Source organism: Tiliqua scincoides, chromosome 6 (assembly GCF_035046505.1).
Source record: "Tiliqua scincoides isolate rTilSci1 chromosome 6, rTilSci1.hap2, whole genome shotgun sequence".
NCBI classification, from domain to species: domain Eukaryota; kingdom Metazoa; phylum Chordata; class Lepidosauria; order Squamata; family Scincidae; genus Tiliqua; species Tiliqua scincoides.
In genome coordinates, this window is record NC_089826.1 from 77,219,240 (window position 1) to 77,363,418 (window position 144,179).

The 144,179-nt window shown below is 44.1% G+C and overlaps 2 protein-coding genes across 2 annotated transcripts; one reads left to right on the forward strand and one right to left on the reverse strand.

Annotated features, from left to right (window-relative positions):
* Positions 1–1,304: 1,304 nt before the first annotated feature.
* On the forward strand, positions 1,305–65,364 carry CCDC149 (coiled-coil domain containing 149). Its single transcript, XM_066632267.1, has 12 exons — positions 1,305–1,387; positions 13,546–13,707; positions 14,033–14,071; positions 20,521–20,628; positions 39,446–39,562; positions 41,206–41,378; positions 44,058–44,130; positions 45,237–45,321; positions 46,720–46,864; positions 48,205–48,281; positions 60,498–60,602; positions 64,356–65,364. The coding sequence occupies exons 1-12, from the start codon at positions 1,340–1,342 to the stop codon at positions 64,928–64,930; spliced, it is 1,707 nt and encodes a 568-aa protein (XP_066488364.1). The 5' UTR covers positions 1,305–1,339; the 3' UTR covers positions 64,931–65,364.
* Positions 65,365–73,554: 8,190 nt separating this feature from the next.
* On the reverse strand, positions 73,555–77,140 carry SOD3 (superoxide dismutase 3). The gene is made up of 2 exons (XM_066632437.1): positions 77,024–77,140; positions 73,555–75,463 (listed from the first exon to the last, which is right to left on the reverse strand). The coding sequence occupies exon 2, from the start codon at positions 75,433–75,435 to the stop codon at positions 74,695–74,697; it is 741 nt and encodes a 246-aa protein (XP_066488534.1). The 5' UTR covers positions 75,436–75,463; positions 77,024–77,140; the 3' UTR covers positions 73,555–74,694.
* Between the last annotated feature and the right edge of the window lie 67,039 nt (positions 77,141–144,179).

Consider the following 144,179-nt stretch of genomic DNA (forward strand, 5'->3'; position numbering starts at 1 on the left):
AAATCATATTTGATTTGATTTGTTGTGTTAAATATTTTCCTGCTTGATGATGTCACTTCCAGCCATGTCATCACTCCCAGGTTCATGACATCACTTCTGGTGGGTTCCATAAGAACATAAGAACAGCCCCACTGGATCAGGCCATAGGCCCATCTAGTCCAGCTTCCTGTATCTCACAGCGGCCCACCAAATGCCCCAGGGAGCACACCAGATAACAAGAGACCTCATCCTGGTGCCCTCCCTTGCATCTGGCATTCTGACATAGCCCATTTCTAAAATCAGGAGGTTGCGCATACACATCATGGCTTGTAACCTGTAATGGATTTTTCCTCCAGAAACTTGTCCAATCCCCTTTTAAAGGCGTACAGGCCAGATGCCGTCACCACATCCTGTGGCAAGGAGTTCCACAGACCAACCACCCGCTGAGTAAAGAAATATTTTCTCTTGTCTGTTCTAACTCTCCCAACACTCAATTTTAGTGGATGTCCCCTGGTTCTGGTGTTATGTGAGAGTGTAAAGAGCATCTCCCTATCCACTCTGTCCATCCCCTGCATAATTTTGTATGTCTCAATCATGTCCCCCCTCAGGCGTCTCTTTTCTATGCTGAAGAGGCCTTTCCTCATAAGGAAGGTGCCCCAGCCCTGTAATCATCTTAGTCGCTCTCTTTTGCACCTTTTCCATTTCCACTATGGAAAATTCCAACAGATTGTCATGCTAAAAAGTGGGTCCCAGTGTTAAAAGGTTTGAGAGCAATTGTGCTACAAGTTTGGTCAGGTATTTTAAAAAATCGAGAACAAAAGCAGACTGAAAGAGTCAAAGGTGAGCCTGATTTTGTGGACCCTTGGGGGGGAGAAGGGGGTTAGGCACTTTGCACATACTCAGACGCACCCTGCCCTGAAGTACCAGGTGTAATTTTTTTAAAATTTTGTGGACCCTTTGGGGAAAGGCGGGGGTTAGGTGCTTTGTACATGCTCAGAGGCACCCAACCCTGAAGTACCAAGTTCTTTTTTAATTTTGTGGACCCTTTGGGGGGGAGGGAAGTTAGGCGCTTTGTACATGCTCAGAGGCACCCTGCCCTGGTGTTTCTTTCTTACTTTGTGGACCCTTTGGGGGGAGGGGATCGCGCAGCGCTCCCTCCCAAGCCCGCCGGGCCCGCAGGAGGAGGCGGCCGAGCAGGAGCGGCAGGTGGCGGGCGAGGCCGGAGCTGGAGCTGGCGCCCCGCCTCCGCTGCGAGGCCGGCGGCAGGCAGGCAGGCAGCTCCCTCGGAAGCCCACGTCGCGCAAGAGCCGCCGGGGAGGCGGAGCAGCCGGAGCGCAGCATCGGGAGCGGGGCCGCCGCCATGAACTCCGCCCGCACCGAGAGCGACTGGCAGGGGCTGGTGAGCGAGGTGAGGCCGGAGCGCAGCACCCAGGCTCTGCCCGGCAGGGGCGGCGCTCGCCCCGCGGGTCTCCCGGAGCCGCAGCTGCCGGCACTTGGCCTGGCTCTGCCTCTGCGCCCGGGCGGCGATGGATGGCGCCGGGGATGCGGGAGCGCTCCCGTCCCTTCCCCGACCCTGCCCTCACCTGGCTGGCCGGGCGCCTGGGCAGAGCCAGCCCAAGCCTCGCCGTGCCTGCTCGGAAGTCAGTCCCTCTCTGGCCCTTGGGGCTTCCTCCCAGGAAAGCGAGTCGAGGGGGGCCACCTTAGCCCTGAAGTGCTGCAGGACTGGGCTGTGCGCCTCGCCACACTCACCTGGGAGTGAGCCCCACTGACTGCAGTGGGACTTACTTCCGAGTAGACGTGCATAGGTTTGGGCTGTGAGGCTGCGATCCTAGCCACACTGATCTGGGTGTAAGCCCCACGGACAGTAAAGGGACGTACTTCCCAGTAGACATACCTAGGATGGGGCTGTAAGGCTGCAGTGCTAGCTACACTTACCTAGGAGTAAGCCCCATTGACTGTAATGGGACTTACTGAGTAGACACGCATAGGATTACTCTGTAAGGCTGCAATCCTAGCCACATTTACCTGGGAGTAAACCCTGTTGACTATAATGGGGCTTACTTCTAAGTAGACATACACAGGATTAGGCCGTAAGGCTGCAAACCTGGGTGTAAGCCCCACTGACAGTAATGGGACGTACTTCCAAGTAAACATGCATAGGATGGGGCTGTAATACTGCAAGCCTAGCCACACTTACTTAGGAGTTACCCTATTTACAGTAGTGGGACTTACTTACTGAATAGACTTGCATAGGATTGGGCTGTAAAAGTCCTGGAGCAACCTTATTAACTACTAGAATGAAACTTCTGAATAGACATGATTGGGCTCTAAACTGCATTGGTTTCCTTGTGACATAGAACAGGTTATTCCTCTGGAAGAAATTAATTCTGTCTGTGCACATATATACTTTGGAGTAAGCCCCACTGAAGTCAGTGGGCCTGCTACTCCTGACTAAAATGTGGCTAGGCAGGAGCTGAACACCTCTTGATCAAATGTGATGTTGTGTGTGTCATTCCTCTTTTATGAGCTGTATATTTCCAATTTATATGGGTCTGGCCTTTTGACTCCAACATCAACTTCTGGGAATTATGATTTTTTATTTAGTAAAGTTGTTGTAAGTAGTCAGAAATTCCTCCAGTTTTCTTACTAGTGTTGTTATGACTTGGACTCCTATGAGCCAAAGTGGGGGGGGGAGGGGACTTGCATATGTTCTGTTAAATATCTTCCTTGCCCAGGATCCTGCACAGTTAAAGACTCTGAGCAGACATTCAGGCTACAATCCTACCCACACTTTCCTGGGAGTAAGCCCCATTGACTATAATGGGACTTACTTCTGAGTAGACATGCATAGGATTGGGCTCTCAGTTGATCCTGTTCCACGCATGTTCACTCGCAATAGTTTTGTTATGTGACAGAGTTAGGGCCGTGGTTCCCAAACTGTGAGCCATGGCTCCCTGGGAAGCTGTGGAAACCAGCCAAGGGCACCACAGAATCCTCATGAAAAACCCACCAGCCTGTACAATGTATACGCAGTGGTTCCCAAACTTTTTAGTATCAGGACCCACCTTAACAAAAATTCACTTTACCTGCCACTCAAGCCTCTGTGGCTATAATGGTGATGGGCAGCCATGCATCCCCTCTACCAAGTAGCATGTTGTTTTACCCTTGATGCACATAGCCTAATCTGTCCTGTCAGTTTCGCAGGATACCAGAAATTAGTTCATGACCCATTGGTGGGCCACAGACCCACAGTTTGGGAACCATTGAACTGTAGCCCTAATGGGGAGCTGCAGCCAATGGTCCAGTAGGCTAAGGGAGCTTGGAAAAGTTTGAGAACCACTGGGTTAAGGTTTTAGCCTTCTCTAGGGGGAGGAAGAATCAAATTTCAGGGCAAGGGCCTGCAAAGTAAGAAGGTATCAGGTATGCTCTGCTTGCGACCAGTGTTTTTGCTATCAAGAGCTACCTCTGAACTGTCAGGTTGCTGGCTCCTCTAATGTCCTACTAAGCCCTGCCCTCACCAGGTTCCACCCCTCAATTTCTGGCTCTGATTCTCATAAAACCTGACAACCCCTTGCTTAGACTTCCTCCAAGTCTTTCCTGTTCTTTATACCCACACTGCTTGCTAACTGAGGGATTGAAATCAGCATGTGCCATAGCCTCAGGGCCTGAGACAGACCCTGAGGACTGCCTAGAACTGCCAGCTATTGACTCCTTCTTTAAACAGTCCTCCTGCACCTTAAACACTGACCTTCATTCAGAATATTTTAGCAAATGAAGCTTTTGCCAGCAAGGAGAGAAAGTGATGGGGAAAGCACTCACCCTTAAAGGCTTGCATGGCAAGCTGTTGGACACATGCTGTAGGGGAAGACAGAAGTGCTGAAAACTCAAGATTTTTTTTTTTTTTTGTCCTTCCAGGGCACAACTGGTGTGAACTGTGTCTTGGCAGTGCAATCTATGCATGTCTATTATTAACAGTATTTATATACCACTTTTCAACAAAGAGTTCACGAAGTGGTTTACAGAGAAAATCAAATAACTAATGGCTCCCTGTCCCAAAAGGGCTCACAATCTAAGAGTCCAAAAGAACACCAGCAGACAGCCACTAGAGAAGACACTGCTGGGGGTGAGGAGGGCCGGTTACTCTCCCCCTGCGAAATCAAAGAGGAATACCCACTTGAAAAAATGCCTCTTACCCAGTTAGCAGGGGTAAGTAAGTTCCATTTTGTTTAATGGAACTTACTCCCCTGTAAGTGCAAATAGGATTGCAGCCTCCATGTCAGAACTTGGCTCTGGAGATATACACAAGGTTGGCATAAATAAGGCTTGCTGATAATAATTAGCAATTAATAATAATCCGTGGGGGTGCTCAGTAAAATAATGCAAAACTGCAACCACCAGACTTGGATGGCTGTTTGAAGCAAATTTGTTGACATTGGCTTTTTTATTATTTACTTTTGGTGTTGAATGCTGCTGTTTGTTCCTTATGTGAAGTCTTTCAGACCTTGAGAATTGTTTGTTTTGCTGAATGACTCCTAAGCTCTTTCACCTTGAAACTATGCAAAATTTGAACTGCATGTTTGGCTGGGCAAGTTAAGAGGAAGGGGCAGGAATAAGAGATACATGGGACTTTTTCACCCTTGCCTCACAGCTATTTTGCTGGTCCCAATTTGTAGTAGCAATAATTATTTCATTTATAGCTTGCCTTTCCTCCACCACAGAATGCAAGATGGCATCCCAAAGAGTTGCCTATCCAAGTACTGTCCAAAGTACTGACTAGATTAAATTATTACCGGTATATACTCTGAACCATACTGTGGGTCCAGTATATTATTATTGCTGTATAACTAGCACAGAGATTTTTCAACCCTTTTCATCTCATGGCACACTGATAATGCTCTAAAATTGTCAAGGTACACCATCAGTTTTTCACAATTGACACATCACACTGCACTGTCAGCTAGGGACTCGCATCCCCTAATGGCCATACTAATATATGAACATTCCCCCAAACCTCTGCAGCACACCTATAGAGACCGTTCATAGCACACCAATATGCCGTAGCCCAGTGGTTGAAAATTGCTGAACTAGCACATTCCTTAGAGACAATTCCATGAGCTAAAATATGGTCATTATATTATTGCAAAGTGGAAAATGACCTGACCGTAAGTTTTTTGAGATGGGAGGGAGTCGATAGGAGCTTGTGGCATGGGAAGTAGGAATTGAAAACAGTAGCTTTCTTTGCTAGTAGGCTTTTGTAACTTGAGGGATTGTCATTCATAAACCTTTATGGTTCAATCCTATCCATATTTATGTAGAAATAAGTTCCACTGAGTAGAGTAGGACTTATTCCCAAATAATTGTGCACAGAATCAGTGGCATCAGTAGGGTTTGTGACACCCGATGCTGAAGGCCAGTGTGTCACCCCTTTGACAGACTTCCTCCCATGCAGTGGGCAGGGCAGTGCCGCAGGCAGTGGGCATGTACCATCACCACACCCCTGCTGGTTTTTTGGCTACAAGTTTTTGTAGTGTTTATGTGCACAGGCGCTGAGCTTAGCCTTGGTAACATGGCAACCGGCAGGCAGGCAAATCTGCTGCCCCCCCACTCAGGCACACCAGAGTGGGCCAGTTGCGAAGGTTGAAGCCCAGTAGCCGGTAAACAGAGGATGCTATGAAGAAGCGCATATCTTAGGAATATGTATTGCGGTCAAGCCACAGCCAGCAGGTTTCTAAGCAGTGCAGATTTCAGCAACCTTCAGTAATTTTCCCTACTGCATAGTTTTGCATCATGTGTTTTGAGAATGAATAAAAGTCTGAGGAAGCTAGCCGGGAGAACGGACTTCTCTCTCAATCTCATACCGTCCTACTTCCGGCTCAGCTCCCCCTGCATCAACCCTCTGAATGTCTGCTGTGTCTCTCATTGCTCTGACTTCTTGCTGCTGGAGTTCTAACTTTCAAACCCTCATAGTGCTTCTGCTTTTAGCACTCTCCCTCAGGCACCAAAGTTCTAAACCCTGGGTGCTTACCAAGTAGCATTGCACTGCTACAGTTTTGACAGAATAGAGTTATTTCAGTGTGATTTGTTTCGTTGCATTCTACATGAAATGACACATCGATTGATATAAAACATGATGGTATTATTCAAAAATACAAAGATTAAAAAAAATTTGGTGAGTCGTGGTGTCACCCTCCTGCGTGTATCACTTGGTGCATCCCGCACTCCCCTAGCAACACCACTGCACAGAATTACTTGGCAGTGCTTGGTGGGACATATTTCTCAGGACACAAGTTTGGGCTGCCAGTTTCTTTCCACCACTTGTATTTCTGCATCTGCTGGTCTGACAACCTGGCACTTGATGTCACTGTGATAAAGCAAACTCCTGGAAACTGGCTTTGAAACTTGTTTTGTACTGGTTGATTTAACTTTATGGGCTCTTTGAACAAATGGTTCTTATTTAAAGCTTAGATGTGCAGCTGCCTCTCAAGAAAGTGCCACACAAGATTTCATCTTCACTGAGCTGACTGCCAGATGAGAGCCAGTGGTTCAAATGATTAAAAGACTGTATAGCAAAAACTTGTAGCCCCCTTGACTCAAAATGTGCATGTTTGTTATGTGCTTCTCCTGGGCATTCCTTCACATGGTATACAGCAACAAATCCAGATTTGCCATCAATTACATGCTGAACATTGAGTGGCATCCAATACTCGCTCTGTGCTGAATAGATCTGTAAGAGATACATGTTGGCAAACATCTGTTTGTTATAGGTTATAGGTTATATAGGTTACATTTTTAGGTGTACTCTTTGAAAAAATCTTAGGTGTAGCTTTAGGCAAGATAGTATCTGAAGCAGGGGTGTGTTCAAGGGAGGCAGAACCTCACCTGTCCTACTCCAAGGAAATTAGCTTCAGCCTCTCTTGTGATTGCATGTGCATTCCACCTATTTTCTGAGGGGTTGCATGATCATAGGGGAGTCTGAGCTCTCATCTTCCACAGTTCTAGTATCTTCCTATATAATAACAGGCAGTGAGAGCTCAGTGTCCACCACACCAGGATGCAGGTCTCTTGTCATCTTGTGTGCTCCCTGGGGCATTTGGTGGGCCACTGTGAGATACAGAAAGCTGGACTAGATGGGCCTATGGCCTGATCCAATGGGGCTCTTCTTATGTTCTTATTGCGCAGGTGCTGTCTCTTCTGGGTAGCCCCCAAAATGCCTCATGGTGCCACAGCCTCCCCATCCATTCACTTCACTGCATGTCACTGGTGTGAAGAGGCCTTCTTATGGGGTGGTGCCATGTCCTCTGCACACGAGAATAAAATAATGAACTGTCAGTATGTGATGGGGAAGTGGAAATAATAATTTTTAAAAGGGTTGAAAATATTTGAGCTCCATGCAGCTAGGCTAGATTCTATCAGTTTCAGGCGTCAGGAGGAGCTGAAAAGGACTAGGAAGATGCAAGTTTATGGGAGTTAACAGTAGGTGATAAAAGAAGACAAGTAACCTACATCTTGAAGAAGACCTGGGTCACAGCTGGTCACAGAGCCTGTGGTCCTAGCTTTTAAAGTTTATAATATCACAGGGTTGTATTTCATTTGTTAGAAGGGGGGAGAATAAAACCCCACTGTGTTCTTGACAAATATCCTGGCTTCATCAGATTATGAGGTCACTTCTGTGCAGGAGTTAATGAGATATAAGCAGATTTGTTACTAAAAATAGCTATGATCAAATAGTGACGGTTTGATGTAGAGAGCCATTTTGCCCTCCTGTAATGTCAGTCCCTCGCATTCTATTTTGTTTAAAGCACTTAGCAGGTTGGAAGGCAGTTCAGGAAGAACTGCAATATATCTAACTCTACCTCTCGTGATCATGTAGCAATTGTACTGTAGTCTGCATATAATGGTGAATTGCTGGTTGATAAAAATCTTGAGACAGCTATGGAAAAATTATGATTTTGGAGATACTTAGATGAAAGAACAGCAGGCAAGCCACTGTTATACCATTTTTTTTTTAAAGAATCATAAATATGAGTTTGCTGACACTGTAGCCACCTATGTTAAATTATGGATCTTTTTAGACCCGTAAAAGTGGTTTCTTGTGATATGCATATAGAAGCTTAATGTGCTGGCATTAAAAAGTGAAAATATAGTTGGTTTCTTTGGTTTGTTTTATATCAGGATATCTCAATGCATTACCTGTGTGATTCTGCCTTGCTTGTTCTTAACTTCTGAAATATTAAGAGGGTCTCCACAACATTTTTAATTCGGTGGTGGAGGAATTCAGTAAACATTCAGTCTGTGTAGTTACCAGCTTCCTCACTGGGAGTAGGTACATGAAAGAAGGCATCAGCAGGTTATTCAGAGGGTAAGTGGATAGGTGAGAGTTGTATAAGAAGAATATGGGGTGTTCAGGTTTGGACACATTCATTGAGCTGCTGTGTATTTGTGAGATTGTACGCTCCTTGGGTTCAAGGACTTCTCCATGTTACCTCCTTAAAGTGCCATACACAGTGATGGTATAGACTAGAGTGAATGAGTAGTATAAATACAAAATATTTATGCATTGTTTTAGTTTCTCTTCATTGGTCATATAAAGTTTAAAGATCCATAAAGGTATGCAACCCTTTTGTGTCTGTGGTAAGCAATTATCTGTAAACTGGCATCTGTAATGTTACAAATTAAAGGCAATAATGAAGTAGGAATAGCTCGTGTTATTAATATAAAAAGTTGCTAAAGCAATTGCCTTTGGCTGACTCTTCAGTCCTGTAGATTTCAAGAGGAGAGTGTGACTGTGTGCTTCAGTATCTCCAATGTTTGCTCAGCTTTGGATACTATAGGTAACCATGGTGTTCTGCTGCGTGTGTGAACTGGATGTTCCATGTCATCAATAGGGTTGTCCACCCCATGGCATCTGTCACTCCCCTCCCACATTTCATAGGACCCCACCCCCTATATATACATATATACACCCCCTTATTTCATACATATAGGAGCGGAAGACTGTGAAATAAGTATGGAAACAATTAAAGCCCAAGTGATTGAGAGTTCATGTCAAATCTAACCGAGAATGTATAGTGCTCACTTGTAGGCCTATGAGATAGTAGTGATGGTGCCAAATAAATTGTTCTCTATCACCAATTCCATCAGCCGAAAAAATTTCCAGCTACCTCTTCCAGTTGGAGAGAAGAGTCCAAAGGAACATGTGCTGTCCGGTGAGGCATCTACAGCTGGCAGTGAAGATTGTGGATGTTGGTTTTTGGGATGGCATTGTTACTGGTAAAACTGTTCAGCTCTGATCTGATTGCTTGTGACAGTTGTAAGAGTCTGGACGAGGGGTGTCATAAGCTACTGCTTGTCATAATTGATTATTTCAGCCTTATTTCTTTTGAGGATGTTGACAGAATGCTAGGGGTTGTGAAAGTGACAACATGTTGTGTAGATAAATTCCTCTCCTTGGCGGTCAAGTGGGGTGTTGCTTTGAGACCTGCTGGCTGAAATAATAAAAATATCACTTCATGCGAAGGAGATTTTTTTTATCATGAGAAAGGGCAGAGGACACCCTTCACATGCAGAAGGTCCCAGGGTCAATTCCCCTCATCTCCAGGTATGGCAGAGGAAAAAAATTCTGTCTGAAATTTGGAGAGATACTTGTCAGCTAGTATTGACTAAATAGAGCTGGGTGGACCAATAGCCTTTGGTGTGAGGCAGCTTCCTATGTTCCAGTTGGGTTTTCAGTCTAGCTGTGAGACAGGCAGCCCAATCCTAACCTTCGCTGGAACAGGCAGGCAAGCTGGCCTACCCTATATCCAGTGCAGGGTTGGGGCCCACTGTGGCTCAGCTCGGGGAAGGAGAATTGCCAGGTAACATAGCCCAATGGGGCTACTTGGATCTGCGCCATCTAAAAAGGTCACCTGGGAGTGGGGTTAGGATCTGTCCCAAGTGCTGAATCCTGGCTTCATCCCCTCCCGGGCCTGGCTGACCTGCTGCCCACCCCCCCCTGCCCCAGAACGCCCCTGTTCTGCCCTCCTCCCACCCTCCCCAGAGCCCCGTGCCAGCCTGTCTCAGCCTATGTGTACTTACCCTGCTGCTGGTGCAATAGTGCTGGGGTTTGGCCTCCCAGCTCCTGAAGTGGCGTGAAAGTGCACTTTTTCAACCGTTCCAGGGTAGTTTGCCCCAGCCCAAGGGCAACTATGGATTGTGTCCTGGGGCTGCGATCCTATCCATGCTTACCTGGGAGTAAGCCCCATTGACTATAATGGGACTTCTGAGTAGATATGCATAAGGTTAGGCTGTGAGATGGTCCTAGTGGCCCTAGTTCATGACTGGCACCTGGAAATGGACAGGATGAATTTGGACCTCTCATCTTCGGATAGCATATTCTGTTAACGTGGTTCGAACTGCTAGCTTTAATAGTTCAATAGCCTGAACGGGAAAGTCGGGTCTACTGTCCATCTTGTTGGAATGATTTTGTTAATTTATCTTTTGTCTGGATGCACTCAGTTTGTCAGCAAATGGTGTCATTTGCTTGGCCCCCCATTGGTTCACATGTAGTCCAAGAGGTTCATTTTTATCAAAAGCTATTTAGATATCTACACAGTTCCTGGGAAAGATAATCCAGGGCTTTGAAGCTGTCATTAGTACACTGGTGACACCCCGCTCTGTATTTTATTAATTAAACTGCCAGGTATAGCTGCCTCTGTTCTAAAATCATTGGCTGTAGTCTATGCTTAAGCAGCTTAAAACTGAATCCAGACAAGGTGGAGGTAGTACTGATAGGAAATCCTAGTGTTCTGGAAGGACTGGCTCTTATTGCGATAGATGGGATCATAGTTCTCCTTTCCAACTAGCAGTCGCATGCCAGCATGGGCTCCAACAGTCTCTGATGGGCCAGAGGCTCATTGGAGATTGGGGGTTCCCTGAGGGCCGGATTGGGGCACCCCGAGGTCCACAAATGGCCCCCAGGCCGGGGTTTGCCCACCCCTGATTTAGCATGGTGGTTCTTCCCTTTGAAATTCTTCTTGACCTGGGACCCATATTCCTCAACTGCCATGTGGGACAAGGTGCAGGGGCTTCACCGTGACTGCTCTGAGGATATATGCCATAGACATTCGCCTATAAGTCAATCTCACAGAAAAGCTGAGGGCAGGTTTTGAGCCAAAAATCATGGAATGTTCTATGACCCTTGGATAAGTTGGGGGGGGGGCGTTTAAACTTAGCCGCGTTGTCTGACTATAGTTTTGGCTGATTTTACCTGAGGCTAGATCCTGAAAAATAACTTACCAGTAATTGTTACCTAAGAACTGTACGGTCTCTAATTTATTAAAAATATAGTAAAAAATCATAAGATACATTTTTATTCTTTAGCTTTTTTAATTCTGGTCTTCACAACCCCTTTGTAAACACTATCAGTGTAAGTGCACTGTAAACAACATACCAATACATCAGTGGTTCCCAACCTGGGGTGCATGTACCCCCAGGAGCACTTAACAGGACCTTTAGGGATACTTGAAAAAGAATGGAATAATAATAATAATAATAATAATAATAATAATATACAGTATTTATATACCGCCTTTCTTGGTCTTTTATTCAAGACTTTATTCAAGGCGGTTTACACAGGCAGGCTTATTAAATCCACGCAGGGATTTTTACAAATTGAAAGAAGGTTCTCTCTTTCAAGAACCACCACATTCAAGGTGTTACACTCCGATCTGGTTTAACATTCTGGCCTCCATCCTCCCACGCTCCGAGCAGATGGAACAGCTCAGCTGCAGCTTGCCAGCTGCTTCAAGGTCGCATGGTGCCGGTGGCCTCGAACTGGCGACCTTGTGGATGTTAATCTTCAGGCAAATGGAGGCTCTACCCTCTAGACCAGACCTCCTGAATCATGGCAGAAAAAGGCAGGTAGTGCTCCAAAATGCATTGGAGGGCCAGCAAGGCAGGTTGTTAAAGGATGGAGGCAAGACTGAGAAAGATTCCTAGCCAGTGGCTGGTTGGGCAGAGAAGGTAGAGTGAAGCAAATGCCCTTAGACCGAGCTCTATGCTATCCACAGCAGACCTTTCCCATATGCTGGGGGCAAAGACATGCCTCAGTCAGGGTCATGGGAACACTGGGGGTATGGACAGAATAAACATAGAACAAATTGCCTGGGCTGCTGAAATAGACAGGCTTAGAAGAGAAAAGGTAACTGGTGTCTCCAACCAAAGTGTGTATTGCAGCAAGAAAAGAATGTAGTGTGGCCTTCTTGGGTCCTTACAATGTTCAACTGTCTCCCTTGGTGGAAGAAGGAGACCACATGATCTTTTGATTATAGTGTAAGTATGAACAGAAACGAATTCTGGAATCTGAATCTCAGGGTTCATCAACCCTGGGAAACTATTGGGCCTCTTAAGTATACACCTAAAAATGCAATGCGCAAATGAGACAAGCCAGTATTTGGAAACATTTTTTACCGCACAGGTATGCTCCATAAGAGGCAGCCCCATGTTGTACATAATAATGCTACCCTTCCATTGATGTTCAAGCTTTCTCCAATTCACGTAAGCCTTGACATGTCATTTCATCTATACATAAATGTTTGACTGGTTTCTGTCTGGAGGCCAAGAGGAGCCAGCTGCCTCTCTGGAAACAAGGCAGGAAATGTGGAACCTGCTGGGATCACTCAGCATTTCCAGTGGTCTGGTCTGGTCTGGTCTGGTCTAGAGGAGGGAGCAAGGTGAGATGGCAAGGGTCCAGATCGCTGTGCTTCAAGAACCGTGCAGCAGCATTTTGTCATGTTTTTAAAATCAGAGTGAGATTTCTTCGACAAAGGAGAAGAAAGCTAAAGCGATTGCCTGAATAATGGAATCCACCCTCTCCATCATGATTCTCCTTGGCTGCCACCTCTTGTGCCTTGTTGCTCAGGGAGGGAGGTGCATTACCACCTTCATTTCTTGGGGGTGACATTAGCCCCAGTGGTGTAGCTAAGGCTTCTGACACCCAGGGACGTGTGGTGCGGGGACGGCAGGTGAGGCAGAACTGCCCCATTGTAGTTCGTGGTAAAGCACTGTAGCTGCCCTGCCACCTTACACCTGATGAGGCTCTCCTTACATCCAAGGAGGCTCTCCTTACACCTGCTTTCTTGAGTGTAAGGAGAGCTTCCTCAGATGTAAGTGGGTGGGGTAGCTGTGATGCTTTTCCATGGACTGAGATGAGGCAGTTCTGAGACTGAGATGAAGCACAAAAATTTTTAACACCCCCCTGGGTGCCAGACGTGCCTATTGCAGACTTCCAGAAGGCCCTTCAAGGCCTGACTACTCAGAAGTAAGTTCCACTGTGTTCAATAGGAACACATTCCTGAGGAACGTGTGTATAGGATTGCAACCTATAATCCTATACACTTCCAACATCTAAATACTCTTCTAACATCCATATTGCTTCTAGATGTACTCTTAACTATGGGCAAAATCCATTTGTAGGTTTCTTTGAAGCAAATTAAATGCCTTTCCTCTTCTAAAGTAGCATCCCCTGGTTTTAGTTTTGGCTTGTTTTCAAGTGGCATGTAGATCTGTTTTGTCTCCTTTCTCTTTCAGTATCTGGTGTGTAAAAGGAAACTAGAAAGTAAGAAGGAAGCCCTGCTAATCCTTTCCAAGGAGCTGGATTCGTGTCAACAGGAAAGGGACCAGTACAAGCTCATGGCTAATCAACTACGGGAAAAACACCAATCGCTAAAAAAGAAATACAGGGAACTGATTGTATGTAGTTCACTTCAAAATGTTCTCTTAATATTTGCTAATGTAAAGCCCTGTGTATGTTGCAAATGTAGTGGACATTTTAGCCTTTCCTCACAATCCATTCGGTTCTGTGCTCATGATACTATTGTGAATTTTTTTTCCTAATTCTACTTATTATTTAAAGCACAAATTTGAAACAGCTTCTACCTTTGAACAAGCTTACATTCTAAACTCTTAATACATTGATTGCAATATTTTGACTCTTCCCTAAATTACTTCTTGATGCAAACTACTTTGTGAAGTCCTGTCGTTCTGCCAATGACATGCAAATTATCCCTTCTTGTAGGACGGTGATCCAGCTCTTCCTCCGGAGAAAAGGAAACAGGTGGGTTTTTTTCTGTCTGCATACAGTATAAATGGGCTCACAGCACAATACCTACTCAGAAGTTAGTCTCATTAGGTATTTTTCCTAGGAAAAGTGTGTATAGGATTGTACCCTTATTATTACATCACTGGGGGCATAATCCAATCCAATTTTCCAGTGCTGGTGCAGCCATGCCAGCAGGGTGTGCACAGTATACTGTTGTGGTGGGGCAGTCACAAAGGCCTCCTCAAGGTTTGAGAACATTTGTTCCCTTACCTCGAGGTAGCTGCATTGCAGCTACACCAGTGCTAGAAAGTTGGATAGGATTGGTCCCCAAATCTTTTACGAAGATAAAGCTAAAATCATTTTGTTTTGATTGCAATATTTCATATGGTTATGTGCATGTAAACTCAATTAACTTATTCATTTTAAATTTCAAAGTTATATTGAGTTATTCCATCCAAATCAGACTCTGAAGGCAACTCAGTAAAAATCAGCATTAAACAAAATAAGCTTTAAAACATGTGATCAACAATAAATTCAAGGAGTAGAATAGATCATTTTATATGCCTTTATAGGTATTCTGCAATAAAAGAGACCTTTGTGATGTGCCAAAGAGGTATGGCAAGTCTTGACTAGAGACAATCCTGTTAGGGTTGAGTTGCCTGTTTGGCCCAATTTGAAACCCCTCTGTCTTGCTTTTTGAGCACTATGATAAATTTTTGTGCACCTTCATCTTAATTTCTGATTTTTTTTTCACCATCAAATTGTGTAGTTGAGCCATTGCACTGGGCTCCTTCACATGAAGTTTTTTTCTTCCATAAACTCACGTTACTTATGTTTTAAAAAGCAGTCCTTCTAGCAATCAGTTGCCAGGTCCGTGGATATGCTGCCACTGTAAGAGTGTACAGGTATGACCTAATTATCAGCGGATTTCCCACCTGCAGTTGTACCACAATGCGAGTGAGGTTAGTCGTTTAAATTAAAAATAAAACATTGCTGCATAGTTTTTGGGAACATATTGTTTGAGGACCTTGTCAAAGTATTTCTTCAGAAGTCAAATTGTGTTTCTTACGAAATCGGGTGGTCACTGATAAGGTTGTTTTTCCCCTCTCTTTCTTTTGGACTTGATTTCTGCATTTTTGTTGGGAATATCTTTCTTGCTGAGGCTTCAAAAGCAGTTTATTGACGTTGGAAAGACCCTGACAGGTAACTTTTATCACTTGAAAATTGATGCGTGGAAGTTTGCCTCTGCCACAAAAATGTGGTGCTAGCAGATGTCATCAATTTGTGTGGTAGCTGTTGAGCTCGAGCGTCTCTTACTAAGCAAAGCAGGTTTTACTGAGTATTAAGTTGGGTGCCACAATCATACAAAACCATTGAAGTAGAAATTGCGATAAAAATTGCTATCCATCATGCTTCTAAAGTATACTTGATGTTTCATCAGATTTTTCTACCTGTTCTCCTTTTATTTCACTTGTCTAGCCTGAGGTCTGGGCTTAAATGCTGGAAAATAATTTTAAGTTTCTAAGAGATTTAAGAATGATTTGGACACCTGTGTCTAAATATTTTTGTGCTGCTCCCTCTTGCATTTGTCTCTCTTCTTTCCCCCTCTGCTTTACCCATAAATTACTTTAGAGGTTGGGGTGAGGGGGACGACAGCTTCTTGTGTGCACTGGCCAAGATATATGTGCAGGGAACCGAAGGGTACATTAAGTTGGTGTGACTATCCATCATGTTCACAGGAGTCTGAATCAAAATAACTTTTGTGGCAAGATTTCAGAAACTGTGTTAAAGGAATCAAATCTTAAGAGTAGAGAATGGTTTGGGGAAAATGTTACTGTACTTGGGATAGTGGTTCTCCCGTCCTCCTGGTTATGATTCTAGTCAGGTTGGGAATGAGAGAATGAATCAAACTGCCATATGGCCAATGTTCTTGGGTTTATATCAGTTTAGCTGGAGCTTGCCCTGGTCCTCATGACTTCCAGTGATTGTATTTACCAAAAAAACCTGTTTCTGATGCCACTAGAGGCCCTTGATTCAAACTGAGCTGCAGGGCAACCCACACAGTGCTGCTCAGGTTGAGGCTGCCGCTGTGTGTACATGGAAGTTTTCAAGGAGCTGAAACTGAAGGCATTGCACATGGTTCTGCCCATTCTGCTTTGCTTGTTCTTGTTTTCTCTTTTTTGCTTCTTTTTCCTGGTGACATTCATTCACCTGGAGAAGGTATGTGGGGCTTTGGGATTGTAAGAACATAAGAAGAGCCCCGCTGGATCGGGCCAAAGGCCCATCTAGTCCAGCTTCCTATATCTCACAGTGGTCCACCAGATGACTCAGAAAGCACACAAGACAACAAGAGTACCTTGTTCCAGTACCCTCACTTGCATCTGGCATCCTGAGGTAGCCTACTTCTAAAACCAGGAGGTTGCACATACCCTTCACAACTTGTAATCTGTGATGGACTTTTCCTCCATAAATTTGTCCAATCCCCTTTTAAAGGCATCCAGACCAAGTGCCATTACCACATTATTTTTTGTGTTGCTGTGGATGGCTCTGAAATATTTAGATAGCATCCAGAAAAATACACATGCCAAAAAGAAAATCTAAAAGGAAACAAATCGGGTAACTAGAATCTGAAGGCCTGCTTGACAAGGCAAAGACTTGTGCATAGTAACAGAATTGTTTTGATCAAATAGCAAATGCTCATGACTGAAATGAAACAAAAAACCTGACATTTTCTAGCCAGATGTTTTTCCTAGCTATGCCATCTTCCCTGAATGAATCTCCAGCTCTTTTCACTTGCTGTTTGGAGTGTAGGTGCTTTTCTCCAAGTCCCATGGAGTGGATTCTCAGGCTGCTTCATGGCAGTCCCTGGTTGAAGGAGTGGAACAATGCAGGTAGGAATGTGAGCCAATCATCAGGAACATTCCAGTTTTCAGAAGGAAGGACTTGGGGGCACACAGGGAATCACAGTAGTTTGGTGGTTCCCAAACATTTTAGGACCCACTTTTTAAAATGACGCTCTATTGGGACCCCCGTAGGTTTGAAAGAAAAGAAAGAGTGTTTGGTTTGTTTGTTTAGGGACCTGAGCTCTTTGTAGGGCAATTAGCAGCTGTCTGATTTTTGATTAGCCTCAGGGGTTGAGGCAGTTGGTCATTTGATCTTTCCATCACCCCTGTTCTCGTTGGAAGGTCTGCTCACCAGTGGATCACAACCTACATTTTGGCACAAGAATTCATGCAGTGCCTTTAACTCTCGGGAATCAGGATATCTTTATGGACTGACCTCATGCTTGAACTCACTCCATTCAGCAAGAGAGACCCTTTTGATAGAGCCCCTGCTGTCTGAGGTAAGGTATGTAGCAACGAGGATCTTTTCATCTTCAGCACCTAGGTGGTAGGATGTCCTCATCAAAGAAGTGCCCCGTCTACCTTTCCATTTTTTTCCCCCCAATATGTGACCAAGATTTGGCTTTTGTAAAAAGCCTTTGGGTTCACTTATTTATTTTCTGCTGCTGTGACTTTTTTTTATTAACACACACAAACATACAAACATATAACATACATTTAGGAGTTCTAAATACCATATGCCATTACTAATTAATCATACTATATCTCCTAATCTAATTACTCATCTATTTCTACCTCTTATTGATTTATCCATTTATTTATGTAATATGCAATAAATTTTCCCTAATGCCCTATACTGTATTTTCTAAATATTCACTTTCTACCAAGTGTAAACGAACTTCAATTGCTCATTAATATTAAAACAAAATAATCTAATTACCAAAATTATCACCTCAGCTATTTCAACTCCAATCTAATTACACTTTTTTCTTTGGCATAATAACCACATATAAAACAATTCTTCCACACGTTTACATTTCCAGATATATTTTTTTAATACATTCTAATTCATATTTATCAATTTCATACGTATTCTTTTTTTTTTCTTCAAATAAATTTAGACCATTGTTATTAGCTGAATAAATCCTCCAATTTTCTTTAACCCTCAGATTACCCCTCAGGGTTCTTTTTCTTTCTTACTTTCAATTTTTTCTCCTGTAATATTGTTAATAATTTATCTCTATAACAGAATCTGATAAATCTACAGTTTCTTATATAGGGTGTGTTCATTCTTCCAGTTAACTGGGATATATTTTCTCCTTCTAGTTCCAACAAATGTGATTTGTGCACTTCTGCTACTCTGTCCAAATTTCTTAATCTCCATCAGCGCCTCTTCTTCGTCCTGATCATCCTGTTGATTTTCCTCCTTGTCCGCTTTTTCACTCCCTTGTTTATCTTTTGCTTGTTTCTTCACATCTTCCAATTGTTCCTTACAGACATCTATCTGTTAGGAAAGAGTCTGCAGACTGGCTTGAATCTGCGAGGACCAATTCAGCTGTTGTCGCTCCATAACAAGCAATCCGTATTAATCAAGGTTTTCTGGAACAGAGTCCATTTTGCAATTTCTCTCTAGTCCACTAGATGTCCACAACATATTATTCTCCTCACTTCCACCATGTCATTACTACTCTGCCATCCACATTCCTTACATACCTCTTGCAGATAACAGTCCATTGCGGTTAATGGAGAGAAAAACAAAACGAAAGAAAACAGTCTCACCGTCTCTGGTGCAGAAAAAACAAAGCTCTTTCAAATCTAATGAGAATTATATTTATATCCAATTATGTCCAAGAATAATTCTGGATTTTAGTTCACACTCAAGTTATAGTTGTAATTATAATCCACCACCAATTTATGCCAAGACAGAGAAAAAGAGCACTTTCAACCTCCTTAAAAAGTCTCTCGTTAACGCCTCCAGGGCGTTTAGCCAAATCAGTCAATCAGAGCCGGGGACAATAGTAACACTTGTTTATCTTAAATTTCCAGCTTAAACTTTACACTTAACGCTTTTTTCCCCCCTCCATATGGCATCTCAGCACGGAGCCAGCAGCTTGATTGCAGATCACTGCACCTCCCCAAATACTATCACAAACAGATTCCTCTGAGAAGAAAGCTCCCCCCCCCCCCCGTCAGGCTTTCAGTTTCCCAGATACTTGCACCGCTGAAGAACTTGTCTCTCCTAACAAAGATCTTCAGGTCCTCTTCAGACCTGCAGTATTTGGGGAAAAACAAACCGTCTCCCAGGAGCTCCTGGGAACATGTCTGTTCGTCCACTGTTGGCTCCTCCTCCCGCTGCTTTGACTTTTTTTTAAAAGAAAAAAATGTTCTGTCAGCTGGTGCTTGATATATTGCAAGACACCCCATGCATTTTCCCCATGCACCTTTCTGCAAAGGTGATATATGTTATAATAAATAAGTGCCATGATAGATAGGTTCTTCAGCAGTTCTTGCCCTTCTACTTGTGCAAGAGATTGTGCAAGCTGAAGAGCATCTATCCATTTAATTTCACCAGTCACCATCCCAAACTCTCAGGAAGGGTTTTGGAACCTGTGTTTGTGGGGGAAGGAAGGGGTGGCAGTGTGATTGGGATGATTGCACTGCTGCTGGGGGGGAAAGGGGTTTTCCAACATACTGATGGCTCTCCGAAGGGTCTGGGGAATCTGTGACCCCCTCTGCAGCCCTCCTGGCAGCTTCAAAGTGCAGTAAAAGGGAAAAAATTCACTTCCTATTTTGTGACAAAAACAGCAAGTGTTTTTTTTTCTTTCTTTTAACAGCACTTTGAAGTTGCTGAAGGTCTGCAGAGGGGGTTGCAGGCTCTCTGAACCTTCCGGAGAGCCATAGCAACGTCCAGGTATATTGGAAAACCCCTTCCCTCCCCAGCAGCAGCACAATCGTCCCAATTGCATTGCTGCAGTCACTATTGCTCCATCCCTTAAGGGGGCATTGCAAAGCTCCCGTTTGGGAACCTCTGGGCTAGTGTATGGTGGAAAGTACATTTTGTATTTGCAAAGGCACCTTCTGGATCTAACCCAATAAATATAGGCTGTGCAAGAACACCATTTTCTTGGGCATATCCGTGAGCTTCCAAGTGGATTGCACCTCTAATAAATTTTGCTTCACACATTAACAGGTATGTGAGATGATGTGAGAGATCAAAATCAACAATATTACTTTTAAAAAATGTCACATCTTAATTATGATCGTGTGATATTTAGCCATTGGTCTCAATTCCTCATAGTAAATAAAATAGAATAAAAAATGTGGCAGGGTTTTTTTCCCCCCTGTGGTACCAAAAAATATTTCTGTTGCCATCTGTCTTTGTTTATGTGCGGTCTTCAAGCTTTATCTGCACGCTTACTTGATTTATTTTATTTCTGCTGTAATTTTAGTTATAGGACTGATGCTTTTTTGCCTAATGAAGCATTTGGATACCTCACCACCAAACTATATACAAATGTGGCACTAATTTAAGCTTAATGATTTTTTTTCCTTTCTCTCCTCCAAAGTCCAATTTCATACACACACACTCTTGTGTGATGAAATATTGCAATTTTTCCCTAGGCTAATCTTGCCCAACTCCTGAGTGATTCTCGGGATCGAAATAAGCACCTGGGAGAAGAAATCAAAGAACTTCAGCAGAGGCTGGGAGAAGTACAAGGAGACAACAAGGTATGGTTATCACCTCAAGGAACCTAATTATAACTTTTCAAGGAGAGGAGCATGATCAGTTTGTCAAACTATAATGAAGGTAACTTTGTCTGCCCTTCTTCAGATTGGGATTTCTTTCAGACTAGAGGTAGACAAAGGGTCCAGTCCTATCCAGTATGCCAGCACTGATGCAACCATATTAGCAGGGCTTGCACTGCATCTTGCGTGTAGGAGATGGAGGCCTCATCAAAGTGAGGAAATGGCTGCATTGCAGCTGCATCAGTGCTGGAAAGTTGGATAGGATTGGATCCAAAGTCTATTAGTTCTTTTTGGTTATGTAACTTTTGCACTGTTCCTTTGAATGTTATTGTGGATAACATTGTGAAGGGGATTGTGAAGGGGAAGTGCCACCAGGCCAGGGAATTAATTAACTGTTAATTAATGCGCCGAACTGTTAATGCACAGTCTCTTCTGACTGCTACTTGTCTAAAAACCGGCATTCAATCATGAAATTCGTGATCAAGCCCTTGATTGGTGCTTTCACTATCCTTGCACTATTTTGAAGTCTCACATGTCGTACTTTTCCCCTTGTAGTTGGAGAATTCTGAAATGATTTGTATAATACCATTTGTTAAGAGGAAAAACACTGCATATAATTAGTTTAGAATGCTGCAGACAATATCTAAGAAAATGAAAGTGAGCTCCTCAGTGAATTCCACTGACACAGTCCTGAGTTGTCTTTTCCCTCCAGAACAGGGTAGGTGGTATGACCCCTTCTGTTCCTCTAGAGCAGCAGTCTCTGGAACTCTTCACACTCCTAAATGGAGTATTGTGGAGCCCCACTGGCACATGAGAAGAGTCTCAGAGAGCCCATGTGCGCCAATGCATGTGTGGAGCTGTGCAGCATCAAGTTGATGGCGGCCACTTATAGTGCGCTATGGAGCCTCCAAAGGAACCCCTTGGCTCCGCAAAGAACACTTTGAGAAGCCCTGTTCTGGAGCAAGTCAGAGAATTCTAAGGTGGGCAAGGGGCAGGAAGCGCAAAAAAACCTGACTGTGGGTTGTGATGTTTGGGGGATTTGTTGGAGCTGAGGAGTAAAACTGACATTAGTTCAGGTGCAGAAGGGGCTGCAGGCCAAACTGAGGATGAATTCCAGTATTCATCATGGCAGCATCAAGTGGTGACTTGAGTATGTCCTGTAAGAAAACTAGCAGTAGTTTGGGGTTTTTTTGTATCTTCTAATTATTGACTTCTTGACAATGGCGGGTTGATTTTTGTTGGTGATTGTGATGACCTTTGGTTAAACAATACATTTTAATTGCTGAATTGTGTATGTGAATGAAGTAGCATCCCAGACATAACTTTTGTATTGTTTCTGGCTGTTAATTTGGAGAAGTGTTATTGTTTGAATAAGGAAGTCCTTGGTTCAAGTGTCACATCAGCTGTGTTTCAGCTAGGTATCTTTAAGTCATGATTCTATCTCTGTCTCACAGCTCAATCCTAACAGGCAGCCCAGTCCTGGGCTGCCTGGGGAGCCCCAGCATGGCGACACCGCGAGGCATCACCACGTTCATCCCCTTCCCCTGGGTAAGGGAGGCAGCCCCCCAATGGGGCTACTCTTTTTAGTGGCGCCCAAAGGACGCCGCTAAAGTAAAGGCGCTCGTGTAAGGCACGCAGCCTTCACGAGCGCCTAGGATCCTGCGGAGCAGAGCTCTGCAGATCCTCCTCCCGTCCACCCCCAGGCACACCTCTGGCACGCCCCCTCCCCGCGTCACGCCAGCCTCCCCACCCCCTCCCAACGTCACGCTGGCCTCCCTCCTCTCCAGAACACCCCCGTCCCGGTCCCCATTTCCCATTCCGCAGACCGGCAGCCGCAGGTACCGCCAAGCCATGGAACGCGGGTGCCAGCAGGGCAGTGGCTCAGCGCTGGCCGGAGCTGAGCCAGCTCCGGTGAGAGTCTGGCAGTAAGCCCCACAAATGTGCCTTATGGCACATTTGCAACTGTGGTCTGCGCTGCGGAGACACGGCGCGGACCACAATATTGGGCCCTCAGTTAGTTATTACCCCCATTCCACATATGCAGTATGGAGATACAGATACTGTTCTTCCTCACTGAACTGTTTTAAGTAGTACTGAAATAGTGTGTCTGATGCACTCTGAGTACTTACAATGCACTTTATAAATGCGAGTTGTTAGCATCTCCAAACGATGGCTTCATTTCAGACGTCACACCAAACTGTGGTTTGTGCTAACCATTGTTGTCTGTTTTTATTTTCCATCTTCTTGGCTCAGAGCTTCCTAAGCTCATTCCATCTAGAGATGGCTTTGAAAGTGATGGTTTTGTCAATTCAGCCATTATGGCAAATCATAATTTGCCATCTGAACTGAGCCAATATTTTTCAGTAGGATGAGTTTACATGTTCAGGTGTGAATCAAACTCCCATTTTGCTATTTAAACATGACAAATTGGAGCGTTTCAACACGTATATTCTTTTTTATTTCAAAACATTGCCTGTTAATTACTACTTTATAAATGTATTACTAAATCTGGCCCTTTCTATGAAACATTACTCTAAATCTAACCCTCAGTGTTTAAACAAATGACAGTTGTCTCTGTTAACTGGTATATGGATGAACTCAAATATATTTAGTTATCATCGCTGGAGCTTGGATCAAAGCTTGGAAAACCAGGATTTGTGGAGTGCTAAACAGTGCTTGAACTGGAAGCAAGACTTTAAACTGGGATGGGTATTTGATTCTGCAAAGGAAGAATCCTACTGGTTCAGTTGGTAACTTCGAGAGTTTAATGGAGCAAGCAGGAGGGGTCCTGATCTGACCTTCAAAGTATGCCCATCTGGTCTCATTGCAGCTGTGATCCTAAAGCCTCTTTCCTCAATTATAGGTATGAACAACTTTCTCCCAAGCTGAGACAATGAGGCCTTGAATCTTCCACCCCAGGGTGAATGGGAACAGAGGTTTTTTCAAAGTTCTTTTCTCAGCTGCTGGATCATGTATAAAAGGCAATACAAGGCAAGGAAGGGTAAGCCACTGAGGCTGTGCAAGGAGAGCTTCTGCTTTATCTACATCAGCAATTTTTCAGCCTTTTTCATCTTGCGGCACACTGAGAAGGTGCTAAAATGGTCCAGGCACACCATCAGTTTTTTGATAATTGACAAGGCAGATCACACTGCCAGTGGGGGGCTCACACATCCCTCACTGGCCCTACTAATAAATCACCTTCCCCCAAACTCTCATGGCATACCTTTGGATCATTTGTAGCACACCAGGGTGCCATGGCACACTGGTTGAAAATCACTGGTCTACTTGGAGAAAGGTATCTTTGCCTGTGACTCAGCGTTGCTGATCCTTATCTCCTTGCTCATCTCAAAGTATGTCTTGTATTAAAAATTAGTTGCAGTCCTATATCCCTGATCAACATAGACATACAGAAGTATATGGGAGGACTTTTTATTTATTTTAAAAATGCATAACTTGCCCTTCCCCTAAGATTCGGAGAGGCTAACAAAATAAACATTATTGAAATACTAACAGTAACAAATAGCAACAATTAAAAACAACAGAGAAATACATAAAACTGGTATCATAGTTTATATTCATGCAATTAATTATAGGTTTGTTGTGCATAACTTTTGTGAAATAAAAACAGATGCAGTGTTCATCAGTAAATTACGATCCATGAGAGTGGCTCATATTGGCCAGTATCTGAGATGTGCAGAACCGATCTGCATTTGGGGGTTTTCAAGGTTCGCTCTTTGAATTCTTCTTGAATACTAGCTCTTAGGTTGAGTTATAACTGCTGTGTTTATATAAGCACCCTGGAGTTAATCCTTAAATGAAAAACATGCTGAAGCCCATTTTATAGACTGAGTCCAAGGAGGGATTGTAGCCAGTATCGTGAACAGTGAGAACTTTAGGATAACACCCCTTGAGTCTTGCTAACTTGTATAAAATGTCCTGTTCTTTTAATCTTTCATTTTTGCCTTCAAACATCAGTTCGTTTAATGGAGACTTTATTGAACAGAAGTAACAGGTTTTGTTATTAATGTTGGGTCTGTTATTGGTGATATGGAATCACAGGGAGGGTTTTCCTTTTTGTTGAGTGCCTTTGTTTCAAAAAATAAAATAAAAGCCTGTTGGCAGAGAGTACATGCAGATTCAAAGACATTGATCTTGGGTCTACGCCTACTCTTACTTTCCTAAGAAGTAGCATGTTGGTTATTTCAGTCATTAAATATTACCATCGAACAGAGCTGTTTGCTTGGCCTCCCACTTTTAGTTTTATTTCACTTTAGTTTTATGCAATTTTTATTATTAAATAGAGCATTTCATCCAAAACAGCTTCACAAATACATACTAAAATGCAGTGGGTCCTCCTTATCTGTGGATTTGATCCACTGCAGTTTCCGAACCTGCGGCTGGAGTACCCACAGAGCCTCCTTGCTCCTCAGAAGGCCTTTCAGAGCCTCTGGGAGGCATATGTCGTTTGCTGAGAAAGCAGCTGCACATGGCCTCCCCACGTCTCAGAACACTCCAGACGCGATCGAAAAGGACTTCCGATTGTATTCAGAGATCCTCTGTGAGCCCCCTTTGTGTTCAGTATCCATGGGGTGTGTGTGTCTGGGAATAGATCCTCCACAGATAACAAGGTCCAGCAAAACTGTAACTCTGTCTTGAAAAGGCTCACAGCCTAAAGAGACACCAGCAAACGGCCACTGCAAAAAACACTGACCAGGAGTAAACAGGAAAAGTTGCTATCTCCTTGCTAAATATGAAGGAGCCACCTTATAAAGGAAACTGGCCCAATTGGCAAGGGCTAATAGATAGCAGGCTTCTTTGAATTTTTTTCCTTGACCCATCAAGTCCAGCAAACCAAGTCCTGCTGTGTTGGCAGGTGGTTGATTTTGTTGTAGTTCTAATCAGAACACTATGATTTTTTTTTAACACAAAGAATTAATTTCTGTGCGCTTTTGATAGCTTCTGTTCCTTCCTACCCCATCCCCCAAGCCGAAGACCGGATGCCCAGATGGTCTCTGCCAGTGTCACCTCTGGCAGGATTGAGCAAGCAGCTGTTTTTGTAGCCTGAAAATGGTACTTTATGGATGAACTCTGTGTGGATGTGTGTGATTCATCCAGTTGTTTTTTCTGGAGCAAATGGAGCTATGGGGGGAGGGGGGCACATTCTGCAGTTATTCCGTGCTAAGTGCAAACATATGGATCAGTAGAAACAAAAGCTTGGTTTGGGGGGTGGGATTTAGTTGCACACTTGGCTTTATTCATGCAAATAATAACAGAGATTTGGGAGAAGAAAATACGTTTCAGTTTCTGATCTCCCCATGTTTACTTGCTGAAACACATACACAAATTCAGGAGTTTTCATCAAGGGGAGAATTAATTATACCTTAAACTGAACTAGGTTTTTTCCATTTATTTAGCTGATGCATTTTCAAACTGTTAACAAAACAGCTGATGATGTTTCTGTTCAAGCAATTTGAGACTATAGTCACCACTGGCCCAACTGTGAAGTGGTTTGCACCAGTGGCAGATTTTGAGAGGTCTGAAGGGGAGGCGGATTTGGGGTACTATGTGCTGCTCTGAGTCTGTTCCCATCTTCCCCGGTCTCCTGCTGACACAAACCATGATGATTCGCTTCCCACTTGCCCTAGCGAGAAGCAGATCATCCCCCTCCTTACCTTGTTCCCTGTTTAGTTTCCTTAAAGCTGGAAGTATATAGTGCACTTAATCCCTGAATCATCAGATCCTTCCACAAGGACATGAAGGGCACTGTTGTCTTTGATGGCTCCACATCAGACCCCTTTGACATCCGAAGCGGCGTGAAGCAGGGCTGTGTTCTTGCACCAACCTTGTTTGGGATCTTCTTCGCTGTCCTGCTGAAGCAGGCCTTTGGAACTACAACAGAAGGCATCTATCTCCGGACCAGATCAGATGGAAAGCTCTTCAACCTCTCCAGACTGAGAGCAAAGTCCAAAGTCCAGCTGAAATGTCTGCGTGACTTCCTCTTTGCCGACGATGCAGCTATCACTACCACTCTGCCAAAGATCTCCAGCAGCTCATGGATCGTTTTAGCAAGGCCTGCCAAGATTTTGGACTGACAATCAGCCTGAAGAAAACACAGGTCATGGTTCAGGATGTGGACTCACCTCCCTGCATTACAATCTCTGTGCATGAACTGGAGGTTGTCCATGACTTTGTGTACCTTGGCTCAACGATCTCTGACACTCTTTCTCTCGATACCGAGCTAAACAAACGCATTGGTAAAGCAGCTACCACGTTTTCCAGACTCACAAAGAGAGTCTGGTCCAACAAGAAGCTGACGGAACATACCAAGATCCAGGTCTACAGAGCTTGCGTCCTGAGTACACTTCTGTACTGCAGCGAGTCATGGACTCTTCACTCACAACAGGAGAGGAAACCGAATGCTTTCCACATGCGCTGCCTCCGACGCATCCTCGGCATCACCTGGCAGGACAAAGTTCCAAACAACACAGTCCTGGAACGTGCTGGAATCCCTAGCATGTATGCACTACTGAAACAGAGATGCCTGCATTGGCTCGGTCATGTCGTGAGAATGGATGATGGGCGGATCCCAAAGGATCTCCTCTATGGAGAACTCGTGCAAGGAAAGCGCCCTACAGGTAGACCACAGCTGCGACACAAGGACATCTGCAAGAGGGATCTGAAGGCCTTAGGAGTGGACCTCAACAAGTGGGAAACCCTGGCCTCTGAGCGGTCCGCTTGGAGGCAGGCTGTGCAACATGGCCTTTCCCAGTTTGAAGAGACACTTGGCCAACAGTCTGAGGCTAAGAGGCAAAGAAGGAAGGCCCATAGCCAGGGAGACAGGCCAGGGACAGACTGCACTTGCTCCCAGTGTGGAAGGGATTGTCACTCCCGAATTGGCCTTTTCAGCCACACTAGATGCTGTTCCAGAACCACCTTTCAGAGCGCAATGCCATAGTCTTTCGAGACTGAAGGTTGCCAACTAATCCCTTGAAATAACAGTAGAAGCCTTGCACTCCCGGGTGTGACAAAACCACGCAAGAAGCACAAGTATGGAACTTGTTCTTCTCTGCTACAGCCACAGTGATTGCATGGGAAACTGCTCCAGGCTGCTCCACCCATCACTGCAGTTAACAGACTTCTGGTGACAGATATGCTGCAGCTTTGCAAGTAGGTAGAGTTCTAAGGCTGTTTATTTTTATGACCAATTGTGATAACATTTTTTAAATGTTACAGATAGGGGCTAAGTACAAAACAAACCCTTGTGACTCTGGCAGTGGTGTGATTGTTGTGATTGTGTTGTCACCACCCCCGCCCCTTAAGGGGACAGAGGCAGGGCTTCTTGGGCTGTATTATGGGTTGTGACCCACCATTTTGAGAACACCTAGTGGGTTGCAACCCATCAGTTTGAGAACTCCTGCACTAAAGTGTCCTGGCTATGTATTTTAATGTGTTATAAGCCATCTTGGGTGCCCTTTAGGGCAGAAGGCGGGATATAAATTGAATGAATAAATAATATTTTTCAAATCTGGTTAATCCGAAATAACCATAGTTGATGGCTCCCTAACTGCTGTGATGATGAATGCAAAGATAAGCAATTTCCCTCATGGTTTACATCAGCATTGTCCCAAAAATAAGCTGAGCCTACTTACTGTAATAAACTGGGAAGTAACCTAACCCAGTGTTTCTGAAACTGTGGATCGGGACCCACTAGGTGGGTCACGAGCCAATTTCAGGTGGGTCCCCATTCATTTCAATATTTTATTTTTAATATATTAGACTGGTATGTGACTACATTTGGGGAAATGTTACAGACCTGCACTTTTAACAAACTACTATGTATATACTTTTAACTATGATAGTCAATGGGACTTGATCCTGGGTAGGATTGCAGCCTAGGATTGTTAAAAATTTTCTTGCTTGATGATGTCACTTCCGGTCATGACATCACTTCTGGTGGGTCCTGACAGATTCTCATTCTAAAAAGTGGGTCCCGGTGCTAAATGATTGAGAACCACTGGCCTAACCTATTCCTCAGCAAAAGCCCAGTCCCTCTCCTCCCCATGAAGCTTAATTTTACATCCAAATAAGTTTAATCAAAGCTGGATTTGGGGGTGCTAATGTCAGCCTTTTCTTTGAAGTGAGCAGTGTGACTCTTGATATTTGTATACAGTCCTGAATTAACAAATTTTATTAGTGTCTCTAGCTGGGAAGCAGAAAAAATTAAATTCAGTTTAAGGAAACATGGGACTGTGACAGTCTCATAGTTGGCACACCTGTAGTGTGGCGGGGGATAGGATTGGGGTGCTAGGACTGATGGTTTCTGGGAGTGGTGGATTTGGTTTTGTGTATTTGTGTTTTAGAAATGATATTGCCTGGATCAAACTGTTTGAATACTATTATTTTTAAAGCACTTATATTCTTTTCCATTCTGATGGAAAGTTCAAAGTTGCGTACACAATCGAAAATAAAACATAATACAATGCAAAAAAAAAATCATGTCCAAAACACAAAAATAACAGTGTAACATAGCAAAAAGAAACTGCAAAACCCTAAAAAAGACAGCTCATCAACTAAAGGCTAGCCATTTTCAACCACTGTGCCATGGCACACTAGTGTGCCACAAATGGTCCCCAGGTGTGCTGTGGGGGTTTGTTGAAGGGTCATTTATTAATAGGACCATTGGGGGATATGAGCCCCCCACCAACAGCAAAGTGTGCCTTGTCAGTTTTCAAAAACTGATGGTGTGCCTTGACAATTTTAGTACCTTGTCAGTGTGCCGTGAGACAAAAAAGGGCTAATGAAAATCACTGGGCTAATTAGAAGTAAAAGGTTTTAATTCCCCCTCCCTTTGAAATGCTCACACTGAAGTAACAGTTCTATTCTCCAGTGGTAGGGAGTTCCGTAAGCTGGGTGCCACAACCAGGAATATGGTGACATCCCCCTTTGGAATTTGTCTTCCTTTGCTTCCCCTCAATCAATTTCATTATCCTCCCTCTCAGCAATTTGTATTATATTATATCTCAAACCAACTTTTTGAAAGCTGCTACTCTCTCTACCATTAAACTGCTGCTGAGCAAGAATGTTTTCCAGCAAAATGGGCACAAGGGAAAAATCTTGATGGGTCTGTTGGCTTGTTCTGAATTGATGAACCTTTCCTGCAGTGAAAACAGAAAAAGAATTTGTGACTTGTCAGGTGTTACATTCCAAGGAGAGAATTCGCTTCTTTTCCTCTCCACCCCCTATCGTTTACTATTTATTTAGATTAGCAATATTGCGTATTACAGTGCTTACCAAAGTGTCACAATCATAAAATACAAGTCCGCTGGACAATTCATAACACATTAAAATGCTCGAATGAGGACTCCAACAGAGAATCATTACAGTTCCTCATTACGGAAACTAAGTACCAGTCTCCAAGTGATACATATTCCCTGAAATTCACTGTTGAATCTTAAATATGGTGTTAATTTTGACCAGTTTGGTCGCGGCCCAGATTTTTTTAAATTCAGTTTTTGTAGAAGCCATAGAGCACTTCCAGTGCCTTGTGAATGCATGTCTAGCCACTGTGCAGGTGAAGCCTCTTTATCCACACTGTTTCCATTCCCGGATCCCCCGAGAACACTGAAAACTGTGGATAACGAAATCCACCTTTTTAGAGCCCACCTTTGCTCCAGATGCAACCAGAACCATTCTGAGCCTCAAAGAGGCCACATGCCACCTCGCATGGCCTCTCCAGGACTCAGAATGGCGCCCAGAGCAGTTTTCAGATGACTTCCTTTATTACCGGCACAAGGTAATATCTCAGCATCTTCAAGGCTCAGAAAACCAGAATGAGGTCCGGTCACATCTGGGAAGTCTGTAGGGGGGGCGATCCAGGGCTATGACATACACGGTGGGGCAAATCAGCGAATGTCAAATCTGCATCTACAGAGACCCCACCTGTATACAGGTTCAGAGTTAGTGTCAAGATACTCTTTGAGAGTGTGTGTGACATGACTGAGCAGGCATTGAAGGCTCAAGTAGTTAGCTGTAATGGGCAGATTTTATTTTGTGTATCTGCTGTGATTTTCAAGGAGCTGGAAACTTTCTGTTGGCTGAGATTACAAATTGTTTCCAGAGATGGAGAAAAATGTCTTCTCTGGTAGTTCAACAATACCAGAGTTTACAGGCAATGATTTTGTATATTTATGTATTCTCTGAGGCAAGAGGTGATACTGATGGGCCATTTTACAGTAGTTTTCTTTAACATATAAAGAGACAGAAATGTGCCCTGTTTGAAAAGAGATAATTCCAAACCCCACCAGAGTCTATCTCCTGCTGGTCTTTATTCCATTTTGCCATTCAAGTATTTTGAGAGAGAAGCTATCCTAGTGTATTATCAACCCCAGATAGTCATTTTCTCTGCTTACCATGAGACAACTTCTCTCTAATTATATAACTGCAGATAATATAATACCAAGATAATACTTCAGATAATACCAAGTTTGCGGTTACTGATCTTTGAGGGCTTTTGTCCCATAGCCTGATAAATTTGTTTATGTGATAACATTGCCTCATTTACCAACAATCAAAATAATGTTTTTGCCATAACTTGAAATTCCACGAATGTCCATTTAGATGTCGTGATCGGAGACAGTTGCATATCCAATGCGTCATACTTTCCACACTCTCTGGTTCCTCAAGGGAAAACGGGTAGCCCAATCATACCCAAGTTCTCCCTCTCCAATTCAGGAGTGCAAGCACTGTCTGCGCTGCATCCCGTGGGAGAATTTAGTAGGTGGAAAGTCTCTTTGAGGTAAGGTAATGTTACTCAGCCACCACTATAGGTAAACTTGGACCTGCATCAGTGGATCGGATGCAGGAAGGGGGATAGGATACTATGCAGCTGATCCCACCCCTGGCCCGATCCACCGTCCTCTTCGATCCCTGTACTGCTCAGCACAAATCTTACCTTCTTCAGCAAGTGCCTCTCCTTCTGCTGTCATGCACAGGAAGGCTTAAGCTTTCCTGTTAGGCTGGTGTTGATTGTGCGCTATTACAGTGTGTTTTATGGTATGTTTGCAGCAATCTGCACCAGTGGAGTGTACTCCACTGGCGCAGCCACCGGCATAGAAGCCCTTTAAGACTGGGCCATAAGGCACACCGTGGCTACCAAACCTGTGTGTTTTTGCCACATCCCAGCCTGGCCTCTGTGGGTAGATTCTTTGCTACCAGATTTGGCTGCAACCACAAGTCCTTCTTCCAGCTGGGTGGTAGCTGACTTATGCCACCTGACTGCTGAGCTGACTGCTCTACACTGGACCTTATTGCTGGACAAGTGAAAGGGGTGCCACCAGGCCTTGATCTTCTGTTCACACCTGTGTAAGTTATGGGCACGTGTAACATGCCCATGCTTGTGCTTCCAGAGCACTTGTAGCGTTTGCCCATGCAGTGTGTCAGAAAGCAAGGAGCCAATTAGCCGTTGTCTTTAACCAGATAGGCAGATCCATCTTTTTAAATTAGAGAAGATAGTTTATTGAAAACTATTGAATAAACAATAAACTATAGTTTATTGAAGAGAAAAAATAAGCTAGGTACATGGAGAAAAAGAAGGGATGTGATCAGAGGCAAGGCAAAAGAAACCAAAAGCAGTTTCTAACTGCAGATTTCCTGTACTCAAAACACACATAGAGATTGAAGATGGATTGGCTTAAACCAGTGATGCCCAAACCCTGGCCTGGGGGCCACTTGCAGCCCTCAAGGACCCCCAATCCGGCCCACGGGGAGGCCTCAGACTCCAATGAGCCTCAGGCCCTCTGGAGACTGCAGGTTAGATGAAGCAGTATTCAGCTGGGGGGGGGGGGGATGAAACCCTTCTGTGATGGTCAGAGGGTGGGGCACTGGAAGTGATTCTAGCAATACTTAGTGTGAGATGAAGATTTCAAGGATGCAAGGGTTGTTTTCATCTGAAATTCTGGAAAGTATGCCGACATCTTACATAACATTTCTGCTTCCCTGAGTACATTCAGTCTGGCTATTTCAATCTGGTTGAGACTTCCACACCACGTTTTCTAGCAGGTGGAGTCCACTCTTCCCTTGGCTGCCAGTGCATCAGTTGCTTCCAGCATAAGTGTGTATGGTGGGGCCTGATGGTGAACAGCTGATGGATCCTGGAAGGTGAGGCCTGGAAAGGTTTTGACTAGAAGCAAGTGACCACACTGCAACAACTCAGTAAGACGGCATCATGCCACATTATGGAGGAGAGGAGCAGTGGCGTAGCTAAAGCAACTGACCCCCCGGGGTGCAAACGACCCCCAGGGGTGCAAACAACCCCCCATAACTGCTCAAATTTTAACACCTCCATACTACATCTTAGAGCAGGGTTTCTCACTTGGTTGGTCCCGACCTGATTGTTGATGGGTTATAAAGCTGAAACTGACAAGATGATTGCTGAGAAGGAAAATGCATGGAGTCCAATGGAAAGTGAAACTAAGCCACTGTGTATGTTTACTCATGAGTAGATGACTGTGCCTTGAACTGTTGCAAAGGGCAGGCTGAAAGGAATGCAGCAACACCAAAATGGTCCCAATCTGATGAAAGCAGCCCCCCAAAAACACTCAAGAAGGAAGTCCCTTCTCCAAGCTTACAAATGTATTGAGCCCTTCGGAAAGCAACGCTAAGGGCGCAATCCTAACCCCTTATGTCAGTACTTTCCAGCACTGACATAAGGGCAATGCAGCTCTGAGGTAAGGGAACAAACATTCCTTTACTCTGAGGAGGCCTCCGTGAGTGACACCCAACTGCAGGATGCAGCACATGTCCCATTGGCACCGCTATGCCAGTGCTGGAAAGCACTGACATAAGGGGTTAGGATTGCGACCTCAGCTACACGGTTATGTTTACTCATGAGTAAGCAACCGTTTCTTGGCTTGAGTCGAAGGTTAGGGAAAGGGGAGTGCTAGGCCACCAGAACAGTCCCGATCTGATGAAGGTGGAGCCCAAAAGGACAAAAACGGCCACCCCGTTTTTGGATAAAAACGGATAAAAACCTTCTTGAGCTGGCAAAGTGAAACATTTTTTCTCTTTAAGGGTTGAGGTTATTGCAGGCAGGCCACAGAGAGAATTCAGTTGGTGGAACAAAGACTGCTCCCTCCATTTCATCTCCCCTCATTTAATTATTGTTCTACTTTAATTATGTATAATTGTCTGTTTATAACCTGCCTATCTAGGGGAAATGGCACATTTTCAGTGCTTGTCACGAGCAATTTCAGTACTTTCTGCATTCTCAGCAAAGTGCTTTCTGCTTGATGATGTCACTTCTGGACATGACATCACTTCCAGGTAAAGGACATCACTTCTGGTGGGTCCCAGACAGATTGACATTCTAAAAAGTGGGTCCTGATGCAAAAAAGTTTGAGAAGCACTGAAGAGGCATCTGAAAGGAACTTACGGTTTCTGCTGAATACAGGAAGTGCCTTTTGGAGGTCTCTAAGACACCCCTTCAAGGTGAGGTACCTGGGACAATGTACCCCTCCCCCACCCCTTAGCTACACCACTGGAGGAGAGAATGTACAGCTTGATGACAGCCTATCAGCACCCTGTCAGCACAGAGTGCCGAGTATAGTTGCAGCCTTAATGTTCACAATCATAAAATAAATTAATAAGTTTGTGTTTGTATTACCTTGGTTCAGATTGCTACATCTTCCGCAGAAAATAATTAATATCTTTAGCATTTCATGCATGCTGCATAGCGATGCCCAAAGAACAACTACAACAAATTGATTAAGATAACTTTTAAAACGTCTGTGCCTTCGAAAGGTTCCTTTCAGGTTGGGACGCAAGATAATTAACTTTTTAGCGCAGTTATTTCAAATCTCATTTAGCTTGAAGTCAACTAACAAAGCACAAAAAGATGTCATTTCTTTGTTTTACTTATGTATTGAAGTTGTGTTGAATATGTAGGCACCAGATGGGAAACACGCTTGAGCTGGTGTAAAATGAGTGAAACCACAGAGGGCAACAAAGATGGAAGTATTAACACTTCAGCAAAAAAGGTGTTTTGTGTGTTTATTAGCTGTCTTTATTTGATGGAAGAAGCAGACCTGCACTTGACAGTGTACTAGACTTCTGTCCCAAATTTGTCTTCTGTGTTTGTTATATAAAATGTCAGGGAATGCCATTTTACAGACAGTCTACCTTGTTCCAACAGGAAGATAATATGCTTAGGAAGAGGTACCCATTCTTACTACAGACTGTGGATGAGAATGTACATCCCAGTACAAACTAACTAGTCCTACACAAGACCTACATGTATCCCTTTACACATTCGCAAGTACAAAATACCCACACGCAGGGCCATGAATTTGTTGCATGGTTATCTTTACAGCAACAGCACCACACTTGGTTTGCAGTACCCTCCTGGCCTGAGTGCTGCTCGCTGTTTTTTTCCCCCAATAGTCACAGAAGACTGGTTTCTTCATTGTGGAAAAGTGCAATATTTTTATGATACATTTTGTAGCACGACTGCACCGGATATGTGCCAATATTCTCCTTATCAGTTGGCAGGATGACAATACTCTCCTGGGGTAAAAAGGCTCATCCTTTCAGGTTGGTCATTTATATGGGCCATTTGTACAGGCATCAGTCAGTAGCCACTCCTACTCCCTGTAGCCTCCTTCCTCCTCATTCCTCACACTTTGCCATTGTGGAAGGAGCACTGGCAGTCCTGGGAGGAGGGTTGGGGGGGAAGCCCTGGGTTGGGGGGGGAAGCCCTGGGTGCCATACCTGTAGGGGCGGCACCACAGTCCTGCCACACCGCCACTGTCACCTCTGTCCACCCTCCAGAGCCTTTCCAAGGGCTGGGGAGGCCCTGCGTTGCGTTCACTGGCCCTTCAAAAGCCTTTTGAGGCCTCCAGAGGGCTCTTAAGCAGTACAGGCATGCAGCTTCAGAATTCCCTGTGGTTAAGTGAAACCACTGATATTGGCAAGTGCCTTCCCCCACCCTCTGGCGCCAATGGGAACTCCATTTTCCTCACCTCTGGAGAGTCCTCAGAGCCCAGCACAGGCTGTGGACATCCAGAGCGCTTCCCTGGACCTCCTAATGCCTTATAAAACAATAAAAATATCACTTCTGGTTTCATAGAGAAACTGCAAGTAGCATTTTTTTTTTACTACTGGACTTAGAAGAGCCTCCTAAGGTGAGGGGGCGCACAAGGGGTACTGAGGATCCAAAAAGCAGATAAGTGAAACCTCGGATACGGGATCTGGGGGTCCACATGTATTTCCGATTTTTGTCGGAATATCAGAATTACTGTAACAGCCCTTCAGAGGCTTCAGAAGACTTTTGGGGGGCCCGCAGACACAGTGTGAGGCTCCATAATGGAGATAAGTCTCCTCTCAGGGGCAGCATTTTGCGGTCCTGTGCCACTGGGTGGCACAGGGGCCAGATCCACAACTGGAAAGCATGGGTGGCACATGGGCAGTTTATTTATTGACGGTTTAATTTCAAAACTTGCAAGCATAAATTAAGACCAGAAATTTAATTTGCAAATCACACTATTTTGAAAACATGCAAATAAGGCCATGTAAAACAAGAGCTACTGGTACACAGAAAGGGCCATTCTGCCTTGCCCCACACCTACTTTTGGTTGTTGAATTACATTAACCTGTGAGCTTCTTTCCAGGAGCCTAGAGTTTTTATTTTATACATTAGTGAACTATAAGAATGGCTCTGCGGTATAAAGGGCTACATAGTATAAAGACCACTCCCTGCTCTCTTAGCTGTGATGACAAGATCACCAGTGTTTCATCTATACCGCCCATTATGCTGGCATCTGGTGGGCTGCTGTGAGATACAGGAAACGGGACTAGATGGGCCCTTGACTTGAACCAGCAAGAACCTTGACTTGAACATAAGAACTCTGCTTACGTTCTTATGTTATATACTTGGGAGGATCTTCCTATTAGTTTAAAGTTCAGGTACTTGATCCTTCCCTCCCCCATCCTCCTTTTGGTTCTCTTCTCAACTCCTTTTTATCTGTGACTTAATAATTATGAATAATAATGCTGATGTAATAATAATAAAGGAGGAAAACTCTGCATTCAGAAACCATTGCAACATCATTCTCATTCCTGCTCCTCTTCCTCTTTCTTTTTTCTTTTTTTGCTGGCAGGCTATGCAAAAATAACCCAATTTGCCAAAATGAAAGCAACACGGGTCAGTGCCTCATTCAGGGCTGCAAGTCAGTCACCCTGTGGAGCTCGTCAAATGAAGAATAGCAGCCACACCAGCATGGGCTTAATGGGGCTGAAGCAGAGGATCGTGGGTCATTTGCATCAGCAATATTTTAATTGGCCCGTAGGTACTACAGTGATTGGCAGACTGAAATTGCTGTAGGTAACCTTAATATGCAGTGCTCAATTTCAGAAGACTGATCTCCTAATTCATGAAATATAATGATGTGCATTAATTCTGTAGCGCAGCTGCAAATGTTAAGTCATGGGAGTTTTCACTGCAGATTCTCATGCCTCTGCGTCAGTTCTACAAATTGGACCACTGAGATGTAATTCTTTTTTTCTTCCAGCTATGCAAAATAGGGGAGGAAATTTAAGTAGTTGCAAACCCTGTCGCACGATCGCTCTGTAGGCTTCTTGCGTACTCTTTCAGTCCTTAAAACTTTTTTTAACAGCTTTGAAAATGGTTGGGTACTAACTGTGTTCATGCTACTTTGCACATGCACAATCAAAGATCATGTTAAAAGTAGTGAGATATTTGGGTTTTTAATGCTAGGCACATCTCACATGGCAATGGCGTTTAGGAGCCTTTTAACTCAAGTGATGACCAGGGACATAAATGTTAAATGAGTTCCCCGTTGTATCTGAGGCATCATTAGATCAATATGTACATAAGGCCCAATTTTGAGGGCCACATGGCCTAAGGCTATTTCTGAGTAAACATTTGTTTTGTTTTTAAAATGTATAGACCACCTTCAATTCTAATACGAATCACTGAAGTGGCTTATAGCTTCAGTAAAAACCAAACATCATTATAAACAGAACAGTTCACCATTTGATGACTGCAGCATCAAGTTTTACCTTGAATGTTACTGTCCCAAAAGACTTTGAGGAATTAGAAGTCTGATTCAGGCATTTATCTTCCTGTGGAGGTACATATGAGGGCTTCCTGGGAATAGGTTAATAAGCCATGCAGGTACCGCTGTCCCCCACCACACTCCATATTCAGCAGATCTACAGCAACCGATGCTGAACATTCAGAAGATCTGTCTCTGTGTTCAGTGTTTGGTGCTTCAGACTAATGCTGATCACAGGGAGGCCATGTAGTCGGGGCAGAGCCCTCATGTGTTCACCTCCACAGGGATGCTATATAGTCCATGTATTAAGGGCTATAGCAGTGTGTGTTGTGCAACTTTAGGGCAGAGGTTCCCATACTGGGACATTGCAGCACCCTAGCCAAGGAAGCCCTGTCTCTGCCCCCTTAAGGGGCAGGGGGAAGAGGCAGCAACGCGATCGCTGCATCCGCACTGCTGCTGGGGGTAAAAGGGGTTTTTGTTACTTACCTGAAGCAGCACCAACCTCCTGGGGGGGGGGTCTATGGAGCCTGTGAACCACTCTGTAGGCTCTGCACTCTCCCCACACCTTCAAACAGCTAAAAATAGTTTAAAAAGTCACTGTTTTCAGTGCAAAACTGGAAGTGCATGCTTTTTTACTATTTTTAGCTGTTTGCAAGTGTGGGGAGCCCTGCTGAGTGGTCCAGTGGCTCCCCAGACCCCCCCTCCAAGAGGCCGGTGTTGTCTCAGGTAAGTAACAAAAAACCCCTTTACCCCCCCCCCCCAGCAGCGATGCAATTGCAGCGAATGTGTTGCTGCTTTCTCCCTTCCCCTGCAGGAACTTACAGCAGTTCCCAAACTCCCAGAGAGTTTGAGAACCACTCCTTTAGGCCATCCCAGCATACTCACGGAGTGCTACAGGATATCCCTGGTCATCCCTCTTACCTGTTTGCCCTGGATGCTGCCATTTTGGATCTCATGAGATTTTACAAGATGGCGACACTGGCTCAGGCTGTAATCCTATACACATTTTCCTGGGAGTATGTTCCATTGACTATAATGGGACTTACTTCTGATGCATAGGATTGGGATATCAGGATGAAGAGGCTGGAGGGGTGTCGTGGCTAGGTAAGGTTTGGAACCACTGGGCTCCAGTGTCTCCCCATGCTTGGATTTTTGCTAGGCATGCTCTTTTTCCTGAAACAATATTTAAAAATGCCTAGATTCCTTATTTACACTTGGGACATTAGGAGAGTGAATATTATGTATCTGCCGGCTGAAAAAGTGAAAATTATCTTATGCGCTGTTGGAAGTAATACAAGCCACAACCTTTTCCTTTACATGAAATTCATGAAGGAGGCTAACTGGGTGAAATGGTAATAAAGAAGTCACAATTCAGTTGTTTGTGTAGGTGCTCCACTATTGTTGATGATACTGGAAAAGTAGAATAGGTATTGTTACTAATGTGAGTGAATGCATACTTTTGCTGATGATCTGTTCTCATGCTTGATTTTTCTTCGAAGGACCGCTTCCCATTTGACTGTTTTTGGTACCTTAAAATATAAAGTGTGGCAGACACACATTATAGTATAGCTATATTTATCAAGGAGCAACTGCAGATATCTGTTAAATGTATACTTAGTAGCAAACCTGAATTTGTCTCTGTAATGTGGAAAATGGCTTTTACATTCTCCCATTAAATTCAAATTTATTTTTATTGTGGCACTAAGAGAACTGTCCCTGGTTTCTTTCAGCTTCTCAGGATGACAATAGCAAAACAACGGCTCGGAGACGAGGAAGTTGGGGCACGCCATTTTGCACCACATGAGCGTGAGGATCTTGTCCTGCAACTGGAGAAAGCTCGCGAACAAGTAATTTGAAACAGTGGGCATGGGGCACAAATTGTACATCCTGATCAAACTGTTGTAGACTAATAGCACTTGAATGCTTTGTAAGATAGATAACAGTCGAAAGAACCAAGTCTCCATCTAGTCCAGCATCCTTCTTCCTGCAGTGACCAACCAGGTACCCGCTGGAAGCCACTGATAGACCTGCGTTCTCCATGAATTTGTCTAATCCTCTTTGAAAGCCATCTTTGCTAGTGGCCATCACCACACCCTATGGCAGCAAATCTCATAAATCAATTATGCATTGTGTCGAGACGTACTTTTCCTTGGCTTGAATTTTTTGAATAAGTTTTTCTACCTCATAATACTATAACTCATGGTCATTCCCAAAACCTGATTGGAAGAAGATTTGGAACAGGCAAAAGAAAGTGACTTCAGGCGCAGTCCTAACCAACTTTCCAGCACTGGCATAGCTGTGCAAGTGGAGCATGTTGCAGTTGGGGGGCAGTCATGGGGGCCTCCTCAAGGTAAGGCAGTGTTTGTTCCCTTACTTCAAAGTTGCATTACCCTTATGTTGGTGCTGGAAAGTGGTTAGGATTGCACCTTCTTCACATAAGTGTGTCATTAACTTATTAAATACATTTTGACACAAAATGTGACACAAGATGTGAGACAGGCTATCAGTGGCTAATGTTTGTTACCTTTAGGTTCAGGGACAGCATACTGGGGAGCAGGGAGAGCTGTGACTGTCATTTTCTGCTTGTAGACTTCCGAGAGCCATCCTGAAATAGGTACAGGCAGTGAAAGTGTTCTCCACTCTTCACCTGCACACCCCTTTAGCTCCTGTTTGGATTCCCCTGCCCCCATTACACTTTTGTTGTAATTGGAGAAGTTCCAGGTTTAATGAGGTGGCTCTGCCATTGCTGTGTTGAGCTTGGCCTAGTAGCCTAGTGTGTGTGTGTGGGGGGGGGGATCAGCAGTTACTGCAGGTGTCACAACATGCTGTGTAAGCAGCCCCTCCCTCTCACCATCAGAAACATTCCAGGCAGCAAACACTTTTCGGTTCCAAGCCACTAGCTATTCTACTGGCTTGGACCCAAGTTGCACTGAAATCTGTGGACCGTGCCTGGGCTAAACTCTGAGGACAACCTTCAAAGTCCAGTATTTTGGCACTGGAAATCTTGTTTTACTGGTGTTTGCAGCAGAGAAGTGTCATTCAGTTCTTAGTTTCTGAAAATAAGCAAAAGCAGAAGTTATTTTGTTTGTAGACCAGTGTTTCTCAATGTTTGTCCTCCACTGTACCGCTTCATATGGTCCACCTATTGGAAGTACCACCAGAAGTAATTGGCAATGACATCACCAGGATTGGGAAGCCAGATGTGACGTGACAAATACCATAAAAGTCTCAGGGGGGACAGAAGGGCTTTTTTGATCATGGAAAAGCATGCTTTGGAGCTCTGCCTGCTGAGCTAAGCCTTCTACTGCTGTTGGTTGTGTCACATTCCTGGGCTTGCTTCTGGATGGCAGGTATCCAGGGGTCCCCGAATACCACTGGCCACCGCCTCAAGTACAAGTGGTGGTACCCGTATCATTGGTTAAGAAACACTGATGTAGACTAATCTAGTCTTCAGTAGAGTGCGGTAACAGATTTGAATTTGTCTTCTCAGATTGATACCCTGCAGCATGATCTTCAGGCCACGCTAGATGAGCTGCAAGATGTAAAAGAGGAGCGCTCTTTTTACCAAGACAAATCAGAAAGATTAAACCAGGAGCTTAACCACGTTCTCGGAGGACATGTAAATCGCATCATTGATATTGATGCTCTGTGTATGGAAAACAGGTGAGTTTGTTAAGAAATTCTCCTGAAAATGAGTGGCAAAGCATGTCATGTCAGGAATGAAGCCACCATTAAGATTTGTGGTTCTAAATTTGTCGTTCTTAATTGGGTCTCCTCCCGGGGAGAAAGGTGGGATAGAAATATGACAAATAAATAATTGAAAGATAATAATAGATTACTCTAGGACAGTGGATCTCAAACTTTTTAGAGGCCCTGGAAGCTGCTTTCAGATTTATAAATGCTATGGCTATAATGGTGATCATGCAGCAGTGCCCCCCCACACCAAGTAGCCATTTGTTTAATCCTTGATGCACATAGCCTAATCTGCCCTGTTTGTTTCACGAACCACCAAAATTTGGGTCTTGATCTACTGGTGGGTCCTGGACCCAAAGTTTGAGAACCAAAATGGATCTTACAGGCTTTCCCCAGAGGACGATTATAGTTTTATGATGCTAACTATTTTTTGCGAGGTATCTCTAGCTCCTTCAGGGCTCAATCCTATCCAGCTTTCCAGCACAGATGCAGCCACAATGCAGGTAAGAGATACCTGAGGTAAGAGAACAAACATTGCTTTGAGGAGGCCTCTGTAAGTGCTCCTCACAACTGCATCAGTGCTGGAAAGTTGGGTAGAATTGGGCCCTTAGAAAACTACGGTTTCCGAGATTCCTTGGTTGGGAACTGGCCTTCTTAAACATGTTTGAGCCTAGTTTAAATGCTTGGTTAAAATGTGCCCTGAGTTAAATGGTTTTCTGCTTTGTTTTTTAATTTCAGTGCTTCTAGTCATTGTTCTGCTGTGGCTCGTGTCAGTGTAGGCTGTTTTGAAAGAAGTGACAGTAGAGGAAGCATGAATGACCATCCAACTGAAAAAATCTACAGTCAGGAAAAATGCAAAACATTATTTCTATATCCATGCTCTCGTCCCCCTCCACCCACCCACCCATAGCCTAGAAGAATCATTTTGTCATGAGAGCAGAATGCATACTAATCCTGTGCATGTGGTTATGCCATCTGGAATATGGTTTTATGGTTAAGAATGCAGGGTATTTTGAATGTCAGTGTGGAAGCATGAGGTCCTCTTCTGCCATTTCTGATTCACAGGCAAGATTATAAAAGCTTCTGTCACTGCACTGAGACAGTGTACAACATCTTATCACTTACGACAGTGATTCTCAAATTTTTTTGTACTGGAACCCACTTTTTAGAAAGACAGTCTATCAGGACCCACTGGAAGTGATGTCATTAATCTGATTGTGATGTCATAGCTGGAATTGACATCATCAAGCAGGAAAACTTTTAACACCCCCTATACAACAAAATCTAAATAAGTAAACAAATTATAAGTTTGCAATAAGTATAAATTTCTAAATAAGTAAACAAATTATGCAATAAGTATAAATTTTAATTTATGACCTAGGAGGAGCTGAAGACGAAACATCTGTCACTATGGACTGGTCTCTTCTACCAGCTAGTCACATTAACCCATTGTTGCCTGGCCCACAGATGTACACATTTGGTCCCTGTTGCATATATGCAACGTTGGGCAGAATTGGCTTAAAAATAAACACTGCATCCGTGTGCATGCACACACACATCTCTATTTTGGTCTTAAGCTTAAAAAGTAGTGAAAGTCTATTTCTGAGAACTTGTATAAGTTTTCAGCTTTGTTTCACCTCCTATTCTCAAATGCACATGCTCAACATTATGTTTTATGTCAGGAGAATAATTCACTCATCTGAGAATTTGCAATGTATTTTTCTCAGATAAAACACAATGGGGGGTGAGCAGAAGGTGTAGCTGAAAACAGAGAACACCAGAATTTTAACTTAAGTGGTGAACTCTCCCTCATTGGAGATCTTCAGGAAGGGTCTTAACACATACTGGATATGCTCTAGGTTAGCAATTTCCACACAGTGATCTGCAGGTGTGCCACAAGAGTTTAGGGCAGAGTAATTTATTAGGGGGCCATTGGGGATGTGAGCCCCCTCCCAGCAGTGCGGTATGCCTTGTCAATTGTCAAAAACTGATTGTGTGCCCTGAAAATTTTAGTGCCTTGTCAGTGTGCCATGAAAAAGACTGAAAATTGCTGCTCTGGGAGGATTTCCTGCTAACATAAGAACAGCCCCACTGGATCAGGCCATAGGCCCATCTAGTCCAGCTTCCTGTGTCTCACAGCGGCCCACCAAATGCCCCAGGCTGCACACCAGATAACCTGCATCCTGGTGCCCTCCCTTGCATCTGGCATTCTGACATAGCCCATTTCTAAAATTAGGAGCTACAGGCAGATGGTTGAACTAGATGGCCTTGTAGAACACTTCCAACTCTATGATTATATGGAACAGGAAGATTTTTACTCTTTCATAAAAGCAGCCAAAAAAGGGACTTGACAGATATCCCCAGGGCAGGAGTTCCTATTAGGAGCTGTTCTCAAACTTCAGTGGTATCATGAGCTTGACAGGGTATGAATCCTTGAGTCTATCATTATGAACCCCTCCATTCCAGACTTCAGATACATCCCTCCATGCTTTTCTTTCTATTGGAACACTTTAAAAACCTTTCAAAATGCTTTCATGAATAATAATAAAACTATATGAAGTTTTATAGTTAATAAAGTTACACAGTACAATGTAGAATAATAAAACTATATGAGAAAAATATATTAAAATTTCTTCTCTTACTTTTCAGGTACCTGCATGAGCGATTAAAGCAAATTCAGGAAGAGGTCAACCTTCTCAAATCAAATATTGTCAAGTATAAGGTAAATTTTGTTTTGTTGTGTAGCATGTTGTACTGACATGTGTAGTATGTTAGTCTGACATGGGCTTCCCACTTTGCTATGCGTTCAAGGAGTTAAATTGAAGCTATTTTAATTCATTCATTGTAATAGCGAGACACTCCTGCATCTTCTCCACAGTCATAAAGATCAATTGGATAATTTTAGTACCCGTGTACTAAATTTTAGTGCCATTTTTTTTAACCTAAAGGTTTTTGGTAATTTTAAAATATAATTCATTCTTGGATTAGAAGCATTAATTTACTTATTTTGATTAAATTGCATATAATTTGCTTGTTAGAAAAGATGGATTTCAACTGGCATTGTCCTCAGAATGAACTCAGTGCTGAGGGAGTTCATAGAATATGAGTTAGAAGGGACCCACAATGTCATCCAGTCCAACAGCCTGCCTGCAGCAGGAAAAATTATTGTAAACAATTCCTATACATCTCTTCATTCACTCAGTTCTTTTGAGATAGATAATTTTTTTGTAAATAGTAAATGTAAAGAAATGTAAATAGTAACATTTACTCAAGAGCAACTCTTAATATTAATTATGGATTTTGAAACTATCGCCTGTATCGCAGGATATATATAGTGCAGTATTTATTTTAAGTTCATAGCCAAGTTTTAAAAAATAGGCCATCGTGCACTGGGTAGTGTTGCCTAAACTCCATAGGAGCTGTGCAAATGTGATTCTGTGGACACTGAAACAATTGGTGGCCTGTATTCACCTTTTGTAATGCTCTCTCAAGTGATGAGGATAATTTTTTTTTCACTGTCTTGTTTTGTTGGGTTTCTGAGTGTGTGTGAATCTGTGACCAAAAACTCTGGTTTGCTCAGAGAAAAAGTTATATATAATCCACTTAACAAGCAGTTACCTGTATTCTTTTATAAGTCACAAATGATGGCATGTGCTCACTCAAAGAGCTTTTACGCATATAAACTCTTGAAGGGCAAACTAGGGGACTGAAAGCTGAGTTCCTAATTTCTCCATCTAATAAAGAATTTTATCAATAGTTTATTCTAAAAAGCAATTTAAAAAAAAAAGATTCACTGTTTCTTGTTTGGTTTTTTGTTTGTCTGTTTAGAATGCACTAGAGAGAAGGAAAAATTCCAAGACTCACAGTAAATCAAATAGCAGTGCACTTACTGGAGTCCTTTCTGCAAAGCAAGGTACTGCACAGATCTGTCTCTTCACTTTTCCTTTCTGAAGCTGAGAATTGCTAGGCTTACACTAGCAATTGCTGAATTACACTAAGGCCCAAATCCTAACCAACTTTCCCGCGCTGGCATAGCAGTGCCAATGGGGTGTGTGCTGCATCCTGCAGTTGGGTGGCACTCATGGAGGCCTCTTCAGAGTAAGGGAGTGTTTGTTTCCTTACCTCAGAGCTGCATTGCCCTTATGTCGGTGCTGGAAAGTAGGGTAGGATTGCGCCCTAAGAATTTTTACATACTGCAAACTAAAACAAGAGAAGCTATTGGTCAGGGCTGCTTAGGCAGGGAGACATAAGACAACTACAGCACAGGAAAAGAAATTAATGCAGTGTGTTCTGAAGTTTCCCAGCCTGCAAGGCCCTCCTGTGCACTGCAAACTGCACCTGCAGCTCCTAGCCAGCAACAAAACCACAACTTGATGCTACAAACAACAGTAAGAGGTTTGGGGAATGGACTTTTCCAAGCATGTGGAAACTGCGCACAGGAGCCCAGACCACTGAGCCTAGCTCTGCTTGTAGTGTTGCATTGTGGTCTCACTGCTGGCCGGCGGGTGTCCTGCAACACCCCTGGGAGCACAACTCACAGATGAGGAACTTCTGGACTAATAAGAAGTCAAGTCAAAGCCGAAGGGAACAATCCACTAGCTTTTAAACTAGGTAATGAAGAGGTAACTTGCATGGAACATATATTCGCCCAATGTTACTGTACAGGTCTAATTCTCATGCCATCACTCTTCCTACACAGCTTGTCAACATGGTGCATAATCATGCTTTCTGGTCTAATTGTATGAGCAAAAGATGCATGTTTTACCTAAAACAGTGCAGGAACTTCCCTAGAGGTACAGTCAACTGTGTTACTCTTAAAAATGTGTAAAGGAGGCTAAAGTCTCTCTTTGCTAGGATTGTAAAAGCATCTCCGTTTTGCAAACCTTTTCTTCCTACTTTGGTGGAAGAAGACTGTTCTACATATGGTGAAACAAGAACTGCATATGGTGAAAACAATAGTAAACCGCAGAGCTGCCAATTTTTTTTACGTGATTACATGCTATGGGTTGCATCCTAAGAACCACATGTGGAAGACATTGCGCAACAATGAAGCACTGACAATTTGATGTGTGACATCTTGCCCAAGGTGTTGCTCATGCACACAGCCAAGTCAGGATTCCATTCAGTGGGCAAGACCCTGATTTCTGCCTGCACTCCTCTTGAATGTGACCTTGTTGTTTTGATTGTGGTGGGTTATGGCAGTGTCAGATTTTTTCAAATGTCAGCTGGTTTGTCATTTCCAGGGTCCTGTACCTATGAACCAAACTTTGCTTGCTTGGTTTTTTTGTGTCTTTGTTTCAAATGTTTCCAGTCCAAGAGCTTTTATCAGACGATCACGGATGCAGCCTTCCAGCGACCCCACAGTCTATCTCTGATCTGAAATCTTTGGCCACTGCTTTACTGGAGACAATCCATGAAAAAAACATGGTCATTCAGCATCAAAGGCAAACCAACAAGTAGGTGCTGACTAGCGATTAAACAAAATACTTAGCTCCAAGTCCATTCTATATTTCATTTTAAAAGTAGGGAATATGAGCAAGTCTTGATCATCTCAACTTCATCTCTGAAATTTTGATGTCATTTCTGACTTAACAGGGAAAACATATGAATATTCTATCAGAATCAATTTATACTATGCATTTATATACAGATAAGTGTTATATGAATAATTATGGTCATGGATGTGACAATCAAAACGACCCTCCCTTATGGGCCGTGTAATCTGTTTATTGCCCTTAGGGTAATCAAATGGCCATAAACCCATATAGCCATCTGACACCCCTCAGGTCTTTCCAATTCCAGTTACCAATTGCTCTTTAACCATAGAGCTTCCAATCCTGGTAGCCAGGCCAAATTTGGGGAACCCTCCCCTGAACCCTGCTCCAGCCTGAGCCCCCTTGGACTCGGCTTGAACCTCAGAGCAAGCTCCTAGTACTGGGTCTCCCAGTCACACCGGATTTTTAACTCCCACAACCAGTCCCCTTTGCTTCACCAGTCCCAATAATCCAGACAGTTGTAATAGATAGGATTTATTGAATATAGATTTAAAGAATAGTTATACAGACAGCACTGCATCAGTCAAAGGTTTTAGAATTTAGGATAGAGCATACCAATACAATACAACACTCAGCACTAATAAAACAATAAAGAGATAACTCCTAACTCTAACTATCACTCACCAAAGGCTTAGATTTCCAAAGTCCAGTCTAACCCATCTTGCTGCAGTCAAGTTGGGTCCCTCTTGCCAGAATGGTCAAAGCTCAGGCCCCCTTAGCCAGAGGCAAAGCTAGAACAAAAAAAAAGCTTTCCCCTCACCTTTATAGGTCTCCTGACCCATCCACCAATCTGAACTCGGTTCCAGCCGAACATTCTAAGGGTAGACGTGCCACAGGCCTTCTTACTCATGGTGGAATCCCCCCTCCCAACCTTCACAGCTGTACCCTGTTGTTAATCAGTTGGCCTTGGAGCCCACTTGGTAGTTTGGTACGGTATCTGAGGGCCCTGTAAAGCGGCCTCCTCCACAGTTCTCTCAGGCCTGGTATGCACTAATTAGAAGTTGGTTACAGCTGGGGCCTTGTATTCAGGCCTAACAACATGGCTACAAGCAGAAACTTTCCTTGTTCAGATGTTACCTGGTCATCGATATTCACTTTTCTGTCACAATGGAATATGTCAACCTTTTTTCTTAAAACTATATGTGGAATATCTCGTATTCCTGTCATGTGTAATCCCTCTGCCCATTCCCTTTTTAAAAACAACAACAAAACTCTGATAAATTATTTTAACTTTGTTTCAGAATTCTAGGGAATCGTGTAGCAGAGTTGGAGAAAAAGTTGAGAACTTTAGAAGTCTCTGGCTTGTGGAGTCTTCCAGGTTAGTAAAAATCCAAGTTGTTCCTGGTTGTTGATTTTTTGGTAAGTTTTAAATGCACCTCATGTGAGAAACTTGAAATTTACATTAGAAATGTATCCTATGAATTATTTATTGTAAACGCTTTTTGTCTACAAGAAAAGCTGTATGAAAATCTTCTCAGTAAATAATATTTTTTGATGTTTTCTTATAAGTAGCCGTTCGTTAGACATTTCTAAAATCGAATCCCTTTCAAGCTGCTTTAGAACATATAACTCAAGCCACAAGTCACTTTTGAAAGTCTGAGCTCCATAATAAGCCATGTATTAGAGCTGGTGTACATTCTGAAGAATGAGATGGTAAAGTTGTTGAGAGGGGATTATACTGCTTGAGGAGGCCAGTGGGAGATTGCATGGGTGAATGTTCCGCAGGTTTGATTTGGTTTTTAAGAAATGCTATGTGTCAAAGAGAAGGCTAGGCTACAATCCTTGTCCCTTTCATACTAGTGTTTGAGGGATAGCGCTATGTTTTGATACAAAAACATTCCAACCCTCTATACATGTTCAGAAGTGGTATTTTTTCAGGTTGGCAATATCATATGATTTATGATAGGATTTATTTATTTTTTAACATGTAGATAGACCTTAAGTTGTGGTATAGTGAAACATGGGGGATGAAAAATGGAAATAATACACTATCTGTTTTAAAACATGATTTTTAACTCCTGAGAACCACGAGCAAAGTTTCATTTCATAAAATGTGTATTTCTCCCTGTGCTGGATTATGACTTAACATACTCCTGAAATTGAAAACGCATAAAAGTGTTATGAAAAAGTCAGCACACATAGGCTCACCTGCTAAATAAATCCTGTATTTGATCAGATGCTACAAGAGGCTCTAGAATTCACAAAATTCTTCTCAGAAACAGATGCAGTATTTAGTGATCGCCTGTTACATTTTCACCTACATTCAAGTGTGAATGGGATTACTGTAGTTATTTCTTTTTACAGATAGACTTATGTGTTTTGATTTTCTTGTTACATTGATATGCATCTTTATATTCAGAGCAGTAAATCCTAGTCTTATTCCTCTACCCAATTCAAAATTTCCAGTAGGCTTCTTATCTTTGTTAGGTTGCCAAACCGTCTCTCCCTCTTCTGTCATTCTGGTTGTAAACTTGTAACTGTACCCTGACAGTTCAGGAACCCTTGGAATCTATTTCCTCTTTTGCACCTCTTGAAATGGCAGTACAGGAGCGCCCCCTTGTCTGCGGGAATTCTGTTCCAGAACCTCTGTGGTTATGTGAAACCACTGATACAGGCAAACACCTCTCCTACCCTCTGGAACTCTGCTTTCCTTGCCTCCGAAGGATCCTCTGAGCCCAGCAGTAAAAAAAACCCACTACATCCAGTTTCATGGAGACTCTCCAGGGCTTTCCCAGATCTCCTAATGCCTTATAACACATTAAAAACGCCACTTCCACCTTTACTGTGAAATTCACGTTATTTTTTACTGTTGGGCTCAGTCTGAGCACAGCAGAGGCCACAGTCATCCATCTGTGGCCTTTGCTGGGCTCAGAGGGCCTGCTGGAGGTGAGGGGAGCATAGCTGTCCTCTCCTCCAGAGGGGATGCACACAGGGGGACCCCCCACAGACCCAATCCACATATAAGTGAATCCATGCATACAGGATCTGCAGATATGGGGCCTCCCTTGTAGTCTCCTACTTTGTAGAGATTCTTGTAACTTCAGGGTCTCTCACCATTTTGCAGATGCCCTGATGTACAGGACTTTCCAGTGCACACTGGTTTATAACTTCCTCTCTTCATCCCAAACTCATGAAGATGTTTCCCTCTCTTTGCCAAGGCTCAGTTCACAAGAATAAAAGTAAAAAGAGTAAAGCTGCAATCCTGTGCACACTTACCTGGTAATAAGTCCCGTGGAACTCAGTGGGACTGACTGAGTGAACATGCATAGATTTGTTACTTAGGAGCTGTTCAGTTTTAAATGTATGTGTGTGTTTTTTAATTATTCTCTCAAAAATGCCCCTGATTTATCCTCCGAGAAGTGCCAGCGTTTATCATGTGACAGTATCTCAGAATTGTCCTTTCCTGGGCTTCCATGGGAAAAAAATAGTTAGGGCTTTGCAATGTGGAATTACAGTGCAGTCTTTAGCATCTGGGCTTATATTTGTAAAAAGGTTTCTGGTCCTTTTGGATGCAATGATGAATGTAATGTCTGTTGAACGTTTAGCATCTAGAGAAGAGTCCGGGTATGATTTGCTACAGTCAGAGGTAAGGGTTCAGAACTTGCATAGTTTTTTACCATGATTATCAGAAGCAGAATAAGTTATGAAAGATGAGCAAAAATATCCGTTTGCTTAGTCAATAAAGACAGCGGAATTTGTTTATTTCTTGGCGCAGGATTGTGATAAGCTTTGCTTGATAGTATACACAGCCCCTGGCATAGTTGTCCTTTTGTGGAGGGTATCAGTACCATGAGAAGGGGTGGATTGAGCTATGCTCAGATGCATTCTCATGAAGAAAAACAGTAAAGCAGTGTGGTTATTTATAGGGTTGTGCTGAACGTTGGTTTGTTTTGATTTTCAGTACAAAAGCAGAGTTGGCAGGGCTCAGCAGTTCTCCTGAAAAAAGCCCATGAATGATTCACCTTTTTTGAAACTATGCATAGTCATTTTTTACCCTTGACTGGTGCTTTACTGCCAATTTTTTAAGTTTCTTTTTCTTTTCTAGAATGACCTCAGCAGATCAGGGATCCCATAGTGAGCTACTCAAAATGTAGTCTGCGGACCAGTTGCCGATCCACGAGTCTCTGGCTGCCAGTCTGCAACACATCTCCTGGGCTTCCTTCTTTCAGCTTCTTAGAATCTTCCATGGCTTTCTGTGGGACACATAGACTCACTCCAAGCTTTGTAAGAGGCTTTGAGAAGCTGAAAAGGAAGTGGGAAAGACTAGGTAAGCCAATGTGATGTGTTCCTACCTAGTGGTTGGCAACCTTCAGTCTCAAAAGACTATGGTATAAGCCTACAGCACCCGGTATTCCCAGGCAGTCTCCCATCCAAGACCTAACCAGGCCTGACCCTGCTTAGCTTCCAAGATCAGACGAGATCGGGCATCTGTCTGTGTATAGTGCCAGCCCACAGCACATCGGGGGAGGGGGGATTGCTGGTGTACAACAACAGACACTCTAAGAAACGCTATCATGCTGCTATTTAGCTAAGTAGTTTTGAATGCTTGCTAGTGTCATTCAGGGCAGAGAAAGTCAATTTAGAGTGCAATCCTAAACAACTTTCCAGCACTGACATAGCTGTGCCAGTGTGGCGTGCACTACATCCTGCAGTGGAGAGGCGGTCAAGAGTGCCTCTTCAAGGTAAGGGCATGTTTCATACCTTAACTTAGGGCTGCATTGCAGCTGGGTCAGTGCTGGAAAGTTGGTTAGGATTGTGCCCTTAGTTTTGAGGGCAATGCTTTTTGGACTGATACACTGTATCGCATGGCCTTTTCCACCAACGAAAGCCAATAGTGGTTCTGAAACTTCTCCTCAGACATTGGGAATCATGTAAGCCTTGGTGGGGGTGGCAGCAGCGCAATCCCCAGGATCGCGCCACTGCTGGGGACAGAAGCGTTTTTTAAAATGTTCCCAAGCCACTGCTGGCCTCTGGGGGGATGGAGGAAGCCCCTGAGGCCCCAAGCCTCAGAATGACTAAAGATAACGGCTGGAACCCACTGCCAAAACCCTTTTCAAACCTGGTCTGCCCACTCCTGCCCCCATTTCCTCCATGTTCCACACTCTCCCCACACCTATGCTGGACTTACCTGGTCTAGCAGGCATCCCAACAGCCACTGCCATATGCAAGAAGACTCCAGCCTTCCTGCTGGTGCACTAGCTGCTATTGCAGTTTATGGCACTTTTGTGACAGCATGCACCCATGAAACGCATGTTCCACTGGTTCAGGCCCTGGATAGAACTGGGCTATTAGTTACATAGACTTTCCAGATAAATGAAATATGTACAAAGTACATATGACCAAGACATTATTTTGTACACAGCAAAGTTTAAGTAATGTTGTGTGTGTGAAACTGTGGCCTTAGGCATCTGTTCTGTACCCTTCTCAGTTGCCACCACTTAGAATCAAATCACACTATCAAAGCAGACATAGCAAGAGTATTTTATTGGTGTCCCATTTCAGAGTACAGGTGGAAAATGTGGTGATTCAGTGGCCTCCCCATGCTTCAAAAAACAAAACCTTTCCCATTTGTATTAAAGCTGTTATGTCAGGAAACGGGAGTTCTAGCCTGGGCTTCTCCACAGATTGTGATGGGCCTCTGTGCACAAATAGTTATGTATGTTTGGTTTTGATAAGGAGGAACATTCAAACCTGTGATCTCTGCAGACTGACAATGTCAGCTCTGCAAAAGTTGCACCACTTGGCTCTTCTGAGAATATGTTCCCTTCTTGGAGCTGTTACTTCTCTTGCCATATCAAAGAAAGGCATTCCCTCCTTGCAGCTGCTGTACTCTAACCATGCTTTTCAACCACTTCACATAGAACTGCCCACTGTCATTTGTGTCCTCCCAGAAAACTTATCTTTATACACTACACCTTCATAGTTATAGATCTGAACCCACACTCCCTTAATATGAAGCTGACACTTAGCCCATAGGGCAGGAGTGGCCTAACTTGCTTAATGAAAAAGCCACTTATGATAAACTTCATATGTATGATAGCTGCAATATTTAAAAAGCATTTAAATTCTTAAATGTATTTATTTGCTAGAAGCATTAAAGTTATATTTTAATCCACTTGACTCTCAGTTTATACCTCTCGGTTTATAATAAGGTTTGAAGAATCATATAAAAATATGAATTGTGATTCAAAAAGGAGCTCAGCTAACATGTTTTCGCATGCCACACATTATATGTCAAAGAGATGCATGTGGCTCGCAGGCCACAGTTTGGCCACACCTGCTGTAGAGGCTTGGTGCAGCTGAAGCTCTAGTGGTCGTGCTTCAATGCCTTTCTTCTTGTTGCCCTGGCAAGACTGACAGTCTGAGCTCTGTGCTGTGTGGACACCATCTAGGATGCAGTGCCCAAGTATTCAGCCTGCTAAATTCAAGGGCAAATTGCTATCCACCAGACCCTATAAACCCTAGTCCCAGAACTTGCTTTTCAATCGAAACAACTTGAATTTTTTTTTTTTTTGCAAGAACATCGTCAAACTTCCTGCCACCTATCCTTGATTGCTGCTCTGGACTTGACCCCTGCCTGGTTTTGACTTACATACCTGTCCTCTGGCCCTTCTGATCCTTGATTCAAAATGTGACCCCTCTGTGTCTTTTGCCTATGCATCTTCCTCTTGATTGCTGATTTGGTATTTTGCCTGCTTCACACCTGCTTGGGTTGCAGCCAGCTTCCCCTGCATCTCAGAATCTAAGCCTGTCTGAAGCTTGACCCTTCCCAAGGGCTGTCAAAACAATTTGATGCCTTAACCATGGTTAAAATTTCAGGCGTATAGTGAAGCTAGGTTTCAGCTTGCCTAGCTAAGCCCTGGCCCCAGTGAGGATCTGGGGGGAGGGGCACTAGTTGTTACCCTGCAAGCAGAGGCATGAAAGATGTCTTAACAATGTCTTCCTTGGTTCAAACATAATATTTAATTACAGAAAATGCTTGTCATGATTTGCAAATCCATGTCAAGCCATAGTTTCATATCCCTCTTTGTGGCCAATTCATAACCTGGATCAATCACATGTTGCTGGTCACATTTTTAATTTCTTCTTTTCTGAGCTATTCATAATTGGCTAAATAGAGAGTTTTGGCCTCTTAAAACAGAACAATGGTGTATGACAGGCAATGATATCACAGAATATCTTGCTGTATTATTTCTCTGTTTAGACATCAAATTAATATTTATATAATGACTGTTTTCTTTCCTTCCTTTTTTTTTCCTTCTTGCTGCCTGAAGGCCTGAGCTACAATGTCTCAGTGGGATTCGGGAGTAGGTTCTGCTTGACATACATATTTTTAGTAACTAATCTTAGCGGTGCATTAATATTGTCACTGCATGCAAATAAATGGAAATGTTATCTGAATGTTTTTTTATATCTGTCAGATTAAGATGTTCAACTGAGTAAGTTAGATAACCACAAGAGAAATGGAGATCACCGTGCAAAATTATTTTTAATTGGGGGAAATGGTAATAAGGAAGGATGTGAAATAGTTATGAATTTATTAATTGCGGGTTGTACAGAATGATGTAGTTTTGAAAATAAGATAGGTAGCAAGTCAACATCCCCCATCCAGCCCCATAATTCAGTAGTTGTTAGTGGGGATTGCATCCAGGTAGTTACCAGAACTTTGCTATTTCGTTTGTCATTCAAAATCAGATATTGTAGAACATGCATTCATAGCAATTGATGATGAGTAAGATATTGTGGACGTATGCATCCCAAAAATATATCTACCAGGTGGAGTAGCTGGAGGGGGGTGGAACACTCAGCCTGGCAGGGAGGTGGGTGAGCGGCCCCTCCCTTCAGAGCCATTCCTCGGTGAGGCAAAACGGAGCCGTATCACCTCCCTGCCAAGCTGAGTGCTCCGCCCCCCTCCAGCTATGCCAGCGTATCTACCCCATAGTTAAAACTGGTTTAATATGTTGTGGTGTAGTCCTCCATTTGGGGCATGTTTCCTTTTCCCAAAAGATTTCATCACAAATTACATGCCCATGGCAACTACTGTACATCACCACCTCTTCCAGTTGTAGTGTCCTCACAGATTGTCCTTATCATGCAGCAAGCAGCCACACTCTGCTCCACATTCCTCATGGTTTGAAGGTGCAGAAGGAGCTTCTAAGAGTTTAGGGCTGAGGAATGGCAAAATCACAGTGGAGATGCCATTTTGGTGGCCCTCCTATGGCAAAGGTTATGTGTACAGCAGATCTTTGCAAAGGTACTAGAAGAGCCTATTCTAATTAATTTTTGCATTAATTTTGCAGTTTTATTACATTACAAAATAATGTAATGTAAAATATAGATTTTAGTGAATATTCATCCCTAAAATTGCTATTTGTAGTGTGACACATTCTGATCAAGTGCATACATGAGAACAGAAACAAAAGTCACTTTTTAATGTGGTTCTTTGGGCAGGTGCAATTAACTGTTTTGTTTTTAAAAGTTTCATGGATTTATTCCAGGTTTTCTCTTTCATTTATTAAACTCACGCACGCACGCACGCACGCACTCACTCACTCACTCACTCACTCACTCACTCACTCACTCACTCACTCACTCACTCACTCACTCACTCACTCACTCACTCACAGAGGGGGGGGGAACCATGCAACCATTCACTCAAGTAAACAACAAAAGCACAACTGTGCACTCTGTTTCTAACTTTGCTTTTTCAAACACAAGAAACGTGTATGCACATGCAGGAGGAAGACTATCATGTGTAATGTGTACACTGTGTGCAAATTACAAACATGTGTGACCTGTGTAATGGCATGGAGGCCTGTGTAATGGCATGGAGGCCTGTGTAATGGCATGGAGGCTGGAATACGAATCATTTGATTCAACATCAGTAGATTATTGCTTCCCTATAAAAAACACTAGACGCTGTGCCAGAACCACCTTTCAGAGCGCGATACCATAGTCTTTCGAGACTGAAGGTTGCCAATACAATACATAATAATCCACTGATTACTTGGGATTACTTGGCTCAATGAAAAGTGTGGCCCTCTTAGCTTTTGAATATGTGGCCTTTGGCCATCAGTCCTGTACAATAGGCACACTACTGGTCTAGCCTTTTTCTCTCCAGGCAGGCACCAAATCCATGTGTTGGATGGATATCTCCTGCACGGCTTGAATCAAAGGAAATTAGCAGGAATAAAACACTGAGCATGTAACAGTTTATTTTCAAACAGCCCCATCCTAACCTGCCCTGGAGCAGATGTGGCGCAGATCAGTGTAGCCCAGGATGCTCTGGACTGCCCGGGACCAGGGTTAGGATCCAGCACAAGTACCTGATTCTGGCCCCACCTCCTCACTTGCAGCCTGCCCATGGGCCTGCCCGTCCTCCCTTCCCATCCTCCCCATGCCGCCCAGACCCCTGACTCAGCTGGTGTGGGCTTACCTTTGCACTGGCTGAACAGGGCTTGGGCTGGCCATCCTGCTCTCTTAGTGGCACAAAACTGCTTTATGGCACTTTGATGACAGTGTTGGGCTGGCTCAAAGGACTTGTGCTGGCCCATCTATGGATCGGGATTGCACCTTAAGAGTGTGTGTGTTGTGTGTGTGGTAGCGCCCCACAGGGTACATTGCCTTGACCACATGCAAAGCAGAGTTCACTTATGTCATGGTGGCATGACAGCTGACACAGTGTTAGCTGCTTCAGCGTGCAGGAGTAACACAGGGACTCCATAATGAGGCTGGAATGAGTCTTTGCTTAAAAGACTTTTGGAGCTGCTGTGTAGGAACAGGAGTACAGGTTGAACCCCAATATCTTCAGGGGATCCATTCCTGGACTTCTGCGAATACCAAAAACTGCAGATAATGGAATCCGTGGGTGGGGTCCAATAGGACCTCTGGATGCAACCAGAAGTACCTTCTAGTCATGTCCAGAGGTATTCTGAGGCACAGCCTCCCTGAACTTCAGAAAGCCTTCCAGAAGCTTCTGGCTCTGTCCAGGAATTTCTTTGTTGGCCCCCTGGATGATGTTCAGAACCTGTGGTGGGTCAAATATGCAGGTTCCAAATCCATGGATAAAGAGGACCCACTGTACTGGAGGCCTGTGTCATGAAGCCCAAACGCTGAGAGGGGGGGGAAGGGCCATTTTGATCACAGAAGCAGCAGGTTAGAGGAGAAAATTGCTGCCCCGCTGACCACTTCTCTGCCACAAATTGCCCCCTCCTGCCATGTGCTCCTCTCCCAGCAGGCTTAATGCATATTGAGGTTCCAGTGGCGTTCAGATTTGCTACATGTATGTATCTGCAACATGAAGCATGTAATTCTCCCCCATCTAGCAAAACTAGGCCACTATTGTTCTCTGAAAAACAATGTCCTTGTTTTTCCCAGATTCTGCCAACATGTCCCTGTGTCGAGAGATATTTCCCCTCAGTCTGTGCTTTTTGGGGTCAGGCCTGCAATTTTGTATACACTATGAAATTCTCATGGAATGTTCCCTCTTATGGTGTGTGCTGTTTTAATTTGATTATTTTGATAGCTGCAACAAGAGGGAGCTATTAGATCTGGAGTAGAAATAGGTTACCATTCTAATACTGACATTGCCAAAAAGCCATTAGCAGCAGCATTCTTGACTTCTCCTAAACTGGTGCCTACAGGACTATTTTGATAAACACTGTATAGACACTTAATTGTTTCACTACAAGAAGGCTTATGGCTGTGTTTTGAAAAGTGACTCATGATGGTTTCTGAGCTTTCGGAATGAGACAAGGAGCAGATTTTCAGAGACCAGATGCCAATACATGGAATAAAAAAGGACCCCTTAAGGGTGTTTTGAGCCAGAAGCACAGTTTCTAATTTTGGGCTAGAAATCTTGGCCTGCTACATTTAACAAAAGGCAAATAAACATCCTACAAAAGAATTGAGGCTGGAAGAGGTCTGATCAGTTCTAGAGATATTTTTCATTTGTTCATTGGATCCAAAGATATGCATTGTAACCCATAACAGAATAATACAGGCATGTCCCTGTAGTTGGGAGGGTTCCATTCCAGAACCCTCTTGATTAAGTGAGCCCCCCTGAGGGCTTCCCGGGGTCTCCTATTGCCTTATAGGGCATTAAAAAATGTCACTTCTGGTTTTTCGGGGAAAAAACTTGAAGTCATGTGTTTTTCATTCTAAGGCTCAGTCTGAGCTCAGTAAAGGCTGCGATCGGACATGCATGGCCTCTACTGGGCTCAGACGATCCTCCGGAGGCAAGGTGCTCCCCTCATCTCCAAAGGGGGCGCATGCAGGGGTCCGTGGACTGGATCCACAGATAAGTGAATCCGTGAATACAGAGCCCTCCTGTACTCAGTATTTTATATACTGATTTATATTGCTATATTTGTATTTTTATTACATTATCTTAGTAATCCCGACAACGACCCTTAAAAGTTTGTCAGTAGTATTACATTAAAGATAGGGAGGAGATGTTGAAAGAGAATGTGTCTTTCTTGAAACACACTCAGTCACTTTGTGGATGAGCTGAGTTTTGAACTTGAAATGCATCGCTTATGCTCTTACTCATTAACCCTGCACCAGCAGCTTGAACTTGCCAATGTATCTTGCTGTTGTCAGATGTCCATGATCCATCAAACTGATTTTTCTAAATGCTGATGACATTAGAACTTTATACCTAAAAATGCTTATTTTTTTGTGACTGTCAACTTAGAAATCTTCCAATGTGGGCTGTTCTTGCAAAAATGGCTATAATAATGCAGCTTACTGTGAAATATGCAAATCTGCTTGTAATATACAATGGACCTTTGGTTTAATGGGGGGAGGAAAAGGGTGTTTGTTAAATCCAAATGCGTTTATGATAATTCGCTTTTTATGATCAAAGGCCTGAAGACCCTTTTGTTTAAACAAGCCTTCTGAGTTCATGGCCTTTTTTTAACATCTTTTCTATATCTTTTAGTATTTTTACAGGCCTGATTCCTCGATGATTTGCTGCGTTTTGCTCTTTTTATCTGACTTTTATCTGACTACTGTTTTTATGGTATCTGTTAATGTGTTTTAATATGTTTTTATTTGCGGTTAAATTATGTTTTAAATCTGTTTTTAATATGTTGTAAGCCGCCCTGGGTCCCTTTCGGGGAGAAGGGCGGGATATAAATAAAGTTTATTATTATTATTATTATTATTATTATTATTATTATTATTATTATTATTATTATTATTATTATTATTCGTATGTGCATGCCCAAAAATTATGACTAGTTTTAAATGAAGTAGATAGCACCCATTATTTTAAAAATCTTTTCAATCGAGGGCCACTAAATTGAAGTTCACTGTAATAGGTTGTGCTCACTGGTGTGCTTTTTCATAGCGATCCTGTAAGCATATGCAAAAGGGCATATTACATTGGAGATGTGCCTTTCTGAAAAACAAAAATATTTTTTATACAACACACGCACTCCTTCCCTACTGGCTCCTTCTCCTGCATCCATCTGGAATGTTGCATGAATTATGTGCACCAGTTTTGTTTTTTCTGTATAAATGAAACTAAAAATAAATTAGGTAGAAAGACGATCTGAGATATTGAATCTGAATTTGGGTTCTACTCCATTCACTGTCCTTAGCTTTGTTTTGGGGGTGGGTAGAGTTTATTTTTTATTTTTTAGCCCCATCTACAACTTGCCCTTTTTAAAGCACCTTTGGGTCCAATCCATACTAGAAAATATATTGAACGAAAACGTTGGCCTTTATGGAACAGAACTCGTCTGTAAAGGCCAAACACAGAAAAGACAGTGCTAAGTATATTCTTAGAATCTAAATCAACATATTTATCTGCATTAGTATGAAGTATGTCTTGGTCTAAAAAGTATTTTCATTATTTATCAACTGATTTACAGCTGAGAACATCCAGGGGTTTTGCTTTTCGTTTGCTATTTGGCAAAACTGTCCTTTGGCAAAACGGTCCAAAATGTGCTCATTTTTGGTATGATAGAGTTCAATAGCAGTAGACTTTCAGTTTGTTTGTTTCCATCTGCTATGGAGAAGAGTTTTGGATACATGGCTCTCAGGACTTTTTGTTGTGGAGTTCAGTCTTTGACTTTCTATTGGAAGTAGGCTCCCTGTTTAAAATGCAGATTGAGTATCCCTTATCCAGATTGCTTGGGATGGGAAGGTACCTGGGTTTTAGATTTATCTGGATTTCAGAATAATTGCATAAGTATAATAAGAAATGCTTCCTCTTGCTCTTTTTACTGTTACCCATATGGTGTCTGCTGGCCTTTTTACCATTTTTCAACAGTGTCTGTACAGGTACACACCACAGAGCAGAGAATCAAACTTACAGCTTGTACCTGCATTGTATGTGGAAATGAGCACAAGACCTTTTAATGTTCATACTACAGAAAGTTCTTTAAAAAGTCATGGACAAAAATGTCTGGATTTTAGAATAGTCCAGGTTTTGGATGTCCGGATAAGGGCTAATCTACCTGTACTGCATTAGAAAATCTTTCATTTGTGTTGATAATTTAATTTTTCCATGCTCTCTTGATTGCAGGTGGCAAGGATACCATCACTTTCAATGATCCTGCTCTTCCTGTAATCCAGAGATCTCGATCGCCATTGTTAACTTTCCCTGGTAAGACACAGCAAAAGGAAGAAGGTGAGCATCTAGAGTCATAGGAAGGGTATAGTGTGGGTTGATTCCTCTCTTATGTCATAAAGCAGAATGTATGGCAGAGGCTGAAGAGCCAATCCAAATCCTTATTCTGCATTTAAACATGATGGGATTGTGCTATTAAAAAAATAAAAAGAGTTATCCTGCTGCCTGGACTGTCTCCTTTGCATCCTAGAACAGGAACCCTAGGGTCTCTTCTCCCAGTCTCTTTCTTCTTTGAATATACAGGGTACATGATTGTGTCCTCAGTTGCTGCTTTGGTGCTTCATTTTAGTTTGTTTAAGAATGAATGTATGTCTTGGGGCGGCTGTGGGTCATTGCTGCAACTTGATCGAGTTTGGCTCTCATCCTGCCTTGCTAAAGCATAATCGCTAATTAATTTTTACAATAATACCTTGCTATGGAGAAGTAGCTTGCTACCAATGCAAGCTACTTTAAGTTCATAGTTGTGGCTTTCCTTTCTCATTCTGACAGTTGTGATTCATAGCAAACCATTTGTACTAGTTCTTCACAGTAATTAGATTGCAATTTTTCTATGATTTTTTTTCCATCTATCACAATGTCAGATAAAAATCTGACTGCAAGGTGATTTGATTACATGAACTTGGTCACCTGATCTTCGTTTTTCCTTCAGTAGGAAATAAATGTAGTTTGAAGTAGCCTATTAACTGTTGTTTCATAGAATATTGCAAGCAGACTAACCCCAATTATCTAACCTGCTCTGGGGACAATCAGAGCGTCAAATTAACAAGTAAGCAAACTTCTCTCTTCACACCTTGCTGCAATCTCCTAAGTCTGTTCTGAAGGTCCCCCATGTATCTTGAAAGTCTTGAATCAGCTATCATCAAGGGTTTTCATATAATACACAGACATTTTGCACCAATTAGAAATGCAATGTTTAAAAATAGGAAAATGTGGTTATTTTTCATAAAGCTGTTATGTCTGCACCCAGTATTAGAATTTAGATATTTTTGGTAGAATGGTGTGGCAAAAAAGATTATTGATAATGGGAGACAACAGAAGATATACAGAAAGGGCCCATAGCTCAGAAGGGGGTGATCTATTGCAGACAGTTTCAGGTTAAATCCTTGGTTTCTCCAATTAAAGGATCTCAAATGGAAGGACCTGAGAACCTACAGGGTTGCTGCTGGTCAAGAGGTGACCGTACCAAGCTAGAAGGACCACTGATTTGACTTAGTATAAGGCATGAACCAGTCAAGGTTCAACTTTTTAGGACTTTCCATGGCAGAGTTGAACATGGGTATTAAAAATGCTTGAGCATGGCTGGTTTGTGCAGAGCTAACAGTGTCAGAGAACGCTTTTGGGTGGAGATGGATCCTGTGGGTTGTGAACGTATTAAAGTCAGAGATGCTCTCCATAAATTACATATGAACTGTACACTAATAAGGACAGCTGTGTGTATTCCATGATTCTACGCAGACATGTAGAGAAAGCCCTGAATTCAGAAATTCAGTTTCCCTGAGAATCTCAGCTGTTTGAAATTGCTAGAGGAATAGGACACCTGGGGGAAAAAATGTGCCAGTTCAGAGTTACAGGTATGACAAATGGTGCATTTTCTATCTCAGAATTCAGGTAAGGGATGTTAGAATTCTCTCTTGTGATAAATGTGCCTATGTATGGAAACCTAGAACACTCCTCTCTGGTGTGCTAGCTTCCCATGCACAGGGGGTTCTTATCATGGTAGCAGTTAAACATGCAATTTTTACATCTGCTCTGCAGCATCATACAGTATATGAAGTGACATCACATTTTCTCTGAATGCTTGAAATTTCTCTTAGATTGATCTTCAGAAGGGCAATGAACTGCAATAGCTGCAGAATACGGGGTTCTTCATAAAGAAAAGTCATCCCTTAAGTTTTTATGAACACCTCATTACACGACAATATTCCTTTCTACCTTTTACTTATCATTTTTTTTAAAGAGCTCTGTACTGTGGTTAGTATTTCCACCAGGAAATAAGTATTTCTTCTTCCCTTAATCTTCTTTCTGTCTCTCTGTCTCTCTGTTTTGTTTTTCTGTCTCACTTTTTTCTCCAGCCTATTCCCCTGTTTTATTTGCTCTAAAATATTAGAAATAAAATAGTTAATAGTGGTCATACTAATTAATACTCAAGAGGATTCAGACATTTTAGCTGTTCAGGCCGTCTCAGCCTCAGTTTAATTGTCCTTTTTAAATTGTGTCATATGAACTCAAGTGCATCAGAATTAGCTCATCTTTTTGTTTATTTGCTTAACTAGCCTAAAGTGAAGGCTACTTAATATTTTGCCACGATAAAGTGGAAATGTCAGCCTCCTGGTTTCCTCCTCTGTTGTTCATGTACTGTTTGGATCCAGGAAGCATATGAGCAAGGCTAAATGTGTTTTAACCTAACTGGTGCTCAGCCGAGGTAGGGGTCATCATTTAGAATTCAGTGTACCATATCATTGGCCCCACTCATTTGGTTGGTTCTTGGAATAATTTCAAAGAAGCCACGTTGAGGAAGTGTCCATGTCACTGCTGGGAATGTACAAATTGGACCCAAGTGGCGATCCTGGCCCCAGTGGCAATCCTGGCACCCTGAACCCAGTGGTGATCCTGGCCCAGGTACCACCTGGGGCCATGACCGCAGACTACCACCTCCCCACTAGCTGGGCTGCCACCCCCACTACTGGCCAGGCTACCACCCCCTGCCTCCATTCTGGAGGCCCAAGGAGGCCACGCACACCCTCCCATACCCTCTGAAGGCCTTGTAAAGACCTCAGAGGGCAGAAAAACATCACTTCTGATTTCACATAGGAAACCGAAAAATATGTTTTTATGTCCTTAGGAAGCATTCTGAGGGTTGGTGAAGTCTTCCCAGCTGTCAGAAACCCCCGTAAGGGATTAAAAAGTCACTTTCAGTTTCCTCTGTGAAACTGGAAGTGATCTTTTTTGGCCCTCCGAGGCTCTACAAGGGCTTCACAGGGTTGGGGAGGCAGTGCACTATTTCCCTGACCCTCAGAATGCCTCTTGGCAAAAGGCCCTCAGGGGACAGCCCTTAGATCGGCATACTGGCTGACTGAATGCTGTGGGGGGGGGGCACCGCAGGGAGGTGAATGGCAGTGCAGTGCTGCCCCCACAAGCCTGGTGCCCAGGGCATTTGTCCCCCTTACCCCCCCCCAGGTACACTACAGATGTAAAATCGAATGGGAAGGAATTGTGGAATGTGAGCCCTTAATTGGTGTAGATAATTCTGTCCGACTCAAGCTAAGATATTTTTTGGACATTTAAAAAAGCAATAGTAAGAGAGGAAGCACTTGCAGTAGTGTAGCTATGAATGGGCAGCATGATAAGTATTGCAGACACCACAACATGCCATATAACTGCCCCCTCCCGCTTGCTGTTGGAGCCATTCTGGGCAGCGACGGCAGCACACTGCCTGTTGCCGTCACTGCCCCGAATGACTCCAACAGCTAGTGGGAGGGGCCGGTTACATGGTGCATTGCAGCACCTGCAATACTTACCATGCCAACTAGCTACACTACTGAGCTCTAGTGACATACATGTCTTTCTGTTTTCCTCCATATTGTCCAAAGAAGAGGAGGATATCTCTGAAGTGACCACTCCTGAAATGGCCCTGAGGATAGGCCTCCAGATAACAAGATATCAGTGTTTACAGATTTCTCACTTGGTTTCAAGATCCTCAGTCTACATATTGTATCTACAGAAGTTTGATGCTTTCCCATTTTCCCCTCCTAGGAGAACAAACAGGAGAACTGGAGGAAATGTGCGCCGTCAAAACAGAGTTAACACATCCAGAGGAAACGGCTGGAGTTTCTGATGATTCAAACACAAACCAAAACAGCGGTGACAAAACCAGTCATTTTCAGCCACCATTAACCCAGTTTCCTTCTGAGGAAGGTGGTGCCAGTAGGTTTGGGAATGAAATCATCAAGCTAAGAGAAGAACAGGCAGCTGCAGAACTGGAAGGGAACCAAGCAGAATGCGTGGCTGAGAGCCAGATGGCGGGTCAGCCAGAGCTCAGCAGCTTATACGAAAACAGTGAGTCCCCCTTGTCCAGTCCTTCTCCCTTTGACTCCACAGAACCATCAAACCTAGAGAACAAACGTATGCATGAAAACCAGGCTCAGGAAGAAGACAAAGAAACTTCTGAAAGTGACTGTGAGACTAGTAGTGACAAGAAGGCTGAATATGGTGGCCTCCCAGTCATTAAAAGCGACGAACTAAGTCTTTCAACTCCATGCTTAAGTAACAGTCCAGATGATACCCATCAAGCTGCAAGAGCCTGTTCACCTGACCTAAACGTACTGTGAATATTTTGACCATGGAATCATTTGAAGGCATGCGATTCCAGCTTACAAGCTTTTCCCAGTTGCCTCCATTGACAGCTATAAATATAAAAGGCAAAGAAGTATAGATAGGCCACCATATCCACGGATCCACTATCTATCTGTGGATTCAGTGATCTGTAGATCGGGGGGGGGCGTGCCTCTCCACATGCTCATTACGTTACCTTTGTTTTATTGAAGTGGGTGCTTCTTGTTTAACAGTCTTGGTTAACTGAACTAGAGGATGACTAACAGGAATTGGGAGATAAGGGCCCCCCCTCCCATATATAAAAAATGATCCAATTTGACTGTTTATATCAGATTGTACTAATGTTTGCCAATTTAAAGGATTTTTCTCTGACCAACATTTACTTTGGTATGTTAAAAAAAGATATTAAAAAGGAGCAGGATTAAAATGATGGCTTTCAAAAGTCTGACCTCTGCTATTTTCCGTGATTAACATTACTCGATAGAGTGACATAATTGAGAATAATGGGACTCAGCACCCCATCATTATGCTTTATCATGTCAGTTCTGTCTCTTCAGTATGTATATTTTTGGCACACTGCCTTCTTGAATGTATCATAAGAGCCTGAAATGTCAGGAGGAGAGGAAGAGTGTTTGGGGTTTGGCTCAGCAGACGGAAGCAGAAATGGTAAAATGGAAAGTCTCTTCTGAGAGAGCTGTTTTACTTCCTTTTTTCTTGCCATACACAGGTAAATACTAAGCAGCAAATTGCCTTGCTATAATTAGTCCCTCAACATAATACGGTCTCTGGCCATGTGTGAAAAAACTGCACTTCCTAAGTGTAGATTTCCTCATTCATACTCCTTGAATTAGCTGTTTTTCCAATAAGTACAAAGGCATGAGTATATATGCATGACTTGAATGATAAGGGGCTTTCTGTCTTTCCTGGTCATATGTGGGTAAACATCTTCCTCTTGGTTTGTGCCTTCTTCCATCACCACTCATCCCCTTTCCATTGCAGTTTTATCCTTGCAAATTGGTGTTCCTATCCTCTGTCTTTCTACTAATATATGCAGGGCTGGCACATCCATGAGGCCAACAGGCAGCCCAGTCCTACCACCACCGCCAGGTTCCTGGACTGGTTCCTTTCCCTGCCCCAGAACAACTCCCTCTGTCCCCAATGCCCTCACCGTTACCTGGAGCTCTGGGCAGCATCTGTCTGGCACTGAACTCAGCACTGACTGACTCTGGCACCCAGTGCCAGCGCTGGAGCTCAGCAACAGCACTGAGCTACAATAGCATTGGGCCCTGAGGCAGTAGTCTCAGGAAGTTGTTTGATGGGGGGTGCCCAACTCTGATCGCCTGCTTGCCTCCCCTGCTCCTTCTCCTCCTTCCACTCCTTGGATTGGAAGAATGGGATGGAGAGCAACAGAAAATGTAGAGGGGAAGAGAGTGCAGAGCTAGAACATTGGAGAGTGAGAGGAGCAGAGGCTGGCACATCATCAGGTAAGGGGGTTAGCATCAGGAAGCTTTTGGCTGGCCCTGGTATATGTTATATAATTGCTGCTCTGACAACTCCAAAATCTTGACAACCTACAGCTCTTTGTTCCTCTGGCCTTGTTTTGAATGGTAACAAATAGAAATCGGAACAGTGATGGTCTTCCTTCCATCCTGGGGTGACCTCTTCTTAGCCTAAAAAATTGGAGGCTGGATTCCTTCTCGGATCTGTTTTGAGCATTGCTGAACTCGGAAGTGTGCACTTCTGCAGACAGAAAGTAATTTTCCTTTCCTTTCTGTGCCATGAACCTTGTGGACCGTCATCGAAATTAGTCTCTTTTGTAGCCATTTCCTCTTTTAAATTCTTCCTATGGTGGCAATCAATTAACTTCCAGCGTGAGAGAATCTTGATTACTCCTGGGCCTGCAAAGCCAATCCTTGCATAGCCTAGTTCCAATGATGCTGAAGCATTGTTTTCTGATTCCTGGTAGGACCATCACAGCAGAATATTTGTGTGGATATTTTGCAGCTGTTGAACAAAAGGGAGGACTGATTTCTTGGTGGTTCCCCCCCCCCAAATTGTTTCCCAATCACAGCAGCTGTGTTGCTTGTCTGGGCTTCCAACCGTAGAAGCAATTTTTCTGCTGGCTTGGGAACCTAACTGTCTGTAAATGTTCATTTCTCACTCCTAGAACTTAAAACCAATTGGAGAGAGGATTAATCCAGATTTAACAACATTGCTCGTAAGAAGGAAGAAATTTTTCCTTGTATTGAGCCCTTATTTGACAAAATAAGTATTTGTCAATTGCACATTGTTATATTCTGCTTGTCATTTGGTTTGTGTTAGAAACAGTGGTAGATCCAACCATTGTTAGCAAGCTGATCTAGCTAGCACATCAGCTTGCTAACAATGGTTGGATCTACCACTGTTTCTAACACAAACCGACAGCTAGCACATGTTCTTGTGATCAGAGAACTCCGTGTGAATAAGGCAGTTCTACCTCACAGAAGAGTAAGGCCTAGTTTTCAACAGAAGCCTCAGGAGGTCATCATTTGGCTAGTTGTAGCAGGTTGTAAGACATGCAGGCACCCAAAGTACATCAATTCCAGTTCTCTCTTTGTACCACTTGCTCAGTCACTCACCTCAGGGAGCACGGAGGTTCTTCTTGCAGCACCTTGGAGAAACAAGCCTAGAAAAGAGGCGCCTGAGGGGGGACATGATTGACACGTACAAAATTATGCAGGGGATGAATAGAGTGGATAGAGGGATGTTCTTTTCCCTCTCACACACCACCAGATCCACTAAAACCGAAGTGTCAGGACTGAAAAGACAAAAGAAAATATTCCTTTACCCAGCATGTGATTAGTCTGTGGAACTCCTTGCCACAGGATGTGGTTACTGCACCTGGCCTAGATACCTTTAAAAGGGAACTGGACAGATTTCTGGAAGAAAAGTCCATCACAGGTTACAAACCGTGATGGGTATGTGCAACCTTCTGGCTTTAGAAGTAGGCTACCCTAATGCCAGATGCAAGGGAGTGGCAACAGGATGCAGGTATCTTGTTGCCTTGTGTGCTCCCCAAAGTTTCTGGTGGGTCACTGTGAGACACAGGAAGTTGGACTAGGTGGGATCCAGCAGGCCTCATCTTACGTTCTTAACGAGGACATCCAGTGAGGAGAAGGCTTAGAACAAGTGACTCTATAGCTGACAGTAGTAGCTGTCTGAACCATGAGCTGCTGCTACACCAAGCCAGGAAGCTTCTGACCCTGTGGAAGCTCTTTTTAGGCCAAAGCTTATTGGGGAAATTCCACATTTACAGAACAAACAATGGTGCTCTTGAATTGAGACACTTGCATGCAAAGCTCTCGTTAACGTTTTCCATCTGCTCCGTTGCTGTGTATAGGCCACAGAGGCATTTCTCCCAAAACATTCCCTTAATAGTCTCTCAGTCTTGGGCATTGCATCATAACTCCTATTTGCATCCTACACCCTTTTTTTTTTTTTCTGAGCAACACTAGTTTATTCTAAATTAAATGCTTTTGTCTCCTGCATTAATAAAAGAAAGTTGAACCATTTATTAGCTTGCATAATTTCATCCCTCATAGTGCAGTGGGAGCGGGGGGAGGACAGTGTTATCTGTGGAATTTGTGATCCTCTTGCTTTTATTGATAGAGTAGCTGACGGCGTTATCAACTAGGCACAGTGTTTGTGCTTTTATTGGTAAAATAACAGATAGCCTTATTGCCTCGATTTGTTGTTATAGGAATGACAAAACTTGATACAGTGGGAAGAGTAATGAATATGCACCCAACTCATGAATATGAAGTTCTGGAATTTTACACATCATAAATAAGATATTCCACATCCCAGTGTTCATTTCAAGACATATGCTTCTTTCTGGTTTTGTCACAGCCTGATAAGGACTGCGGTGAAACTTGCTGTGAAGGCCTGGTATAGAAAAGTAGTTGAGAAGAGAGTGTAGCTTGGAGGCCACCCCGTGACTTGCCTCTTTTGCGCAGCTTTGGACTGTTTAGGGTTAGGGCTGCCGTTCGCAGGTGTTTGCAGTGGGGTCTAGTTCAGAGGCCGGTAACGTCAGACATTTTTGCATTTGAGCTCAGTGGCTCTAGCTGAGTTGGACAGATGCTGTTTATCATAAGAAACTAAAGGAAGGTTCTAGGTATGTGAAAACCAATGCAAGGCAGAACCAGGTCAAGTCTAAAATGGTCATAAAGAAGCATGTAGCTATTAAGATAATTGTTGCAGGCGTACTGGGCTCTAAAAATAACAATTGACTGACCACATTCTAAACTTTAGTTATCCAAAGAGTATGGGATGATTCAGACTGCAGTACTGTACGCACTTTTCTGGGAGTAAGCCCCATTGACTAAAATGGGACTCACTTCTGAGTAGACATGCATAGGATTGGGCTGTCAGTGACCAATTACCCTGATCTAGCCTCCCCTAACTCAGCCCCCCTAATTTCAGTGTGACTGATTTCTGAATTTTCTAACTATTATCCAAATCCACTGAATAACTATTTCCCTTTCACCGTAGCCGCATGTCAATCAGTGTGACCATGTGTCATCATTTTCCTATAGCTGGGCCGCTGCTTATTGGGATGATTAGTTAAAATATTTGTCAGGCCATTCAGATACATGTAGAGGTGTTTGTTTCCAGTGAGTAAGATAAGATTACAGCCTACTAAACACGACGGACTTACTTCTGAGTAAGGTAAATAACACAGTTTCAAATGCCTCTAGATAGATGTCCCATTGTTGTAACAGGATTCCTTCAAACCCATTCTCTTCCAGACTTCATTTTTCTCTGTTCTTCTGCTACTCTAATTCTTCTTATATGCATTTATACTGTCTTGTAAAGGCAAAACTAGACGTTGAGAGAAGGACAAAGCTATTGCTTTGTGGTGTCTTGTCCCCCTCCATTTCTTGTAACATCTACCACATGATGTGACCATTTCACTGTGTGTATCTCCGCCTTTGCCAGCCAAGGAAGAAGATGAAGGGTGGGGAAATGTACCACGCAATGATAATCACATCATGCAATGTGTTGTAGTTCACAAGAAAGAAAAGGCAAAGAGATCAAGAGTGGTGGCAGCTCTCTCTCTCTCATAGCGTGGCCCTAACTTAAACATCAACCCAACATAAGTCCAATCCTTTCCAGTTTTCCAGCACCAATGCAGCCACAAGGCAGCCCTAAGGTAAAGAAACAAATATTCCCTTACTTTGAGGAGGCCTCTGTGACTCTCCACCCCACCTGCAGGATACAGTGCATGCCCCATTGGCATGGCTGCATCAGTGCTGGAATAGTAGATAGAACTGGGCTCATAATTGGTTTTTCTGGCTGAGAACAATAAGTTAGTTAATGCTCTTTTCTGCACAAGCTGCAATTACCATCAGTCCTTTGGTGCTTCTTTCCCCAGGGCTTGATTTTTGCTATTTAGAAATGTGGCCTTTATCAGAAGCTCAGAAAACGTTCCTCAGAAAACAATGTTCACAGGTTATGCTATATCTATTTTCATTCATTTCCTGATTGAAACCAGTATGAGACCCCATAAATACAGGTATGCCCTGGTATCTGCAGGAGGTTCCTTTTCGTAACCTCCCACCGATACTTGAAACTGCAGACACCACCCCCCCTTTGGAGGCTCTTCTGAGCCCTGCAGAGGCCATGTGAATCTGTCCACGACCTCTGTGGGACTCAGAATGGCCGTTGAGGCAAAAAAAAATTCACTTTTGGTTTTTCCGTAAAACTGGAAGAGACATTTTTATGCCTTAAAAGGCATTGGGAAGTCCAGGAAAGATGGCGCTGTTGCACTTCTTGTGCCTTTGTGCACAGAGTGAATAAGATGCACTGCGCATCGGGGCCCTTGCAACACACAGGGCTTGCCTGTTAACAGTATCATAAAGGTAGACATTTTGCTTTTGACTGCTAACTGCCTTGGCACTTCATCCTATAAACACTAGTGACCAAACTTTATATTGGTGGGGGGTGCACAAACTGTCTTAAATTGACTGTAAAAAAAAATAGTCTGGACTTATGTCGCTTAAATAAAGCAAGAAGCAACCATGGTAGAGAAAGCCCCTTCTTTTTTTCCCTCTAGGACTTTAAAGCATGCCTCGGGCACTCTTTTTGATTTTATCAGTTTTGGAGGCTGGCAAGCTTTCAGAAATTACGATTCCTTTCACAAGCTGAGATTTTTCTTTTAAAGTATTTTCTTTTACTAGCTATCTTACAGTTCCCCTTGCATCCATCGGCAAAAACCAATGAACACTCTAAAGTGAAAAAACCAAATGTTACATTTTAAGGATCTTGTGTTTAAAGAGGTATTTGATGAATCCTTCAACTGTGTATTTTTAGATGTCATGAAGAAACATCTTTTTTTTCCTTTTGGTAGCAGAAGCCCTTTTGTAATGGGGGACTAATTTTATGCACTGGGCAATTTGTTTAATCCATCAGAAGTTCTTTAACCCCTATACTCTCAGGAATGTATTTTAATAAATTAGGTGGGGATCGTGTTTGAATGTATTCAATCTTTAAATGATGTTGTCGCTTTTTAAAAAAAAATTCAGCTGCTGATTAATAATTTTCTTTAAATGGACAGTCTATTTTCTGGCCCTGCTGTTTTTGCAACCCTGTCACCAAGTAATATGTCATATATTTTTGTCAGTTGTAATAAAGAAGTTTCCTAATATATTTATCTAAACTTTGTGTTGTCTTTAGTTTGTTTTCATAAGAATTCTGCCACTTGGCATAAAAATAATAAGGGGAGATGCCTTCTGTTTGTAGTTGACACTTCCCTTGTACACTGAAGAGGCAACCCACTTTCAAATGCCACCCCCTCCTTATTGAATATACAGTAATCTGTCCTATAACGCTGCTTCCTAGAACACTGTTTTAATATAGCACTTTATCCTGAGAGTAATTTTTACAATAGACAGCTGTCCAAACTTTTGACCAGATTTATGGATTTTAACCTTTTTTCTTTTTTTTATATTACAGTTTTACTGTATTTCCCAAACTGTGGGTTGCAACCCACTAGTGGGTCATGACCTGATTGTTGGTGGGTTGTGAAACTGACAAGCTGGTAACTGACAATGAAAATGCATTCTCTATGGAAAGTGAGACTGAGCCACACATGCATGTTTACTAGTGAGTAGACATGCATGCTTCAGTCCACTTTGAAGGGCGGGCTGAGAGGAATTCAATGCCACCAGAATGGTCCTGGTCTGATGAATGCAAGCCTCCCAAAAACACTCCAGAATGAAGCCCCCCCCCCACCTCCAAGCTGACAGAGAAAATGTACTGAGTCCTATGGAAAGCAAACTGAGCCACATGTGTACATTTATTCATGAGTAGGCAAATGTGCCCGGCTCCTATAAAAGGCCAGGTGAAAAGGAATGCAAGGCCACCAGAATGGTCCTGATCTGATGAATGTGAAGCTCTACAAATGTTCCAGAAGGTGGCCCCTCAAAGTAAAAAGGATAAAAACAAAGGTATTAAAGTGAAACTTTTTTTTAATTTCGTAAAGTTAGGTGGGGCCCAACTGAGTGTTTTAAAAAGTGGGCCCCAGTGCTAAAAAGTTTGGGACAGCTGCCTGCACTGTGTTTTCATCCAACAGTAGCAGCAAATTCTGGTCAGGGCTGTGTCAATGAGTATAGTGTACTTTGGCTAGCCCTGGGCCAATCTTTTGCTACCAGGAAATACTGCAGGAGATGAGAAAGCAGGCCAAGCAATCAACTTTACTCCACTATTGCCCTTTTCAACAAGAACACTGTGATTTCCAAGGATGAGTCACAACTTGGGAGTAGCTCCTCACAGTATTTTCCACCACTGTATGAAGGAGGAATGGCAGAAGCAGTGGTCAATTACAAAGCAGGCTGCGACCAACGCACTGGTGAGTTCAGTACTGTGAAGACATTTACATTAGAACAGTGAAATAATTGTTGGAACTGGCAAAAGCACCCACTTCCTATAGTAAAAAATACGCCAGCACCCAGGCTAGCCACCCAACTAACCACTCAGGTTAGTTGCTGTCAATAAAACATACACAGGAACGGAGGCTTGGGTAAGGTTTCATAAGAAATTCTTAACAGTTAATAGTCAATTGCATATATCTGATTGCCCAGAGGCCTGGTACTTGAGGAACAGAGAACCTTAGAACTGTGTGCAAGGCATGGAGCTGTGGCAGTGCACATCCTTTCCCTTTGATGGTCTGGAGAGAACAGAGTGAGAAGGAGGGGAGGAAAGAAATAGTGTTCCTTCTGCAAGAAACCACAAAGAGGACAGTAGATGGTCTCAGGTGACTGGACAGTACACAGCCTTCCAGACTCCTGCAGGCAGCATTGCATCCACATTCCAACAATAATTACCTCCTATAGTGCTGTTTCACACAGTGCACTCTTTTCCAGGAACATATCAACAGTGTTATTGGAGGTGTTAAGGTAGAAAGTATATTTCTATCCCATGTGTAGCTGTAAACCTGTGTTGGATTGTGGCTACATAGGACATGAGCAGCAGTGGAGCTGTACTTCAGAAGCCATCCCAGCATGCCCCTATAGGGTGGCTGCAGAGTTAGAAAACAGGACTGGCAAAGGACAAGCAAACTAGAAAAGGTTAAGAACACAGATAAAGAAGATATGGGTTTATTCATTTTAAAATAATAGGAGCACACTGTATGGAATTCAGCAGCACAACTCCAATATCAATTGATTTTTTTTTTCCGCAGCTAGATTTTACCCTATAGAGGTTTACCATTGGCATGAATAAGAGGAGTCAAATGCAACCAGTATTACTTTTCAGAAACTTCTTTTTCAGAATTGCAAAAGCAAAACAACTTTAAAGGGAGAAATAGATTCTGGTCTGATTTATTCTTCATGTATTCTTTTCTCAACAGCTCAGCTAAGCTACAATGATCTACTTGTGTGGGAAGGTTCATAGTGTATTCTTCACTCTTGAAAGCATGTAAAAAGTTGGGAGGGGAGGGGAGAGTTGCCCCTTGAACTTATCTACATTGTGCAAACAGCATTACACAATTTGTCCAGATGCACATCAAATAGAAAGGTTCTTCAAATATGTATATTTTTTTACTTAAAAATAAAAGACAGGAGTGTTCTCGAAAAGCCTCGTTTTGAATGTAAACAGTGTGACACAGCTACAGGATTGAAAATAACTCAGACTGGTTAAGCAGCTTAAAAGAGTTAGGAAGCAAAACCTGCAAATATAAGCAGAATAAAATAATGGATCTGAAGTTCTAACACAGAAAGAATGGGCAACCTCCTACCTGGGCTCTGAAGGGAAAGCTGTTATCACTGTCTGCCAGCCCATCATCAAACAGTGGAAAGGCTGGGAAGGAAAAATCTTTATACATTTCAGGTATGTAGGCAAACAGAGCAACATCAGCTGAGTTGGAGGCATTTATTTTTACCTTTTTGTTCCTCCAAGCTTTCTTGTTTGTACAATTTTTTTTTCCAAGAGATACGACACAAAAATGAGCAGGATCATTTGAGATTTCAGTAGCAAAACATTACAGACCTTACTATGTCAAGGCTAAACTTTGTAGCTGTTTAAAAAAAAACAAAGCATGAATGTGAACTTTGAAAGAATGAGCTGCTACTTTTAAAATTATTGTTAATCTGCCTACAGAATGGCGGGATGTGGGAGAGCAGTAGGAATATTTTACACTTTTTCCGGGGCCCTAGAAACCTATTGTTTAGCAACCAGCTTGGCAGATAGGATATCTGTTGTGAGTTGCTATCTATCTCTTCCCCTAGACCTGGCTGTTCTGTGCTCGCTCTGTCAGCCTCTTCCTTCTGTTCTCTCTGACCTCCAGAAAATTCTTTTCCCACAGGCTTTGGGTGCAGGATCCGATGACACAGCAAGCAAGACGTTTGCCGGCATTCCCGTTCGCTAAACTGGCCTTGTTGTTGCCTCTCCCCATGTCATCTTCCTGTTCGTGGATCACAACGGATCTTCCGATAACACTGTACGGGCCAAAGAGGGTGGCCGTAAGGTTGGGCTTGTATTTCTTAATTTTTCCATCTTTAGGATAGAAGTTACCAAAGTCCCCAGGATGCCGAGGGTGATTGACATTGAAAGGGTTGTAGTGTCCTCCAGCGGAATCACAGCCGTCGCTGATATCACCAAACTGGTGGATATGAATAGCTCTGCCGGACTGATTGTTGTCAGTAGGAAAGCCATTCAGGTGAAAAATCACCTCCAGTTTTCCCTGTGGGTAGGCCTGCCGGAAGAGCACATGCCCCCTCACCTGTGGTTTGCCTTCCTCTAGTTTGCAGCTGGGTTTCACTTCACAAGTGGCGAAACCAATCTGGTGGGTTGCAACAAAGTTCTCATAGAGCTGTGGGTAGAGCAGACTCTGCCACAGGTCATCAACTTTTTTCTGTATGTCTTTCAGCGGATTGCTGTTATTGGCTTGAGTGTTTTCTTCTGCTCTGATGTCATCAGGCATGCAAAGGACCACACCAGTGGCCAGAAGAAGCAATAGGACCATGTTGTGGTTGTTTAGAACCTGGAGAAAACTATTAAGAAAAAAAAACAAACCAGAATTTTGGGTGGAAGGAATAGTACAGGCAGTAGTCACATCTATATAGAACTGCTTCATATAGATTATATAGGTCAGTGATATTTAACCAGTGGGCTGCAGCACATTGGTGTGCTTTTCAACCAGTTGTCTGCAGGTGTGCAGTGGGAATTTGGGGGAGGGTTACTGATTAGTAGGGCCATTGGGGATGTGAGCCCCTCCCTCACCAGCAGCATGGTGTGCCTTGCCAATTGTCAAAGAACTGATGGTGTGCCTTGACAATGTTAGCATCTTGTCAGTGTGCCGTGAGATGAAAAAGATTGAAAATTGTTTATCTAGCAACATTCTAGAATACCTTTGTAATCCGTACATCAACCCAGTAAGGTAGGTCAATATTATTATAGGTCATATATGCTATATACAAGGCTTGTTGAAAGTCACCTAGTGAATTCTTGGCTGAAGATACATTTTGAATTGGGGTGCTTTCTAATCTGCAACTTGAGGCCACACCAGGCAAGCTGTGATCAGTTTTCTTTATATTTTCATTTTTACCTAAAAGCAGTCACAGGAGGCTCTGAATTTGGTTAGAGCAGCAGTAGTGTGAGAGGGGGGATTTATTCCTTTGCTCATTACTGTTTTCCAAGTCCACACATACCCCACAAACTGCTATTAACACCACAATTTAAAAAAAAAAATCCCATGTGATCTGTGCTGGTATGTTTACAGTGCCAGCTTTTAAGGAAAAACAAAAATGTTGGGCAATCCAATCACATATCCACATCTCATCTAGTTTGACCCTTTAGCCACCACAGTACGCCAACTAGTTATTATTATTATTATTATTATTATTATTATTAACAGTATTTATATACCACTTTTCAATGGATAGACAGTACTATTTATAGACAGTACTACTGCCACATGGGGGGGGAAGCCATATGCAATGCCTAGCGTTGGATCCCCCATATTGTTCCCCTATCCTTCTAATGTTGCACTGGGCACTTCCACTGTCACCAGTAATCGGAAGTCAATGAGAACAAGTCAGTCCTTTGGGAGCAGGCACTAATTCTGTGCCCAGCCTAGGTAACCACCAATGCTTTCCTCATTAAAGGATTTGGTTCTAAAATCCTTGGTTCTAAAATGCTGATGTGGTTCTAAAATCTTTCATGTTTTAAAAATTGAAAGAGAACTGCCAACATTTTGTGGTAAACAGAAACTCACAAACATGGCTGGGGAAAAAGCCAGCAAATTTGATCTGCTCTTTTTCCATATCTTTCTAATCCCCAAATATCTCATTTTGAAGGGGAAAAAAATCAAAACAAAACTAGTTAGTACTGAAACCCACTGGGAAAGTCAAAATCTCAAGGAGAGACAAAAAAAACTCAACAAGCCTCATACATGCATCCTTAAGTGTGGTGAAAAAGTTCTGAACACACATCTGTTGCATTCTGACGCATTTTTGCAAGGCAGAAAAGGCTGTTCAAATTACTTCCATTGCACGTTCAGTGTTTATTTTTTTAACTCTTGCTTGATGCTAAAAGGAATTGCTCGTTCCTACCTTCAAAGCAGGATCCCTTCTGAAATGTTTGTTTTCCAAAAGCACAACCGAAAAGTTGGTTGCACTCTTTTCATGCAAGTGATGGCCAGCGACCAAGCCTGGATTCCGTCTGGTGACTGGGGCTGATGCTGTCGACTATTGGTTGTTTGTGTCAAAGTTGGGTAACACCAGTTCGTGGGAGTGGTTAACAGGAAAACTGACAAGAGGAGGAGAAAGTGCTGTTGCTGGACAAATCCTTATAGACTCCAAACAAAACAAAAAATGGCCTTTAAATTAATCTTCCCTTTCATCGCATTATGTGCTAAAGCAAATTAGCTTCAGCCTGAAGTGACAGGGGGAAAAAAAAATTAAAGTTACACTGCTTGCTTTATGCAGTTTTTCCATGCAGATTTGCTGATGATCAAATGAAATCAGTCAGTTGCATGGCAATATTAGCTCACTGGAAACTGCTTTTGGGACCTGATTTTACAAGGAAGCCTCATTTCTAAACCCACATTCCAGTAATTATAACAATTTATAGGATTTATAAAGTGGCACCGGGGGGGGGGGGGGCGGGAAATAGGCAGATGCTGCCCTCTGCCTCCCTTTAAGCCAGCCAAGGGGCCAGTCATTACTAATCATATGATTTGGCCCTGTGTGTTTGACTTGTGTTTATGAGTGGCAATGGGGGGAAATCAGGATCAAGACCATCCCAGAATGGAGGATGCCTTTAACTCTTTCCCTCCACTCTGGTTCCAGTCCAGATTATGTGCCCCATGGCTACTACGACACAGAGCAACAAACATTTTGTTGTCTTAAAAGTTAGACCTATTCCTGGGAATATTTGGGATGCTGAGGAATTCTACACGATGGGCTTCCTCACGAGGAAGCTGCTTGAACCATTCACTAACAAGGATATGCCATATCTCTGAAATTAAACATGACAGGGCAAAACTAATGCCATTTTTTGAATTGGCAGGCCAAATTCATATAAAATTTAAAAATTAAAAAAAATTTTTTTGTGACCTTAGTACTTGGATGGGAGACCGCCTGGGAATACTGGGTGCTGTAGGCTTATACCATAGTCTTTCAAGAATGAAGGTTGCCAACCACCAATTTCACAGGCCTGTGATATCAAAGATTTCCCCCTGGGACAAAAAGCAATGCTGGGACCCCAATTTGAAAGTTGCAGGAAATGGCTGAAGCCTCCCTCCACCCCTGCTACATTCCCAGGCAGTGCTGGAACCAGGTTGCTGATGGCCCTGGGGTGAAGATCTGCATGGAGTCTTCCCATCACCCCTGGCCTGCCAACTGATGGTGCATTGAGGGTTCGCTGATCAATTTAGCTAGGTGGGCCTTCTGATGGATATGTGCATTTGGCCAGTGCCCCATCTCCGACACCCTGGTCCCAATCCTGACCTTTCCATCCCCAACTGCTATTTAAGAAACAAAAATCGAATGCTCAAGGGCAGGCCAAATTACACAGATGGGGAATTGAGGCTGAGAGGCAGCAACCTGCCAAAGGCCACCTGCTGAGTCATGACTGGGGAGGGAGGGAGACTTGACTCGGAGACTTTCCAGCTCACTGTTCACATTCTTAGCTTGTAGACTACATCAACTCCCATGACTCCTTTTCAAACTAAGCTTTTAATTAATATCTGACTATGGCTTGCCAGCTATCCAGTTCAAAACATTCTTTGGATTCCATCCTCTGTGAGCTAGGGATAAACCTTTGCAAGGATTAGAAGGAGGGGAGGGAACAAATTTTTTTTGGAGGGGGGGAAGCTAACCCATAAAACTGTACTGTAAAGCAGAACACAAGATCATTCCAAAGCAATGCAATGGCCCGGTTCTGATTTCTGCTTAAGGAAGGAAGGTCAGTTTGTTTCCAAAATTACTTTTGGAAAAATGGTGGAGAAGCGGTCCTGTCAAACAACGATTGTCAGCAACAGTTTCACATTCTCACTCTTCTAATGCAAACGACTGAAACGTCAACCTGAGAAGCTGCTCCTCAGGTACACTCAAATAATCCAGTCCTATCTCCATTTCTTCTTAAGTCGGTATTGTTGATATCTATAGGACTTGCTCCCAAGAAACTGTGCGTAGATTATTATTATTATTATCAGGGCTTTTTTTGTAATGGAACGCACCAGCACCTTTATTTTCCCCTCCTCTCTGCCCCCACCTTTTTTCCCCTGCCTGCACGGGTGGGATTTGAACCTTCAACCTCGTGCTCCACAGCCCAGCACTCTCTCCATTGGGCTATAGGAGAGCCTATGGTTAAAGTGTTCAGAACTAATATATAAGGTCTTCAGCCCAGCTGGTGGCTATCAGTGCCTCAAGTGTTAGTTCCAAAAACTTTGAGCCTAAGAGCTCTGGTGGCTCAATGGATAAACTGCAGGTCTGTGGAGCCATAGGCTAGGGGTTCAAATCCCAGTGAGGAATTTTTTTTTTTTTTAAAGGTGGGAAGGTGCTCCATGGCTGCAAAATATAAAGGTTGGTTGCTAGTTGCCAAAAGGGGGGCCAGTTGAGGCTGCAAAACTCCTCAAAGTTCAGTCCCAGGCAGGCTCTTTTTTGAACTTTTTTTTTTTTTTAAGTTCCAGTTAGGACTTAACCCACAGTTAAGCTCCTGGAGTTAGCCCCCTGCTGGAGGCTGTGGGTTAAGTCCTACCTGGGACTTAAAAAAAAAAAGTTCAAAAAAGAGCCTGCCTGGGACTGAACTTTTTGTGATGACTGAGTCATCACCAGTCACGTCCATGAGCCGCGTATTATGTTTCCAGCACAAGAGGGCATCATGAACCAAAGAAGATTGGGAAATGCTGGCTTATCTTAATGAAAAATGTGCTTTTAACAATATTATATCACCAGTGGTGGCTGAATAGTGTTGTCAACTGACCAGCAGGGGAAAACAAGCTGCTCTTCTACCTTTTAACAGCAGCTTGACAGAGATCAACAGGTGAAACTTTTCACAGCATAATGATATAGGCTGTTACCAGCTTATATCTGCCCTTCAAGCTGTTGCTGAAGACACAGCTACAGTGGTCTGTTGAAAAAGTAGCAACCATATGACTGAAAAATTGTGGGACAGCATGAGTACCTCTATAGCTGTATACAAAGAAAGATCTTGAACAATGCATGCTGGCTAACCGAAGGTGTGGACTGTCACTGATGTGCCATAAGGCAAGTTTGTGAGCCTTTTCCGCAGGCCCAGCACGAGCCTGCACTGGCCAGCTCCAGCACTGGGCCCACGTTCCACCATCCGGCGGTTACCCAGACCACAGGGCGGCAGAGAGGTGAGTGAGGGTGTGGGGGAGGCAGGGAGGAGGTGTTCCAGGGTGGGGGGTAGTGGTAGGGGAGGGTGAGGAGAAGGCAAGAGGCATGGTGGGGAGAGGGGGCAAAGTGGGAGGAGTTTTGTCTCCGCCAGATCCTGAGTCCATGTCAGGCCACACGGTCGGACGCAGGACTTGTTGATTCTGTGCCAGCTCAAGAGCTGCCACAGAATCGAGTAGCTCCATTGTGAGGCCCCTTTCTCGGGAGAAGGGGACAAAAATTCCCTTTTCTTGAGGAGCCACGGCAGGCTGCCCAGTTGCACGCTGGATGCCAGACTAGCCATTTTGCTGCCGTGGCAGTCCCACACTCCAGGCAGCTCAGGATTGAACTGATGACAAAATGCCACAAAAATGAGGCTTGTAGCACCTCAAATAAGTCTATTGTTGCATAAGCTGGAACCAAAGTCCATTTCATCAGATGTGTGATGTATTTTATCAAATCATGATGTTATCTTCAACTGGCAGCCCACACATGCATGTTCCTGCACATGCACACAGAGCCAAAAGCTGAAAACAGTGGGCACAAAGACCAGGGATACAGTCTGTCACAGTCTGTTTAGGTGGAATTAACTCATCATTATCTCACACACATCACATTCCTACTGCTTCTTTTGAAGTTTTGGTCCCTTCAATTAATACTTTACTCATTAGAGAGATACGGGCACAGGCTGCTCACAAAGTAATCTTCATGATGCTTTCCATAACAACCCACCACTGTTAACTTCATTCTTCTTTGTTCCTTTCATCTCCATCTAGCTATGTGTGCAATGTTTTATCATGTACTAGTAATAGTACAATTACTAATAGCACAGTTACTATTAATAGTACAATAATACTATTTTTATCATGTACTAGTAATGTACTAGTTTTGTAAACTAGTTTTATAAACTATACTAGTAATGTACTAGTACTAGTAATGTACTAGTAATGTAAAGTTTTTATCATGTAGTGGCAATAGTATAATAGTAATAGTAAGCAGGGATGGGGACTTGTGACTCGCAGACTCAACTTGAGTTGTGAAAACATGCCTTTTTCACGACTCATGGGAACTCAAGTCATGCGCGTCAGTGACTCGGGCACTGATCCACAACTTGGGATTTTTACATGAAAAGTCATGACCTGTAGATGCATGAGTCAAAAGATTTTTCATTTTGGGCCCAAGACTCACGTGTGTGTATATTTGCTTACTATTTTTTTTTCTCTACTTCCGTGTCACCCCAAAAGACCTTGTGTGTGATCTGGAAACCAGCATTCAAACCAGCATGAGCAGGTGACTTGGTGGAAGGAGGGTAGATTGGATCCAAGAGACAAGGTCTGAGAGGTGGAGGGGAGGAGGGAGGCTGCACAAGGCTGGGGTGAGGAGCCAGAAGAAGGCAGGGCAGCCAGGACACAAGAGGAGAGTGGACTCTCTTGTCCATCACGGAAGGAATGGATGATTGGCTGAATGGACGGCCTGTTTGTTTTTTTCTGGATGAAGAGGGGGAGGAGAAGGAGCTCAATGGATGGAGGAAGGTGTTCTTGAGACATGAACCAGTGGCTGGATAGCTCAAGGAGGGACCAATGAGGCAAAGCAAGGGAGAAGTGTTTCCTGGTGATAGAAGAGGAGAACAGAAGCTCCATTGACCACAGGGGGACTTCTGAGTAGAGCTGCAAAGATGTGGTGACGGCATCTGGCCTGGATGCCTTTAAAAGGGGATTGGACAAGTTTCTGGAGGGAAAATCCATTACAGGGTACAAGCCATGATGTGTATGTGCAACTGATTTTAGAAATGGGCTACGTCAGAATGCCAGATGCAAGGGAGGACACCAGGATGCAGGTCTCTTGTTATCTGGTGTGCTCCCTGGGGCATTTGGTGGGCCGCTGTGAGATACAGGAAGCTGGACTAGATGGGCCTATGGCCTGATCCAGTGGGGCTGTTCTTATGTTCTTATGTTCTTAACTGGGTCGTAAGCCTACCCTAGTTGTCAAGATATTACATTTTTACCAATGAAAGTATAAAAGGACAAGACTGTGTCTAAAATCTAAGTGATTTTTTAAAATAAAAGCAGTTGAAACAGCACTGCAGGATCTGACAAGAGGCTCTGGATCCTTAAAGGATACAATCAAACACTAAACAACAATTATATATAAGTGGACAACAAAATAGAGGCAATTTAACACTTTTTAGTTAGAGTTTACGATTTCTTCCTTTTTCAGTACCATAAAGTTTTTGAAGAACTATGTGACTGAAGAAGGTGGAAGCCAAAACAGAGAGAGAAAGACAGAGACAATGCGCCACCTTTTGAAGGTGCCCCATATCTGGTTTATTATTTGGCTTCCTACCAGGGTCAGCTCCACTTGAAGATTTGCCGACAGCACACCACAGCAGTGTATAGCTCTGCCAGCTTGAAAGAAAGAAAAGGACAGCATGAGAAGTCTTTAAACAGAACATGCAGGTATGCAGCCCTAATGGCCATGTTTGAACAGATCCCTGGGTCAAGTCTTCCATTGACTTAAGGACCCTTCCTACACTTACATTTGAAAAGCTCAGCTTGCCAGTGACAATAAAGAGGTGGGTGTTTCAGGCCTTGGTTGCGTTTAATGAACACACACCATCATAGCCACCTAGTGACATGTGTGCATTCATGTCTGAAGAAACTTTCAGAGGGAGTTTAGGTATTTGGGAATGATATTCACTAGATATATCTTGAAGGCAATTATGCAGTCAAAAGGGCCATTGTTTCCTGTGTGGGAGAAAACAAATTTTCCTCGCAAAGTGGCTTCCCACCTTTTTAAACAGTATTCATTCTAATGTGTTGATGTTGCAAGCATAATTTAAACCCTAGGAGACTAATGAAGTTTAGCAGTGTGCGTTAATTATTTTTTGTTGTCTCCGGTAACACAAGGTCCTAAATCCTATTTACAGCCAGAAAACTTCAGAGGGGCCGGAACACTCATGCAACTTTAGCATCTTTTGATTTCATGTTTCTTTCACAAGCATTGGGAAGGCTTATTTAAATCCCCCTGCAGAGAGTCCTTTTTGTAGACCTTGTGTGCATGGATTCAAAACAGAAGGAACAGCTCTGAGATCACTTTAACTTTTAAATAACAAAATCAATCTTTGGAAAGGCATTGACCAATAAATGAAACATTAGGGGCAGTCTGCTAATCACATCTGTGTCGCGCTGGTTCAACTTTACGCTCCTGCAACAAGCCCAAGCATGTGTCGGTGAAATAGTCTTAAAGGCTTAAAAGGGGCAGTAATGTTCTAGCTGCCCATTCAATTGCAGGCTCAATTCTAGATGTTAGTGATTGACTTAAAAGCTTTATATGTCATGGGACTGGCATATCTGAAGGACTGCCTTCTTCTGTATAATCCTGCCCATCCCCTAAGACTGCCGGCGCCAAACCCTAGCCCACAGACCAGATCTGGCAGCCAAAAATGCCTTCCTCACATGGCACTTACTATTCTGTGCTGTTGCTGCTTATTTTTCCAACTGATTACCCCCAAACCTTGCACCAGACAGCCACTTCCATCCAGAAATCTGGGCACATAATCTGCTGGGGCGATGGACAGAGGAAGCAGCTGCCCAGCACTGGTTTCTGGGGTGATTGGGTGTAAAGATAAGTGACTGTGGTGTGGAATGGTAAGTACCACACCATGCTGCACCATGCCATGTGGGGAAGGCATTTTCTAGACAAAGAAGTTTGGAGACCCCTGTCCTAATATAATCAGGGAGGGCCTTGCTTAGGATATTGCCACGATCTGACACTAAGTGGATGGTGACAAAGTGCAGGCCTTTCTTTGTTTTGGCACCATGTCTGTGGAATGAGCTTCCAGAAGATCCAAAGATAGGCCCCTCTCTGTATGGTGTCCAGTAGGGTTGAAAGACACATCTGTTTCACTTAACTTTTGGTTCTCCTGGTTACCCTTTTTTGTCATTGTTTAAAGCTTCTGCTTTATTTAGTGCTGCTTCTAAGGTTTTGTTATTCTGCTGCTATTAGGTGTTTTAGGGCCCAATCCTAAAGGCCCAAAATGTTGGCACTGAGCTCCAGTGCTGGGCACTAGGTGTCAAAAAGTGCCATAAAGCAGAATAAGGAGCTCCAGTGCTGGGCTCAGCTCTGTGAAGTCACCAGCTGGCAGTGAGTAGCACCGCTGGCCAGAAGTGTGGGTGTTCCGGGTGGGGGGAAGGTGTTCTGTGGCAGGGGATGGAACAGGGGGTGGGGATGGGGCAGGAGGGGACCGGTAGAGGCCTCCTCCACCAAATTCTATCCTCTGTGTAGGGCTGAAAAGCTGGCACAGACTTGAGAAGCCCCATTGTAAGATGTGCGCCCTTACTTGGGGGAAGGGGAAGAACACTCCCTTTAGATTATTGTTTGTAATATAAAACTGAGTAGCACCAATGCCATATGAACAGATTAACAGCCCAATCCTAACAACTGCAAAGCCCGGAGAAACAGTAGTGCCAAAATGGTGACCACTGTACCTTACAAGCACCAGGAAGTTGCCGGAGGTCTCCTCGGGGAAAGGGAGTGACGAGGTCCGAAACTGTGCTTTCGGTTTGCCAGAAGCGGTTTGTGGCGCCGGGGAACCTCACAGAGGTTTCTCTGGTGTGGGTGGAGGTTGTGCGAGGCTCCATGAGCCTCTTGTGAGTGGGGGGAGGCGGATATCTGCGTGGAGGGGCGGTGATACCCATGGGGGGCGCCATTGCAGAGCTTTGCCCCGGGCGCCATCACGGAGGTCCACAGCTGGAATAATTATACCTAATATCAGAGAAGACCCAGGTTTATTGATTTGATAAGGGAAGAAGAATTCAAAGAGGATAGAGAACAAGGGGGGGGGAACAGGCCAAGAGACTAGTTGTTACAAGTAATAAACAGGAACATATGGAGAACCAGAACGAGAGAGAGAGAGGAAATAGCAGTGGGGGACCTGCCATTAAATCAAAGGAGCAAATCCCCTAGGCACAGAGCCTTGTGTGCCTCTAGGACTCTGCGGAAGCTTTTCTGAGGCTCCCGGCATGGTCAGAAACTGTGCTTCTGGTTTGTAGGCAGCACAGTTTAAAGTGTCGGGGAAGCTCTAGGAGGCTTTCCCAACATGTCCTGGAGTCGCACAAGGCTCTGTCCACTCCAGGTAAATGGGGGGGGGGAGATCTGCATGCGGGGGGCAGCAGTATCTCGCAGGGGGCACCATTGGGGACCTTTGCCCTGGGGCACAGGGCAGGGGAGGTCCACCATTGGGAAATAGAGATGAGAACTGCTTTTGTTTATTTCAAAAGAAATAACAGCTTCAAATTACAAACACAAAGACAATCATTTCTGTTAATGTTCACGGTCTAAATTACATTGCAAAATGAAAGATGGTTTTTCGTAAGCTATGTAAAGAAAATGCCAAAACTATTATGCTGCAACAACACATATTATTGAGGAACATAACAGTTCATGATAAAGAAAAAAATTTGGGCAAAGAATATCTGGCCGTTTGAATTAAAAAGTATTAGAAGAGCAGCAATATAGTGTATATGAAAATGAAAGAAGCATCTGTAATAGAGTCTTGTAGTGACCTAGATGGACAATAAATAATGTGTAACATGAATAAAAAAGAATATACAGTTGGGTGATTTATGCTCCATATTATGGTCTGACAGAATTCTTCGAGAAACGTTTTAAGAAATCATATGAATTTTGATAAGGTGATGTAATTCTAGGGGGAGATTGGAATGGAGTGATGAACCCAGAATTTGATAGATCTAAGGCTTTTTGGAGCTTCTTCACCTCTATCAATTAGAAATTAGATTAAGCATTTACATTTTATCAATATGCGGAGATATAAGCAACTTCACTGATAGACTAACAGCCATATTAAACAAATATATTAATGATCAAGGTGGGTTTTTTTTAACCCACAGGCAATTAAAAGATACTGTTGGAAATTCTGAAATAAATGAAGCAAGGAGAGATGGCGAGCATGATGATATTTCTTAATATTGAGAAAGTCTTTGATAACCTAGAGTGGGAATATCTATCCATATCTATTCTATACTGAAATCAGTAAGTTGTGGAGAAATATTTATGACAGATTTATAAGATACCTAAAGCTAAACTACTAGCCAATGAATTTTATTCAAGAAAGATCAGATCGAAAAGACTGTCATTTATCAGAACTATTGTTCATTGTTGCACTGGAGTCCTTAATTAATAATAATAATACCCTGCTAATAATAATAATTACCCCTGCTAATTGGTTAAGAGGCACTTTTTCAAGTGGGTGTCCTCTTTTTAGCAGGGGAAGAGTAACTGGCCCTCCTCACCCAGCAGTGTCTTTTCTAGTGGCTGTCTGCTGGTGTTCTTTTGCATCTTTTTAGATTGTGAGCCCTTTTGGGACAGGGAGCCATTAGTTGTTTGTTTGATTTTCTCTGTAAACTGCTTTGTGAACTTTTCGTTGAAAAGCGGTATATAAATACTGTTAATAATAATAATAAAAACAATAATAATAATATTTATAATTACCTCCTGCTCACCCCTTCCACTATTGGATGCACTCTATTAGAGTGGTTCACTGACCTCAACAATGGGAGATAGAATTAGGCAGTAAGGCAACAAGTTTTCTAACCTAGGAGTCTTAAAATTTGAATGGATATTATTTGAGCAAGGAAAATTAATGTCAAAAGTATAGTAGGATAATATTAGAATACAGTTGTGACATAACCGTTGGCAACCTTCAGTCCTGAAAGACTATGGTATCGCACTCTGAATGGTGGTTCTGGAACAGCGTCTAGTGTGGCTGAAAAGGCCGATTCGGGAGTGACAATCCCTTCCACACTGGGAGCAAGTGCAGTCTGTCCCTGGTCTGTCTCCCTGGCTGTGGGCCTTCCTTCTTTGCCTCTTTGCCTCAGACTGTTGGCCAAGTGTCTCTTCAAACTGGGAAAGGCCATGCTGCACAGCCTGCCTCCAAGCGGGCCGCTCAGAGGCCAGGGTTTCCCACTTGTTGAGGTCCACTCCTAAGGCCTTCAGATCCCCCTTGCAGATGTCCTTGTATCGCAGCTGTGGTCTACCTGTAGGGCGCTTTCCTTGCACGAGTTCTCCATAGAGGAGATCCTTTGGGATCCGCCCATCATCCATTCTCACGACATGACCGAGCCAACGCAGGCGTCTCTGTTTCAGCAGTGCATACATGCTAGGAATTCCAGCATGTTCCAGGACTGTGTTGTTTGGAACTTTGTCCTGCCAGGTGATGCCGATAATGCGTCGGAGGCAGCACATGTGGAAAGCGTTCAGTTTCCTCTCCTGTTGTGAGCGAAGAGTCCATGACTCGCTGCAGTACAGAAGTGTACTCAGGATGCAAGCTCTGTAGACCTGGATCTTGGTATGTTCCATCAGCTTCTTGTTGGACGAGACTCTCTTTGTGAGTCTGGAAAATGTGGTAGCTGCTTTACCGATGCGTTTGTTTAGCTCGGTATCAAGAGAAAGAGTGTCGGAGATCGTTGAGCCAAGGTACACAAAGTCATGGACAACCCCCATTTCATGCGCAGAGATGATGTAGAGCATGTAGAAATTGTATGATTTCCTGGGCACAAAATGTAAGATACAATATCAGGCCCAAAAAACAAAAATGTATATGGGAAGAAGGGTCTCACTTTAAAATTTACACTATTCAGCACTGAAAGAAAATTGTATTGCAATCAAAATTGATTAGATGGTATGTGACTCAATTAAAAATATCTCGAACATGGGAGTAGCTGTACTGGCTCAGTTCATGGGCCCATCTAGTCAGCTTCCTGTATCTCAGATGGCTCACCAGATGCCTCTGGGAACACACAAGACAACAAGATACCTGTATCCTGTTACCATTCACTTGCATCTTGCATACAGAGATAGGCAACCTCTAAAACCCCGAGGCTGCATACAGTCATTAGAGCAGTGGTTCTCAGATTGGTGAGTTGCGACCCACCATCCCAAGAAGCACTATCTCAGGGAATGGTTTTGCGAAATGGGTTGCAATCACATTTTTTCAAAGTTCTGAGGTGCGGGGAGCCCTGCAGAGGCCGACACAGATGGAGAGTGAGTAAAGAAGGCCCCTCTGTCCCCGGCGCTGGCGTGATCCTGGAGATCACGTCGCCAGCATCCCCCCACCTCCGCAAAGACTTATAGCAAGTTTGAGAACTGCTGATTTAAAGCAACAAAGGGCTCAAGCATATCAAACTTTCCAGCATCAATGCAGCCGCAGTACAACCCTAAAGTAAGGGAACAAATGTTCCCTATGACTGCCCCACCATCACTTAATGCTGTGTGCAACCCATTGACATGGTTGCATCAGGGCTGGAAAGTTGGATAAGATTGGGGTCAAAGGCTTATAGTTTAATGTCCTGGAAATGTGCCATGGAAATGTGCACATTTTATCACATGTGGTGGTCATGTAAAGTGACACAACAACATGGGCTATGGATAAAGAAAAACCATCTCCAAGGTTATAGGATAGAGCAGTGGTTCTCAAACTTTTTGGGAGCTTTACTCCCAAAGTAAGTCTTTGCAGGGGAGGGGCGAGGACAGCTAAGGGGAGGCAAAGGGAGTGCTTTTATTTACTGTGTGTTAGGGCAAGCACAGGAGGTACAGGGACCCCCGTGCAGCTCTCCGCAGGGCTCCCCGAGTCTTGGAAGCTTCAGATATAGCAAGTGCAAGCCACTTCCAGTTTGCAAACACAGCCAGGAGGTGGCTGGCGCTTACTATTTCTGAAGATTCCATGACTGCGGAGGGCTGCGTGGGCCTCCCCGCACCTCCTGCTGCTTGCCCTAACACACAGTAAGTAAAAACACCCCCCTTGCCCCCCTTAGTGACACAATCCTGGGGATCATGTCACTGTCTCCCCCTGTCCTCAGCCCCTTAAAGGGACGGGGAAGCGTTACACTAACTGGTGGGTCGTGATCCACCAGTTTGAGAACCACTGGGATAGAGCGTTGCATTGGATTCTGAGCTTTTTGTAGTAGTAGTTGTTTCAGAGCGCGTTGCCATAGTCTTTCGAGACTGAAGGTTGCCAATACAAAAAAAAAGTTGTTGTCCTATACTAAGAACATCAAAGAGGATATTAAAGAAATGCTGACACATATGTTAGTGGCGGCAAGGGTATTATACGCGAAGCAGTGGAGATTGAACTCTGTACTAAGAACAGGAGAACAGACTATGATATAGCTATGGCTATGCAGACAGCAAATATCCATATGAGGAATGGAAGACAGGCTCGAAAGTCCTTTTTTGAAAAATTGTGCTTTTCATGAGTTATTGAAATAACGGTATGCGTCTCAATGCACATTATCTATAAAAGATGCAGTAAGAGAAGGATAAATTATACTTCTATCTTTTCCCAGTTTCAACTGAGAAAGCAAGATTAGATTTAATTCTTGTCTCCCTGATTGTGTGACTAATACCTTGTTCTTATATTTAAATTATTTAAATAACATCATTTGATTGGATTTATAAGATTATATTCTTTAAACTTTGTAAATCCTGCACATCAGATTTATAGGATTCCTGTTTTCAAACTGTAAATCAGTAGTTCTCACAATTTGGCTAAATTTATGAAAGTTTACTGCTTTTAAACAAATTATACCTTGCACTTTGGTTGGTTTATAATATTCTATGTCTGTAAGTTAACACTTATACTTTGGCTAGACTTCCTAGATCACAGTTTAGTTTGTGAACTATTTAAGAGCCCAATCCTATGGGCTGCTAGTGCCAGGAGCTACCACTCCCTTACATCTGGCATTCAGTGATAGCCTACTTCTAAAATCTAGAGCAGGGGTGTCCAAACTTTTTGGAATGAGGGCCACATAATCTCTCTGACATTGTGTTGGGGGCCAGGAAAAAAAAGAATTGATTTACATTTCAAATTTGAATAAATTTACATTGGTGATAGGGAGGCTTATGGAGGGGTAAGGGAAAATACTTCCTCCTGCTCTCCCACCCAATAGCTTACAGCATAGCTGCATGCTCTGGCAAGGAAAAGGGTGGAATTGGGCTGGCAATCATGCCCCCCTTGGGCACCTTCTTTCTAAATGGAAGAGTCGTAAACACTGTGGCCTTTCCTCCTAAGGGAGGTGCCCCAGTTCACTAAATATTTTGGATGCTTTCTTCTGCCCCTTTTCCATTTCCACTATATCCTTTTTGAGGTGTGGCGCCAGAACAGCACACGATTCTCTAGATGTGGCCTTACTCTTGATTTGTACAATGACAAAATAATATAGGCTGTTTTATTCTCACTCGTTTTTTAAATCAACTTGCCTGTGAAGTTTTGAAAAGTTGATTATATTGTTTTAAACTGTATTCCTTGTTACTGTGAAGGCACATCATGTTGAGCGTCTGGGGGAAAGATAATTCAGAAATGTTTAAAATAAATAAGGTTCAGCCAGGCTCCCTCTGCCAGCTGCATCTGGACTAACTGGGATTAAATTGTTCATAAATAATAATAATAAATAATTAATTGCACTTAAGTCTTCAAAACCCTTGACATGATTTTTATCTCACTAACCCTCATAACAAAAAAAAATCTTATCAATACATTATCTCCATATTGCAGATGGAATGGGGGAGGGCTGAGACCGAGATGAATAGCGCCTTATCTGGGGAGTGCAAGCAGATTTTAACTGATTTTAAACAGGGAACTTTCTGGCCCACAACTCACAGCTACTACACTGCACCAACTACTCTCTTTTGCATTGAAGCTCATCTGCACATCTACCTGCAAAGTGTACCTGAGTTGTTATTGTCAGAAAGTTGAGGGGGATGAGAAGTTTGGGGTAAGTTTGGGGAATTTGTGATATTCAGAAAGTCACCCAAATGCCTCATCTCCCTTGGAGCAGCAATAAATACATAATCAATGCACAATGTAAGGTGCATCAGCAGCCATAAGACCAATATCTGTCCCCTCCCCACTCTTGGCATGTTTAATATTTCAAGCTCCCAGTATTAAGTTGGTCCATAATTGCAGGTTTCAAACTGATGGGCATCCTGCTATTATTATTATTATTATTATTATTATTATTATTATTATTATTATTATTATTATTATTAACAGTATTTATATACCGCTTTTCAACAGAAAGTTCATAAAGCGGTTTACAGAGAAAATCAAATGAACAACTAATGGCTCCCTGTCCCAAAAGGGCCCACAATCTAAAAGGATGCAAAAGAACACCAGCAAACAGCCACTAGAAAAGACAGTGCTGGGTGAGGAGGGCCAGTTACTCTCCCCCCACTAAATAAAAGAAGAGCACCCACTTAAAAAGTGTCTCTTTTTAGCAGGGGTAATAAGCAAATGGTGATGAAGAATTACAAAAGCAAGTGGAGATTTCCCTAGCCAGTGGTGTGTGGAAACTATAAGGATGGGAGATGTTTTTCATGATAGCTTGTTATCCTGTGACATGCTTCAAACTGTAGGGAAGAGCAGCTAGAGGGAGATGCAAAGAAGCAATCTGAAGTCAAATTTGTGCTTTAAATTGCAGAGGCAAAGAGATATCTATGACTTAACTCAGGGGCTTCCAAAACCCAGCCTCGGGGCCAGATCTGGGGTTTGCACTCACCCTTCTGCCCCGGGAGCGGAGCTTACTGTCCTGCTGCATCATTGCATGTCTTTCAGTGTGATCCGGAGACAGGGACGCTCTGGGCATTCACACCTGCCCAGATGTCCTGTTGCGCAGCCTTCTGGGACACCGGGCAACTGCTTAGAGCATCCCTGTGTCTGATTGCACTGAAAGTCATGAGGCAATGCTGTGGAATGGTAAGCTCTGACCCTTACAGGGACCAGAGCTTTTTGTTACAAGGTGCTTGGCAGTTTAGCGACTGCTAACTTAACTGAAGCTAAAGCATCCTTGGGCTACTGCTGTTGTCTTTGTGGACCTGATGCAGCGTCAGCAACTGTGCTAGTTGCCTCCACTATGTTCTACTTTTACATGTATAAAAAGCTTAATCTTACAAAGGCAGCAGAAGCCTCTAGTGCTTTCTATTCCAAAGGAAATTAGAAGCCCAATCCTATCCTCTCCCCCTCCTCCCCTCCCCCACAGCCAAGCCAAAAAGGTGCATGCTGTATCCAGGGGGGGGGGGAGAGGGAGTGAAGCAGGAGGCTTCAGAGGAAAAAGGGGATTTAAATCTCCTTACCCCTCTGTAAACTCATGCTCTGCTGTGGTTCTCTGCATTTGATTTTCTTAGACCTGCCAGTTCTTAAGTCCAAAGAGAGAAAGGGGGCAGGAAGGCTGCAAAAAAAGAGGCTGGGATCTGATGTGCACCATCACTGCCAGATACAGCCCCTCTGCCCCATTCCTGCCCTGTTTTGTCCCTTCCCACCCCATTTCCCCCCTCCTGTCCCCACTGCCTTACCTGCTGCGGTAGATACCGGCAGGTCTGGTGACTGACAGGGAGCACTGCCACCTCTTTTGGTTGCACTCCCACAATGGCCACTGATGGAGCACTGTGCATGACACCCCAATCCTGGAGAGGACTCAGCTGTAGAAGCCTAAACCTTAGAACCATTTCAGAAACTCAATGAGCTTTATTTTACTGGGCTTGTACCCTGGTTGATACCAGCTAATTACATGTTGGCACCTGGTGCTTGCGCTCTGCTTTGCTGTTTTCCTATGTGTTTCTAATTGTTGTGATATCATCAGCATCATATATTATAATTATTTTACTGTTTGCTTTACTATTGATTGTTGTTAACTACTCTGATAATCCCTACTGAAGGGCAGTCTATAAATTAATGAATCCATGTTGGCTACTCACTTACTCACTTTGCACAAGGAAGGAAAAGTCCCTAAAAGAAGGCTAAAAGAAGCACACACGAGACTTTTGTGCTCTTTCAGCTTGACCATGGCTCCATCTTCCTTACGGATGGTGTAAGACTGACCACTCCATTTCAGCCCAGACCTAGGCTTCAATCCTGAGAGGTCTGTTGCAATTGCAGTTCTCTCCTCTTCTCCATGGTCCTACATTACACCCGCACACATATCCTTCCTGCTGTTTGACACTATAAATGTAAATAATTAAAAAAAAAAAAAAAAGCTCTCAGGGTTCCTCCAACCTTGACTGCTTCACAGTCATTTCCCCCTGTTCCTCTTCTTACCTCCTCCTGTGTGTCAACAAAATGACTGCAAATCCTTTATGCTTCTGCATTACAAATAATGGGACACCTCTGGTGTGAAAAGCAATGCGGGTCTGCTGAAGAGTTGTGTGTACCTGTTTAAAAATAGAGCCTTTCCTACAAAACCCACATTCATAAACCTCTCTACCTAGCAAAAAGGGGAAAGAAGTCAAGGAAGAAATTTCCCTAGTTCTTCAGAGTACAGGTGGGGCTTCCATATCCATGGGGGATCTGTTCTTGCCTTCCCCCCCCCCCCAGCTGAGTGGTGGAGAGCAGAGGTGATGCTGCTGTCCCGGAAAGGACTGCTGCTTGAAGAACTGGGAGAAGGGACCCTGCAGACCTATAGAACTGGGAGAACTGGGAGAACTGGGAGAAGGGACCGTGGTACTGGGGTTCAGCCATAGGTGTATATGCTGCTAGAGCTAGCTGTGCTTGAGCTGAGGGAGCAGTTGTTGTTGTTGTTGCACCTTTGTTGTTGTTGCAACTGCTCCCGAAAGAGGGAGTAGTTAATTAGCTTCAAGTGGGCTAAGTCCTCTGGGGGTTTAGAGAAAGCCTGCCCCGAATAAAGCCAAAGGAGCAATCTAATGTCCAGAAAGGTGGTATATAAATGCATGTTCTTGTTGTTGTTTTTCCCCTACCTCTTGTGTCCTCACAACAACCCTGTGAGCATGAGCAGGACCAGTCTTAGGAGCTGCGGGGCAAGACAGCAAGAAGAAGCTATTCAGGATTATATCAAGAACTCAGTTTTGATAAGGCAGTACCATTATTGGATTGGATCCAAGCCCTCTTTTGCTCAAATTTTGAATGGTTGCAAGCAACCCTCCAAATAAGGCTTCATGACTCCATTGGGGTCACAACCCATAGGCTGAAGGGCAGTGAAAAGATGATGGAGTGCTGCTAATTACTGTACTCCACAAGCTCATAGCTTTGACCATCTCTCTTTAAACTGAATCAATCCCCTACTGAAAGTCTAGTGAAATTTTGCTATCATATGTGAAAAATTGTTTTAAAAGCCAGACTGCATGGCTACTTCCCATCTAAAAATTTCCAAGTTTTGCAAGTCATCTCAGGCTACAATCCTATCCACACTTTCCTGGGAGTAACCCCCATTGACTATACTGGGACTTACTTCTGAGTAGACATGCAAAGGATTGGGCTCTCAGACACCTTACATCACATTATAGCCAGTTTTAGGCTATAATGCCAGTAAGTGTAAAGTCATGCACATTGGGGCAAAAAATCAATGTCAGCGCTTCAATGTCAGTAAGTGTAAAGTCATGCACATTGGGGCAAAAAATCAAAACTTCACATATAGGCTGATGGGTTCTGAGCTGTCTGTGACAGATCAGGAGAGAGATCTTGGGGTGGTGGTGGACAGGTCGATGAAAGTGTCGACCCAACGTGTGGCAGCAGTGAAGAAGGCCAATTCTATGCTTGGGATCATTAGGAAAGGTACTGAGAACAAAACAGCTAGTATTATAATGCTGTTGTACAAATCGATGGTAAGGCCACACCTGGAGTATTGTGTCCAGTTCTGGTCGCCGCATCTCAAAAAGGGCATAGTGGAAATGGAAAAGGTGCAAAAGAGAGCGACTAAGATGATTACTGGGCTGGGGCACCTTGCTTATGAGGAAAGGCTACGATGTTTGGGCCTCTTCAGCCTAGAAAAGAGGCGCCTGAGGGGGAACATGATTGAGACATACAAAATTATGCAGGGGATGGACAGAGTGGATAGAGAGATGCTCTTTACACTCTCACATAACACCAGAACCAGGGGACATCCACTAAAATTGAGTGTTGGGAGGGTTAGGACAGACAAAAGAAAATATTTCTTTACTCAGCGTGTGGTTGGTCTGTGGAACTCCTTGCCACAGGATGTGGTGATGGCGACTGGCCTGGACACCTTTAAAAGGGGATTGGACAAGTTTCTGGAGGAAAAATCCATTACGGGTCACAAGCCATGATGTGTATGTGCAACCTCCTGATTTTAGAAATGGGCTATGTCAGAATGCCAGATGCAAGGGAGGGCACCAGGATGAGGTCTCTTGTTGTCTGGTGTGCTCCCTGGGGCATTTGGTGGGCTGCTGTGAGATTCAGGAAGCTGGACTAGATGGGCCTATGGCCTGATCCAGTGGGGCTGTTCTTATGTTCTTATGATAGGACAATACCACTTTTTGTTTCAAAAAGTGTAAAATCTTGTAGAATAAAAAAAAAAAAAGGAATAAAATGAGCTGTTCTGGAGGACATAGAGTGGGGAAAAAAAGACTTGGACCATCTGCTGCTCGATAATTGTTATTGGAATACCAGTGACAGGGAAGACAGTAAAGCGGGGGAGTAGGCAGTAGAGTAGATCACTGGAGGGGCTGTTCTAATGCTTCTACAGAGGAACAAGCCTTCTGCTTAAATTCAGCATAAAAATAGCTATGAAAAAGAATTTCAAAAAAGCAACCATCTCTTGTCAGTTTCTAACAAAGCAATACTCCATACCCAACGTGCAAAATTCCTTCCCATGAGCTATCATCTGTTTGTCACCCACTGGTCTGCTATCCAAAAAGCCTACTGATATTATTAAAACTGAGGATTATAAGGTTATAAAGTACTTTGTAGGAGCCAGATACTGATTCAATGTTTTTATTAGAGGATTATTTTCTTCTTTTTTTGTCAACAGGATTGAATCTGAATAATTCGTGCTGGAAGTTTCACTTGTGCTAGTTATGAGATGGTAACAAAACTACAAGCCTGCCATTTAGTAGATAGAATTCACTAGCTGGGCATTTGGAATGAGCATGCCTGACTGGTATGCATAAAGTTGGATGCTTGCCAAGCCTTAGAGACTCCTCCAGTTTGACTGGAGAGAAAAGGTTATTGATCGTGTTAGGAGAGAACCACCAATTTGTCCAAGGAACACTGCAAAGGATAGTCTCCCTATGAATTTCAAAATTGTGTCTCTGTTTGGCAGAACAAAACAGATTAATAGATGGGGAATACCAACATAATTCAGTGCTACCATAGTGGTTTTCAACTTGGCCAGCCATTTTTAGTAAAGAAAGAATCTAGAATCTGGTGTGATTCTTTCTCATCATATTGTTAGAGGCCAGAGAATGCTCTGGAATCAGTGGCACAGCTAAGAGGAGCAGGTGGGGTACATTGTCCTGGGTACCATGCCTTGTCTTAGGGCTCAATCCTATCCAACTTTCCAGCATCGATGCAGCTGCAATGCAGCCCTGAGATACAAGTACAAACATTCCCTTACCTGAAGGGGGTTTTCAAGACTGCCTCCCCCCCACAGGATGCAGTGTGCACCCCCATTGGCATGGCTGCATTGGTGCTGGAAATTTGGATAGGATTGAACCCTTACAGGCCTCCAAAAGGTCCAAGTGCCTATTGGAAGCCTCTAAGACAGGGGTGTTGAACATAATGCCTGAGGGCCAAATACGGCCCCCAGAACTTCTCTGACCGGCATTATAACTGGGCTCTCCCAGTGTGATAATTGGACTCTCTCATGTCTTGAAAATATGAACAAGATTTGCATATTTTCTCTTCTCTCATTTGCAGCTAATGAGTTCTAGGTGAAACTCATCATCTGCTTAATGATGTCACTTTCTGCTTAAGGATGTCACTTCTGGCTCTCAGCAGAAGCCATGAATGCTAACTTTGGCCCTCTGTATGGAATGTGTTTGACATCCCTGCTCTAAGATGTTGTATGGGGGGGGGGGTGGTAAAAATGGGGGGGATACAGGGGTATGGGGCATGGGTGGTGTTAAAAAATATTTGTGCCCCTGGGGGCTGTAATGAAAATGCGCAAGATCCCTGGAGGAGATAGGGCGTGGTGTTAACAGTGGCCCCTTGCTCTGGCAAGCAAGCACAGGGGTTAACCCCAGGGCCTTAGATTGCAGTGAGTGTGCTGCACAGCTGCAGTCACTCAAAGGCAATAGGGCCCTCTGGGATAAAAGCAGCACCTGCAGGAAGAAAATCGGTGTGGGTAGTAGGAGCAGGAAAGCTTGAAGAAATGAACTGAACTGATGGATTAATGGACTGAGGAACTAATGGCTAATGGACCAACTGACTAAAGGACAGATGGGTGAATAGACTTTGGAAACTGCTGGAACAGAGACTGCTGGAGACAGTGAAGATTGGTGTGTGGGTGCAACACCCAAGATCTACTGAGGATCAAAGTGTTGCTGTAGTGGCTGGAGAAGCTGCTGGCAGGAGAGGGGAGGAAGGAGGACCTCTGCAGGTTGAACAGGCAAGCTACCCTGTTAGTGGGGTTTGGCAGTGCTGCCATGTAGAACTGGGGCCATTGCTGGGGAATGAAGGGGAACTAATTAGAGTGGGCATAGGGTCTCTAGGCGAAGCTTGGACTGGGGATCTGGCAAAATGGGGGCCAGGTGCCTTAGCTTCACCACTGTCTGGAAAGTTAGCCACTTCAGTCTGAGATGCATACATCCCACAGAAGAGGGATGCTGGCCAATCTCCGCAGTTTGAAGGGGCAGGGTTTTGTGGGAGCAGGGAATTTAAGGAGGGTAGAATAAACAGGCAGGAGGGAGGAGAGTGGAAGAAGGAGTGAGAAGGACAGTGCAAAGACAAAGAAGGAGAACAAAGGAAAAGAGATGGAGAGTGGAAGGGAAAAAGACAGGTAAGAGGTCAGGGCAACAGAAAAACCAGGAAGGAGGACCAGCAGAGGCAAGTGACGACAAGGAGGGAGGGGATGAGATCAAAGACCCAGTGGGAAGGAGATGGGGAAAGATAATTCCCTTACAGACAGGGAAAGATAATTGTTTTGCTGTAAATTAGCAGGAGGATAAATGTATAGAACAGGCCCAGCGAATTATCAAAAATTAATGAGTAGATTCAAACCTTGATAAGGTTTCACACTGGAGTCTCCTCTTCAGCAAGGTCCTTTCTGGTGCCTTCCATTTACATGTGCCCTGGTAATGCCCTGGTAATGTCCCTGGGCGCTGGGGATAAGAATGGGCCCTCAGTTTGGCTGTTCTTGTCGTAGGAGGCGACTAAACAGCCACCGGGTAGATGGGACTCGTTAGCCTGGGAAGGCAGCTCATCTGAGAGAAGGAAAACTCTGATCCCAAACCTCCGCTGCCTTGTGGCTACATCCAGTTATGGAAAAGGCTTCAGGAGTCAACCTTGAGGCAAAATCTGGAGCCGGAGTCCCTGAGGCAGTTCATGGCTGAACACAGTCACGTTCTGGCAACTCCTGCAACGCCGCTGGAACCAACCGTATTAGCCTCTGCCTTTCCATTGGACCATTTCAGCAACATGGAGAGGGGGAATTTGCTGCATGGGAAACAGTCTCTATCCTCCATATCTACCTTACTCAGGCTTCACGCACTGGAGAGGATACTCTGTTCCAGAACACTATTCAGAGTGCGATACCATAGTCTTCTGAGACTGAAGGGTGTCAACATGGTAATGCCCTTCTTGGAGTTAGGATGGTGCAGTGGTTTGGAAGTTGGACATAGACCTGGAAGATCCAGATTCAAATCCCATTCAGCCATGAACCTTCCTGGGTTACCTTGGGCCTGTCACTATCTCTCAGCCTCACCTACCTTACAGGGTTGTTGTGAGGCCAAAAGGAGGGGAACCGTTAGGACCAACCAATAAGAGAGGGAAGATGTGAGAACAAGGGGCAGGAGGGCTGTTGGTGACTGCTAGGCATTGCTTGTGTTAATCTCCTCCTTTGTACAGCCCCAAGTACATGCCCACCTCCTCCTCAGTACATGCTCACACTTGGTACAGTTGGTCTCTAACCCATGTCTGGCTTTTACAAGTGCCCAACTTGCTGACATCTGGTGTGAACTGCTAGAAATCAGATGACCTCTCTAAATTTAACAACCCAATCCTGTCACCACCACCCCATGCTGATTCAGTGGGGCCAGTGTGGGCCATGCTGCATCCTATGGGAGAAGTCGGAAGCCTGGTGGGTTCCTCAACATGACATTTGTCCCCTTGCTCCAGGATAAGCCCCAACAGCCCCAACAGGTCTACTTGTACCTACACAAGCAAAATAACTGGCACAAGCCTGAGTGGATCTGGGTTGGCGGATCAGGCCCGGGAAGGGGGTTAGGATATGGTGTGCATAGTTGCAGCCAATCCTGACCCCTCCCGGGTCCGATCCACCCATCCCACCCTGATCACCGCCTTCCCCCTACCTGTTATACCCCTCCCCACCCCGTGCCACTCTGCGTGGAGCATGTCACATCCAGCATGCACTGGATCTTCTGACTCCGCGCGCTCGCCTGCTTGGGTCTTCATGCTAGTGGCAGCAACTGCTAGGCTATCACAAAGTGCTTTAAAGCCCTGGTGCAATGGCAAGCACTGGTCCAGCATGTGCTATACCAGCGCATGCACTGCTTAGGATTGTGCCACATTATAAAGCTTTCCTTCAAAGGTAGGGCCCTTAGAGCACTTTTTCCATTCTAGAGTTCTATTTTCCATTGATTTTATTTAATATGTTTTTAAACCCTGCCTTAAATTCAGGCAGGACAATTCAGGTTGAGTGGAAAGCAGAGGAACAGCTTTTTAGTATGAACCCAGGCTTAATTTGTACACAAGATGCTAATAAAGAGGGATGATGGGACCAGAAGGAGTGCCATGTGGGAAAAGATGTATGTGGAAGGTTTGGGTTAGCATTTCCATAAATCTAAGGGCAATCTCTCGATAGCTACAGACTTGCCACTCTCTTTCCTTTTGAGTTGCCAAAAGAATATGAGAATATGAGTCTGGAATTAGTGTAAAATTTGCACACAGTAGAAAATAAATCATCATATTACTAGGCACTACTGAAAGCATGCCGACTGGAACGAAGTAAGAGTTCGCATTAGACATGATCTATTCTTCAGGTGCTTTCATTACACATTCTCTTATTATCAGCATATAATATCTTCCAGACAAGCTAAACAATGTGTGTAATGTGTTCTGAATGTTTATCGTTTCGTATGTCGTTCTTATATTTTGCAAGCTACCATTAGTGGTTTCAATAAAAGACTTTTATAGATTTTTTTTTTTGAGCCAGAAGGGGCCATTATGAAAAGCTACAATAACCTCCAGCATAACAAAGCCCATATCTCTTCTCCAGCAATTCTTGTAGCAAATCCAGAACTTTTCCTGAAAGTTATAGCACAACCTTTAGCTGGGATTTGAACTAAGACACTCAAGAGGTGTCACATCTTGCTTTCCTGGCTACCTTTTTTTACAAGCATTTTTTTTTTCTTTCAGAAGATAAGAATTGCCTTGTTGGATTAAGTCAAGATCCATCTAGTCCAGCATTCTGTTTCATGCTGGAGAAGACCAGATGCCTCTGGGAGCCCACAAGCAAATTATGAAGGCTCTTCCTCGTATTTTGTCCCAGTCCATCATCTGGTACCCAGGGGGATGCTCATCTGAACTTGAAAACTTCATTTATTTGGGTTGGACTAGATGACCTATTAGAACCCCTTCTGACTCTACGATTCTATGATTTAGCCATTATGGGTAATAGACCATGATAGACTTATGCTCAATGAATAGCTGAATCCTTTCATTCTCTGTAGGCAACCTTCAGTCTCGAAAGACTATGGTATCGCGCTCTGAAAGGTGGTTCTGGAACAGCATCTAGTGTGGCTGAAAAGGCCAATTCGGGAGTGACAATCCCTTCCACACTGGGAGCAAGTGCAGTCTGTCCCTGGTCTGTCTCCCTGGCTATGGGCCTTCCTTCTTTGCCTCTTAGCCTCAGACTGTTGGCCAAGTGTCTCTCCAAACTTAGAAAGGCCATGCTGCACAGCCTGCCACCAAGCAGGCCACTCAGGCCAGGGTTTCCCATCTGTTGATGTCCATAGGAGTAAGGCCTTCAGATCCCTCTTGCAGGTGTCCTTGTATTGCAGCTGTGGTCTATCTGTAGGGCGCTTTCCCTGCACGAGTTCTCCATAGAGGAGATCCTTTGGGATCCGGCCATCATCCATTCTCACAACATGACTGAGCCAACGCAGGCGTCTGTTTCAGCAGTGCATACATGCTAGGGATTCCAGCACGTTCCAGGACTGCATTGTTTGGAACTTTGTCCTGCCAGGTGATGCCGAGGATGCGTCGGAGGCAGCGCATGTGGAAAGCGTTCAGTTTCCTCTCCTGTTGTGAGCGAAGAGTCCATGACTCGCTGCAGTACAGAAGTGTACTCAGGACGCAAGCTCTGTAGACCTGGATCTTGGTATGTTCCGCCAGCTTCTTGTTGGACCAGAGTCTCTTTGTGAGTCTGGAAAACGTGGTAGCTGCTTTACCAATGCGTTTGTTTAGCTCGGTATCGAGAGAAAGAGTGTCGGAGATCGTTGAGCCAAGGTACACAAAGTTATGGACAACCTCCAGTTCATGCGCAGAGATTGTAATGCAGGGAGGTGAGTCCACATCTTGAACCATGACCTGTGTCTACGATTATGATTTAGCTGTTATGGGTAATAGACGATGATAGACTTATGCTCAATGAATAGCTGAATCCTTTCATTAACAGCACAATAAGAACATAAGAAGAGCCCTGCTGGATCAGGCCCAGGTCCCATCTAGTCCAGCTTCCTGTATCTCACAGCGGCCCACCAGACACCTCAGGGAGCACACACAAGACCACAAGATACTTGCATCTTGCTGCCATCTCCCTGCATCTAGCATTCTATTTACACTCACACCCCCACAATCCTAACCTGCGCTGGTACAGCCAGGCTGTATTGCCTGCACTGCATCGAAGGCAGGTTAGAAGCAGGCTGGAGGTCACTTCAGTTTAAGGGATTATTTTTCCCAGCCTGCCCTATGGGGCTACTCAGATCTGCATCAGCTATTTAGCTAGTGCACATCTGAGAAGCCCGTGTTAGGGCTGCCTGACCCAGGAGTGGGGGGTTAGGATATAGTGTGCACTGCCGTTGCCAATCCAACCCCCTCCCGAGCCTGATCATCCCCTGTGCCACCCTCCCCTGCCCAGAAACGTCCCCTCTCTACCTCCACACAGTAGCAATATGGCTCATGTCATAAGGTCACAGGGAATAGAGGTAATGTGCAGTCCTGCTATACACCTTCTTCCCAAGGTTTTTTCAGGAGTGCCAGCAGAGGCTGGTCAGATGAGGTTCTAGCCAAGAGCCCACAGCCATTGGATGGTCTACTTAGCCAACCCCTGAAGCCCCAGCACCCAGTAGCAATGGAAGCTATGGGGTGAGTTGGCTGGGGGATAGGCCCAGATCCAAGCTTTGCCTCAAGCTAACAGCAACTTGTCACTAGCACTGGGTTCTATCCAGATATAGTTTTTAATCTTTCAAAGGGGAAAAAACAAACGATTGCTTATGCGCATATGAAAACATATTTGAATGCAGATTTTGAAATGCATGTAGCATGGCCCTGCAGCTCATTTTTAAACAATAAGGCTAGGAATAGAAGAAAAAACACTATCAGCCAGATTGAAAACTGGAACCAGGGATGGAAGGCTTTATGACACAATGCACAACTTCTTCTCTAGTTCCAGTACATTGGTTTGCAAAATGTTGCAACTCTAAACATCTGTGCTAGGTGGAGTGATAGCTGTGTACGATCCTGTGTACATGAATTTAAAGATCTAACAAAGCCTTTCTCAACACTGCTCCCCCGATGTACTACTTGCCACCACGCTGTCCTTGGAGGTACCACCAGAACCTGGTGGTGATGTCCACCAGTTACAGTTTGGAGACTGTGATGGAAGCTTCCAAGGTCAGTTAGAGACTCAGGGCAGGTGGGTGAGCTTTTTCTTGTGCTCTAAAACCTTGCACTAGAGCTTGCCCACCAGCGTGAGCTTCCTATCACTGTTGGAAGCTTCCTTTGTGGTCTCAGGCAATGGGTACCACCCAACACCGCTGGCATACCACTGGTGGTACACATACCACTGGTTGCAAACCGCTGATCTAACATTTTCCAAACCATCTCTGTGACCAGGGCTGATGTCAGGCTCTTTTGCATAAAACTGTGCTTCTCAAAGGTCAGTACTGCACCCCTCTGAGGTCTGCACCCTAGGCAGCTACCTAGTTAGCCTAATGATAACATTGGTCCTGCCTGTGACCCACATGGAATGTTGGAAAAACACAAAAGAACAGTTGTAACTATAATGCTATGCTGAACCTTTGTGAACTGGAACAAAACAAAAATTATCTACCAGCAAAACACTGTTGTTCTTGGGTGCTTTGTCAATAGAGGCCTCTGAAATACCAGCATCCAAACTTTAACAACAGACAATGGAAGAGGAGGTGGACAGACTAGACCCTGTCTTTCTCAAACAAGTGAGGCACAAAACACAAGTTATTTGTAAATCTCAGGGCTTAGTTTAGATTGAATAAAAGCTGCAATCCAACAAATAAATGAACCATCAAGTTTGAATTTATGTAGCATAGAAAACACATTAAACCTGTTTGACCAAGACAAAGGCCTTTTCTGCTGTGAATAATGAAGGCTACACATTGTAAAGTTCCCCCAGATGAGACATTAAACCCAAGGTCCTTTCTGTTTGCTTCTGGTGACTATCCAGGTGGAAGTTACAGACTCCATGGCATTTTGCTCAGCAAATACAGAAACTCCCCAGTTACACTGTGAAGTTTTAAAAACTGACTCCCCAAGCTAAATGGCCATGAAACCCTTGATGAACACAAAAATACTTTTTGGGTAAACTATATGGATGGACTAGAGGCCTGGCGCTATTCAAATCAGGAGAAAACAAAATTCTGCCAACATGTCCCGATAGCTGTAATCACAGATGTAATGGTTGAGACTCCCAGGGCCCAATCCTAATCAACTTTCCAGCACCAATGCAGCTGCAATGCAGCCCCAAGGCAAGGGAACAAATGTTCCTTACATTGAGGAGGCCTCTATGACAGCCCTACCATCATCACCGCAGGATGCAATGCTCACCCCATTGGCATGACTGCATTGGTGTTGGAAAGTTGGGTAGGATTGGCCCCTCAGTTCAATGGCCTTCTGGACAGGTTGGGAGGGTGGGGGGTCAGAGCAGATCAGAATGTAGTTGCCGGAGGGAGAAGTCTGGAAGGCCATTGGCCGAGCCAGGCTATAAACTGGTGAATGAGTGCAAATACTTTGCAGGTCAAGGCAAAACCTGATAGGTTAGGCATGGAAGCTGGAATGTACTGCATTCAGTGCTGGGGTTCACAGTAGTTGGGTCAGTTTTCAAGCACAAAAACATCTGCAAAACCTGTTTGTTCAGGACCATGCCCAAGCTGAAAGAATGACCATATGTGCCCTGAGAAACGGGCTTTATTCTATTATCTTTACAGCCCAATCCTATCCCAGGCCAACACCAGTGGTTTTGGGCACAGCTGATGCCTAACCAGCTGCACCTGCTCTAGGCAGTCAATGCTGACAGGTGCAGGGCGGCCACTGGCGCTAGCACACCAAGATGCATGCTGGTGCTCAGCCTGTGGAGATTGGTGCAAAGTCCCTCGTGCCAGGGTGTGCCAGTGGGTGACAAGGGAGTGGCGCTGCCACCTCATCAGCTCCCACGGTGCCTCATTTCTGCCATTCTCTGTCTGCACCAGCCTTGTGGCCTCTCTTGGGATATGGTGGTGCTGTCAGCATAGGATATGGCCTAGGCTGCCCTTCTGCCTTTGCACTGGTGGCTCCCGCAGGGGATAGGATTGGACTGTAAGTCTAACACACACAAGTGCGTACACAGGTTTTTTTAAATTATGAAATGCATGCCTTAAGCATAAATGTATTCTAAAATAAGAATTTCTAGGGACCTCAAGAGAGGGGAAAGCAGAGTTCTTGTACAATTGGCCATCTCCCCAAAATGCAGAAATTGACAGATGATTTTAAGCAAACAGAATGACAAAGAAAAGAGGAATGATTCTTCCTGAGCAGGGACAGCTGGCTCCTATGACAAGGACATACAACAGTCGCGTTGGTCTGCCAACCAAAGAGGCTGATATAATAGCATCAAGGTTAGTGTGTTTTTCCAACTCACCTTAATTGCAAGTTAATATGAAGGCTAATTGTGGACACTTTGTATATGTTAACTGCTTCATGGCTGAAGAGAGATGTCTTAACCCATTAACTGGCATTCTTGGCAGACTAGGCTAACTCTGGCTAGTGCTTGCCTGCTGATAGGATGGTAACAATCCATGTGCATTATATTAATAATGACTTTTATAAGTGGGGAAATGTGACCCTGTGTAGGGCTGGGCCATCGTCATTACTCGTATTAATCACAGCTTTTATAAGTGAGGGAATGTGATTCTTGCGGTCAAAATTAAAATCCAGGTAGCAAAGTCTGCCTCTTTCAGAAAGTTTTTGCAAAACAGAAAGGAAAACAGTGTGTCTGCAGACAGGTAACTCTCCAATACTATCTTTGCCCTAGCCTACCGTCATTACTGTAAGCCAAGGTGGCCAAACCATGGCTTGTAAGTTGCATGTGGATCTCTAACAGATGTGCAGCTCCCGGAAATATGTTGGCTGAGCTCCTTTTTGCATCACAATTAATATAAAAGCTAAATAAGAAATTTTCAAGCATTATAAACATTTACCGGGTATAAACTGAGAGTCTGCTGGTTTAAAGCATAAGTGTAATATTTATGGTGAGCAAATATATTTAAGAATTCAGATGCTTCTTAAATACGTATTGTGGCTCTCAAACATCTGAAGTTTATCGTGTGTGGCTCTTACATGACATTCCACTTTATTCGGAAACATTGACCTCATTGCACTCCTGATAGCCTGATTGGAAGCATAACAGCATCCTAGCTAGGGGCAAGCCCTTTGTCCCTGCTCCACTCACCATCACACCTTTCCCTTTCCCCTAAACCAGTGTTTCTCAAACTGTGGATCAGGACCCACTAGGTGGGTCACGAGCCAATTTCAGGTGGGAAATGGCCCATTCATTTCAATATTTTATTTTTAATATATTAAACTTGATGCTCCCATGGTACGCAACTGCATTTGGGGAAATGTTACAGATCTGTACTTTTAACAGGCTACTATGTACGAGTACTATGTACTATGTCGTATATGCTTTTAACAATGACAGTCAATGGGACATATTCCTGGGTATGTGTGGGTAGGATTGCAGCATAGGATTGTTAAAAATTTTCCTGCTTGATCATATCACTTCTGGTCATGACTTCACTTCTGGTGGGTCCTGACAGCTTCTCATTTAAAAAAGTAGGTCCCAGTGCTAAAAGTTTGGGAACAACTGCCCTAAACTTATGGCAGTGGCTGCAGTAAAAATAGTTGTAAGAAGCAGATGACCTGAAAACCTACATTTCTCAGCATCTCTTGTCTGGGAGGCTCCAAATTTCAGCATTCATAGGAAGGAGGCTTTGAACTGAGGCCTTCAAGGATACCTCTCTAGAATTGATAATAGGTAGGTGGAAGGGAAGGGAATGGCTGAGATAATGGGAATGTGATGTTATTAGCCAAATCATTAAAGTGAGGCCTGAACTTTAGTAGAATGTGGACTTGTCTTGAAATGAATTCAGGAGGGTGTGTGTGTTAATGCTTAAGTTTGCCATTACAACTTGCACTCTCCAATTCTTCCCCATCCCTGCTGCTGATATTTACCAGGTTTTGGAAACTAACAGCCCAATCCTATCCAGCACAGGAGCAGCGGTTCTAAATGGCTACTGTTGCATCCTGTGCTGGAACTTAGCAGGCTGGAGGTCTCATTGGGATAAGCAAGGGAGGACACCAGGATGCAGGTCTCTTGCTGTCTTGTGCGCCTCCTGGGGCATTTGGTGGGCCGCTGTGAGATACAGGAAGCTGGACTAGATGGGCCTATGGCCTGATCCAGTGGGGCTGTTCTTATGTTCTTATGTTTTAAGGGCACATTCATCCCCTTACTCTGAGTGACCCAACCTGCTCAATGGGGCTTCTTGAGTTTTCTGTATTCCTGAGAATATAGGCCATCCTTGTGTTAAGCAGACCACAGTGCTCAGAACTGCAGTGTGCCACCAGTTTTGGGATTGCGCTGGCCAAAGGCCATAGGAAAGGAACCACCACTCAGTAGCTGAATACTTCCAGGCCTTTCTCTGAAGAGGTCCTGGTTTTCTCTCTCTCTCTCTCTCTCTCTCTCTCTCTCTCTCTCTCTCTGCAAAGTGCACTAAACTCACCCTTGCTAGCCACGGTTGTGGAAACACCTCTATGTCAAGCACTCTATGTTAGGGCATGTAGTTGTGCCCCAGGGTCACTTTTTATGTTCATATGAATTACATGTGTTTAAGCAAACAACAAAGAAAAATGGGAGAAGGAAACAGTTAGGAATTTTTTTTCCCACTTTTATATTTTGTCCTCAGCTTGGACAAAATGACTTACCTTTGGTCTCTGAAGAAGTGCTTATTTGCTTGAAACACGTAAGGTGTTTGATTTCACCGGGGCAGCTGATGATAATGAAAAAAAATGTGCAGCACTTTGCAGGTCTCCTCTCTCCTCTTTTTCTATTGATTGCAATTCAATTGAACTTCCGTGTGTATAACTGTGCACTGGCTGGTGGCCATGTTGCGTGGATATGAGAAGAGCAGTGCATAGAAGTCCAGAGTTTTTTCAGCCAATATTTCAGTATTCATGAGCATCAAAGGAAAGGGGGGGAGCAATAGGGATGGGGGGGGGAATCAGAAACACAAACCCAATCCTGCCTGTGCAATCAAAATAACTTTGATCAATGGGTCTATTTGCAGCATCACTTTATTTTGTTAGCTGCTTTCAAACAAATAAAGAATTGCTGTGTGATTTCTTTCCAGAGCTGAAATCCACCTTCCTAGAGCAAGATGAAAAGCTAATTTTCTTGAAGTTTAACATATTTGTGTAAGCGTGTCAGGTAAAATAAATGACATTGATATTCAGCGGGTAGGTAGGTAGCACCAGCTCCCAAACTCTATCTCTTTTTCATCTTACTGGAACATTAACTTATGCTCCTGAGGGCTGTGCAGCGTGCAAAAGAGGAAAGCACAGAACTTAGAGATGATTTATCATGGCTCTCACCTCATGTATCATGCTCCCCCACCCCAATTTTTCTGTACAGGGAACAAACCAAAATAATTTCCTTTTTCCTTACCTTTTGCAAACCGTGCTTACTCAGGAATGTTTATTCAAAATGACTGGTTACATCTTTTGCTCTTGCCCAGTTCTTGCAGCTTGTCTTACTTTCTTGAGCCATCTGAAATGATCTGCAGCTACTGCTTGTAGAACTCTGTAATACTGATTGTGAAGGCTAATCTCTGGGGAGCAGGGTGGGCCTCAGGAACACTTTTCAGATTCTAGTAATGAGGAAGGGGGAAGATTCAAAGTTGCTAAGGCCTGCTATTGGATGCATTCAAGATTATGTTAAAGAAGCGAACAAACAAAAAAGCCAAATACCACTCACCATATTTTAAGATAATTTCACCTGATAACTTTTTTATACCGCAAAAGACATTAACAGCGCAATCCTATCTTGTGCTCAAACAGGTAGGCCAGGAAGCCTGCGCTGTATCCAGTGCAAGATAGGAGCCCAAAGTGGTTCAACTGGAGGTAAGGGGAAACTCTTCCCCTTATCCCTGGGGAAGTCACCACAGCCCTAATAGGTCTCGCCGGACTTGCACCACCTCTGGAGGTGGCATAAGTCCAAGGAGAGTGGAGTGGTTTGCAGCCACTCCACTTTGCTCAGGAACAGGGGCTAGGATCTGGCATATCTGCCAGGTCCCAGCCCTGCCTCCAACTCCCCACCTGCCCACCCCCTGGACCACCCTCCACCCATCCTTTCCCACCCCAGAATGCCTCCCTTACGCCTCCTCCCCCAGACCCTTGTGTCGGCCGAGCTTGGTTGATGCAAGCCTCCCTGCCTGAGTCAGCACAGAGGCTGGATTCAGCCTCCACAGGCTGGTGTGCGTCCCTGCGCCAGCCCAGCCGACTCTAGAGGAGGTGCAAACATGCTGTATGGCACGTTTGCGATCCTCTTGGGCTGGCGCATGAGATTTGCACTGACCCAAGGGCAAGTTTGGATTGCGCCCTAATTATAGAAGTGCTGTCACTATGTTTCATTCAATAGCCAATGAGCAGTTCAGAAATATAAGTGCCCCCGAAAAATAACAATATCTGCACTGAAACATGAAGTCTGGAAGGGTGGATTGATCCCTGCCCTCTCTGAATGATGCCCTTCCAGGGGGTTGGACTCAGTGACCTTTCAGGATCTTCTTGGTTCTCAGTTCTTGAGAAATATATGTTAATACTAACTGTGCTAAATAGACCACTGGGGATCTTTCCACATAAGAGAGTGGGTGGGAAGTTCTAATAAAAGGTTTTCTGAAAAGTGTTAAGTTTGAAAGCAGAACAATGTCTCCCAGCAGAAAAACATTTGACCCTGGCAAGCATTCAGTGTCACTTTCGTATTCACTGAAAGGCAAAAGTGACCAAATCAAAACCTGAGCATAATAATTAAAAAAAACAAAACCCTAGGTAGGCGACATTTCTATTGGAAGCAAGCCAACAATGCATGTAATTAAGAGGAATTCCACTAAAGTCAATGGGACTGCTGTGGAGTACAGGGATTGCAACCAATACCCATCAAACTGCCCAATTGTTGTTTTTTTTGGCAAAGGTAATCATATTTTGCCCTTATGCAACACCTTTCACCTAAGCATTGGAAATCACTCCCATTGTTTAAACAACATGCTTTTCCCACATTCTCAGGCACAATGTGTGCCTAGAGACAGAGAGAGTACCTCAAGTGAGGAAGCAAGAGATTGGCTTGCTTTGGGAGAACAAGGCAGTGTTCTCTCCATTGTCCTCTGGTTCATTTCTTTTATTCTTTACTAAAATAAATGAGAACTTGCATAAATGAGAACTTGTGGCAGCCTGTAACCCATACGGGCTTCATGGGCCCAGATGGGCTTTGGACACTTAAAAAAAACTATTTGCTTGAGCATCATTTAATAGCAGGCCCAGGTACCTGTGGTGAGGTAGTACCTGGAACAGCTCCCTAGAATGGTAATAGCCATTCTGGCCCTAAACTCATAGCGTCCTGAATGACCCCAGGGGTGTGGTCAAGGAGGAGCAGAGGGGAGCAAAGTTCCAGGACTTCTCCTACAGCAGAAACCATACTGAATCAGCCAGATAACTTGGATCCTGCCTTCGAAACTTTTTCCGGAAGACCTTTGTTGAAAACAAGAATCAGGCTCAACAGGCAGCAAACTGAGAAATGTACCTGGAGGCATATGTTAAAGTCAAGCTGTTGTCTTTCCTAAGGGCTGCCTGATGTTCAGCTCATGTTACATTACGAATCCAGTCCTATCCCCCATTACAATGGCCACTGATGGAGCTCTCTGTACTCTGTTGGAAGTCCTTGCATGACAGCAGAAGCATCTTCCACTGTTGTAAATCTCTCCGCCTGAAATATGGTTGGCAACCTTCAGTCTCGAAAGACTATGGTATAAGCCAGGGGTGTCCAAAGTTTTTGGCAGGAGGGCCACATCGTCTCTCTGACACTGTGTCGGGGGCCGGGGGGAAAAAAAGAATTAATTTACATTTAAAATTTGAATAAATTTACATAAGTTTACATAAATGAACATATTAAAGATGAACTTATATGAATGAATGAAGGTCTTGCAATAGCTCAAGGCCTATAAAAGGCCTTGCACAAAGCAAGGCAGGCCTTTCCTTTGCTGCTGCTACTGCATCACAGATGTGAAACAGCAAGCAGTGGAGCGAGCCCTCACATGAGAGGTCAAACAGTTGCCCTCACGCCGAGAGCAGTTGCGTCAGGCCAGTGTGGGCTCCAACAAATCTCTTGAGGGCCAGAGGCTCTTTGGAGACTGGGGGCTCCCTGAGGGCCGCATTGAGAGGCCTCAAGGGCCGCAAGTGACCCCAGGGCCGGGGTTTGGGCACCCCTGGTATAAGCCTACAGCACCTGGTATTCCCAGGCAGTCTCCCATCCAAGTACTAACCAGGCCTGACCCTGCTTAGCTTCCAAGATCAGACGAGATCAGGCATGCGCAGGGTTCTATCCCAAATAGAATTGGGCTGTTAGAAGCAAGGAGGATCACACTAGTTATCTGCAAATGGATACAATAAAGTGTTTGTTGTTTTTTTAATGAAAAGTAACCTCAGAAGGCTGTAATGTTGAGCAGAAGATTACAGCGGGTTTTTTTGTTTTGCTTTGTTTTTGGCTCAACATGGTCTCCTACCTGTTTTTCATTTGACAGGATTCTGGTGGTATATTTATCCTTGTAAATTGTATCAGGAAAGTTGGGGTGGGGGTAGTTGGAGAAGCAGCTTGGATTGGGAATTCTGTATAGAGAAGTGTCTGGTAATAACCTGCACCCCCCCACACACACACTTCTCTCCCACTCAGAACTACAGCATCCTGAGCCTGATTTCATTTTTTAAAGATATATCTTCACGTAAGTATTTGCATGTACCATGTAGTTTATTCCTAACATTCTGATAACACAATTACGTGGAAGCAAGGGTCAAAATTTAAATTTTTTTTCCCCAGACAAATTTGCTGTAGAAAAATCCTTCCCAGTGGGGAGTGGAAAGTAGTATTTAACATGCCCTGCTGTGTGCATGAACCCAAATGTAGAGTATTTGCACACCACCATCAGGTGCCCACAGATGGTGCAGAACTTCACATGCATATGTTCCTTGTTTTTGGGCTAAGAGATGCAATACTGCTGTTTAGACAATGCCACTCAGTGCAAGAATGCCCACCATAGCTTTCTGTTAGTGACCAAGGGCAGCAAATAGTTTCTAAACTGTCCATAAGTCTCTTTAAAAATCACAAGACTGACCTTGCTGCCCTGTCCAGATTCTTCTTCCGCATTTGATCACTGCTGGTTGCCCAAATTGCTTTGTTCTTCAGATGCAATTACGGTACTTCAGATTATCCCAACTGAAGCATGCAGGTATTTATCAACATCTTGCCTCATGCCTCATCTTGTCTTTCTTCACTGGGCAGGCAGAGGAATTACCTTGCTGAACATGGGGAGGAAGGATTGGTCCATGGAAAGCACCATTGCTCCTGTGAACAGAAGGCACTTGGCAATGTTTCTGTCAGGAGATATATGGCCATGAGTGTGACTTCAAAGAGATGCCAAGGAATATGTCCAAATGTCTAAAGGTGGCCATTTCCATTTGGAACTTTCCAGAGGGTGCTCTGTTTGCCCACTTGCATAGTAATGTCACAAGATCAACAAAGCCTACATGTGGATGCCAGGACAAATATAGAGAACTACAACTGGATATGTATGCAGACCTGGGATGGCCTTCTTGTGGGATGGAGTGACATGGCTACCTATGGGACAAATGAAATTATGCATGCTCAAAGCAAAACCCTGAGGCAGTGATTGGTAATTAAAAGCAGCCTTGGAGGCTACAGTTCTGAGGGGAAGAGAAGGAGCAAAAGGCTACTTAAAGCAGGTGTGTCAAACATAAGGCCCAGGGGCGCCCAGAAGCTCTTTATCTAACCCTAACCCCATGATAATTGGGCTGTCCCAGTACTGCCCTTTCAGCTGCGCCACTTCTGCTGAAAGGCCTTGGGAAGGAGAGATGGAAGGAAGCCTCAGAAGGCAAGGGACACTGCAGAGGAAGGGGCAGACCAAGAGGGGTGAGAGAGAGATGGATGTTGCTGAACAACTGGGAGAGTCCAATTATCACATGGGCCATCCTTTCAGCAGCGCTGCTTTTGCCGATGTGTTACTTTGCATACCACTTCAGCTACAGCAGAAGTAGCATTGCTGATAATGTGTGATAATTGGCTCTCCTGTGTCTTGAAAATATAAACAAGATTTGCACATTTTCTCTTCTGTCATTTGCAGCAATTGAGTTTCTATGTGAGAACAAAGTGCTTATTTCTGGCCATCACTTGCTTGATGACATCAATTCCTGCTTATTGACATCACTTCCTGCTTAATGATGTCACTTTCAGCCCTCAGTAAGCACTATGCTACCTATTTGGTCCACTATACGAAACGAGTTTGACACTCCTGGCTTAGAGGATTATACAGCTAAGCAGCTTCCCTTGTCACTTGAAGAACTGCAGTCTCCAGTGGTGGCTTTCCAAGAAAAAAAAGAAGAAAAACTATGTCAGGGCTTTATCACAGTCATTTGTGTATAATGTCTAATTTACCCCACAGGTGCCAGGTTTAGGGCATCATTGTAACACTAAACATTTTCAGCTATTCAGTATGAGAGCTGCTACAGAGATCTGTGGCAAGGGCCTCTCCTAGTTCAGATCTCCCCTCTGCCATAAACATATGAGGTAGCCTTAGGCAAGCTGTGCTCACTCAGCTGAAATATTGGGCTAATACTTTCTACTGTCTGGTACAGAGGAGGTCCATCATGGAGGTGATGCAATGGGTGTCACAAACCCTAGCGACGCCTCTGAGCAACTGCTTGAGATGCTTCTACAGCCACTGCTTGCTATGAGAATCAGAAGCTGTTCAAAAAGAGTCCTGAGGAAACAACTGCAGCCAAAGTTCGGGGGGAGAGCAGAACAGTACATGCTGTCTCCCCTATAGTCCCCATGGCTTCAGATGTCAGTGGTCAGATTTTAATATGATGAGCCCCGGAGCCTGGAAGTCTGAGCCTGAAAGCTCTCGAGTTCTTGGCAGGGGGTTGTAACAGGCTTGTGCCTGTCAAATATGAATCCATGCTTAAGTCTCTGCCCTCTAGGAAGTGCTGATACAGTCCTAATTATAGCTGTGCAAATAGCATTGATATAATATCTAAAATAAATGGATACAGCAAAAAAGAAAAAGTACTGAGATCTGTATTTCCTTACAACCATGTGATTATAAGCCGGCTGCTTCAGGAAGGTGGGGAGGACGAGAGCAGTTGGATTATACAGCATGTGGTGGGGAAGTCTTTGCTGACATGGGCAGAGTAGATTGTGGTGCGCCAGCATTGTTAGGAGAAGTGTCTGAGAGTGAGAACATTGCAAAGTAATGAACTTTGGAGTGCTGTGGAAAAAAGGATTACATGCGTGTATGCATAAAAGAGGGAAAGATGGAAGAAAGACTATAGCTGCGTGCTCTGAAATTAATGTATGTAATGTGCCACTATTCTTGCACTTTATTCTTTGCCGCCAAGAAACCACAGCATGGTGACTCTGTTACCCTGACAGAAGCACTGGTGTGGCAGCCCACACAGTGCAGTGGGACCATCAACCTGTCTATTAACAGTCTCTAATTAGCAACAAACCTCATCAGAGCATTTGTTAAATCCATATGCCAGTTTGCAAAAATCAAAGCCACATATGGATGATCTTTTAGGGCAGGGGTGTCAAACTCGTGTCATACCAAGGGCCGAACACCATTCATGGTGCCTGCTGAGGGCTGGAAGTGACCTCATTAGGTAGGAAATGATGTCATTAAACAGGTCATAACCAAAAATAAGCACTTTTTCTCACTTAGGAACTCATTAGCTGCAAATGACAGAAGAGAGAATACACAAATCTTGATCATATTTCAAGATATGGGAGAGCCCAATTTTCACATGGGCTGTCCTTGTAGCAGTAACACCTCAGCACTGCTCAGCAGCTGAGAGCCTGAGGGCCAGATATAAAGCTTCCGCGGGCCACATCCAGCCCCCGGACCTTATGTTTGACACCCCTGTTTTAGGGCATTTACTTTCTGTGGTCGTCGAGAGATGAATCAGGCCTCAAAGCGCAGAAAAAGTTCTGCTGAACATGAAAAACATGTTCAGGAGAAAAAACAACACAGTGGTTTTGCCAATTTTCTTTTAAAAATTGGCAAAATGCAGGATATTATTATTATTATTATTATTATTATTATTATTATTAATAATAATAATAATAATAATAATAATAATAATAATAATAACAACAACAACAACAGTATTTATATACCGCTTTTCAACTAAAAGTTCACAAAGCTGTTTACAGAGAAAAATCAAATAACTAAATGGCTCCCTGTCCCAAAAGGGCTCACAATCTAAAAAGATGCAAATGAATACCAGCAGACAGCCACTAGAACAGAAAGTGCTGGGGTGAGGTGAGCCAGTTACTCTCCCCCTGCTAAAAAAAGGAGCACCCACTTGAAAAAGTGCCTCTTACCCAAAGACAGGACAAAAGCGACACAGGACAAAAGAAAAAACCTGGGGTAAAAGCAAACTTACATCTTTGAAATATCCATAGCTACTGGCAGGAAGACTCTTTGAATTCAGTAGATTGAAGTGATGTGTTGTTTGGGATGTGTTTATGAATATCCAATGGCTCAAAAAAAAACTGTCAGCACATAAGCCTAGGATGGCGGGGGCAGGTGTTGTGGTGGAAGTGAGACCAACACGGAAGGGAGCAGGCAACTCTGCCAAAATGTGTAGCTCTTAGATGGGCAGCCCAATCCTGTTGGGCTGCCCTGCTGGTGAAATTAGTGTTCCACCAGCATTAGTTGTGATATGGTAGCTGTAAAGTATGCTCCAGCAGTGCTAGTGGGAAGGGCAGAGCCTTTCCCCATACATTGTCACCGCACTGGCTGTCCAGTGGAGCAAGTAAGCTAATGTGGGAGGCAGGAGGGTTGGGGAGAGTGGAGTGGGGGGCAAGTAGTGGTGAAATGGGCAAGGAGGGGGGTAGAATGGGGACACAGAGGCTGCAGGAGGGGGTTAATCTGGTGACTCCACATCCTATCCTCCTAACCCATTTTTCTCCTTGGACTTGCACCAGCACAGGTCTGAGGAGACCCATTGCAGAGTGGGAAGCACACCCATTGCAGAGTGGGAAGCACACTCCTCCTGCAATGAGGAGACCCATTGCAGAGTGGGAAGCACACCCACATTTGTGCACAACATGCACATATAAACGTAGGAATGTGAGCAAGTGAAAAGTAGTGAATGTGAGCAAGTAATAGCCCCCCCCCCACACACACACACCCTTGAGGATTTACTCCACTAGTATAAATCCTTCCCCTGAAGATGCAGACCTTCTCAGAGGGCAACTTTACATTGATGCAGAGGAAGATAAATGAAAAGGAGAGGTGACTAAATGAGTGTGTGTTTTACACACAATAAAATACTCCCTTTATGATGCTCAAAGATCTTTTAAAAATGAATCACTTTGAGGAGCGGGAGCTCTAATGTACAGATACAAAATTATGTCCTCAAAAATGTATAAATCACTCCTGCACGGTAGCGCAATTAATTTTCATTGCTGCGTTTGTGACCTACTTAGTCAGACCACAAACACTAATCTTGCTGGGTAATTAAAAGAGAGTAAATATCATTTGTCCAGTCCCCCAATGATTTGTTTTAGATGCTGAACAAATTCTCTGCTGTAAGTTTGTCGATAAGAAATCCTCGTCTACGTACAGGCTTTAATTTACAGTTACTACAAATGAACCTTAATATCAGTACTTCTGCACACATCTGGAAGTGAACTTCCCACCTCCACTCTACAAATCTACTTCCCATTTACTGCTTACCCTCGTCCTTGCTCCCCTTCTCTCGTTTCCTCTGGAATTGCCACTACTTTCCAGTAGCATAGCTGGAGGGGGAGTACTACAGGTGCTGCAATGTGCCATGTAAGCAGTCACAGCCACTCGCTGTTGGAGCCATCGAAGACAGCAGTGGCAACTCAAAGGAGATGCCATTTGGGTCAGCAACCATCTGCATGTTGCTGGTGCTGCCTGGAATGGCTCCAGCAGCGAGTAAGAGGGGCCGCTTACATGGCGTGCTGCAGCACCTGCAGTACTTACCATTTTGCCTCCTTCTAGCTATGCTACTGCTCCTTTGTCCAGAAAGTTCATGGATTGTTCCTCTCCAAGTCCCTTCAGCTCCTTCCCCTCACTGAAACCTGGTTTGCTCCCTCTGAAACAGCCGCTATTGCATGCAGGGCTGGTGCTAACATTAGGTCAACTAGGTAGCAGCCTCGGGTGCAGACCTCAGAGGGATGCAGTACTGATCTTTGAGAGGCACATTTTGATGCAGATTAGTTTATTTTAAAACCAGTGTAGAAAATGCAACTGACCATTGATATATTTTCTTTTTAGATAAATACCACAACAGTGCTATGGAACATAATTACAGGCATCCACTGGATCTGGTATCCGTGGCTTCAGTTATCCATTCATGCCACAGAAACTGGGGGACCATTTAAAGCATGTTAAGAAAGTTGTTTTAAAAATCCCCAGTAACCTGCAGGATTGTTGCACAGTTCGCTGTGTTTGCAGGGCTCCAGGGCAGTCTCTTCAGCTGCTTCCAGGTCATGTGGAGGCCCTTGTCTTTGCTCAGGCTTGACCAGAGTGTATCAGTTTTTGAACAACTTTCTTAACATGTGTTAAGTTCTCGGTATCTGCGGTTTCCAGTATCCATGGAGGGGGTTCCAGAACAGAACTCTCGCGGTTCCAGGGGCATGCCTATAATTATAAAGTCTTATAAAAAAATTAAGGGGGTGCAAAATAGCCTGGCACCATCTCACATAAGATTTACCTGGTAAGTCATGGTCATGGTGTTGGCCTTCTTGTTTCCAACAGTTCCAGCCTCTGTCCTCCCAGTGCATGCAGAGAGACCATACTCCCCCTCTACATTTCCATGTTAACGTTCTATATCCCCTCCTTGTCTTCCTCTTGAACTTCATTTCATGCTGTGATGCTCAGCTCACATCTTTTTCTGCCTGACAGCACTCTGCCTTGGTGGTTTCAACATTTGAATTGATCCACTGGGTCAGCAAGGTCTTAACCTGGAGCAAGGGAACAAATGTTCCCTTATCCCATGGAGTCCTGCACTGCACTGGTGCCACTGCATCGCCACATGGAGAGTTAGGGTGGATTGGGCTGTAATTGTTCTTAATGTGTTATTTTACTCAGATGTGAGTCTCTGATTTTGTTTTTATGAATGTGTTATGATTTCAGCAAGATATGGATGTCTTGTACCAAAACGTCAAGCTTGTTATAGGCTTTGTTGATAATTAGAACAAGCAAAATCACATCTTTGTTTTAGTAAACTGTAATCCTTCAACTGCTCACATCAGGGCAGATTTCAATGGGATCCTCCTAGCAAAGGGTGGGGAGGGAATGGAAGGGAGGCAATGTCCTCACTGCAAAGTACATGAAACATCATATTCTTCCTAAACATAGATTGAAGATATTTCTTCTTATTCTTCATCTGAGCTTTTCTTATCAAAGTGGAGATTTTTTATTTTTGAAGTCTATACATTTTCTGAGTCTCTGCCACAGTCAGATTGTTAAGGGCCCTGGAATAAAGCCCTGTACTACCCCCCTCCCATGGTATACCCCACCTATACCCTGATAGCATTGCTTGATATTATCAAGAATTACTATGTTCTTATGCATTAACCAGAAGCCTACAGATGCTTTCCTTCGAACTCTCAAAAAAGAGAATCTCCTTAAAAATCTGATTACCAGACAATCCACCTAATGGTGCTGTATAAATAACAGAATGAGTAAAAAAACTTCTTCCTTACCAGTATGGTAGGAAAGATAGCAGCGGGTTTGATTTCTTGTCATGCAAAATACTTTTCTTTTCTTTTTTAATTGTATGGTGTTTTTGTTGTGGGTTTTTGCCACGCTGATTGCAATTTGTGAACCACAAAGAACCTGCCTCAAAAACTGATAGTATACTAGAATTTTTTTATTTTTTTTAAAAAGGGGGGAAAAGTTGCTTTTTAAGGTGAGTTGCTGGTCTTTTGAAATATTTTGCCTCTTAAAATATGCAGATCCAGAATTATGCATTAGCGCACAACCTTTATTGCATCCATAAATATATTTACGCATTAAAGGTGCATGGAGGTAGCACTGAAATGGTGGAGGAGAAAAAAACACAATAAAAAGCCAGGAAATGCAAATTTAAGGATGAACAGCACCATGGGCCTTTAATATGTAGTCACCATGGGAGCATTAAGGCAGCAGATAATACGGGGTCCTTCCATGCTGTGATTAGTTATTGAAAGACATGTAGCAAATTTTAGTCCTTATGGTACATTTCATTCATTATAATTAGCAAAGCCAGAGAATTAGAGAAAAACACGTTGAATCTCATGAAGAGTGTTATTGAAGGGGGATTGGAGGAAGGGGGCATGACTAAGTAGTTGGCCAAAGTAGCCTGCTTTGAAGTGGTTTCACAGTTAGTTTTGCTCATTTGCTTCAGGGTGCATTGGAAGTGAGGATAGCCTTATTTTAACTGACAGCACAATCCTATTGTCTTCTTGCACCAATGAAGCAATTGCTGAGCCGGCATGCACTCTCGCTAACATGCCGTCAAGCACCTTGTGGCAGTGTAGAAGAGAGGGGCGCCAGCAGAAGGACTTGTGCTGTCCCACCTGTGCCCATTGAGGAAGGAACGCATGCTAGAACAGGTAAGAGCCAACCGTCACATTTCTATTTTCTTAAAACAAAATAAAAATTGGAAGCTTCACTTCGTATTTAAGGTCACGTCTAATTTGACCCTAAGTCAGTGTTTCCCAAAGTGGTGGCTCCCTTGACCTAGACCAGGGGTCTCCAAACTTTTTGGCCAGAGGGCCAGATCAGATATCTAGTGTGATGTTGAGGGCCGGAAAAAAATGTAAATATAAAATTTAAATAAATAAATTGGAGATGGAACTTAGATGAATAAATAAATGAATGAATGGGCTTATTCATTCAACCTCTCTGGCCCTCAGAACACCTTCCAGGTGCAATCAGAGCACAGTTCTGGTCATGTTCAGTTGAGTGGGCCAGAGGCTTTCAGGGGACAAGAGGTTGGCAGCTGGCCAGAAAGTGGCTTGCTATGGGCCGCATCTGGCCCGCAGGCTGGTGTTTGGAGACACCTGACCTAGACCTACTGGGCCATCTGCCATGGCTCCCCATTAGGGCTAGAATCCTATACATAGTATAGGACCATGAGTTTTTTTGCATGGATTCTGCAGCTCCCCTGGCTGGTCCCTTAGCTCCCTGGGGAGCCATGGCTTACATTTTGGGAACAACTGCCCTATGTGATTAGTTTTTTGTCAGACCCATCTTAACTGTACTGATGCATTGAGAGAGGCTGCGCACTCTGATTCTCCTGTTCCATTTTTCTTCCAGGTTCCCTCTCTCACCCACCTCCCCATATGCTGTGATGCACAATTAAACTTCCCTTTCTTCTAGTACAGGGATCTCCAAACCCTGGCCCTGGGACCAGATACAACCCGCGACCAGCCTCTTGTCCCCTGAAAGCCCCTGGCCCACTTTGCCAAACATAACTAGAACTATGCTCTGGTTGCATCTGGAGGGTATTCTAAGGGCCAGAGAGGTTGAATGAATGAGCCCATTCATTCACTTATTCACACATCTAAGTTCTATCTCTAATTATATAAATTTTATATTTAAATTTTTGTCAGCCCTCAAAACCGTGCCAGACATTTGATGTGGCCTTCTGGCCAAAAAGTTTGGAAACCCCTGTTGTAGTACATGAGGGAGGATAGTGAGCACTGCAATCTACCAAGGTCTGGCACAGGAGGGGGAGCTGCCTCTGTGTTTGTTTCTATCTTTTGTTTTCTTTACTGCTGTGCATTTTTAATTGTATTATTTATGAAAAATTGTATGTGAGCAACTTTTAGCATTCTTTTCAGGGCAGAACAGTGGCAGAGAAACATTAAAAAAAACAAAACAGAATTAACCAACACTTTTGTTTAAAGGTAAAGATGTGTTCTCTGGATTTTTAATCTGGCCATTTTAGGGTCAAACTAGATGCGCAATGTTTTAACATGTCTTTGAATCCCACACTTGGGTGACAATTCTCCACGTCTTGTTTTCTACCAAATGCACCTATGGTGAAGGGAAGGAGGTTGATGTGGATTTGAATGCGGCACCAGAGGGAAGAAGATTTCAAATGTTTCTCCCATGCTGTTTCTCCAATGAAAACCACACTCCAAAGGTTGTTATTGAATACAAAGAGTAACTCTGGGAGGCTAAGAGCCGCTTGGGGGAAGGGATTTTCATCAGAAAACCACTGCAGGGAAAAAGGATTCAATTCCGCTTCCCATGTTCCTGATTAGAGGCCCCTATAGCTACATTTGATTGAAAACAAGGCATGGAGAATCCCAAGCATGGGATTCTGAGATGTAACAACTGTAAAGCTACTGAACTAGCATATTTCAAGTGACTTAGTATTCCAAAAAAATTAAAGGAACCTCCCCTCTGGGGGGAGACCTTTAGAACAGGGGTGTTCAATAGGTGGATCACAATCTACCGGTAGATCGTGAGGCAAAATGAGTAGATCGCGGAGTGCTGACCTCCCCCTTTCAGGTGCCTCTGGGAGGAAACGCCGGGAGTAAGGCCTATTGTACTCAATGGGGCTTACTCCCAGGTAAGTGTGGCTAGGATTGCAGCCTCACAGCCTAATCCTAGGCATGTCTACTCAGGAGTAAGTCCTGTTATACTCAGTGGGGCTCAAGGTACACCAACATACATTGTACACATAAATGTTATATGTTATGATGGCGCAAACATTGTAAAAAAAGCTATGGTAGATCTCCGGGCCTTGCTGGGTTTCAAAGTAGCTCTCGAGCCAAAAAAGTGTGAGCACCCCTGCTTTAGAACCTCATCCAAAGCTCTTGGAGAGTCTGAACAAGGCCCCCAAATCCAGATAGGTTGGTTTGTTGATCTCACAAAGTATCTGATGATTGCTCTTCCTCCACAGGCCTCAATTACCCTACACCCTGCTTTGTATGCAATAACTTCTTCTCACTTTCTCCTCCCCCTCACATTACACTGATCCACTCTAGGAGGAAATGCATTTCAGCTGTTGGTGTGGCCCTTTCATCCACATCAAAGAACTAAAAAGCAAGGACACCTGTTTGGAGGACCACAGGTGTGGTGTGAAGAGAGTCCAACTGTCAGCAAGCAGAAAGAGAGCTTGGCAATTTTTCCAGTTTCTACTCACTTGGGAATAAAATAATAGGCCCTTTTTAAAATACACTGAACAACCAACAGCCTTTGTGTAGTGTGCAAGTATTTGCCTTTGTAGAAAAAAAAAAGGGTGTGTGTGTGAATGCAGCTCTTGATGGCGGGTTGCTTACAAGCATGTCATGAAAGCAACATGAGATAAAATGCATCAGACTAATAGACTCCTAGTTAGAGAGCTATATCAGAAAATGTAAAATTAAAGGGTATGATTCAGCTACATTGAAGCCTTTTTAAAATCTCAATAATTCCAATGAGAGAGAGTTTAACTTTTGGTTATGCTGGTTCATGTCCAAACATTTTATATGAACTCAAGAAACTTGGAAGGCTCGGAGAAAATTTCAGAGAGTGTGTAATTTAAATGCTCTGGAATGGCTTTTTTTTTTTTAAACAGATTTCTATGATTACATTATCAACCTCTTGGTAGAAAAGAAATACACTAAATTTAGAGAGAAAAATCTGTCAATAAATTAGTGACAGACAAAATACAATTCTTCTTTCACATAATTTATGATTAATTATGACACAATTTATAGTTAATCTGTGGAACGCATTGCCAAAAGATGTGGTGATGAACATGGGCTATAAAGGAAAATGAAACAAATTCATGAAGTAGGAGCAATTGCAATCCTGGTCCCTGTGCCAGGATTGCAAAATGCTGCCCTACCAACCTCCAGGCCAAAAAACACACCTTCTGGTTTATAGAGAAAACCAGAAGTGACATTTCCAGGCCTTCTCCAAAAACCTCAAGTGACCTGTTTAGGCCCTCTGGAGGCCTCCAAAGGCCTTCTAAGGCTCTTTAAAGGAGAATTAGGTTTTTGTTTTTTGTTTTTTTTAAAAAGGTGGCAGGAAGGTGCCCTTGCTAGGTGGCGCCACAGGGCATTTGCCCCCTTGGACCCCCCCAGGTACATCAATGAGTAGAAGCATGAGGCAATATTTTGAATATCAGTCAATGGGGGCAAACAGTCAGGGAGGGCTATTATCTTCATGCCGTAGTTCTGGGCTTCCTGAAAACATCTGTCTGGCTATTGTGCAAAATGCTGCATTAGGGCTGCAATCCTGTACACCAGTGATTCCCAAATTTTTTTGAATGGCGGCTCTCTTTACATACTGGGATATTTGCCATGAATCCCCATTTGGGCGACAATCCTATACATTGTATAGGGTGGCAAGTTTTTCCCAAGGATTCTGTGGGCTCCTCTGGCTCCCCACGGAGCCACAGCTCAAAGTTTGGTACCTCTGCTGTGCACACTTTCCTGCAGGATCAGCCCCATTGAACACATGCCTAGGATTGCTCTGATGGACCTTGAACTGAAGATCCCTCAGCTTCACAGCTGCTTCTGATACCTTGATTTTTCTCAGGTTCTCCTGATTTGGTAATAGGGCAGTGCAAAAACTATGGTGGTGGTGGAAAAAGAGATAAAAGGAAGAACAAAAACTCCTTTACCACCAGGACTGAGAGAAGCATTGAGGTCTTTCTCCCACCTTCCTTGAGGCTCTTTAAGACTTGTGCCCTTAGGGAAAGTTAAAGAGGAGGGGTTCATCAACACCTAAGGTGGCCAAAAGCAGCCTGGGACAAATGTCTTATTATTTTGTCTTTTGAAACTTGAGTTTGTTTTAGTAGTTAATTATAATCCACTTTAACTATCTTGGCAGAAAGGTGGTCTATACATGCAATCAGTCAGTGGCTATGCTTGTAGTGTAATTATATCCTTAGAACTCTTCCTCACTTACGTGGCTCCCAGTGTTTTCCTCTTCGTTCAACAACACACCATTCAGACAATCAGTTTCCTTTGTGAGGTCCACTGTGTTGCATCTGTCATCTTCCCACCATATGGTCCTTACTTCTTACTATATCATATATATTTTTAAGCAATAAGAAGCAGGCCAGGCTACTCAAAGGAACTAAAGCAACTGTGTTCCTTCATGTACAGGACCTTGTGGAATTTAATGGAACAACTATGGTAGCCTACTGTAAGAATAATTTCCTTTTTCCCAGTAAACCTTGGGAATTGTAGTCAGAAAATTCTCAGTATTCTCACCAAACAACAAGGATTCTTTGGAGCAGTGTTCTTCAACCATGGGGTAGGGACTGCAATGGGGTGGTAAAGCCTCAGTTGTGGGGTTGCGGCAACTAATGGGAATGAAAAAGGTTGAACACCACTGAACTAGAGCACCACCAGGTAAAGGGGAGGCATCTGGTGTACCGCTTCAGGTTCTAGGAGATTCTGTCTCAGTTCTGCTGAGGTTCTTGGCAATTGTGCTAAAATAGCTTTCACTAGTGCCAGGCTTCATGGTAACTTTTAACATAAGAACAGTCCCACTGGATCAGGTCATAGGCCCATCTAGTCCAGCTTCCTGAATCTCACAGTGGCCCACCAAATTCCCCAGGGAGCACACCAGATAACAAGAGACCTCATCCTGGTGCCCTCCCTTGCATCTGGCATTCTGATATAACCCATTTCTAAAATCAGGAGGTTGCACATACACATCATGGCTTATAACCCGTGATAGATTTTTCCTCCAGAAACTTGTCCAATCCCCTTTTAAAGGTGTCCAGGCCAGATGCCATCACCACATCCTGTGGCAAGGAGTTCCACAGACCAACCACATGCTGAGTAAAGAAATATTTTCTTTTCTCTGTCCTAACTCTCCCAACACTCAATTTTAGTGGATGTCCCCTGGTTCTGGTGTTATGTGAGAGTGTAAAGAGCATCTCTCTATCCACTCTGTCCATCCCCTGCATAATTTTGTATGTCTCAATCATGTCCCCCCTCAGGCATCTCTTTTCTAGGCTGAAGAGGCCCAAACACCATAGCCTTTCCTCATAAGGAAGGTGCCCCAGCCCAGTAATCATCTTAATCACTCTCTTTTGCACCTTTTCCATTTCCACTATGTCTTTTTTGAGATGCGGTGACCAGAACTGGACACAATACTCCAGGTGTGGCCTTACCATAGATTTGTACAACGGTATTATGATATTAGTCATTTTGTTCTCAATACCTTTCCTAATGATCCCAAGCATAGAATTGGCCTTCTTTACTGCCGCCGCACATTGGGTTAACACTTTCATCGACTTGTCCACCACCACCCCAAGATCTCTCTCCTGATCTGTCACGGACAGCTCAGGCTAATATAACCCATTAGCCTATATGTGAAGTTCTGATTTTTTGCCCCAATGTGCATGACTTTACACTTACTGACATTGAAGCGCATCTGCCATTTTGCTGCCCATTCTGCCAGTCTGGAGTGATCCTTCTGGAGCTCCTCACAATCACTTCTGGTCTTCACCACTCAGAAAAGTTTGGTGTTGTCTGCAAACTTAGTTACCTCACTGCTCACCCTTGTCTCCAGGTCATTTTTGAAGAGGTTGAAAAGCACCGCTCCCAGGACTGATCCTTGGGGCACACCGCTTTTCACCTCTCTCCATTGTGAAAATTGCCCATTGACACCCACTCTCTGTTTCCTGGTCTTCAACCAGTTCTCAATCCAGGAGAGGACCTGTCCTCTAATTCCCTGACTGTGGAGTTTTTTCAGTAGCCTTTGGTGAGGGACCGTGTCGAACGCTTTCTGAAAGTCCAGATATATAATGTCCACGGGTTCTCCCGCATCCACATGCCTGTTGACCTTTTCAAAGAATTCTATATGGTTTGTGAGGCAAGACTTACCCTTACAGAAGCCATGCTGACTCTCCCTCAGCAAGGCCTGTTCGTCTATGTGTTTTGAGATCCTATCTTTGATGAGGCATTCCACCATCTTACCCAGTACAGATGTTAGGCTGACCGGCCTATAGTTTCCCAGGTCCCCCTCTTTCCCTTTTTAAAGATAGGCGTGACATTTGCTATCCTCCAATCTTCTGGCACCGTGGCTGTTTTGAGGGACAAGTTGCATATTTTAGTCAAGATCAGCAACTTCATTCTTCAATTCCTTAATAACTCTTGGGTGGATGCTTTTTTTCTGCTCTCTCTAATATTTGATTACAGTGAACAGTGCTGGGAAGGCAGGAAGTGGGCAGATAGGGTCCCAGGAAGACAGCAGGACCAATGGTGGCAGTAATGGACCTGCCGCTCAATGCGCCCCGGGGCAAAGGTACACTATGCTGCCCCCCCCACACCACGCCGCCTCCCATACTTACCCAGCGTATCGGAGCCTCGCATGGTGTTCTCTATAACTCAGAAAGAGTTCTAGGGCTTCCCCGCAGTCTTAAAACAGTACCTTGGGAAACCAGAAGTACTGTTTAAGACCACATTGGAAGAATTCCCATGTGGTCTGCAATGCTACACAGATGCGGCGCTCAGGGCATTTACCCCCCTTCCCCCCTCCAGCCCACCACTGAAAGATGGGTCCCCAGTCTCATACTCTGTTTTTGTTTGTTTGGGTTGCGGCACGGAAAAGGTTGGAGACCACTGCTTTGGAAGAAAGCCATTATCATTAAAGTGTCTGGAACTGATTAAACAGCACCCCTATTTATAGATAGCCTTATGATCTCAAAAATAGCCTGGGAAACTTGTTTTCCTAAATTTTAAACTGGGAGAAATGTTTTTTCACCATTACAGTACGTAGTGGAAGTTGAAGCTTTGGGGAAAGCTTCTTTTCACAAACACTGTCACACATAAGTTACAAATCCAGGAATAAGATTTGTTCCCCAAGTTCACCTTGTTCATATTGATGGCAGCAGAGATGTATGCATATTCGATTTCAGGGCATGATTTTTCAATGCATGTGTTTGCAGTCAATGTATCTTGCCGTACAGTGGTTTATGGACTTTAATATGCTATATATATCCACATAAAAAGTTGTAGGCATTGCTGCACTTGTGTGATAAGTTTGCTTCTAAATGTTCCGAAGATTAGCATTTGTAGGATTGTTTACAGTTCAGTTGCGAGAATGTTGTAATTCATATTATATATAGTGAACTGTTTATCCATAATTTTAAATTGCAAACTCCAGTACAGTATTTTCACATACTGGGATATCCCCCCACCCCCACCTCATTGCTGCCAGATGGTTCCGAGAAAATTATTCCAGCACTCAGAGCAACTGAATTTTAAGCAGACGAATGTAACCGTCTGCAGATATAACTGTGCCTTGCTCGCTTTTATCAATGGCTGTAGTGCTGGCCCGTTTGATCACATGCAAGGGAACAAATGCGGCTCATTAATCAGCGGTTTGCCTCTTTTCATTCAGAGTCCCTCCGAAAATTTCCTTGGCATGGCCCTCGCCGTAGAAAGAATGAGAATGAGTATAATATAGTGGGGAAGAAAAATATGTTCTGTAATTGAAGATAAGTTAGCACATGGCACTTGAATACTGGGCACAAAAGAAGTTAGCTGTCTATTTCTGGTGATGTGGTATTCAAAAGGATAGTCCGTGTTGGGTACTGAGGGTTGCCAAAAAGGCAAGTCTTTTACTGCTTTGGGGGGGGGGGATTAAAAAAGCTTGTAGAGCTAGTTTCCAGTGGCACAGCTAGAATGGGTACAAAGTGCTAGGTTTTGCAGGGAGCCTAATTGCAGCGTGCAAGCGGCCCTCCCCTTCGGAGCCATTCCAGGAGATAGGAGTGGGAGGGGACACTTGCACGCTGAGATTAGGCTCCCTGCAAAACTTATCGCTTTGCACCCACTCTAGCTATGCCACTGACAGTTTCCACAAACCTTTTTCACGCAACTACAAGATCCACATCTACAGAGCTTGCGTCCTGAGTACACTTCTGTACTGCAGCGAGTCATGGGCTCTCCGCTCACAACAGGAGAGGAAACTGAACGCTTTCCACATGCGCTGCCTCCGACGCATTCTCGGCATCACCTGGCAGGACAAAGTTCCAAACAATGCAGTCCTGGAACGTGCTTTGATCCCTAGCATGTATGCACTGCTGAAACAGAGACGACTGCGTTGGCTCGGTCATGTCGTGAGAATGGATGATGGGCGGATCCCAAAGGATCTCCTCTATGGAGAACTCGTGCAAGGAAAGCGCCCTACAGGTAGACCACAGCTGCGATACAAGGACATCTGCAAGAGGGATCTGAAGGCCTTAGGAGTGGACCTCAACAAGTGGGAAACCCTGGCGTCTGAGCGGCCCGCTTGAAGGCAGGCTGTGCAACATGGCCTTTCCCAGTTTGAAGAAACACTTGACCAACAGTCTGAGGCTAAGAGGCAAAGAAGGAAGGCCCATAGCCAGGGAGACAGACCAGGGACAGACTGCACTTGCTCCCAGTGTGGAAGGGATTGTCACTCCCGAATTGGCCTTTTCAGCCACACTAGATGCTGTTCCAGAACCACCTTTCAGAGCGCGATACCATAGTCTTTCGAGACTGAAGGTTGCCAACACTCATAAAATGATATCCTCAAAATAGTGTAAGAAGTTTGAACACGGCAATGTTGTGGGCGATGCCTGGTGGAATGACATGTTGTTCGCTGTATCACAGGAGTAAATATGATGCCAGGTGGACTCAGGTGATGCCAGGTGGACTCAGGAGGAGAAACCCAGCATGGATGAAAAATATGGTGACTGTAAATAGCCTTCGAGAAAGGTTGTCAGAGAATAAAATAGGTGGTTTAAGAATTAGGGGACACTGTAACAAACTTAAAAAAGAGAAAAATAGAAGATAGAGTTACTAAGGAAATGAAGAAAACTAAGGCAGGGATTCTACACATACTTACCTGGGTGTAAGCCCCACTAAACACAAGTAAACCTGTATACCAGTGTTTCTCAAACTGTGGGTCAGGACCCACTAGGTGGGTCACAAGCCAATTTCCAGTGGTTCCCCATTCATTTCCATATTTTATTTTTAGTATATTAGACTGGTATGTGACTGCATTTGGGGAAATGTTACAGACCTGTACTTTTAACAAGCTACTCTGTATATTCTTTTAACAATGGTAGTAAATGGAACTTACTCCTGGGTAAGTGTGGGTAGGATTATAGCCTGGGATTGTTAAAAATTTTCCTACTTGATGGCATCACTTCCGGTCATGTCATCACTTCCGGTGGGCCCTAACAGATTCTCATTCTAAAAAGTGGGTCCTGGTACTAAATGTGTGAGAACCACTACTGTATACAATTGTGATAAGTAAACCTGGAGACAGTTGTGATGTGGTAGAGAACAGTTAGTCTGGGCAGTGGGCACTGTGAGTACCTGACTCTTTTTGAGATCTTCATAGCACAATCCTAACTTGCCTCTCTGATGTTGCAGCAGCCACTGTGGCAGCCGAGGGTATTGCAAACTTGCCGTAAAGCATGTTTGTGGCACCCAGAGAGTAAGCAGTGCTGGCAGGGAGGACTGTACCACCCTGTCAACTCCTCATCCTGTAGAGCAGCTGCAGGCAGAGATAAGAGTCAGGCTGGACGGTGGGGAACAGCGGGAGTGTGGATTGGAGGTGTGAGGGGGTATTTCTGGGTTCGGGAGGGCAGAGCAGTGAGTGAATCAGGCCTGGGAGAGAGCAGGATCAGCAATGCAGGCCCCTGCAGTTTCCTATCCTTGCTCCTGAACCTGAACTCCCTATATGGGGCTGCTTGGATGTGTGCTAGCTAAATAGCTGGCACGGATCCATTACTCTGAGGAGATCTCCAGCCTGCTCCTGATGAGCACTGGATACAGCAGAGACCATGCAGCCCACCTGCACCAGCGATAGTTAGGATTGGGCTACCCATGGATGGTACCCATGGATGGTACCCAGCAGGGCACCACTGGATCTAGTTGTGCAGATATACCCCTCTTCTATCATTTGCACTGTCGCTAAAATTTCCAACAATTGCTCTTCCCCCCCCCCCGTTTAGTTCATGGGTCGCCCAGACATTTTGAAACCTCCTTTATTCCAAATATACAGCATGGGCTTCCTGAGCTGAAGATGAGGTGCCAGGTTAAAATGCATTAAGATCACACGTCTTTCCTCAACGTTTGCAATTTTTCTTTTTGCAAAGATGGATATTTTTCATGTTTTTGGCAGGGCACAAGCCAACACAGCTCTGCTCTGTTGACATTATTTATGCTCTGCAGCAACATTATCAATGATGGTGTCAGCGCCACTTTAGCATGCTTAAAATTGTGTTGATGTTGTTGACGGAATGGTTAACTCTGTTGGACAAAAGAGCATGGAAACGTCTTAGGAGGTTTTTGGGTTTAAGATGCACTCTGCAGCGTGTGCAGTACTGGAAATAAGTGGCGATGGTCAGGGATGGAAGTCCAGCAGCAGGCTTCACAGTCATCTGGACATACTATTATAATATGAATACCTGAACAGTGCAAATGGGTTTTGCCCTTTTTTGTTGTTGTTGCTACAATCCCGATTGTTGGCTGAGTTGAGACGTAGTGCAGCTCTGTCTCAAAATTCCCCTCTGGGCAGGAACTATCTTAGTTTGGCTTCTGATGGCCTTCTGCCTCCGATTCACTGTGCTCTGTTGAGCTTTCCTCACCAGGCTCAGCTCTCCTGCCTAGAATCTGCTATTCCTGCTGCCGTTTCCTACACTGACTGTATGATGCAACTATTTTCCCTCTAGCTTGGAGCTCACACTGTGTAGTGGGGCCAGGTGCTATGCAGACACTGGTTCCAGATCTGGGATGAAGCACAAAGGAGACAGGTGGGTGAGTTGAGGGGCAAACCTCAGAGGAAACAGCCATGTAAGTGGACGGCAACTCTGTCCTCCCAACAGTCTATCCCAGGGAAAGGGAGCACAATGGGGTATGGCAAATCCAACATTGCAAAACCCATTTCTAGGCCTGCTCTAGTCTTAAAATATCAGGACCTCCCATGCAAGGTTGGCACGAAGACTTGTCTAGCACAATCACTCTGAGGTCTGTTCCACTGCCAGCCCATCCATGCAGTCACCTGATGCAGGTTGTGTTGGTAGCAGATTGCGGTAGGTCTAATGAGGTGGCAGATCTGGGGTGCCTATCACCCCAAGTTTTCCATCACCACCTTCCTCCAACCTGCCACCAACACAAGCCACATTGATGTGTCCAGGGACGTGTCCAAGTCACTAAGTTTGAGTCATGAGTCGAGCTTTGAGTGACTGACCCCTTGTCTTGACCTGTGAGTCATAGCGTGTGCCTGTCGTGACTCTATGTGAGCAAAATTTAAAGTCATTTTGAATCAAATTTGGAGTCATGAGTCCAGTCCTTGAGCAAAAATGCACAGAAAATGGAAGGTGGTGGTGGGGTGTGTAATTGCCCGTTCCTAAGCTCCCAGCACCCGCTGGAGCAGCGGTGCCAAAATGGCTATCACTGCATCGAGCGGTTGCCGGGAACCAGATGGAGGTCTCCTCAGGGGAAGGGGACTTTCATCCCCTTTGCCTGGAACCCCCAAGCCCTGCAATGGAGCTTCTCAAGTCTATGATGGCTATTTTGCTGACGCAGACTTGAGAGACTCCATGTCGGGCTGGAAAGCCCTACAGTGAGTTCTGGATCTGGCAGAGCAAAGCTCCGCCAGTCTCAACCTGGTTCTTTCCTCTTTCCCATACTCCCCTTGCCCCAGAACACCTTCTCTCCACCCCAACAAGCCTCACTGCCACCCAGAGCTCTTCCTTTGCTCCTGGCAGCGTGAGGGTCGCTGGGTTGCTGCCAGCACTGACCCAGCACAGAGTGTCGTGGGTGTGCCTTACAGCATATTTGTGACACTCTGTGCCATCGATATGCCGGCATGACAAGCTCAGGATTGGGCAATAAGTAAGCAAGAACACACACACACTAAAGAGAGCCGGGACTCGAGTAATTTTGAGTCCCGGTTCCTTTTTAGAGTCACTGGCCATGAGTTGCGAGTCAAGTCAGAGAAGATGTCCACAACTCAAAACTTCAACAGCATTTTTGCGTGACTTGAGATGACTCAACCTGAGTTGAGTGCTCATCCCTGCATCATTCCCCTCTTTGCCGTACACACTGCCATGCACACTGCCGTGAAACCCAGAAATGCGGGACTTCCTGTTTCATTGGAGTCCTGCAATTCTGGGTTTCACAGCAGCATGCAAGGAACATGGTAAGGGTTTTGCATGTGTGTGTGTGTGGGGGGGGGGGGTATTGCAGAGGCAGCAGGCCTGAGATGGCATCGGGTTGTGTTCTGGGTTGTGCAACAACCCTGATCTGTTCTTACCATCAACATTAATCTTGAATGTATTTATATCAAGCATTTGTAACCTGCCTCTCTAAAGCTTGAGGTAGCTGTCAGCAATAATGAAATCCATATTCCTGAGATGCAGCCATGTTACTCTGTCACAGTAAAAACAACAGTGTCCCTTTGGCCCCTTACAAACATGCACTTATTGTGCTGTAAATTTTTGTGAGTCAATAAAATACTAAGGTAAAATTAAAAGTAGGAACGCCACAATTCATAACCAGTGAAACAGTACAGGGGACAGCAATAATAAAATAGCATCTTCATATACACTCCACCACCACGAGCCAGGTACGACTGGTATCTTTTCCAAAGAGCTGAAAGAACAGAACAAACCTCGAACCACATTAAGGAAGTCATTAAGTTACCTCCAGGCAAATATGGCCAAGACTCAGGGCCCAATCCTATCCAACATTCCAACACCGATGCAGCCTCTATGGAGCACTGATGTAAAGAAACATTCCCCTACCTTGAGGAGGCATCCATGACTGCCCCTCCACTCCAGGATGCAGCGCATGCCCCATTAACACGGCAGCATTAGTGCTGGAAAGTTGGATAGGATTGGGCCCCCAGTCTGCTCCTCACTGCTGATATTCTCACCATAGGCAATGCCTGCACATGCGCTTTAACTGCTTTCTAACTTGCTTTCATCTATGGCAGTAATGGAGGCATTTGCACTCCAATGACTGGGAGGAATAATCAACAGTGCTTCTTTATGCTGAGTGGCCATGACCATTGTTACCTAATTTATTTTGGGTTATGATTGAAAATTCAAATGAGATTTGTGAGGCCTCCCTGTGGGGGAAGGGGAGGGCCCACCCGGCCTTTCCGAGGGGGACCCCCTTGTGGAGGCCTCAGAACAGTTCACCAGAAGAAGGGGGGGTTGTGTTACCTGGTTCCCCCTCTTTGGGTTGGCAGCATTTGCCAGTCAGGAGCAGGGGCTGCTAGCAGCAGATCCTCCTGCCTGCTCTTCTAACTTCCAACTGCCTTGTCATCCCTGGCCTCCAGGTTTATGTAGGGCAGACCCCTCCCCTTCGGCCCCTCCGCTTCCCTCACAGGGATGGTACAAAAAGGGCCTGTCTCTGGGACTGCCCTACCCTGGGATTATCACAATTCCTCCCCTTCCTCTGTCTGTTTCCCTCCCACCACCTCTCACCTGGAGCTGCCAGGGTTGTTCCTGAGAGGGCTGGGAAGGCTGCTGCCTCTGCTCTGGTCTCTGCCTTTGGGGGGTGGGCTGGCCCTGCCCACCTGGGTCCTGTAGCTCTGCAGACGACTCCAGGAAGTCCAGCTGTGGGCTCCTGATGTCACAGCCAGGTGCCCTGCCCGGCAAAGCAGGCCCCGGCTGGTTGGGCAAGGGAGTGCTCTCCTTCCCCCCAAGGTGGGGGAGGGGCAGTTGCCCAGCAGCCGAATGGCCGGTGTCCTGTCTCCCCCCTCCCTCCTCCAAAGCAGAGGGAGAAGCGGGGGGGGGTTCGGCACGCAGTGTTCCTCTGCTGTGCCTTGCTGCCCACAGGAGTGCCCAGGCAGTGTATGGGGAGGTGGCCCCATGCTCCACTGGCTTCCTCCCTGATCCTCTGATCCAGAAGTCCACTCCCTGGGTAAGTTGGGGACCTGTGGGAGGAGAGGAACCCCGACAACATTCCTTCACCCCTAACAATAATACTATTTGGACTACATGTTCTGAGTACACCAAGCACTTCACATGTGCATAACCTTGCTGTAGTCCTTCACAATTACCCTGTAAGATATGTAGTATTATCCCTATATTGCAGACAGGGAAGACTAAGGTAGAGAGGGAGTGGCTTGCATACAACCAACTCATGAGAAGATTTGAGCAAAGACAAGATTTGAACTGGAGAAGTCCTGATTCATAGCTTAGTCTCTTTCATCACTATGCTACACCAGCTCCCATTTTCTACCAATTACTATAGGGCTTGATGCGATGGAAAGTTCTGCTCTGCTCTACACAATTCACTGACAATGAATGTGAGCTGTGCATGGGCTCTTCTTATACTCAGGACATGAAATCTTCCCCAAACTTAAAATTTTGCAGCTACCAATAGGTCAGTAATTCTAAAACTATGTGCTGAGGCACATCAATGTGCCATGGGAAAGGCACTATAGGTAGATTACCCCTTACCCAGACATCTGAAATCTGGACTATTCTGAAATCCAGACATTTTTGTCCATTACTTTTTAAAAACTTTATGTAGTGTGAACACTAGAATGCCTTGTGCTCATTTGCACATACAGTATAGGTACAGGCTGTAAGTTTTATTCTATGCTCTGTAGTGTGTACCTTTACAGACATTGTGGAAAATGTCAAAGAGAACAGCATCACCCATATGGGTAGCAGTGAAAAGAGAAAAAGGAAGCAATTATGCAATTATATTTATGCAGTTATTCCAAAATCAAGACACCTTCCTGTCCCAAGAAGTCCGGATAAGGGATACTTAACCTGTAGCAAGAAATAAATCAAACCCATTGAGGAGGTTGCCAGTGGTATCTCTGCAGTTGTTTGCTCTGAGCTTGTCTCTTTCCAAACAGTCTACACTGGGGTACGTATTTCTGCCCTCTCTCTGCCTTGGAAGTTATTGGATCACTCATGGCCCAATCCTGTGCATTGCTGGTACAGTGGGGCCGCTGGGCCCACACTGAGTCCAGTACTGGATTTCTGCAGGCAGGAGGCCCCCTCGGGGTAAGGGAACATTTATTCTCTTACCCTGTGTTGAGCCCCAGCCTGTTTGATGGGGCTACATGGATCTTTGACAGCTAACTTGCTGGCACAGAATCGAGTAGCCCTGTGTAGGGCATTCAGTCCTGGAACGGGAGTTAAGATACAGCTAACGTCTACTTCACCATCCCCGCTCCCCTCCTGGGCCTGAACCGCCCATGACCCTGAAACAGTCCTTTCCCACCTCTGTTCCACCCTCTCCCTGCTGCCCAGTGCTGCAGTTATGTGCCCCTGCACACTTATGTCTGTTGGGTGGGATGCAGCACCTGCAGGATGTTGCAGGCCTTGACACCTGCCCCACTTATTTACATGGTGCTTTACGGTTCTTTTATGACGCCCACCAGCACTCTCAGTGCAGAATAAATGCAGCAGAATTAGCCATGCTTAGATTGCTTTGCATGAATCAGTAGCTCTGTACTTGCCTGCTTCCAGCCAGGAGGCACACCCAGTACTGTCAGCACTGCAGGAAAATTAGGGTTGGGATTCCCTGAGAATGAGTACTTTTTACTCTTGCACACTCCTTCAATATAAGGATGGGATGTGCCTCCAGTTTAAATCCATGGAGAGAAAAATGTCTTCAGATGTCACAAGTTTGGGAAACACTGAAAAATACTTATATGGAGAACTGCATGTACAGTATGAATCAACAATTCTTTGTTGCCTCCTTGATGGGAAACAAAATACAGTTGCTTGCTTTTACAGTAGAGTTGGGCCTTTTATCTATGGTGAATTTGTTCCAGGATCCGCCACAGATATGGGAATCCATGGATATGCAAGCAAACTGGAAGTGACTTTATGAGGCCTCCAGGAGTCTTTCAGAGGCCCACAGAAGCCCAAGGAGGCAAGGTCTGACAGTATCCATAGCATCCACAGTGAGTCAAATCCACAGATGCCTTATCTGTGGATACCAGGAACACACGGTGCAAGTGTGTATGCTTTTGCCTTTTGTATGTACACACACACACACACACACACACACACACACACACTCCTATGTTGCTCTTTGTTTTTGTATCAGGAAACAAGATAGCCTAGAATGCAAGAGAAAAAAGAATATTCAATAATTCAGTGATAAAAGAAACCTAATCCATTACACAATGAACTTTTCTGTTCCAAAAACAGCACTGAAGGATGATGCCACTTCTTAATGACTTGGTTTCCAAGGATAATGCTGAATCAATTTTTGAATGTTAATGTATTTTCAATTTAAATATAGACTGGCAGACATGGAATCATGGGATTGGAAGGGTGTAAGATTTTTAAATCCAACCCTAACCCAAAGCACAAACTCATTCTCCCCACCCCTGCCAGTGAAATCTGGCAGTGAAATATGAAATCTAGACATATTATACCACAATCAGTTTTTGTGATTTCTTTGCCTCCATCATCAGAAGTCTCATTTATTTTTAAACATACTTGGACTTAGAGCCCAATCCTGTGCTCAGCGGCACAGCTCCGTGCTGTTGAGCACTGTCGCAAACATGTTGTAAGGCATGTTTGCGAGCCACACTGTCCATGCTAGCCCAGCGCCGGCCGGTGCTGGGCTACCGTGGGGCGGTCGCCCAGCTTCTGCGGCTCTGCGGTCTCCAGAACTGCCAAGCTGTGGTACGGTAGGCAGGGGTGGGGACGGAGACGGGAGTGGGGAGGAGGCTTTCCGGGGAGGGGGGAGGCCAGCAGGGGGTGGAGAGAGGGCAGGGGGAGGCGTGCCGGGGGAAGGAGGGAGTCGGGTCCACGGAGCTCTGCTCCGCAGGATCCAAGGCGCTCATGGAGGGCTCCGCGCCCTACACGAGCGCCTTTACTTTACCGCCAACCTTTTGGTCAGCGGTAAAGTAAGTAGCCCCATTGCAGGGCTGCTTACCTTGCCTGGGCGAAGGGGACGAAAGTCCAGCGGCAGCCCTTCTCGTTGCCATTGAGCCTGGCGCCTCAGGCAGCTCAGGAGTGGGCTGTTAGTCGTCTAGAAAACAAGTGTTATGAGCCACACAGAGCCATTTTTCAGCACTTGTTGCAAACTGTGTTGATTCAGTGTTCTTCGCCACCATACCATTTTGCTTCTTTTTTGCCCTCTTTGTTCTTGACCTTGTTTACTCACATACTGCCCAATCCTAACTTGTGCTGGAAGAGCCAGGCCACATTTAGGAGGTGGCTGGAGGTCTCCTTGGGGTAAGGGGATATTTTATTGCAAAAACCAGAAGTGCCTTTCCAACACCTCTGGAGGGCTTCCTGAGGCCTGGAGTGGCCATGTGCAGCCTCTAAGGGTCTCAGAAAACCTCCAAACACAACCGGAAGGCACTTTGGCGCCATTTCCAGAATGACGCAAGGAATGCACTGGCCCAAGAGCATGTCTGGTTTGCGCTCTTAATGAATTTGTCATATTTCCTTTATAAGCATCTGAGTCAGAGGTCATCCTCACATTCTGCAGCAACAAATTTTGTACATAGATTATGACATGCAAAAAGTATTTTTTTTTCAGTATAGAAAAAGATTGCTAGAGGTGTTTGAAATCAGTGATATTTATTTTACTCAGATGTAAGCCCATTGTGTTCCATAAGATTTGAGCAGTAATCTTTTCTTACTGGAAACAAACACCTCTGTCTATCAATTTTATTTTAGTAATATCAATTTATTTTAGTAATATTAGTAATATTTAGTAAATATTGATATTTAGTAATATCAATTTATTTTAGTAATATCTATCAGTTTTATTTCAGTAATGAGACTTTATTGTGAAAGTGAGACCTGTTTTCCCCTACCCACTTTCTCAAGGCCATTCATGATTTTATAATACTACTGTCATGTCTGCCCCAACGGGATTTTGGCTAACCACAAATGACAATGAACATCCATTTCATTCACAAGCTGTCCAAAAGAAGAGTTATTATGGCTAGAGGTGGGAGAAAATTGTTTTTATTTTTTTCATAGATTTTAGTGTTTTCCAAAGGTAGAAGTGGAGAAAGCGGTGTTATGTGTTTTTTATTCAAAATTTACATTATAATTATAATAACTTTAGAGTCTACTAGGTAGGTGATATAGGTGGTGTAGGGTCAGCAGATGAAGCCACAGTGCCGAATCCTATCCAACTTTCCAATGCTGATGCAGCTCTCCCAACAAGGTGTGTATTGCATCCTGCAGTGGGGGTGCAGTCATGGAGTTCTCCTCAAGGTAAAAGCACATTTGTTCCCTTACCTCAGGGCTGCATTGCAGCTGCAGCAGTGTTGGAAAGTTGGATAGGATTGGTTATCCAATCCTATAGTTATCCTATAGTTATCCTATAGTTATTACCTTTGCATTCCGCCCTTTAAATATTAAATAAAAAAACCAAATAATTTTATTTTTTCACAGATTTTGGGACTTTTTGGGGGTTGTTTTTGAGAAGTGCAGAAAGCAGTGTTACGTATTTTGTTGTCACCATTTTCCTCCTCCCTCTAATTATGGCTAAACCAATCTCTTTGGGCAGGATTCCCCCCTCCCTACTTACATCATTTTCTCAATATAAGAATCCAGACAAGATATATTTTCAGGTTAATTTGATTTTCCATTGAAAGAAAAATACTGAATGGAGTAACTGTTGTCTTGCATTTCTTACCCCACTACTCCTTTTAGCCCACAGCATGTTAAAGGGATATGTTTTTCTTTGCAGCAGTGGTTCTCAAACTTTTAGCGCCGGGACCCACTTTTTAGAATTAGAATCTTTCAGGACCCACCGGAAGTGATGTCATGATTGGAAGTGACATCATCCAGCAGGAAAATTTTTAACAATCCTAGACTACAATCTTACCCACATTTACCCAGGAATAAGTCCCATTGACTATCATCATCAAAAGCATATACATAGTAGCTTGTTCAAAGTACAGATCTGTAACATTTCCCCAATTGCAGTCACATACTAGGGCAGCATCAAGTCTAATATATTAAAAATGAAATATTGAAATGAATGGGGACCCACCTGAAATTGGCTTACAACCTACCTAGTGGGTCTCAACCTGCAGTTTGAGAAACTCTGGGCTAGATATCAAAATTCAGCATTCAGTAAATAGGAAGCAAAGCCCTTCTTTGGTCACCTCCTTTGAGGCACTACTGCCATCCTCCAAAAGAGGGCAGGCCCCCTCCGCATCTCGCAGTTATCTGCTGCAGCAGCTGAGACAAGTCACCAGAGGGCAAATTCTACTGTTTGGTTTTAAAACAACAGCTCCTTTTCTCTGTGGAAAGTCATCTCCTGAAATGTAGTTGCCTGATTTACCTATCTTCTCTAGGAAAATGAATGTGCTGAGAATTCACTTGGGGAGGACTGGAATTAAGAGGAAGGTTTCATTAATCATTACGCTGTGTAGCAAAATTTGAACAATTTTATGTTTATCTGAATATTTTGACGTTTAATTTTGGTGCAAGCATTTCAAAAAATGCTGCTATTTTTGGCATAGCATCCATACTTAACACTATTCCAAAATCTGGGCAGTTGTATAATACAATTTATATTCCAATACGAGATTAGGCGATAGGATTAATACAAACACAAAATTTAGGATAACTAAAAAAACCACTACTGTTCAAATCAGCACCTGTGAACAGTGTAACACAACGGTCCTCCAACTGGTGGGTCGCAACTCACCAGCCCATGTAACACTGCTCCTTTCCCTTTAAGGAGCAGGAGCAGGGAGAAAACAGTGACTTCCAGTTTCCTCACAATTGCAACTTCCACTTTTTACAAGCTGCGGGAAGCCCCAGATCCCCCGGACCCTGGTAGCACTTAAGTTTAAAAATAGCCCCTTCCCCTGCAGTGGCACAATCTTGGGGATTGTATTGCTACTTCCCCCTCCCCCGCAAAGACTTATTTACTCAAAGAAGTTTATTAACTCAAAGAAGACTTAAAACTCAAAGAAGTTGAGTACCAGTGGTATAAGAAACATTAAAAATGCAACATAAACCATTTCTGTGCTACACCGTGTTATATTCAGTTCAGATTAATTTCATTTATTCTGTTACAATTTGGGCTAGGAGCACAGCTGTCAATGTCCTTCTCCCAAAGAGCTAAAGGGGTAGTAGACCGGTGCTCGGACTATACCACTTCAGTCTGCAGAGAGAGTTTCATATAACTGAGCGCTCCTCCATAAATTAAAACAAATTCTTGCCTATAGGTAGCTAGATATTAGGGAGAAGAAGAGTTTTGGCTTCACCTTCATTGTGGCCTGCTAGTTATCTCCGTGTGAGAAGAATGTTGTGGTAAGGGTGTTCAGTTTAAGCTCTCACTTGCAATCTGAAGTGGAACAGTCCAGATTCTATTTAAAAAAAATTATATCATGCTTTTCTGTAATTAAAAAAAACAATTCAAGTCATCTAGAGAGACTTCAGTAGAAAAAAAATTAAAATAGATCAAAGCGTACAGGAAAATTGTCACACGACAGAACAAATCATTTACCTTCTTAACTGCTGCTTGTGAGCTCCTGGCCAGGGTAGACATAGTACCAATGAAACAAGCCTCCCCTGCACTACTGGAGCGTACCGTTCCTCTGGGGACCCTCTCATCTTCATGCCCAGTCTCCCCCAAACCTTATGCCTTACGTCAGCCACATCTGCCCAGAAATCAGGGCACAAAGCCTGCCGGGGTGATAGAATGCAGAAGCAGCTGACCGACGCAAGGTTTGGGGCAAATTGGGTGCAAAGATAAGAGGCTCCTCCACAGAACAGTAAGCTCCACATAGAGGAGGCGTTAGCACCAGATCCAGTCTGCGGGCCATTGTTTAGTGAGCCCTGGCTTAGAGAGAAGGGCAGGGTGGAGCTGGACAGGCAGCAGGCATGTTTGGGGGGGGGGGGTCACACTTGGCCTGATGCCTTCTTCCTGAAATCCTTACTTGTAAACAACATCAGGAGTTAAAAAATGGAGTGTGGTTGCTGCAGACTCCAGTCAATTAATTAAGCAGAAGGCAACTTGAGAGATGTCATGGGGAATCCAGAGCATCTCTTCGGTTCCCTGCACTGAAAAAGCAGGAGGTGACAAGGGAGATATGGTTGTCTTTCTATTGCTGGCTTTCCCAAGGACGGCTGCAGCAAGGGAACGCAGCACATGTCCAAACGCAACTTTCTTCTTACTGATCTGATTCAGTAAGAGGGGGTGGGAGGAATACAGTTTTGCTTTTCCAATTGCTAGGTGGGCTTCTATTATCTCTACTATACTGACCCCAAAAAAGGAGGCATGCTGAGAAGAATCAACTCTACCCATTCTTCATAACCGTGCCAACCCTGCATGCCTGAAGCCCTGGGACATTTATGCAGAGCCATCACTCCTCCTTCCTTCAAAATTAAACTTCACAATTTACCTTCTTTGAGGAGCCTGTGGTTAACCCTGTAGTCTCCATCCCCAACTGTGACCTACAGCACAATCCTCTGCATGTTTACTCAGAAGTAAGTCCCATTGAGTTTTTTTCAGGAAAGTGTTTCTTTCTTTCCAGGAAAGTGTGTATGGGATTGTAACCCAGTTACAGTAGGGTTTCTTTCCAGGAAAGTGTGTATGGGATTGTAACCCAAAGCTGCAATCCTACTTGGGTGGGAGTAGTTCCCATTGATTTCAGTGGGGCTTACTTCTGAGCAGTGGTGTCACTAGGGTTTGTGTCATCTGGTGCGGGCCAGTGTGTCACCCCCATGATGGACCTCCTCCCTTGCACTGGGCGGACTTCCTCCCAGGTGGTGGGCATGGTGATTCACCATTACCCTGCTCCAGCTGGTTTTTTGGCTATAACTTTTGATAGAATAGAGATATTTCAACATGGTTTGTTTCATTGCATTATGCATGAAATTACACACTGAAAGATATATAACATGATGGTATTATTCAAAAATACCAAGATGTAAAAATTTTTATTTTTGTGTGTCACTCCCCTGTGTGCGTCACCTGTGTGGCCTGCACCCCCCTAGTGACGCCATTGCTTCTGAGCAATGCATAGGATTGCACTGAAAGTCTCTGTGCAATTGCCTTCCCTCCCATTCACCATTTACTAGTTAGTTGTTGCCATCTTCCCCTGCATCCCTTGCCTTCAGGGGAGGTGACTGTACTGTGATCTACACTGCAGGAGGTCTGCAATGCCATTGTGAGGGGAACCCATGATCAGGGACATGGGTAGATGCAGGGGGTGTATGTGATGGGGGGTTTGATATGGAGCTGCTGTTTTCTTGTAACATTTACAGCTCAATCCTATACATCTCTACTCAGAAGTAAGTCCCATTGAGTGCAATGGGACTTACTCTAGGTAAATGCATATAGCAGGGGTCTGCAAACCCCGGCCCAGGGGCCAGATGCAGCCTGCAGCAAGCCTCTTTCCGGCCTGCGGCCAACCTCTTGTCCCCTGAAAGCCTCTGGCCCACTCAACTGAACATGACCAGAACTGTGCTCTGATTATGTCTGGAGGGTGTTATGAGGGCCAGAGAGCTTGAATGAATGAGCCCATTCATTTATTTATTCACTCATCTAAGTTCCATCTCTAATTTATTTATTTAAATTTTATATTTAAATTTTTTTTCTGGCCCTCCATACCATGCCAGATATTTGATGCAGCCCTCTGGCTAAAAAGTTTGGAGACCCCTGGCATATAGGATTGCTATCTTAGATTATCCCTGGCCTGCCGTAGGAGCTCAGAGTGCTGCATTTTTGCCAGACCCTTGAAAATTCATACAACAACATTTCAGTGAAAGATTATTGCTGTGAGTTACTGCAATTTCTGCTAGAAGCCTGTGGGAAAACAAGGCTAATTTTAAGTGTCTGGGAAAAACTATATTTGCATGATAAACCATTTCATATATCATTATTGATAGGTGTTGACCCAGCCAAAACACAACAGGAGTCAATTAAGTGTAGAACCAACTTTCCGTTCTCATCAACTGAAAACCCCCTGTGTCAAATACCATATATTAGGAGGAATGCTTTTGATTCTCCGGAATTTCAGTGCTGGTATTCGACCAGGTGTGAAGTAAATCACCAGCCACTTTCTCTGGGGTAGTTCCATGGAAGCTGGTGGCCAACAGAAATACCCAGTTACATGGCCTGTAGGGTTCACATTCAAATGTGTAGCCCAGTGGTTCCCAAACTTTAAGGACCACAACACCCCCCTCACACTGCAAACACAGCACACAGCTTCTGGAAGCGACTGGCAACAATATCATTCCCAATTACTTCTGGGTTCGAAGGCCGGAAATGCCGCTCAGACAGAGGTATGGTGGTCAGGACAGGCAGGAGGGCTTTTCCCAGGATGCAAGAACCATGTGCTGGAGCTCTTCCCGCCTCCAGCCACTGTTTGTAATGGTCTCCCTGCCAGGCAGTGGGCATCTTGCTATGTCCCATCAAGTGCCTGCAATGTCCCAGGACGTTGCCATGCACAGTTTGGGAACCGCTGGTGCAGCCTGATCCTAAACACAGTAGATGCTTGCCAGAAGTAAATCACATTGACTTCAGTGGGGGTTTACTCCTAGGGTTTACATAGGACTGCAGCCTTAGGCTTTCTTCTGAATTAGCTCTACTGAAGTTAATGGAACAACTCAGATGACAGAAAAATGAGGTCAGGAAAATGGCCATGATCTGGAGAACTGCAAGTACCTGCAAGACTTTGCAATTGCTGCTGTGTTTCTACTGCTTTGAAAGTGTGGCCAGGGCAGGACAGCAGGAACAAATGGACCCTGGACTCCAACTGGGAGGCCCTTCACCAACAGAGGATCAATAGAGCAAATGTAGTATTGTTAAAAGACACACGCGATGTATAAATATACGTTCATAGTCTTGTCAGGTCTTTTAAGGTTCAGATATTGAGTCACAGGATGCAAACCCTGGAGGTCAAGGTGTGGCACAGGAAGGTCAAGGCAGGGATGGAGCCTTGTAATGTCTGCACATAGTTCAGGGAATGAGCCTACCAGTGCCTGGTGCCTCAGGGTGGAGCACAAGAGCCAAAATAGATGTGACATGCAGGCTTTGCTGGTTTTTATTTTTCCTTAAAAGTAGCTGTGGGTGGAGGATTAGACTGGGTTCAGGCAGTGGGGAGGTAGGAGGTGTTTAATCTTCTCCCCCTGTCA

Bases quoted from the DNA above. Each gene is read 5' to 3' on its own strand.
- CCDC149 (XM_066632267.1), top strand. From the start codon at position 1,340: ATGAACTCCGCCCGCACCGAGAGCGACTGGCAGGGGCTGGTGAGCGAG. The intron at 20,629-39,445 runs GTATGGTTATCA...GGTTTCTTTCAG, and splicing joins AAGTACAAGGAGACAACAAG to CTTCTCAGGATGACAATAGC. The intron at 60,603-64,355 runs GTGAGCATCTAG...TTCCCCTCCTAG, and splicing joins GACACAGCAAAAGGAAGAAG to GAGAACAAACAGGAGAACTG.
- SOD3 (XM_066632437.1), bottom strand. From the start codon at position 75,435: ATGGTCCTATTGCTTCTTCTGGCCACTGGTGTGGTCCTTTGCATGCCT.